The sequence below is a fragment of the Haliotis asinina genome, chromosome 10 (genome assembly GCF_037392515.1).
Source record: "Haliotis asinina isolate JCU_RB_2024 chromosome 10, JCU_Hal_asi_v2, whole genome shotgun sequence".
Lineage (NCBI taxonomy): Eukaryota > Metazoa > Mollusca > Gastropoda > Lepetellida > Haliotidae > Haliotis > Haliotis asinina.
The window spans coordinates 17,163,569-17,307,747 of record NC_090289.1 but is presented as its reverse complement, the minus strand read 5'-3'; the positions used below and the strand labels follow the sequence as shown (position 1 = coordinate 17,307,747).

General features: G+C 38.3%; 3 protein-coding genes across 5 annotated transcripts; 1 reads left to right on the top strand and 2 right to left on the bottom strand.

Moving 5' to 3' along the window:
* Positions 1-27,085: 27,085 nt before the first annotated feature.
* On the bottom strand, positions 27,086-34,968 carry LOC137298047 (uncharacterized). The gene is made up of 4 exons (XM_067830088.1): positions 33,930-34,968; positions 30,215-30,393; positions 29,240-29,324; positions 27,086-27,313 (listed from the first exon to the last, which is right to left on the bottom strand). The coding sequence occupies exons 1-4, from the start codon at positions 34,408-34,410 to the stop codon at positions 27,117-27,119; spliced, it is 942 nt and encodes a 313-aa protein (XP_067686189.1). The 5' UTR covers positions 34,411-34,968; the 3' UTR covers positions 27,086-27,116.
* A 148-nt stretch (positions 34,969-35,116) lies between these two features.
* On the top strand, positions 35,117-47,850 carry LOC137298046 (transmembrane protein 41A-A-like). Its single transcript, XM_067830087.1, has 5 exons — positions 35,117-35,603; positions 41,756-41,912; positions 44,231-44,392; positions 44,674-44,812; positions 46,321-47,850. The coding sequence occupies exons 1-5, from the start codon at positions 35,497-35,499 to the stop codon at positions 46,494-46,496; spliced, it is 741 nt and encodes a 246-aa protein (XP_067686188.1). The 5' UTR covers positions 35,117-35,496; the 3' UTR covers positions 46,497-47,850.
* Positions 47,851-51,969: 4,119 nt separating this feature from the next.
* LOC137298090 (mitogen-activated protein kinase kinase kinase 13-B-like) lies at positions 51,970-135,066 on the bottom strand. 3 transcript variants are annotated; one of them, XM_067830165.1, is made up of 15 exons: positions 134,919-135,066; positions 99,677-99,796; positions 64,849-65,048; positions 60,479-60,723; positions 59,917-60,100; positions 59,447-59,638; positions 58,853-59,011; positions 58,557-58,715; positions 58,318-58,426; positions 57,732-57,841; positions 57,392-57,508; positions 56,985-57,110; positions 55,177-55,960; positions 54,497-54,796; positions 51,970-53,890 (listed from the first exon to the last, which is right to left on the bottom strand). In XM_067830165.1, exons 3-15 carry the CDS (start codon positions 65,022-65,024, stop codon positions 53,792-53,794), a joined length of 2,760 nt encoding a protein of 919 aa, XP_067686266.1. In that variant the 5' UTR covers positions 65,025-65,048; positions 99,677-99,796; positions 134,919-135,066; the 3' UTR covers positions 51,970-53,791. The 3 variants fall into 3 exon arrangements, with proteins under 3 accessions (XP_067686266.1, XP_067686265.1, XP_067686267.1); XM_067830164.1 differs by lacking the exon at positions 134,919-135,066 and adding an exon at positions 114,108-114,225; XM_067830166.1 differs by lacking the exon at positions 99,677-99,796 and having other exon boundaries at positions 134,919-134,959.
* Between the last annotated feature and the right edge of the window lie 9,113 nt (positions 135,067-144,179).

Here is a 144,179-nt window from a genome sequence, read left to right as displayed (position 1 = left end):
TGCATAATGACACGTAGACATCTTTACGATTACAGTGTAAAAACAGCGAGGATTGCTTCTTAAACAGGTGTTTTGTCAATATGTGACCCGGATTAATTTTCAATAGCAGCCGGGTGATGATTCAATGTTGAAGAAAGACTTCAAGCGTTGAAAAGTGAATCCGGGTAATAATTCAATGTTGAAAAGTACCCACCGGGTACCTTTTCACCTCGGGTAAGTTTTTAGTCTTACACCACCCAAACAATTGTATTTCATGTACGTTGCGAATATAAACTTGATAAACAAATTTTACCTGAACTGTGGAGATTTGTTCCTTCTGCTGACGCCATCATGAATGTGATAGTATTTCACACGTGTAAGTTTTGACTGTTAAATGTTTGAAGGTTATGTCGATATAAACATTTTAATTTTTATCGGTTACCATAGTATTTACCTATATTTACAGGTAAGCTTTAGATAACGAAAATGGTCAAATGTAGTTCATGTACCAGTTAAGCACCTAGGATCCGGAATTATCATGAACTTTACCTCCTGTGATTGTACTGTTTATGTATGTTTCATAATACATTTACACCTGTTTCTTGTATTATATATTGAATTATTTGTCTAAATATTTTGCAGAAACAACTGTTACTGGCAAATACAGAAAGACCGTTCTGACAATCAGAATGCGGGTGATCGGAACACTGACTATAACAAAATACGTCACAATGGATCGTGATGTATAGAAATGCTTTAAATGTTCACTTGCTTTTGTGAACGCTCGTGATATAAAAGATAAACCGCCTGTGAAATTTTTTGTTTTTATTGAAACTTTGACCAAGAAATTACCTGGGGAGGTACCCGTGAAGATCAGGGTGAATATTGGTCTTCAGTCACCCATTCCAGTTGTAGGGGGATCGGGTGGACAGGCTGGTATATGTCATCAATAACCTACTTACGCAGGTCGATGTCCGTACTGTTGATCACTGGGTTGTCTGGTTCAGACTCGAATATGTACAGACCGTCACCATGTAGACGGAATAATAAGTGTAACTATCTATCTTTTTTGTTTTTTAGTTCTCAGAGGTGATTGTGTTGATGAGTTCTGTAGACAGCAAACCTGTCTTCTTCGTCCTGTTACATCCTTGCAATATTGAAACAGGCTAAAAAAATGCTAAAAAACAAACATGATATGACTCTCAATGACAGCTGCACATGACCAGCCGCAGCTATTTTCAATTCTCGTTTGTGATGAAGACAAATCTTGACCAGCTGACAGATTCTCACTGACCAAAAATACCACAGTATTCAGATAATCATAGAGAGATATTGGATTCCAGGAACGAAAGGTCAGCAACATTGATCATGAGTGTAGTACCCGTCAGTTCATGCTACTTTCACGCCCAAAATAGGTCTTCATATTTCTACAAGTAGTGCGGGGGCGGTAGTTCGTCACGCCGGAGACCTGGGTTCGAGTCTCCTGGGTACAATGTGTGAAGCCCACTTTTATGTAAATCGACGTGATATGTCAAGAATGTTCCTAAAAGCGGCGTATAACTATACTCACTCACCCACTACAACCTATACCTTTGACTAAACCAACATTAAACATCAAGATAATAAGGTCAGATATTTTCGTCTTTGATGCTTCATACTGGTTTCTTCTGAAAAGGACGTTTTTTTTATTTACGAGCTCGTGTTTTTCTTGCCAACACACATAGTTTGGAGGAGTACAAATAGACCGCAATATCATATACCTTATCGAGAAAAAGTTCACTTAAGTGTGGAACTAAAGTAAGAAAGGACGAACGAAGTCCACACTTGTTTGAAGGGCGTCAATCCCTTGAGATAAAGAAGAAACAACTCCGATGATGTCTGGTATGATACTACACGTCTGACTGATAATTTCGAATAAATATCGTCCTCCAAATGTTGATGCAGTTGTGAATAGCTTCGGAAGAGGAGATCGAAATATCATTTTGTAGTGTTAAGGAGTTTCCTTGTGTTTTTCTGAACCTTATCTTTGAGTGTGATTCACAGTCTCAATAACTAACTGTTATTTTAAATTTACACAAATTTAAGATAGGATATAAATTGTTTGGAGGCCTTTGGCCTTTGGAAAGAACACAGAGAGAGGATACCTAAGATAGAGGGAAAGGATGACAAGAAAAAGAGATAGGACATACAAGATAGAAAGGACAACCAAGATAAAGAGGAAGGACAACCAAGAAAAAGAGAAAAGATAACACCACAGGCAGAATGGACAAGGAAAATAGAATGGACAAATAAGACAGTGAGAAAGGGCAGCCATTACAGAGGTTAATCTTGTAAAGTCTAAGCAGTTTATCCCAGCCGGGAACAGCTCCTCCAGTTGCGTGACATTACACAAGTAGAGGACCGGCGTCGGCATAACAAAGGGAGTGATTAGTCTACGTGTATCAATAACCTATTTTGGTCTGGAAGTTCTAGATAAAAGTGAAGAAAAGTCGGTTCCTAATTTGCGAAGATAACAGCAAGATTAACAATACTAGTACACTCATAAAAGACTGCGTGTCTCCGTAGTTAGTTAGAGGAAAAGTATCACTGGATCTAACAAAATCATTTCAAACACGCTTTACACGCAACGATACATGAAATACAAATCACCACTTATATCTCCAAAATACACGCGTTGTCACAACGGCTCGAAAATAAAAAAAACCGGGTTTATGAAATCGCGTCTAAACAACCATCAAAATCGCAATATTAGGGGAGACGGGAGTTCTGGCTTAACAATTAGAAATCAGGTAATCTACCTCCCCAATGATACACAGTGGTACCATGTACCAGTATCAACGATGGGAGATCAGCACACACTGAGTGAGTTTACTTTTACGTCGCATGGAATACGGGAGGAGGGTTGGGTTTGGGAGCTTTCGATCAAAAGCCAATTTCAGTATGAATGACAGGGCGTATGTAGGGGGAGGTCAGTAAAATTCTGGCGACGGATCACTTATGACTACCGTCACATAGAAGGGTCACAATGGCTTTGCTCAAATGCTGTACTGAATGCAAAGCACATGGATATATTCTCATTAAAGAGTGAATGAGTGAGTTTGGTTTTATGAGTAGTTTAGCAATATTCCAGCAATATAACGGAGGGGACATTGTAGCCAAGTGGGGAATCGAACCCGGGTGTTCGGCGTGACAAGGGAACGCGTTAGCCATTAGGCCACTAACCGCCCCATATCTAGACGAGCTAACAAAACACCTGAGGATAACGGTCTGCTATTTATATATTCTTTTAGAAATTTTCATTTTAACAAGCAGTCATTATCTCAGTATCTAGGGTTACAATTGTAGGGTTACAAGAAACACTACTAAGACACCCAAAGCCGTGACGCTTGTACATAATGTTAAACTGCGTTTTATGTTAAAACGTGCCCACTTTTAAGGCTGTCTTTAAAACATCACGTGGGATCACGATTTTTCACGTCACCCAAAAATGTGTGATTTGTTCCTCTGTGGATATCATATACCATGCTACACTATATAATTGTATAACCGAATGTTGTGATCGGTCGTGGAAATATGGCCCAGTTTTGACGGAGTCATCTCAAATGTTCACGCTACTGTACACCCGTGACGTCTTACTTGGTATTTGCAACTTTACAATACAACACCACAATGTCCTGCTCACTGTCAAGTGGGGTCCATCCTATTCATATCCACTCGGAACCATCACTCAATACTTAATAACCATCACTCAATACCTCATAGTATTTCTGTATACACCTGTTATTTCCGAATATAGTCGTGAATATTGATTGGGAAAACATTTTAAAGCCTTGTGTGTCAACTGTTTGGTTTCATGACCATCATGACATTAGACACCCGTGCTTGTCCGTGATAGTAGTATGTTCAGCACAGTAATTCAGTGCTTCCCTCCAACCATTGTTGATTCAAAGTTAGTATGTTTTGCTATGCTTTAAACAGCGACATTTCTTTGATGTAAATAGTGAAATCACTGAAACCTTTTAATGGACCTTTGTACAAATGGGAATATGTGCCCAAGCCAATCTCAGCACATTCTGAATAGCCGTTACTATGGTGCAACCTCTTGTTGAACAACAAGCGTCATGGTCCTATTTGTCAATATTTTAACACTTTCAACAAGGGTGTACCGACTGAGTTAATCGTAGCATTCATCTAACATTACAAATAGTAAGTACAACTTCAATCTTCAGCCGTACAACTGATATAAAAGTGGCAAAATACATTTTGAATTTATCAATCCGTGCAAAATATCTTTGGCATGTCCATGGTTTCCACTGGAGATGAAAATTAGTATCATGTTGTTCTAACACTGTTAACTGAATCAGATGAGACTTTGGGCATTCATGCATTCCAGTCGTCGAGGATGTTTGATTGAAGTAAGATTAATACTCTATAATCTGATTGTTACCTGTTTTGTTACCGAAACATGAAATGTGGGGTCATGATCCAGGACATTAATACATACATAGGTACACATGAGTTCCAACACCTGTTCAGGTGATAGCAGTTAACGAGTCAATAATCAATTCTTTTCCATTGATTTGCCCTACTTAACAAGAAACTGAAGTCGTCCATTATATCACACAGTCTTGAAGAGTGTTTTATCACCATTATTAAGATGATAAGAAAGGTAATTTAAAGATTATTTTCTGAGAACAATATCAATATTTAAACATTGTATACATGATGACATAATACCACAAATAATCTTGAAGGAAATATAATGAATACGATATCTGTTGGTGCAATAGCTACATGTAAATATAATCAAGGCATTTATATAGCAGAACACACCAAGCCGGAGGGACATGCTCTAAACCCATTCAATATAATGGACATTATTATCCCTGCAAACCCAAACTGTTTGCGAGGCACTAGAAGGTTAATAGTCGTGTGACCTACCCCACAAGGTATCCATTCACTGCTAGATGAGTCAATTTTGAACAAACTCATTTGCCTGAGGTGAGACCACCACCACAAGTAAGCAATGTTTGTAACAATCAGGGTGCCTTTAAACAATAACTAATCCCCAAACACCATTTTCCTTCCTTTTTGAAGTCAGTTTATATTTCTGACGGTAATGTTTCTTTGCATAATTAAACTTTGAAGTATGATCAAGACCAGTCGTATCGTGAAGACTCCAGAGGGCGCCATAAGACCGATGGTAAAAGAAATTGTTAGATCGATGTTATGGCAAGCGTCAGAAGAAGTTCTTCGGTAAAGCGTTCTGATTAGCTAGACACATGTGGGATATCACACGACAAAAGTTGTGAACTAAGCAATTCACTTGTTCTAATTATCAGCTGTAGATTTCATTTACCTGACACAAACTAAGCCGCTAATAATCTTACATAGAAACAGTTTATGGTGCTAAACCATACTTCACATGTCATATCGTAAAGAGGCAGTGAAGAATCCAGGGTCGCAATCACACATGTGACAAGGATCAGAAACTGTGACACCATTCTACATACACATTAAGAATCACAATATGCATGACGTAATGGAGTCAATAGTACTGTATACACATGACGTCATACAATACCAGATACTGCCTGAAGTGATAATTGTGTTTGCCCTCCTTACCATAGCTCTTAACGACAATGTTTGTATCACACGAAGATAACAGCTACTCATTTTACATTGCAATATCAAGTTTCGACAAAGATGTGAGTATAAAAAGTCAAACGCGCAGATTTAAGGTCGTTGATTATTTCTCACGTCCAGCCAGGTCACATCTCCAAGTCAACTGACCGTCATCTACTACAATGTGAAAAAGAAATTACTTTCGCAATGAAGTCACATCAATAAATATGACAGCCAAGCCATATAGCATTAACTGTGGAAGCGGGTGGTGTTTGACAGTGAATTGTTTGATGCCGCTTTGAGCAATATTACAGCATGTTCAGTTTGACCTGAGCTACTTTACATATGCATGACCCGGAATGTCAAATGGCACAAATGACAGACGAGCTAACTTCATTAAACAGGGGAGCATAGAGAGTTATTAAGATATCGTTCGTGCGAAAAATGGATACATGGATCAGAACCTGCCCCGGAGAACAACGTTTCTGAAAAAATCCCAAACATTTCATGCTTCAAAAGAATTGTTTAAAAAGGTCAAATGCTATCTAATTTGGTTACCTAACATTATAACGTACAGACGTCAGTTACTTTCACAATCGGATTCACTCTCGCTGTCACTCAGTTCAGTTATCACTGGAATCAAAAGTTTCTGTTGCAGCTCGCTGCTTAAAAGCACGAATCGGAAATATTAAACCATCTGTAGCTTCTTGTTTGAAGTCAGGACATTGCTGACCTGGCGATTTGACGACACTGAGATGTCAAACGGCTAGCGTGTCTCGGCAGTTCGGACATGTTGACAATCAACTGACAAAGGTGCACCCCTTCCCAATAATAGACCCAGCCAGTTGTGACACGGGCACGCAATACTTTATTATTCAGGTCAAGTGGAACTAGGTGTAGAACAAAAGCACGTCCACAGAAGAGAATCTACATACAGACACCACACTTGGTTTCCAGTGTAGAGAGTCGAACGTTTGGCGACATGAGTGGACTCTTCATCACTAAGGCTTCCATTTCGTCCTGATCGTATCTGACAAAGTAGTTTTTGTGAAACGCGCTTGCACTTCATGTATACCTAGGTTTGGAGAGTTAAAATGTTATTAGCAAGTTTGGTTCCAGCTCCGCACAAGGATCAAAGGTGTCGACAGTACATTATCCCATTATTAATACGTGTACACTGAAAAAAAATTTGGGATACTTGTGTTTCAACAGCAGTTCCTGGTCATTAGGACCTAACTGTGGATAGCTATGTTACTGACCAACACGAGTATCATTGCTTGTCAGGAGGTAGTTATATGTTGCAACAAAGGTATAAGTAAATGTACAGGAAGCTTTATCCAACGGGAGAGTTATTTCCAGAATCAGAAACAATACGAACATATCAAGACGGTGATGAAAGTTAGGCTTCAACGCCGCTGTTTGCCCGTGAACGTCAAGATTTAACTGGGACTAGGTACATGCAACACGCACTACCAGTACGTGTACATCAATACTGGGATTCGTTTAACACCACTATCAGTACGTGTACATCAATACTGGGATTCGTTTAACACCACTATCAGTACGTGTACATCAATACTGGGATTCGTTTAACACCACTATCAGTACGTGTACATCAATACTGGGATTCGTTTAACACCACTATCAGTACGTGTACATCAATACTGGGATTCGTTTAACACCACTATCAGTAATGGTACATCAATACTGGGATTCGTTTAACACCACTATCAGTACGTGTACATCAATACTGGGATTCGTTTAACACCACTATCAGTACGTGTACATCAATACTGGGATTCGTTTAACACCACTATCAGTAATGGTACATCAATACTGGGATTCGTTTAACACCACTATCAGTACGTGTACATCAATACTGGGATTCGTTTAACACCACTATCAGTAATGGTACATCAATACTGGGATTCGTTTAACACCACTATCAGTACGTGTACATCAATACTGGGATTCGTTTAACACCACTATCAGTAATGGTACATCAATACTGGGATTCGTTTAACACCACTATCAGTACGTGTACATCAATACTGGGATTCGTTTAACACCACTATCAGTAATGGTACATCAATACTGGGATTCGTGTAACACCACTATCAGTACGTGTACATCAATACTGGGATTCGTTTAACACCACTATCAGTAATGGTACATCAATACTGGGATTCGTTTAACACCACTATCAGTACGTGTACATCAATACTGGGATTCGTTTAACACCACTATCAGTACGTGTACATCAATACTGGGATTCGTGTAACACCACTATCAGTAATGGTACATCAATACTGGGATTCGTGTAACACCACTATCAGTACGTGTACATCAATACTGGGATTCGTTTAACACCACTATCAGTACGTGTACATCAATACTGGGATTCGTTTAACACCACTATCAGTACGTGTACATCAATACTGGGATTCGTTTAACACCACTATCAGTACGTGTACATCAATACTGGGATTCGTTTAACACCACTATCAGTACGTGTACATCAATACTGGGATTCGTTTAACACCACTATCAGTAATGGTACATCAATACTGGGATTCGTTTAACACCACTATCAGTACGTGTACATCAATACTGGGATTCGTTTAACACCACTATCAGTAATGGTACATCAATACTGGGATTCGTTTAACACCACTATCAGTACGTGTACATCAATACTGGGATTCGTTTAACACCACTATCAGTACGTGTACATCAATACTGGTAGTTAGGTCTCCATCAACAGTACTAGTCCTATCTGGAGGCATACATGTCGTTTACACACATGACAAAACAGGTTCCCTGCTGAACATTGTGTGACCAGAATTGTGTGGGTTTCATCTTCTCTTATTTGAATACAGCTCTTATTTGAATACAGCGTTTCAGATCTTGTTCTGGCTCCATCTTCAGGTAAATAACTAATGTCTTGATTACTTTTTTACCTTATGATGGGACAAGAACAAGAGCTGAAACGTTGTATTCAAAGAATGAAAAAAAACGATGAAACCCAAAAAATGTCGATCTATGTTCATCAAACAGCATCTTCTCAAAAGCCAATCAACCATCTAGGTGCCCTGTTGTCCCACTACCCTGAGGTAACCCAATCATGAGACAACGGGCACCTTATCCAATTACCAACTGTCAAGAAAAGATGAGCCTCGAGGTGATATTCGTGATACAGGCTGAGCATTGACAACGGAAGATGATTTCTTACGTCTAATGCTGTTATATTCATTTACGCCGTACTACATCCAGTTGTAAAGCAACACGCCATGAGACATTCTTGACGTCCGGGTAGTTCTGCTCTTCCATACAAAAGACGAGTGGTGCCAGATCAGATTTTCTGATAGTGAGTGTCAGTTTAGCTTCAGGCCGCATTCAGCAATATCCCTGCAATATCACGACGGGGAACACCAGAAATGGGCTCACACATTTTACCCATGATGGAGATCGAGCCCGGGACTTCGGCGTGAGAAGCGTTCGCTTTAACCTCTAGACTACCCCTCCGCCCCCAATAATCTCATAATTTCTAGGGACTCTTACAAGATCATTTGGTTCAAGATTATTCATGCTTAGTGTGTCCGCTAGTATATAATACAACGCGATTTTAGATGTCGGTCTTGAACAGTACTATTTGGATGATTTGACAGGTTGCTTTCAGAGTAACATTTGGTTTGTGAATGTTCTGTCACCGGCAGCCATCATCTTTCTATATTAATCTTAGGGCTGCACCTCTCCTGTCTAATTATAAGGAGTTGTGAGTGCTGGTTGTATCTGACTTGCAGCCTATGCAAGATGTATTACTTGTGACGTACGAGGGGATATCAAAGAGTTCTAATTATTACCAAGACTCAGAAACTCTGTCTCCTGGCCAGTAAGCATGTTTTCGTATTGATTTTACCCCGAAGGCCTGGGTCGTTGCTCGCGTTGTCACCCCGTGGTCTGTTGTGCCCAAACTGTAGAAGATTGATTGTTTGAGTGAGGTTAGTTTAACGCAATAATACAGGTATATGGTGTCTGTCTGTAAATCATCTGAACCAGACAGTCCAGTGATTAACATCATGAGCATTGACCTGTAGAACTGGAATACAATGAGAAGTTTTACACTAACGAATGGTACACTAAAAGGTGAAACTGCAGGGGTGTTGGAAACTAATGACACATATAAGAATAATCCTACATGGCCACACTCCAAACCACTACCGGGAGGCACCTTGTATGGACATTTGACGTAGTACCTTAACCTGAGTAAAACCTAATTAACACCATTGCCGTCAGGTATGTTACCTGCGTGGGCATATGTGTAGAAACAGTCATTAAGCCTATTATGTACAACGACACAGCCGTGGAATATGACTCCTTAATCTAAGATGCTTTGGGTAAAGGTCAAAGCATCGTGGGTACTTCATTAAGCGACACAGATCACTTTCTCAACTGCTAATGTTAACATAACCATGTGGTATTTGCTTCCTCAATATTTTCTAACAAATTCATTGGCAAAAACTCATATCTGGTAACGGGAGAACAGTGAGAGAGTTGGGTTTTACACCGCTTTTGGCAACAGTCCAGCAATAACATGACAGGGACGCCAGAAATGGACTTCACACATTGTTCCCATGTAACGAATCGAACCCGACGTCTAGATTTTCGAAGCTCCCTTAGCGTTACGACAGATGCGAGTCCAATACAGTTAACTTTAACTTTCGGCTATTCTTAGCGCTAAGAGAGCTTCGAAAACCTAGGCCCTGATCTTTGGCGCGACTAGCGACCGCTTTAACCACTGAGCTACCCCCACTGTCTCTAATTATATTGAAAACACACTCAGTAAATGTAAGATGTGTAATAGATATTTATGAAAGAAACCAAATATATCAATATTAGGCGCCAGTACGTACCTGTACCTCGTGAATAACGTATATAATTAATGCAAGATGATATCAAAGATGCAATAAATGTCTCTATAACAACACTTATTGTAGTTGTGGTAGAAATGGGGTTCACGTACATCAAACAGGGAGATGACAGAGCTGTTAGAGAAAAGTACTTAGTCGTGTCCATGTTTGTCATCTTATCTCAGAGCGGTCAAGGAATACCGCAGTTTGGGGTTTCAACTTATATACCTGATGAAACCTGGTGTAACAGGCGATGTCAAGGCAGGCTCAGTTGCAGGATTTTCTCGCTTCCTGTAACGTGCCTTACATCCATTCAGAGACAAGCTAAAGCTCATGGAAAAGATCCCGCAGCACATAAGGCCAAACCAGTACATCACTGACGAACTAGCTGCAAGACAAGGTTACTGGATACGGTGCTGAGCGCAATCCGGTCGAGCAGGTCTGGAGGAAGAATTTCACTGCTCGCAATGACACCACAATCAGGCAACAATACCACAATCAGGCTTACAGACGTTAAAGAGCTTGTGTATGCTTTCTTTTGGGAGAATTAACCCAAGAGTGTGGCAAAAGGCTGAAGACCATGTTCTCAAATCGAGGACGAATAGCGTCTGCGGGACGGTTGTCATTCTTCTGGAGTCCTCGACCAGCAGTGATGCTGACACTTGATATTTTGAGACGGTGCGTTACATCAAGCTGTCACCCTGTCTGCCTTCCAGGTGGGCCACAGTATAGCATAGAAGTGTTTCAACACAGGAATTTTACGATATTTTACGAGTAATCTTTATTATAGGCGTAAATTGTGAGATATATTTACATAATTGATATGAAGTCTAGATCATTAATATTGGAAGTTAAGGTATAATGAGGGACAGTTATGACGCCACTGATAATTGCTGCAAGGTAGGAATTCAATAGCGGAGTAATAAACATGAATATAGGTCTAGAGAAACCATGATTTTCCTCTGTATGGTATAACAAACCTGATAAAATTAAACGTGATATCATAAAACAAAAATATGAGGAAGGCGGTTTAAGAATGCCCGACAAAAATCAGACTGTCAATGCTAAAACAATTGCAGGGTTTAAAAGAATATTTTTAAAAGACTGTTTTTCCCACAGTGTTTCACAAAACATACTATATATCATCCTGAAAGGAGAACACAAAGTTATAAATACAAAAAACAAACTGTTTTTGGCAAGACGTACTTCTAGCTTGGAGATTCTACAACGCAATGTTAATGGCAAAATGAGCACATTCTCTTGAGTAAAAGTAACGTTCGTGTACCACTACGCTAAAATAGGCATAAGATATGTAAATGAATTGATAGATACTGATGGAACAATCTCTACATATGAAAAGTTTCATGAGCAAAAACCATTTAGAAACGAACTTCTTAGAATATGCACGCCTAGTAAGGGCAGTCAAACAATATTGTAAATCATACAACACACCATATTAGAAAAAACTTGAACTACCATCTATTCTTTATTACATACGACACATCTTTAAAAACTAGGAAAGGCTGTAGGGCCCATATTCAGTTAACATGATGTCTTGGACTCTGGCTGTACAGGGTCGGGGAAGCAGGAGTACAGTTGACCACTATCATTTTTTCACAGGTTACTTTTTATGCATAAACGTATTGATATAACACTCTTTTAATGTTGATTTTGCTCCCTTAATTGAGAAATGGTAACTTTGGCCCTGTTGTAGCTATTCAAAGTTATCTGTCAGATAACTCTTAATCACTTTTGATACATTCAGAAGCTTACAATTTACTCTCCTCCTCGCGTTCTTTCATACCATATGTTTCATGATGTCAGAATTGGAGTCATCTACAAGACAAAGCTGTTCGGGCAACAATCACCTGCCATACAAAAAGACATGTCTCTGTGCACAATAAATCAGCATATCTGCATTGACATAGATCTCTCTGCTGGCATGCTGACCCTTTGCATTTCCTCGGCGTCAGTTCAACCAATCCACGGGGAGCAGGATCTCTCGACATCAGGAAACGTTTTAGACTGTTGGATGTTGGTGGGAGTTTTTGTCAATACTTCATCTACAAGCATCACTAGATTATTTGGTACATGCATAGCATTAGAAACCTGTTCACAAGATGTAAAGACTGCTTCGTGAATATCAAAATTGTGATCCATTTGTTATGTGGAGCTTCTCATCCCTGGGCTTTACAGACCTTGGGGAATCAGTGTAGAAGAGGAGATTTTCAGTTTCAGGTTCAGTCGATGTAATGGTGACCAAAAGTTTGTCTTGGAAGAGTTCAGCTAACTACATATGATATGAATCCTTTTGCTCTGTTCAACATGTAAGAAGCAGTGAATTACAGACATGACACGTCATTCATTTGGAAGACTGAATAGATTTTCCCATCAATCCGGATTAGCACATTTACATTTCAGGTGTTCCTTTTAAAATGGCTCATTCAGATGGAACATCAAGAAAACATCAAATGTGGTTTGTAAGAGGAACTTTAAACGGGAGTGTTTGGTCCTTCATTGCCTAATAGCAGAGGAGAGAATATTGGCTCTTCATATAGTTAATGGAATGGCAAAATTGCAAATGTCCAGAGAGGGAACTGCTTCAAAATGTGGAGGCTTGGCTAATATGCTTTGAGATAAATTCGGAATCGAACTGATTGCATCAGAGTTGATGCTGTTTGGGACAGGTATGCCAGGCAAGAGTCGGTCAAAGTAGGGGAGCGAATCAAAGATGATCGTCAACGGCACAAGAAGTCAAGATTGTTGGTATAAACACACCACTACCAAGACATTGGGACAAATCAGCGGTCCTCTCAACAGGTCTAGTCTTGTCGCACATACGAACTAACGATGAAGTTCTGTTGGTCCGACCATGCCACCTGTTGGTAGGACCGAGACACACCGAGGTATATTTGTAGTTCTTAGGACGTCCTGGCCTATCTTAACAATAACTGTAAAAAAGGATTGAAATGGATAGAACGCGTAAAGATTATATACATTACGATGCTTGATTGATCGTAAACAGTTGTCAGTATGTCTACCTCATCTGCGCCCAATCCCCAGACAGTTGTTATTACGTATAGACTGGGAAGAAATGCGCCTTCACCCCATATGAACGTTTTCAAACCTGTCTTTAGTCAGTTTATGTCCGTTCTGATTTCGACCTACCACGTTCTTAACATGCACTACCCAGCTCTAACTCTTTCCTGACTCAACCAGCTCGTATTCAGACACCTCTTCCCGTTCGCACTACATTCTCACTCTGATTCTAGCGTGACATGTCCTGGTTTGATTTCTGTAAGTACCCAGCCCATTCTTTTTTCCGTTATCAGTTTCAAGGTGGAAACATCGTCATCACCACGCATTCAATTCATTTGAATTTGAGAATATTTGCACGGAATACCAAAATAACTAAGAACATAATGGGACCTGCAAACAAGGTTGACCTGGTGGAAACTGTACAAACGTATTGCAACCGATGTCCAACTATGTTAAGTCTGCACACATCCCCATTAAACTTGAAGTACAGCGATTCCGTTCGTCATATGGCAGTCTTGTTTACGGTGTGTTATCACTCCGTGTAATATCAGAGAATGTCAGAGAATGTTCCAGATTGTATAAGCATACAACGTGGCCATCAAATCCCACGTTCAGAAGAGCTAAGTGAGTGAGTGAGTGAGTGAGTGAGTGAGTGAGTGAGTGAGTGAGTGAGTGAGTGAGTGAGTGAGTGAGTGAGTGAGTGAGTGAGTGAGTGAGTGAGTGAGTGAGTGAGTGAGTGAGTGAGTGAAGCGTTTTGACATTTAGTGTAGGTTCGATCCCCCAAAATGTTAGTGTTAAAGCCATTCCCAAGCATTCTCACGTTTAGTGAAGTCCTATATTATTATGTCCTCATTTTGTGCAGTTGATCCAGTCTACCGAATATGCCCTTACCTGAAACAAGACACAAGAAAGGTCATTTAAACATCTGAATTTCACAATATATATATAAAATTTAAGGGAATAAATCGGAATTTGATACAGTTATGTAAAACATGTATTAATTTACATGTTCTATTGTCTTCAACCAGATCTTAATACACGCATAGGCAATGTACGATTATTCAAAACCAGATTTAATCCATAAATGTTTAACCTACAATGCACGATGACTGGAAGATGCATCCACACCATGACTTGTATCTACGTGACTGCTGAGTCAGCAAAAGTACATGTAGCTGAAAATGTAGCCTAGAGGTATTCTAAACACTGGCTAGTAAATATAGCATCATCTGGAAAACATAGCTGACCAGGAGCAAGAATTAGCTCTGAAACGTCGTATGAAGAATAAAGAGTAAAAAAGAAGTACTGTTATCAATAAAACGTGTTTAAAGTTATATTGTTGGTGCATTTTCAGAATATCACAAAACTGGGAGTATATCACATGGACATTGTAAATCACCTAGGTGTCAATATTGTGGTTTCAAGTGCTTATTCATTTAACGTCAAATTCATCCATATCAGGAGATTTAATTCATTTAAAAGGTATGATCCTACATTGTCTTTCTAGGATGCATGTTGCATCACAACACATCTTTCAAACTAGTTTGCACAAGGAAAGGATGAACAAACCCACCAGTGAACATGACTGGCTAAAACACTTCAGTATCCACCATAGCACCATATCTTGATGATGACATGCACACAGTGACATATGTTGTTTGGCTGTTCCAGTGGTGGCGTGATAGATGTAGTTATGTCGTAATTAGTGGTGGCTGTGGTGCGTCCCATGTTGTGTCATTTGCTGTGGTGTCTATATGTAGTGGTGCATGTGATGGTGGTGCCCCACTTATTGGTGGATGTGGTGGTGTCCCATGTAGTGCTGGTAGTGGTGAGCCATGTATTGGTGAATGTGATGTTGTGTTGGTGAATGTGATGGTGGTGTCTCATGTACATGTGTGGTAGTGTCCGATGTTGAGATGATTTCTCACTTTAAACATAAAGTAAACCAGACATAGTGAAATTAATATTTCGAATCCACGTAATTTTATCTTGCCAATTAAAAATTAGAATTTTATTCAACTTAGGATAAAAGTTGTTTAACAAACGATCATAGATTCAAATTGTTATACCTGGTTTGTATTGCAAGGGGGTAAGCGCAGCAGTTAGAGCAGTGAAACAAGAGCGCGTGCGGTACGTGACGAGCGTTAACTTAGACCAGCCCAACTTCTTCTCGTCGTTTTATTTAATGTGCATACCCCTTGTAATGCAAACACAGAAAGTGATTTGAAATTATGGTCGTTTGTTAAACAACTTTCATCCTAAGTTGAATAAAATTCTGCGAATTAAATATTCAATTGGCAAGGTAAAATTATATGAATTTGCAATCTTAATTGCACTTTATTCGATTTACTTTTTTGTTTAAAGAGACATTCATCGGTACGTTTTCACCGCAAACAGACTGTAATCGCAGAATAACACGAGTGAGTCACGAATGCGATGAGCACTGATAAGCACATCACAATTTACAACATTTCCACCCACGGACGACAGTTTGTTTTAATTCATTTGTATTGAGTGATCCATACACCTATGTCAGTTTGGGTTTAACTTGTAATTTTAAATTTACAATGCGTCATACCTGTATTGTATTAGCCGTTGAATATGTTGTAATTCTATTTTAAATAAATCTGAAATTATTGAAAGAAATTTTTATTTCGTTTTGTTTCAATAAAGAATATTACCAGGTCTTACTTGGCGCACGCTGAATCAGAAAACATGTCTCTGTGCAAACAATTGTGATTGAGGTGTTTTCAACAGCTTTTATCTTTAGTTTCGGGTTCGGTGACTGGGATTAGACTGAGTAAGGTGGCTGGTTTGCCCTTTGTCGTTTCCAGCTGCACACTTTAAGCGAGCTATGGAAGCGAGCTTCTGAAGCCCGCTTGGAGTCTGAGTACCGACTCACAGTTCAATTCAATTCAATTTATTACACAACACCACCAACGGTGACAAGATGGCAGATAAACGGCGAACAAGAGCCAGAAGTTAAGGTATCTTTGTAGACTTAAGTATTAGATTAATGTACACAGCAAGACTTTTAAGACTGCGCGTTTGTTTAGAGGAGAACAGTTTGACAACTTTCCACAGGGATACAGAATTCAGGTACGAAGGTGAATAGTTTTGTCTATACTGTAATAAAGCATCGCACTTGAACAGGTAATGAAATTCATCTCCCACTGCATGATAATTACATAAAGAGCACAGACGATATTCTCTAGGAACATTTGCCCAACGGCCAATTTCTGAAGAAAAGTGATGGTTACTCGTTCTGAATCATAATATCGGGAAATAGACAGATCTTGGCAAAAAGAGATATCTCTCAAATTCTATATTATTTTTTAAAATACGATAAAAAGACGATTTTGAACTCTTTATCATAAAGGTATGCCATTTCTGTAAAAAATTGGTCTTTGAGGATCTTTTCAGTCTTAAAGGAGAGAAATTTAGTTGTACAGAGAAATCAAATATTTCAGATAAACCACAGTCATTAAGTGTCTTTCTTACAAACTCAGTCCAGGGAAATAAACTGATTTCAGAATGAGCTTGTAGCATAATTGAATATATATTATATGATAGTTTAGCATGGCGGGTGTTTGTTACCATTTTGTGCCAAAAACGTAAAAGTCTTTTGCTTAATTTAATATACATCGGGTATCGACCAAATTCTGCGTATATCATATAATCTGGAGTTGAATTTCGAAGACCTGCAGCAAACTTCACTAATTTTATATGTATTCTTTCAATTAAGTTGATGTTTTCGAACCCCCAAACTTCACAGCCATAAAACAAAATTGGTTCAAACATTATATCGAAAGTGGAAAGGGTGCAGTCAAGTGGTAAGTTTATATTAAGTGATTTTTTCAAAAGAGAAAACATGGCCTTCGTACACGCAGATGCAAGTGCCTTAATTGCGTGAATTAATCTTCTATTACGATGAAGGAAAAATACCAAGGTAACAATAGGAGTCTACTACCTCAAGAGGCATCTCACCATAGTAAAGTTTTAACTTAGATGACTTTGCAGGACCACTACCAAAAACAACGACTTTAGTTTTGGTTTAATTGACAGATAGCTTCATTTATTGCAGTAACAATAAAATGCATTGAGAGATTTGTGAAGATCATAAGGATCATCGCTCAACAGGACGGTATCATCAGCGTACAATAGTATCACAAGTTGAAGGCAAATTGTTACACAGCCATCTGAAACGCAATGCCATTTTACACCCTGACACCCACTATTTACTAAATATGATTCAAGATCATTTATAAAAAAGGAGAACAACAAAGGGGAGAGATTCTCTCCTTGTCTCACACCAGAATTACTTGGGAAAACTTATGAGGTCTTGTTGTTGAGAAGTATGGTTGATTTAATATCTTCGTACATAAATATCTTTTAATATCTCATAATATCTTTTTAATAAGTACAAGGAACCTGTCTGAGCATTTTATGTCATAAAACAGCTCTCCAAACAAAATCAAATGCTTTAGAAAAGTCAAGGAACACACAATATAGTTTTTGTTTGGCATTTTTTAGAAGGCTGAATAATAACGACATTACGAAAATATTATCCATGGTTGAAAAATCTTTCCGGAAACCGGCTTCAGTGGGTATTATGATATTTTCAGATTCCACAAATTTTGTTAGCCTAGCATTTAAAATACTCGTGAGCAGCTTGTAGAAGCAACTGAGAATAGTAATGGGCTGGTATGAGTTAGGGTGTAAGTTATCACCTTTTTTTCTTGTACGGAGGTTTAATCATTCCTATTAGCCAATCCTCTGGTATAAATCCAGATGACAGCAATAAGTTAAATAGTCTAGTTAGTATGGGAAGTAACACCTCGAGAGCATATCTAAAGAACTCGTTTTCTATAAAATCAATTCCTGGAACTTTATTTCGTTTTAGATTGTTAATTGATGAGATGATTTCATCACGGGTGATATCTGAATGATGTGAAATACTGGTCGTGAGGACAGAAAGTCTTGAAGTCCTGAAGAGGTAGGGCGACTTCAAGGATTTTTTGTAAGGGCGACAGAGGACCAGACAGGGGTGTTTCCAAATCTGTTCGGAAGAAAATATGCGTCTTCTTGAATATTTGTTTAATATACAGTGCACACTCATACTCTCATAGTATACAGCCATTTAGGTATAAATGGGAAAGGTTGATACTGGTTTCTGCATGTAAACGGAGTTGTAGTGTATGCCTAGTTGTTCAAGTGTTGGTACGCCATATTCAGTGTCAGTGTTCGAGTCCGCACTTAAATACGATGCCTCGCACCCACTTCTGAGGCCCGTCGTTGGAATATTGCCACAAGCGGCATAAAACTACACTTACTCGCTGTTGTTAAACTAATCTACATACGCGAGAAATGTGATTGCTCATGCTTATGCATGACTCATTTCTTTCAGACGCAGGAACCCTGGCACATTCTGGATTTGGTGTTGTGTCCCTCTAAACCCTTCCACCTGGACTTTAGTACACTGGCTTTCCGAGGGACCGATGGGATGAGCTTTTGTCTCGCGGTGGCTTCATAGTACGTCCGCTCTCCACGTAGCCCCCCGCCGACTCTACATGGAGTAGGTTCGGTGTTGGGGCCTGACTGTGCAGTCAGGATGGTTGTTACAGCAACCCAGCTAGTTTAGGGTTGGCACACTCTGTGGCCCCAGTCTTTTCAGCATCCCTTGTAGGCCCAATGCTGACTGCACTTGACTGGTAGATATAGGTGGTAGTGTAGATAGGGACCCTTCGTGCATGCCCTGTACGATGCTATCTATAGATGGCATAACTTAGTGTTAACCCACCATTCCGTCCTTCAGTAGGTAGTTCGAAACAAAGCAAGTCCCGGATGGTCACTTTGTGTACTGTACCGACTGCGAGGCTACCTGCTGGTAAACTATTTCAGTATTTCAGTTCGCTCATGACGCTCCAAGCAACCCTAATTCGATTTCCCATGTGGGAATGATGTGTGGACCCTATATTTCTTGTTTCCCGCCCTGATATTGATGGAATATTGTTAAAAGCGGTGTAAAAACAACGCTCATGCAGTCTTAATATGTGTGGGACGTTTAAATGATGTAGAATACCATTTACCTTTATTAGTAGAACCGTCGCCCACGGATGCAACAGTGTTTTTTCAAACAATCTTTCAAAGAAAACATAAAATACCTCCTTGTTTACAATGACGTCTACTGCCAAGTCACAACTTGAGTTTCATGTTTGAGATTTTTTCTGGTGGAGGCATATATTTTGCATGAATACACACAGTACCAATGGTGCAAAATATGTTTACCTTTATTATCAGGAGCGTGGATGCCATCGTCCTGGGGGCGGAAATGGACCCTGAAGTCCCCCAGAGGCAGGACGACTGCCAAAAAGACATTCCATGGACAGAAGTGGATCAAGGATTCTTCTGGATCAGGATGTGGATGTTTTACCGTTCGTACATTTTGTGACAATGTATGTGCGTGTCTACTACTGTAAACCCTTCAGTAGAATAGGAAGCGTGGCATACTTTGAGGGAACACGGTTCCAGAGGGTGTTTTTTTCTCAAAAAGGTTATTTATCTCTGGTTTTACGTGTCGGGCTTCAATTACCTTTGACCTTGTTCAAATCTCAAATTTGAATAAGATCAATTTAGACACACATTCTGCGGCAACAATGTTGGTGTTTATGTTCGAGAATTTGGTACTGTTCCATCTTGAGAATGATGACATTAAATAACGCAATCCGCACAGCTGGTCCTGTTGTACTTGTTTGTTTTGTTGTTGTGTTTTTGAAAGTTGTGAACTCGAGAAAACTGTTTTTGTCCATGGAAATCGGATGTGTAGGAGTTCTTGCTTTTGGCCATACGCTGCCATACATTACTAAACACTGCCAACACAGAAACACATCAAGAAACAAGTCCAACATTAAAACAAAAATACATCAGTACCCGGGCGTATTATAATATCTAAACCAGAACTTACAATACAAAAGCCTATCAACATTTCCAGATCACATCGCACAGACTTTTAGTTCACTGTGTACCAAATAGTCCAGTGATGTCTGTAGATGAGACAAGACATCAAATGCAAAGCTCCCACCAACATCCAACAGTCTTGGATCTCACATTGAGCAAGTAAACTACAAAGTGCATGTTTGGAAACAGTATCTGCAGCCAATCATATTCCTTCACCAGCTGACCAGCTGACCAGTTGGAGCATTTGTGATGGTCAGCTTATCCCTTTTCTGGTGTTCTGATGTCGAGAGATTCTGCTCCCCGTGGATTGGTTGAACTGACAATAAATACAGTAAAGTCTGTTTGCCAACGGAGAGATGTATGTCAATGCAGATAGACTGATTTATTGTGTACAGAGACATGTCTTTTCGTATGGCAGGTGATTGTTGCCAGAACAGCTTTGCCTTGTAGATGACTATAATTCTGACATGATGTAACATATGATGTGAAAGAAATTGAAGAAGAGAGTTAATTGTAAGCTTCTGAATGTATCAAAAGTGATTAAGAGTTATATGCCAGACCATTTGAATAGATACAACAAGAGCTTTGACGCAGTTATCGACCGTGAAGCAGAGTTTTCTAATGCTTTGGATAATGTTATTTCATCAAATATTTTAGCAATGTGAGGCTTTTATTAAACATTGAAATGAATTGTTTGTTTTATATATCAGTACAAATTTAGTACTCTGCTATGTATAAGTAGTAAAACTACAGTGGTGGCCATCTTGGCAGCCATTTTGAATTCTGGACAATATGAAATAATTCCATATAACATGCTGTCACTCTAGAAGTAAACAGGAACAAAAAACAACTGATTCTAGTTACAGGAATAATGTAATATGTTAATAAATAAATCACCACCACACATTTCCATGAAAAGACGGAGAATCGCAAAAATCCCCTGTCTCAAAGAATAAGCTGTAAAACATATTACCACGACATGACAATACAAAATTACTGTGCCCACACCACCACTCTAGAAGAGACAAGTGTCAAAAAACATCAAATGTATCAACATCGGATTTAAAAGGACACATTCGGTGTTAATTTTTAAGTAAATTTAACTGCCGAGAAGGCAACACACGGTCATTTTGATTATTTTCAAAAGCAAAAATACGTCAAAAAATTATACTTCCTTTAGCAATACGCAAAGGTCAAAATGAAAGTGTTCAGAAAAATAGTAGTAAAACTATCCATGATTAACGTTGAGATGTTGTCGGGCAGCAAATCAAATGAAAATGCTGACAGACCCCCACCACATAAAATGGCCTGTAAAAATACTGATACCACAATCTGAGAGTATTAAAGGCCTTTTCATGAGCCCAAGACATCATACTAACTGAAAATAGGGTCAAACCAAATCAGTACTGGGGAGGTTACGACATCAGATTTTTCAGCTGCCTCCTCCTTAACTAAATTGGGACCCCGATCCCGTTAGTCGCCTGTTACAAGCCGATTCGCCTTTTAGGGCAAGCATGGGTTGCCGTAGGTCTATTCTACCCCGGACCTTCACGGGTAAACGAACAAACTTTCATATGCAGAGTAACACGTCGTGACCGGCATATCTCCACAACCCTTCACAGCAGAACAGGTCATGTAATGGAAGGACGCCCACTAATGGATGAGATCGATCGGAACCGATAGTTCACCCTGTCTGGTGCAAAGATCCTCAAGTCTGCTTTCATTCATCAGGTGTCTCACTTCCCCGTGTCTCCAGGTTCCTGTAATCCAGGTCTCCTTACGCCTGCAGGGAGTTTCGTAAAGAGCAACAGTCAGCAATGGCATATGACCATTTCCTCATTATATGTGTCGAGGACACTGGAAGCTGTTTACCGACGCGACGCACAAACAGATCTGTGTAGCTGCTGATATGCCACCGTTGCCTCACCTTTATCAATTGGTGGTCTTCACGTTCGAAGCCGCAACGATAACACAATGACAAACGCAAACTACGTGGTTACAGAGTAAATTATTGGTGACCTGGCGAATGTGTAGCTTCATATTTTCAGTAGACTGAAATGGGTCTTTCTGAGATCATTGCGTATTTTGGTTTGAATCACATGTGCTTTTTAATCAGTGTAATGATAATGAGCCACTTCACTAAGATATTTAAACCACGCAGGCAGATATCCTGTCAGTACTGATGAAAGTCACATTCCCCAGAGTACGTCTTTGTCCTGTCTTGTTATGAAGTACGCGTCATCACTGACGTACCGACGCCATGGAGTTTACAGAAAGTCAGTTTCTGTGACGCGTCAGGGTTAACTCAAAGCTGAAAGTCTGGGTTTTACCATACACTTGTGTTTGATTGTGTAGCCTTCAAACCGAAATCAGTTGGTGTAAATCGTGTATTAACCGTAATAAAACTCGATTAGTGTAGCACGATGGGAGCAAATGTGGATTCTTGCGTAAGACGTTCGAGATATGTGAGATTTTGACCACTATATCAGCGCCATTTGGGCAGACGGGTAAACAATCGGACCACACCAGAGGCAAAAAAGTACATATATGCCATTGCCAACAACCTATTTACGATCGCAGCATGAGTATAAAGCTGTTTCTGACCTTTAAGGTGAAATGAGATCAATTACTCGCTCCAGATAGGCGTATTAATTGTCGTTGTCAGTTGGCTATGTCTAACCCGAGCTGTCCGTGCTTGTGGATATATCGATAAATGGTATCATTCAGCATATAAACTAGATTTCCATTTCGAGTGGTCTGGGCCTTTCAACAAAGCTTCCCTTGTGATACATCACTACTTCATCCCAGTAGCAAGGAAGTCGATAATGAAACTGGATCAAACACAAATCAAGGGTTTTGTTTGTAATGAAGGGAAGTATCGGACATCACCAAATTCAACCGTCAAGGGTACAACAGTTTGCAGGCTGTATCTAAATCAACATGAGGCGAAAAACTTGAAATTCTATTTGCCTTATATACATTTTATATGTCAAAGCGAGAGCTGTCATTCTTCTTTTATTGGAGCAGTAGTTTGATAATGCCACAAGTGAATGGATGAGATGAAAGCATAGCATTATGCATCCTCGATATCTCCAGGGTACACGTTCTGATAAGTCTCCACTATACCGTGGACGCATCTACGTCTGAGCCCGATATGTTTATTACCTCCTTTGAGTGGCTTTTTATCCAATCAGGTGTTTACGCTGGAAAGTTGAGAGAACCAATCACAACTCACTTTCGCTTTTTAGATTATCTAACCGATTAAAATTGGCAACAAAAATTATGCGAAGTTTCTCTGAGAGAGGTAGAAGGGGTTCTTGCATATATTATTTCAGGTTTCGGACCTATCAGTTTGTCTGTGTGATTTCCCCTAAAGTCTGAGTCGTACTGCGAACAAACCTTCGCAGCTGCGACCGCTATCTTTGTTGAAATTGGCAAGCTCGGTTGTAACAGCGGCTTAGCTGATTGGCTACTAGGAGAATGCGGAGTAAGCAAAGGGAGATTATTGCGCCGACCCGTAGATGCATCCTAGGTATAGTGGAGATTTATCTGAATGTATACTCTGGAGATATCGAGGATGAACATTATATTATGGTCAAGGTAATATTTCGATGCCGTCGTTTAACAATGGCCCTGGAACAGTGAGAGTTTTCACCTGTGACTATCGGACAAGTGGCAAAGGGATGGCGTGTGGTCCGACGGCGGTGTCCAGTAATTCCTAATAACTTTGGTCATTGTACTGGGAGTGAGTGAGTTTAGTTTTACGCCGAACTCAGCAATATTCCAGGTATATGGCGGCGGTCTGTAAATATTCGAGTCTGGAACAGACAATCCAGTGATCAACATGAGCATCGATCTGCACAATTGGGAACCGATGTCAACCAAGTCAGCGAGCCTGACCACCCGATCCCGTTAGTCGCCTCTTAAGACAAGCATAGTCGCCTTTTTCTGCATTGTACTAGGAGGTGTAATGAGATCAAAACTGCGGTCAATTAACACTATCCCATTGGGCCACCAGCAAGGAGTTCAGCTTAATGGGTCATATATTGTCGATACTCCACGCTACCTGGTACACAAGAACCGTCAACAGTCGTCTAAAAGTGAGGAGTACAGAAACTTTCATCGGACCACTAACACCTCATGTCCTCGTGTCTCAGTTTTCTCGGGCCTGCACCACGCCAGAAGTACCTGTCTGTGCCGATGTGTGAGGAAGGGATGTCGACCATCGCGGCCATTGGTCTGCCAGATTTCGACGATCGTATACCTTTCAACGGTGGTTATGTGCTCTATTACAAGTCTAAACACAGCTGTTTGATTACAACTGATATGGAGACGGGGTAAACCTGCGTCATAGCACCAACTTACTATTGTGCGCTTATCGAAAGTTTACGTCTTAACTACATGTAGTTGGTTTACATCGGTTTTGAAAACTGTCGTGGACATACTTGTGATTCCAGTGTACTTGGCGTCTTTGCAACTCAAGAATATATATATTGATCGTGTAAGGCACGTGCATATGTACATTATAGCATAGTGGCATATCATCGCCTGTTGGGACAAACATCAAATATGCCCAAATTACTGATCATGCTTATATCACGGCTTTCCACTTCGGTGAACCCGACACGTCATTTGGTGCTTGGGAGAGGTTTAAGTGTGGAGCGAAGGTGATCTCCATTCCCTAAATGCAGGCCTTGGATTGCTAGATGCATAAATCTATCTCTTTGGTGAAACTGTTTGATGAGCCATTTGCAATCACAGGATTCTGTTGAACTTTGGGACACAAGGTCTTCATGGAACTGATACATGCAAAGATGAATCCAAAAAACAGTATTAAAATAACATATTCTCTCTTGAAACGATTTGCAGTTATTACATATTATAAAATAACACTGAATGAAAACTTATGCATATATACATTGTTTGCAGTGATTGCCAGTTGGAACTCATTCCAGTAGATGGAAGCAGGATTTTAGGAGTGCTTAGTCTAAACTGGTTCCTGCTGTCATCAGCAGTAACTTCCTAATAACTGACTGTGCCAATTTAATCCCATTATACACAGTTCTTATGGTTCAAGAATGACAACACACGTTTCAAAAAACAAAATTAAAGGTTAAGTGAATATGCAAAATAAACCAAACTGCATGCCACTAATAAATAACCTTCACCAACTTTTTCAAATTTTAACCAATTAAACACAGAAATGGAATTGAGGACTGTTCATGTTATATCAAAAACTGTCAGGAACTAGACATCATTCAAACAATTTATCATGAGAATTAACAGTTTGAAATAAATAGTAAGTTGATAAAATCCGGAAATTGGCCAACACATGATGTTTATTGACATTGTAAACCAAAAAGTAAACCAAAGGGTTTTACTGTCTGCACTCGTTTACATAAAGTACGATTACTGCAGTGAAGTCTCACCAGCTGGCCGTTTCAGCTGGTTCCCATTGTATCAACTCTAGCTGCTCAATATTGACTTCTACCTTTACCTCACAATATGCTTTGATTGATGTCACCACTGTTGATAGCACATCAAAACAATTGTTTGAGAGGTTTCTACGTGTCAATACGCAGTGAATAGTCTTGCAGTTTCCGGGAATCAAATACCACTTGACCATGTTTTTCAATCAACCAGATTTCAGAACACTGTGACTTTTGGTTTACAATAAATAGTAAGTTGATGAAATTAAAAAATCAGAAAACATCAGTAGCAGTTGGTATCGTTCAACCTTCTGAGCACTAAACCTAGTCACGAAAACAGGTGTGGATACTTAATGAAAGCATCAGAGTATCATCATAACACTCCAGCATCTCAGATGTTAAACTGGGAATTCTTATGGGATTCCATCTATATCAAGATGCTTGTGCAACATTATGAATGCTCTTAAAGTGCATTAGCTATGTGCTCATTTATATTGTTCTTGGTAATGAAAACTACAAATGAGGCATGGATGAAAATAGATACATGCCAATAGAAAGATGAAGCTCTTTAGACCTCACTGAAGGTCACTGAAGTTGCCATATTCTACTATGACGGATCCATGCCTGAAGGCAAGTTCTAGAATATCAGAAAGACTTTCAAATGAATTCAAACCTGAACTTGGAGTGAAATTTAAACCTGGGTTGAAGAGTGGTTCCTGTATACAATGTCCGAAACAAACCCGAAACCCCCTTTGGATGTGAAAATATCCTAATGAAATATTTGTGTGACACTTGTAATTAAAATAGCTGGCTATCCACAGCTGCAACCCTTGGTGCAAGTATGAAGAGCAATATTTTCATCAGATTACCATTGTTTCTTCACTGTGGTACACTGCCAAGCCTGCATCACTTTGGACTTCCAGCCCAATTTTAGCTGACAAACCTACGATTAACTGAAATGTTGTTCAAAAAGTATTTGAGACAAAATAACTCATACATCCTTCACACACAATTCATTGGATGGTCCCACTGATGCTTGAAACAGAATAATCTTTTAAAGAACATTTTGTCATGATTTTCTTCTGGAATATGGAAGTGTCTGAAGTAACAACACCTGAATAGTTGAAAAAACAACAGAAAAGTGTGTAAGAAACAAATTTAATCACACAAGGACTTTTCATTTCCACTCTTTACTTTCAAGGGACTCCTGTTTTGATGGAGGCTCAAGGCTTTGCCAGAACTCCTCCTCAGGGTCAATTGTGTAAGGGTCGTCTTCTAGGTGAACTTGACCTGGTTCACCCCAGTTGGTCCACAGAGTCTCCAGGTCATAATGTTCCCTGGTCTCCGGCATGAATATGTGGAGAACAATGTTCCCTAAAACAAGAAGCAAATTCATAATATATCTATATGACATTCCCCCAAAAGAATGTCGAAGTAGCTGGACATGATGTCAATAGTGTAAAATAGTGTAAAAGTGAGCTTAGTTTCACGCCACTTTTAGCAATATTCCAGCATTATCACAGTGGGGTACACCAGAAATGGGCTTCACATATTGTACCTATGTGGGGAATCAAACCTGGGTGTTCAGCATGATGAACTAATGCTCTAAGTAACCACAAGCCTACCCCACTGCCCCTGTTGTCAACAGTCTTAAATGTTAAGTTACAGAGATAAAGATTGAAAAGAAATGTTAAACTGATATTCCAAAATGTTTTGTACATATACTGCACACAAATATGCTCATTAATGCTTTAAAATCTTCAAGATGAACATACTATTGTGAGAAATTGTGGCAAAACAAAACTGTAACTTTTCGTTTCACAGTTCTCAGCCTCAAGACCCCTTGCACAGGTACTGGGCCCTCATTCTCAAAACATTCGTAGCCCTAAGAATTCTTAACTTTGATCGTAGCCAATGTGTTAAGAATGGGCTTAAGAAGTTCGTAGAGCTACGAACGTTTCAAGAATAGCTAGCCTGGTTTTCATCATGATAATATCACAAACTGTTTTCCCCATTGTTTCACAAAACATACAGGTAGGCAGTAAAATCAAAAACATTTGTACAAAACTTAATGTCATCAAATGGTGTTGTATTATGACAAAATTCATGTTATTCCATACAAATGTCAAATACACAATGTCCGTTTAAATAGTGTTATATTATACACTTCAGCAAAGGGTAATCCAAAACATGGTTTACACTTGTAAAAGTCAGACTTCCACTGCTGTAGAACACTGAGTGGGTTAAATGGTTGACTTAGCTGGCGACTTAGCTCCTTACTCTGAGAAAGTGGATTCAAACCTCACAAAAGTACTGGAATCTGTACTTTTATGAGAAAGTGCAATCCCAAATAATAGACATGTTACAGATGTGACAGAATAGAAACCTATGGCATTTAATAATATGTTCATAGAATATCAGTTCATTTTGAAAAAGAAACGAGTGCGTGTTAGACTTGGATTTAAAGCTGCCTTGAACAGTGTTTCAATTACAACACATTGGGACAGCCTAATATGATATGAAACTAAAAGCCTAAAATGATGCAGGCAATAGGTGTTTTCCACTTAAGTGAATTCCATGTGCTGAAAGCCACTTTGTGTCAAACTGAGCAGACCATTGGGTTAAATCAACGTTTCCACCTTGTCTGTTTAATGTTATTTTCTGTTTAGTGCACATGATAAAATAAAAAGCATTTCATCTAAACTGGAATTTACCTTTGTCTAACAATAGCCAAAATCACTGAGGAAAAGTTGACAATGATAAACAATAAGTAATCACAAGCAGGGAATTCACTAGAGTAAAGCTTATTCTACTTCGGCAATTGTAATATTTATGTTGTGATGATTTTTCTCATTGGTCAGGTTTTCTTATAGCAGCCAATATTTGGAGCCTTTAGGTTACAAAAATATCTGTTCAAAATGGACACCAAGACTTAAACTTTGCAGTTAGTTTTTGGGAAATTGAAAATGTTTCTAATCAGGAATGACAATGTTGAAACTTCAACTTATTGTTTTGAAATATGGTCAGGTCAGAAAATGTACTCATCCTCTAGGACGAGCAAATTCTGTTTTTCCCTTGCCCAAAACAAATTTTGCTTATCAAAATCACGAGTGGATGAGTGGAATTTTCGAGCCCTGCTAGGGGATTCCCATGGGATTTTCCTTGCAAAGAGGAGTCAGTCTGTGTCATCAATTTTATGGACATAACTTCATGAAAAACAAACAAACATCAAAATGTGTCATTCATACACTTGTGAAAATCTGTTGTACAGTTTTTGTTCTAATGACCATGTACACTGACCTAGGTCCATAGCATGCCAGTCAGATGATGTCTCATACCCTTCAACTTTCAAGGGCACATCCTTGTCCCCAAGCCTCTGTTTGTGCTGGAGAAAACATAGAAGACATGTTACACTGTTTTAACTGGATACATAATGAACTAACAACAAGTGAAACATGATTCACTGTATTTATTGCTTACGCAGTGCATCGAAAGAAGTGTTGTCTCAGATGCAGTTGTGATTGTCAGCCGTATGAAACTAATTAGCCATTTCCAAAATTATGATTAAGCAGTCGTGAGTTTTGCAAATTTTTCTTTAAAGGAAAAATGACCAAGCTAAGAGACAGGAGTACTGCTTCGAGTCCACAGACCAGCATTCATGTACATGTTGCAAGCTCTCTAAAACTGAGAGGAATAGTGAAGAGTTTATCCTGCCGAAACACTGTGTCGATCAAGAGCCTGTGGCAACCTGTGCAGATGATTAGAGTCAAGTGGATCCACACATCGTCTCATATACATCACATAGGAAGAGTGAGAAGGTTCAAAAACGGCAAAACTTGACAATTCAACAATACCAACTCCAAGCCAGCCAGAAGGGCCAGGGATTAGGGAAGGCTGGGACCATGGACATTTTGCACTTTAGAATGAAAAATGGCCCATTAACATTTTGAAGTTTACTATTGAGACAAGGGCAATGGCCCATTCTAAATTCAGAAAATGGCTAACAATCCTGTAAATGGCCCATTGTCAAAATTCTCTTTCCCAACCCCTGAGGGCTTGATCAAAAGCACTAGAATCTTTTTTTCATCCATCTCAAAAGTCAGTTACAAAAATTACACCTTTCAAACAAGGGAGGTAATGTGGTAAAAACTATCAAGTTAACACCAATGATGACATATTTTGAAAAACATAAGGGTGAAACTGAATACATCGGTTAAAAAGTTTGATTAAAATGTAATTAATATATTATCCACCCCACATGTATACTTTACTTACCACCCACTTGATGCGATTTGACATGCTTCGAAGGTGCCGATATGATGCCGCACTGACAATAACCATGTGGTCTCCAAACCGTGCCTCAGGTGGAATATTGATAACAACAATGTCCCGAGCATTCTCTTTTTCCAGAAGTGTCACAAGGTCATCAAGATCAAACACACCACTAACACCTCCTGCAACATGGATGACAATGTGGAATCAAACAATGATAAAGTCACAAACATCATACGCAAGCACAACATACAGATATTTTACTCCTTTGAGTTCATCATGTCCAAGACTACCCTACCTTCCAGAAACACTGCTTTCATATAGATACAAGCGTTATTTGTATGTGGTTAAAATACTTAAAATACTTAAATAGCATTAACAGGTCCCCCCAAAGTAATTGAAGGAAATACAGCAAATATGAAGCAATTGCATCTCCAATATAAACAAATGCAGCCCACTCGTGGAACAATTGCAGCGATTTCGGTAGTTTAGCAGTAATGACTTAACTCATTAAGCCCGAGAGCCACTTCACTGCTCAACACCTAGAACCCTGTGCCCATTGCCTGGCTGGCTGTGGCGAAACTAATTTGGGCTATTCACGCCTGAAATCCCTGGCAGGTTTTGGAGATTACAGGAAACTGTCTCATCATACGAGCAAGTCCCAATTGTTTAAATGTTTAATTGCGTTGTAAAGATATATGTTGAAAGAAAGCAGGTGTGAATACATGTCATATATGTAACGTTTTATGTAATTTTATTATACTTTCTCTTTGTAAACTTTTGGAGGTGTATACATACGTAGTTTCTTAAGACATGTTTGTATTCTTTGTATGTAAGACATACTTAAACAAACTGCCCCTCTCATATCATTGTGTGAGCTTAAATTGTTAAAAAAATCTATGTCAATGGCAGTAAAGAAGAATTTACGCACATGATTAATAATCTTCTATGAAAGAGACGTTTTTCACTGATACATTGCTAGTGTATACTGAATATTTTAAGGAAAGTACTAATGTGCTAGTCTGTGACTTACAAGAAGCAGACTCACAGTTTGTCACTTTGGTTCATCTAGATTTAACTCAGAAAATATATGTTATCATACGAACATACATGTATACATATTGTATAATACTATTCCTTGCACATATGTAAGATAAAGGTTCATGGGATGGGGCGTCATCAAAGTTCCCAAATAGGACGTTTTGTATCTCAACTGTTCAATACAGTGGCTGATTTGTTATCTATGACCAATCATATCATGTCACATAGGAAATGACAGGTGATGGGGTGTGGGCTAAATTTCTGAAGAGCATGTTTGGTCACTAGACAGCTTGGATACAGAATGATTATTGGCTATATCGCTGACCAATTGATGTGCTGGATTTCCACTTTATCAACTCTAGCTATCATGAAAACGTTTGCGTATCATGAACATACTTAATCGTAAGGATGCATGAAATGTACACACTAGACTAACAAGCACGTTGGTGAGTTTATTTTTTGCCATAAAGCTCTCAAAGCACTACAATCCAATTAATATTACCTTGGATAACCCAATTGAGCCACTGAGCAGAGATAACATTTATTTGCACACACATTTTGTTCAATATAGAGACTGATTTGTTATCTATGACCAATCGTATCATGAGATACCTGTCACAAAGGAAATGACAGGTGATGGGGCATGGGCCAAATTTCTGAAGAGCATGTTTGGTCACTGGACAGCTTGGATACAGATTGATTATTGGCTTGATCGTTGACCAATCGATATGCTGGATTTCCGCCTTATCAACTCTAGTTATCATGAAAAAGTTTGTGTATCATGAACATACATAATCGTAAGCTTGCCTGAAATGGACACACAGGACTAACAAGCACTTTGGCGAGTTTATATTTTTTCCTTGAAGTGCTCAAAGCACAACAGTCCGATTATTTTTACCCCGGATAACCCAATCCAACCATTGAGTAGAGATAGCATTTATTTGCATATACATTTTGTGCACACTACTTGTACATCAAACATAATGACTTGCTGAACATTTCAATATTATCTGCACATTGTTACGAATGAATATCATAATTCAAGTACATGTATTTTAGAATTCAAAAAGATACTGATTTATTACAATGTATACACTTGCAGTTGAATCCCCCCCAAAATTTACGAAGAAGGCATATTTGTTCTGAATGCGAATGACGTTCAGAAGATTGATAATGGGTGTGACTCCATAAAACAGGTTGTCCAATGAGCATTAGCATGTTTTACACTTATCACGGGACAAAACTTTACCTGGACATGCATTCTGCCAGAGGTTGTTATTTCGAGGTTGAAAGAGGTGTTCAAAGATCTCATTAATGTTGTCTGATTGAATGATTATAAGCATGTGTATCAATTCCGTAACTGATATATTATCCTTCTTTCATTGACAATGGATCTGATACACGTGATAATTACACTGGATAAGATAATTACAGAGATCAAATACACAAGTTTCTTTCACAATGCTTATGTACATTGCATTGAAAAATCACATTCCAAATCAACATGAAACTTTCAACAGCTTGAACAAAATGCTTTAGTTCACTTTGTATGGCATATGTGTAATATATATATATATATTATGAGTCGATGCAAGAGTTATCACTTCAGAATTATGAAAAATCAATAGTCACAACTGAGTTAGGAATAAATTAGTAACTATTTTATTTCAAATCTATACGAACATGGGTGTAATACAGTATTACTATTTATGTCTACTATTCATTATATAAACTATGATGCTGAATGAATGACTGATTTAATTTAGAAGAAGGGTTTGTAACCTTGTCACAGTTAATTCAATCAATGAGCAAAAATAGTATTTTAGTATTCACTCCCAATGACGGGTAACAAACACTTACCTCCTGTAACAACATCTCATAATCCCCTTTCGCGCAGACATGTGTTCATTTCCCTGTCTTAACCTATGACATTGATAGCAATTGTTATCAAAACACTTTAATACTTCTTCTGATTAACACAGAAAGTAATCTCTCTCGTAAGAAGAGCGATTCTTTGATCAGTATTATACTGACTGAAATAATAGGTACAGAACGAATTCAAAATGTAAAACACCCATGTGAGTCTCTCGCTGAATGAGAGGTGCTTTCTGCTGACGACCATGTGTGGCTCTCACTGAATAAGAGTGAGCACCCATACGTGGCCCTTGCTGTGAGAAGCTAATTAATTTGCCGCACATACGCGTCTCTCGGCCTTAATGAGTTAAACACAATGCCCATATCGGAAGCAGTGTCAGTAATACTTGAAATGCACTCAGCCATCTTCGGATGTTGAATGAGTATAGGTACGAGGAGTTATAGATCTGTTTTAGGGAAAAGATCATCACTGCAGAAGAGTGTCATAAGTCATGCCCCTGGAGGTTGTTTACATCTCAACGTATTTATTACCGCTAAACTACCGATATCGCTGCAATTTTCCACAAGTGGGCTGTGTTTGTGTACATTTGAAATGCAATTCCTTCAAAATTGCTGTAATTACTTCAATTACTTAGGAGGGCCTGATTAAGTTCTTTTCTTTAATGCAAAACTACCAAAAAGGCTAACAAATTCCTTGTGAGCCATTATAGTAAAGAGTGAATTCAGGACAGTAACTAACAGTGTCTGACACAATAAAAATCTGTAAGACTTGATGAAACGGGAAAATATATCAGGAACTGACGTTTTAGCCCAATTGGTGACATCCATGCTGGTTCGATTTCTTGTCGCTCGAATTGCTCCACATCTTCTATTTCTGGATGCATCGCTACACCTTGCAAGTCATCAGTTATTGAAGGTGTGTCGTTCTTATGAACTTCATTTTGTGAAATAGTTTCCGTGTTGTTGTCTTGTTTGACAGTGTCAGATCTTGATTTCTCGCTTTTAAAGTCATGTCTAATTTCATCCAACAGTGATTTCATTTCTGGATCGTTATTAAAATCTAAGTCTTTGGTACAGTATGACCTTGTCTGACAACTGACTGGCCGAGACAGGACAGACTGATAGCAACTGTGGACGCCTTGGTAACAGTGACTCCGCGATACTGAGGACAGTGACGAACAGGACACACCAACGTGAACGTGACATTGAGAACACTTCACTGCTCTCATTGTACTACTACTTGTCCTAATCACACCCGAGAGCACCGCGCAGGTTCTCTGCATCGTTTTATGGTGCTGACAATACAAGGTACACAGGAAACAAAACAAAAATCCAAGTAATCACAAACTAGCTCATTGAATATGCTAGTTATGCTAGTCTCATCAGGTTCCACTACACTATATCAATATCACATGCTGCCCGAGCGAGGACCGTATGGAAACAACTCAAACGGACAGAGGCCTGTGACAGCTGTGATTGGATGAAATAGTGTAAGATGTGTATGTGTTTTAAAAGCACATCCACCCTGTTATTAAAACTGACCACAATTTTAAGTATTTAGTGCTGTCATTTTTATCACCATGGGTTATGCTTATGTGTGTACCTATATTTTGAAGTAGGTGACATTCGGTGCGGAGCTGGGGGTTGATGTGTTCCGCTTCCTGTGCTTGGCAAATGTGCCGGACAAGTTTAGAGGCCAGACTGTGCCCATGTGTACATGGAATGGCTGTTGATAGCCTGGATATTTTTTAAAAAAATATAAGGTTACTATAGAAGTCTATGGGAAAACATTTGGTGTTGTGTAACCATCACCACCACCACCACAACATGTTTGCCGGAAATGAAAAGGTTAGAGTTGTCGTAAAACTGTAGGTTGTTTCCCATCTAGTATAACAGGTATATGATGATATTTTTAGAGTGTTTAGAAAACCCACCATCCAACTGTAATACCAATGATTGTTCACGTTGATCACGAATTTCCGACATGCCACAAGCGGGTCCCCAATGAACCATATGTACCTCCTTGAACACAAGAATCTGAGAAATTGCGATCACGTTTCAGTGCAATGCAAACGGCAATCCAAAAGTCATTTGTGGGTTTATGCTGAATTGTTGAAGACCATGTCTTTTGTTCAGAAGGAGTACTAACAGCAGTCGCTGCGTTAAAAAATACGAACAGTGATGACGTTGATTTACAGTGATGACACAAGTGCTATTTCAGTCTCGTGATCAACACGGCCACGTTGGTCTCGTCCATGACAACAGTTAATCAACGCATCACGTCTAAAAACGTAACAATAGATTATCAGAAACATGTCACTTCGTTGATCCAGTAATTCATCAATTCAAATCGAGGAAGAAAAGAGACTATGGGTGCATCAGTGTTATTCATACCTGTGCTTTTCTCACTGGCCAGTTTAGGCGTGTATACCTTGTCAGTGAATTTTCCAGAACACACGGGCCGACACTCAAACAGGTACGTCTTGATCTGATTTGATTTCAGAAGCATTCTAGTGTTTTACACGCATCTTTCAGTTCCTTTATGCTTGTTTATATTGTTGTGGGGTGCATGCTTGAACATGGGAATGTTAGGCTGGAGACATTGACCAAAAAATGTTTTGTAATGATGTCATTTTGAGTAGTATACAGAATGACAGTCCGAGACCACTTCCAAGAAAGCCTGCTGGAAAGTGTTGTTCAACAAATAAAGCCTTTGCCAAGCCCATGGATCTTGTCGCCACTGTATAGATCACTTCGAATGCGCAATCAACTTCCCCCCGTCACTTGGGTGGTACCATTGTGCTGTATGGCATGATCAACAACTCCTGTCTGACGAAACCTCTCCCTGCCCTGTCTTTCAAGTAGTACAAGTTCAGCTTGTCAGCTGTGATGTCCACTTTATCTATGTTGCAAGTTTTAATTGACCATATTGGATCGGTGGCTCATTTCCATGTGTCCCCCTCATGTTCACCCGGTTTGTAGATGTATCTCAATAGGACCCTGTCTGGTATCTGTTTCTCCTTACCACGCGATGGGGCAGCTGACTCAGCCACCAATGATTTCAGTTTGATAGCATCAGCTTTTTTCTTGCCAGTGAGACGGGTGATTTCAAGGTTGATAGCTGACACCACACTAGGTAGCCATGTTACCAATCTCAGTTTATCTTCAACACCCCATGTGCCAACCCTTCTTAATCAGCTGATTGTCAACAGACATCAGTATTGTACACAATGTTTGAAGTGCAAGTCAAAATTGACCAGCCTGTTTGATTACGATCAGTAGGTGCCATTGTGCCAAACAACTGTAGCAGGGCATGGAGTCATCCCACAGATGACATCCTTACCTTGTCAGCTTGCTGATGGGGTTAACCTGTTTGGTCATGTGAACAAGATGTCCGACTTTGGATCAGAAGTCCTGTCATTCGAATCCCAGCACATAATGAAATCCCAGCTCAGAAATTTTATGGCCGCTACAAAACCTCACCATGCTCACTGCTATGACTGTTGCAAGTCTTTCTCGGCATATGTCAGATCTAACCTTAGTGTCTAGATCATTTTGTGCAATAGCATCTAGTATGAGCATGATGTTTTAAGGAAAACTGGTCAAGACACCCAATCACTGCATAAGATGATATGGCTTAAAGGATATGACCTTGCTTTTTCACAGTTACTATCGCAGGCAAGGAATAGCCCAGAAACGTTGTGAAAACAATAAAGAAGAAGTTGACATCCATAACATTTTGTCTTATATTACTATCACAGGCAGTGTACACCATGCACATAGTTGTGGAGTCAAGACTATGGCAGCATTATCAGGCTGGTATGGTGTGTGTGAAACAAGATGGTATCTACAAGGGAAATCAGTGAAATTGTATCAGTCCCTGTGTTTTTCTTCTGATTATTTGCAGCTACAACCCCCATGATGTTACAACATCAACATCACTGTAATGATTATGAGGAATGTGACCACATGACAGATTACAAACGCTGACACACTGCTATATGCAAATTGTTGGAAGTTACAATCTGACACAAATAGTGTGAGACAGTTACAAACAATAACGCAAGAGATCATGGGTTGGAATTAGTAGTATACACAATGGGGAGAAAAACCGGTAGCGGGTACACTTTGCTCAGAAGCTTCTGAGTATAGCTAATTCTGCTACCAGCATATATATTCAACAAGACCCTTCGATAAGACCACTTTTCGGCTGCTCCCAATTATAGTGTATTCCCAATTAGAGCTATGCGGGTACATAGACATAGAAATATGCCAGGAACCAAGCTCTCGCGAGAAGCATATACCGAGATCCGATCGGGTCGTTTGTCCATTCGGGAAGCGAAGAGGAAGTATCACATATCGCAAGCTCGATACACACGAATCCGAGGTGGTATAGACAAGCCCACAACTCCCGATATATCCGAAGACTTGGAGGCCCTGCTGCAGAAGTGTCGCCCCATGTTGCTTTCCGACCGAGAGAAACAAATCCTGGAGCAATCGGGACACACCTTCTACGAACACTACCAGATCCCCAAACAGTTTCTCGAACTCTACTTGCTGTGCTTTCGTCCACTAATAGAAGCCGGCAAAATAGTTGATTTCGTCTACATCTACCCACCCAACCAATTTCGACCCTCGGCGGGCAAACTCCGAATCATTCTCGCTGATAACTGCTATCCGGGCCCCAAGGACAGACACAACCGATGCACCGACTGCCTAGCCACTCTATCGGAACTGCCTGCTCTCTTCGGACCCGACAACTCTACGTGCAAGTGTGGTGCCACCGACCACTGCGTCGACAGCAAGAAATGCATTCTCTGGGAACAGAAAGCGATAGACTACACACCCCAGGAGCGACTTCCACTCGAGGTTCCAGAAGAGATCGAGGTTGGCAGCTGTTGTGTGAATATAGAGAACCTATACGACAACGCCTGCCTTTTCTGGAGCATACAATACGCACTCCTCATCAACAAATTGATGGACTGTTGTACGTGTAAGGAGAAAGAGTCTTGTATCTGCTGGTGGTTATCGGAGAAAGCAGAGGTACCACAGGGGCGGGGTAATATTTGGCATACCCCATTACCCGACTATGGTGGACCCAAGCATATGGAAGTAGCACCCCCTCCATGCAGCGAACACAAAAAAGCTGCGAACGTCCCAGAAGGAGTCTACTTATGCAAAAAGTTTGCTGTAGCGGGACACGAAGGGAAGAACCGGCTGTTATTGCTACTCGATCCCCCGACTGGGGAAACGATTCCAGTCTATGGCTACAAGATACGAGAAACGATTCGGGCTGCCGGGGGAATAGAACGCCTACGGTTAGTGCGGGAACCGTTTCTATGCAAGCTCGGTAAAATCTGCTACTCACCTATATCAGAAAAGAAAGACGATAGAGAAATCGAATTACTGCTTCCAGACATTGGACGAGAATAGGTCCGGCAGCTCGCCTAGTATTTTGGTAGATGCAGTCGTGGGCTTACAAAGGACGAATACTTATCTAGGCTAGTTTTTTGTATTCCAACTGCTTTTCGTGGTACCCTACTACTTTTTTCCCCTCAAAAACAACACTCTACTGCATAATGAAGGGATCCCCACGTTTCGTCTTGGGTGTTTCTACCTTCTCGGTCGGTGTGTGCACTGGTTTGCTGTGCTTCCAGGTCTTGTAGACGACCTTCCAGAGAAAAACAGCGGCTAGCGAAAGGTAGGTCCACCTTTGGGCTGTTTCTAGTATCTGCCGCACAGATATTTAAGCATTTGCTAAGCATTTGCTAAGCATTACTAAGCATTGCTAAGCATTGCTAAGCATTATTAGAAGTTTCCTGGGAGAGGATTGGTTCCTATATAGACAAGTAGGAAGTATGGTATATATATATATATTCCCAGGAAAAACACCCCATGCCACCAAGAAGAGATTTGTCTTCGGAAAAGGTCCAAGAAATACGCTCCCTTCGAGGGGTGCTCCCAGCAAGCGAGGTCAAAAAGCGCTTCGGTATTGGATCCACAAGACTCTACGACATATGGCGAGAGCCTGCTGTAGAACCTCCGACCAGCACAGACGCATTGCCTGCTCCCGCTAGTGAGACGTCTGCCGGCAGCGTATTGCCTGCGGCCATCTTACCCCCTAGCGAGAGCGTATTGCCTGCTGCAGAGCCGACTGTGCCCACCATCCAGGACTTCTACAACCGCTTGGGGAGGCTAGAGGCTAGTGTGAAGCAAACTGCAGCGATGTCGGCTCGTTTGGAACAAACCACGAATACGTTGCCGGCTCATATGGAGCAAACCACGAATTTGTTGGTCGACATCTTGTCGATGCTGGATAAGGACAATGAGGAAGAGGAAATAGAAAACGTTGAGGAGGAACAAGAAGAGACCCATCTGGATATCCAGAAGGTGCGGCAGATACTAGAAACAGCCCAAAGGTGGACCTACCTTTCGCTAGCCGCTGTTTTTCTCTGGAAGGTCGTCTACAAGACCTGGAAGCACAGCAAACCAGTGCACACACCGACCGAGAAGGTAGAAACACCCAAGACGAAACGTGGGGATCCCTTCATTATGCAGTAGAGTGTTGTTTTTGAGGGGAAAAAAGTAGTAGGGTACCACGAAAAGCAGTTGGAATACGAAAAACTAGCCTAGATAAGTATTCGTCCTTTGTAAGCCCACGACTGCATCTACCAAAATACTAGGCGAGCTGCCGGACCTATTCTCGTCCAATGTCTGGAAGCAGTAATTCGATTTCTCTATCGTCTTTCTTTTCTGATATAGGTGAGTAGCAGATTTTACCGAGCTTGCATAGAAACGGTTCCCGCACTAACCGTAGGCGTTCTATTCCCCCGGCAGCCCGAATCGTTTCTCGTATCTTGTAGCCATAGACTGGAATCGTTTCCCCAGTCGGGGGATCGAGTAGCAATAACAGCCGGTTCTTCCCTTCGTGTCCCGCTACAGCAAACTTTTTGCATAAGTAGACTCCTTCTGGGACGTTCGCAGCTTTTTTGTGTTCGCTGCATGGAGGGGGTGCTACTTCCATATGCTTGGGTCCACCATAGTCGGGTAATGGGGTATGCCAAATATTACCCCGCCCCTGTGGTACCTCTGCTTTCTCCGATAACCACCAGCAGATACAAGACTCTTTCTCCTTACACGTACAACAGTCCATCAATTTGTTGATGAGGAGTGCGTATTGTATGCTCCAGAAAAGGCAGGCGTTGTCGTATAGGTTCTCTATATTCACACAACAGCTGCCAACCTCGATCTCTTCTGGAACCTCGAGTGGAAGTCGCTCCTGGGGTGTGTAGTCTATCGCTTTCTGTTCCCAGAGAATGCATTTCTTGCTGTCGACGCAGTGGTCGGTGGCACCACACTTGCACGTAGAGTTGTCGGGTCCGAAGAGAGCAGGCAGTTCCGATAGAGTGGCTAGGCAGTCGGTGCATCGGTTGTGTCTGTCCTTGGGGCCCGGATAGCAGTTATCAGCGAGAATGATTCGGAGTTTGCCCGCCGAGGGTCGAAATTGGTTGGGTGGGTAGATGTAGACGAAATCAACTATTTTGCCGGCTTCTATTAGTGGACGAAAGCACAGCAAGTAGAGTTCGAGAAACTGTTTGGGGATCTGGTAGTGTTCGTAGAAGGTGTGTCCCGATTGCTCCAGGATTTGTTTCTCTCGGTCGGAAAGCAACATGGGGCGACACTTCTGCAGCAGGGCCTCCAAGTCTTCGGATATATCGGGAGTTGTGGGCTTGTCTATACCACCTCGGATTCGTGTGTATCGAGCTTGCGATATGTGATACTTCCTCTTCGCTTCCCGAATGGACAAACGACCCGATCGGATCTCGGTATATGCTTCTCGCGAGAGCTTGGTTCCTGGCATATTTCTATGTCTATGTACCCGCATAGCTCTAATTGGGAATACACTATAATTGGGAGCAGCCGAAAAGTGGTCTTATCGAAGGGTCTTGTTGAATATATATGCTGGTAGCAGAATTAGCTATACTCAGAAGCTTCTGAGCAAAGTGTACCCGCTACCGGTTTTTCTCCCCATTGTGTATACTACTACTGAATTCATCATCATGCATGCACTAATACATCATGGAAAGTATAATGGTTTCTCTTTATATCAACCACTGGTTTGTATGGCACTGATATAATTATTAAAGACTCTTGTACCTGAAGGTCAGGGTTCAGCAGCCTATGCTTTTGTAAGAGGACTGGGTGATCATGCTTGCTTGTTGACATGATTTTATCCCAAGTGGGTAAAGTGATGCTCATGCTGTTGATCACTGGATTGTGTAGTACAGACTTGATTATTTACAAGCTACTACCATGTAGCTGGAATATTTCTGTGTGTGGCATTAATATACAAACACAAAGCAACTAAAACAAACAAGCTATCTTTAACATGCTGACTGTGACTTGACAATTAGTATCCGTGCTCACTTACATCCATCAGATGTCTATTTAGATTTGATGCTTTCTTCCTGAAATTCAAGACTGGCATTTGCTCTGGTATTATGTGAGATTATGTGTACTGTATGACAGGTAGGCATCTGACAGTTTGTTTCACCTGAACCAGTACCTTCACCCTGACGTGGTGACTAGCCAGCCATGCTGAAACAAATATAATTTTTGTTTTAACAGCTCAGACCTCAAGTTTCCAACTAACCTGGATGAGTTACAAAGTGTTGCTAACTTCCTGCTTGACTACAAGAATGATCACTCCAGCTATGTCCTTGTACTCCTCTCTTGTGCATACTTGTACAAGCAAACCTTCGCAATTCCAGGATCAGTGTTCATGGTAAGCCAACGTTATATACTGGTATACGTGATTTATACACATCTATGCTTGCTGGAGTTGCCGCAGTTATTAATTAGGTGTATGATACAGACGGGATTCCAGCTGATTCCAGTTACGTCGTAAGTCATTTTTTGCAAAATATGTTTAAGCAAAATTTATTGAGCAGGGTTTATTGCTGTGGTCTTGTCTTGGAAGAACTTGCATGCAGGTGTTATATATGTAAGAAACACGATTTCGGTTCATCCAGTGCAGAACCTACCAGCTGCTGCAACATATAGAATATGGCTGGGGTTAAAGGGGCACTGATGCGGAGCAATTTCCGTGGACTGGTGTAAACTTTTGTTATTGTTTTTCTCCCGTGAGTACCCGGATGATATCCCAGAATTCGTGACTGGTTCGTGACCTCTGCTGCGCAGTCCGTAAGCGCAATTGATAGTTTAATTATAGACAGATCAACTGAGGTGAAGTCATTTTTACTTCATTCCAAATGTATTATGAAAACAAATGAAACACTTTGAAGGTTAATCATCTGCCTGTGGCAGAAATGGTAAAAAACTATTAGGACGGAAAACGTCTTTATATTTTGTCTCATAACCCTAATTAGTTTATTGTCATACTTGTATGATTCTGAAAATTAATAAAAGAACACACGATCTGCTTATACTCATAGTAAATTTCTAACATAACAACAACATTTATACATTGTATAGAATGCCAATGTGGATCCTATTTCACACACATACGCGATCTAGTGTGTTTTTTCTGTCATACAGATTCTGCTGAATGCTACAACAAATAAATTAAAACAAAATGCAAAAAAATGAATGTAAAACAGACTAATTCTATAGCAACGATGTCAGGCTACTACCTTGTTCAGGAATGTATCCATCAATATCCACGTAAAAGAAATCGTATTCCATTCATCTGCAGCTGGTAAGTAATCCTGCTCTGTGTCGCATGTCTTACAACTGTCTCATTTGCGAAAAAGTAACACATCGTTTCACGTCTTTCGTTGGTGAAAACCAGATAAACCTCTGATTGGTCTCCCAAGATAGCACACCTGGCAACTAATTGTATGATGTCCAATATTCTAAGTAATTTAGTTAACCAATAATGAGCAATCAATCAATCAACGCAAGGGTGGTTAATTCTTTGAAGGGAGGATGTTGTTTTTGCATTTACACTTTACGACAGGGTGTAGTCATCTACACACACTGCCTTTTGACAAATCCGCTAGAAGATAAAAGTAATTAATCAATCAGTGAGTTATCGGTTAATCCTTTGATCGATGTTTGTTTTTGTAACTTAGTTGATAAACCCTCTTGCATCACTTACATGCGCATATTACATAACATACAATACATTTGCCATTACAGACCTTAATTTATAATGTTGAGTATTTACTCCAGACAGGAGAAATGCCAAATGGGAACCTTTGTTGAGTAACCGAAGTTGTGTTACTACTAATTATACCTGTTATAAATTCATGAATTGACCATCAAGAGAATGATGAAAATAACACGTGTAGGTTTACACCATCAAACGCGAGTTACAGCAAGGAAGATGTAATCTCTGTGTCGCATGCAGCCTGAAAACACTATTGGGCCGAAACTGTTTTGAGGATACCTACGGAATTTCGTTACATAAGGAATACACACGGGCATTTGCTGTGTACTTGGGTAAATAGGTGAAATAAGGGTTTTTTACGTAAGAAAATTTTCAGATTTCTCTACCAAAGGCAAAGTCATCGTTTTTTGTTTACAAATTCAAATAAATCAACTGTGTGTTTTTATTATCATAAATAATAAACCATTGTAGCTACCATAGCTACCAAAATTTTCGTAAGATATTTGCTATCACAGCTGAACCAACACTCAGAATTACCTAAATATAAAGCTTTGCAATCTTCCGCACTGAAACGAATGGCTACGTTCCTGTAGACATCATATTTTCATGTAACATGATTAAATATCAGGTTAAAAACACAGAAATAGGATCAAATTGGATCAGTAACTATATCATCCAAGCATCTGAAAAGAACTACACTGCTGGGATATTTGGTTACGATCAGACAAGGAATACCATGGATATTTTTAAAGAAATGGCATATGATGGGCATCCGGCCTCCCGACTGTTTAGGTGAAGAAATTCTGCTAATATGGACAGGAGCCCAGTTCCTTTGTCCGTCACGGTCGAAGGAGCGGGTGCTGACCAATTTGCGGTTTGATTTCGTAATCAGACCGTTGGCGAGAAACATTATTCGCTCCGCATCAGTGCCCCTTTAAATATGAGTTTAATCTGTGTGCTGTTGTTTGCAGAACCTACTAGCTGGTGCGCTGTATGGACCATGGTTTGGTTTCATCTTATGCTGTGTCCTGTCATCCTTTGGAACCTCATTTTGCTACCTCCTGTCCGATACTTGTGGCAAAGAATATATCATACGATATTTTCCACAAAAAGTGAAATATTTCCAGACTTTGGTAGGTGGAAGATTTTCCATTTTCATCTATGGTAATGTCAGTATACTCTGGTTTTCTGTTTCCTTTCTTTTTTGATGTCTCTGAGAGATCATTCCTGGCTGTGTCAACACTGTGCATGAAAAAATGTTCAGCCCTAACTTTCTTTGTATCGTACAACTTATTACAATTATATATTAGGGATGAAATAATAATTTTATTATTAAATCATTTTAGAAAAGTTTTTAATTTGGTTAATAAAATGACAGTGCAAAAACCGAAAATACTATATTTTCTTGTTTCAGATCGAGGAAAATCTTGATAGTTTATTTTTCTTCATGTTGTTTCTCCGTGTATTCCCAATGTCACCAAACTGGTTTATAAACATGGCATCACCGATAGTGAACATTCCGCTCCATGTGTTTTTTTTCTCTGTCTTTATTGGTAAGTATCACTGTTGTCACATCTTCTTTCAATGATAACGATTGTCTATATTTCTCTTTGTGAGAAGAACGATCTGATGTACCACAAGTGGCCCTTAAAATGTTGACTAAAATATATTTCACTGGAGTAATTATCATATATGGTTAGAAATCTGACAGCACAACCAGTGAGGAAAGAAATGGGTGTGTACCTTTGATGGTGGTAATATTTTATTTTGACATGAAAAATATTTTTCAAAATGAAGTGAAAGAAGTACATTGACAAGCATTGCTCACTTCACTTGCATATTGGAAGACAGGCCATTTTCTCACTGTTACACAATCCGATTTGTGCTTCAGTTTGCTCTTTAGTATAACATCATCCCTAGATTTTCAGTCATTCACTGGTCATGCAGACCTGCCTACCTGTCATATTTTGGGGTATTTTGTACAATTTTCTATCATTAACTACAATTATACACCCACATCGCAGATTGCACACCAGTTGAGTTATATTCGTCAAACAATAGTTTCATTCCACACTGTAGTCCAACTCTTAGTATTAACCAAACCATCATTGAGAACATCCACATAGGTTCTTCTAATATTGTTTATCAGTGCCATCAACACGCATGCCCGAGGCATATGGATACATTCCGATTGCTTACGAATGGCAACAGCGTGGCTGATCAGGCCTTTGACAACACCCCAGAATTAATTTTAAAAATCCAAAGAGTATCCTTCGATCAAAAGTTTATTGGGAAATGCACTTTCATCCTCGGAAGAAGCAGGTCAACTAAAGGAGTCAAGTATATCTATAGTACGTATTGCCATGCAGACATTAATTTTGTCTATTTGGGGTCAACTAATGGAGCCAAGTATATCTCTAGTACGTATTGCCATGCAGACATTAATTTTGCCTATTTGAGGTCAACTAAAGGAGCCAAGTATATCTCTAGTACGTATTGCCATGCAGACATTAATTTTGCCTATTTGAGGTCAACTAAAGGAGCCAAGTATATCTCTAGTACGTATTGCCATGCAGACATTAATTTTGCCTATTTGAGGTCAGCTAAAGGAGCCAAGTATATCTCTAGTACGTATTGCCATGCAGACATTAATTTTGCCTATTTGAGGTCAACTAAAGGAGCCAAGTATATCTCTAGTACGTATTGCCATGCAGACATTAATTTTGCCTATTTGAGGTCAACTAAAGGAGCCAAGTATATCTCTAGTACGTATTGCCATGCAGACAATAATTTTGCCTGTTTGAGGTCAACTAAAGGAGCCAAGTATATCTCTAGTACGTATTGCCATGCAGACATTAATTTTGCCTGTTTGAGAGACATGCATGGAGGAGCCGCGTTCCCAGGTATATTCCGTACGAGACTGTACTGTACACTTTTACACCTCAAAATACACTTTTTGGCCACCATGAATACACTTTGAAGGTAAGTAGGGTAGGCAGGTCTGGTCAAGACTGAGACAATTGTAGTTCATGCCTAATTTGACTCTTTGCTGATGTTTCAGGTCAGATGCCATACATATTCATCTGTGTCCAGACTGGCTGTATTCTGTCAGAAATCAAATCTCTAGATGATATCTTCACATTATGGACAATGGCCAAGCTGTGTGGAATAGCTGTCATGTCCCTTTTGCCAGGATTTCTTATAAAGAAGCATCGTGCCAAGCAGAAAAGGGAGTAGCACATCTTGTGATAATTATGATATTATGGGCTGGCAGGAGTATCACGAAACTAACACATTTCTACAGTGCAGTCATCTCTTTGTAGTATTATATACTGAGGGAAACAAATAAGTGATCACATGAAAGCACAAATGTTCCCTTATTTTAGTTCATCTTGTGAAGAAACCTCGAAAAAAATAAATGAACACTAGTCCATAGATGTGATCCCATGTTTTTTTCTCTCAGGATATCTCTCACCATTTGACAGGGAATTTCTAAATGTCCAGGAGATGGGTGAGTTTGAATGGATGTTTCGAGATGTTGGTATATGAATAGGATTTCTTTTGGGCTTTGTAACATAATATTAAACAAATATAACTCTTCATCCTGCATGATACTCAGTCTTAAGTTTGTTGACAGTCACACTGCCTCAGTATTTCAAGATGTGTAACAATATGATTGACACAGATTACATCTAAAATCAATTGTATTGAAACATTTGCAAAGATTAAAAAGAAATCAGTCTGATCTGTATGTGATAAACATTAAGTCATTGTTAAGAATTTCATGGAGAAGGGTGTGTGTATTTCCATTCATTTATTTATTACCATCAGTCTGTCCCCTGCAAAGTTGTTAGAACCTTTGTTCCTGTGAAAATGCGCATCACTTCACACATGTATAAACACATCTTTATGTCAGGTATCATTTGATGTTTGAAGAACTAATTCAGTGTGCATGTACCTTTTCACCAATACAAGGTATTGTTCCCTCCAAACTTTCAATGACTCTTTGGAAACATCCCTTGACATCTGCAAATGGTATCACTGATCTGAAGACATTCACAAACATATCAAAGGGAGATAATGTGATGAAATTGTCTACCTTTGATCATTGCTGACTGCTCAGGGTGCTTTTATGATGTAAGAGTTAGGTCACCCCAGCACTAGCATTACTTTGTACAATGGCATTTGGATTGGTCCTGATTATGCAAAAGATTTCAGTGCATACATTTCTATAACCTGTGTTTTGTTGTATTTACTCTGTAAGAAATATCTTGTCCCTGGTAATAACATGATATCATGGTGGTTCCTGATTTAAAACCACAAAGTGTGTATGATTGAATGCATAATGTGCGTGTATATGTATGTGTGTGAATGTTTATGCGCGTGCGGACACTTTCGTTCGTTGGTGACTGTAAATAACTGACGTATAAATGTCTGCTCACTTTGTGATAGGAGTATCAACTACATGATTGACTGGGAGACATATTGTTACATGATAGGATGGAATTTCAGTGTGTATGTGAAATGTTGTTACTTTTGACTGATAGAAATGATGTACAAATTTGTACAAATAAACCCTTTTTACATAGCATATTTTATGTTATTTACCTCTCTAGGACTTTCACGCTACAATGTCACTAGTTTATGTTCATTGGCCAATTTGTTTATCAACCATTTCCATGATGGTTGAACAGCTAGCTCAGGGTATCAGAGATACCAGAATGAAGCTAATCCTCAGGACCGGTATCCTTTGGGTGAAAAGTTTTGAGTCCTGGAATTTTATCCATCCTTAAGAGGATAAAGTACATGGAAACAGAACTGAGTACGTTGAGGGAGCAAAGCTGTGGAGGAAGGAAGAGAGGAATGAAGACAGTTTGAAGAGGGTGTCAAGTCAAGTGACGAACACAAGGATGGGGTCCAGATGGGGAAAGGAGGACTCGTCATGTGTCACATTTACAACAGAAACAACAAAACATCCAGTTTGACCTCTTGTTATTTATTTACTTCACAACAGATTGCATATTAATATCATATTTACATATGCACAAATAATCTCTACATGACTCTGGAATGTACAATAGTCTATGCAACAGAGAGCAGAAAAATCTTCAAAATTAACAAGACAAGCACAATTGTGAACCAATTTGAATAGGGTAATACAGATCTAGATTACTATTTTATTACTCAAAAGGTAATACAAAATATCACCCAGGAAAACAACCCTGTGAATAAAATTATTTCAGGAATGGACCATTTGAGGTAATATTTGGTAAAATTAACAAATTCAGTAACATTTCTGTCGTTAATTTCACTGTACAACAAATTCTTAGTACAAGCATTTGTTTGGATTTAATAATATTTTAATCTTGAGTCAAAAATGGTAAGAGTACAATGACTTGTATAGCATTTTGCAGATCAAAAGGCGTCACATCAACCCAAAAAATACTTTGGCATTTTACATGTTTATTTCATTCATTTTTAACTTGTCATTTCATTCACAAATAAATAATTGATGATGGTGGTGAAAAATTGTGATACTAAAATAACAGCATCATTACAAAATGCACTGATGAAACAAAACATTTTCATTAAGTTCTGTCAAAAAAGGCATGCAATGATTTTTTAAGGAAACATAAATTGAGCCAGCCAATGTGTTTTCAAGGCTTATAGATATGTCTAAATATTAGTTTTCTTGTGTGTGTTTGTTCATGTTACATAAGGACAGATATTTTAGCTTATTTCTGTGCCTAAAAATAGAATCTGTCCAGCTGTGTTACTTCCTATCAAAATATGCTGTTAAAAATGGGCTTTGAAAACCAAAACACAGGAAATTACTCCAACAAATAATAACTGAATAATTCTAAATTTTAAGATGTGGACAAAATGAAACAATTTTACATTGTTTTTCTGAACAATGAAACTTCTGTTATGCAGCCATCATGTTCAGGCCCCATAATCCTTCATTTGTTCAGTTTGTAATGAATATTTCAATCCTGACTGCAGTTGGTATTTACTGTGGTTTAGTGATATCATTTGCAATTATTAAATGTGGATTCCAAGGGGCCTCAAGTCACAGCGGCTTTCACCTTATACCATTCTATAGGAGATAATTGAGGAGGTTCATATAAATACTCTAAACAATCCTACAGTTGTGCTATGCTAATAAAACTATAAAATACCATGGGACCAGCCCTGCTCATGTATACTAAACAAGTACAAAATGATCACTTTGATTATAACCTATTGATAATCCTGTATGTGACAATGGCATATAGTTAATCCTGAATGTGACAATGGAGTGTGTGGTTAATCCTTTGAAACTGGATTATGAATTGACTCTTGTTACGTGAAATGTATGTGAAGATAATAATTTGAAAATAAATAGGATATGTTAAAAAACAGGAACAAAAACAACTTTAAAAAGGATATGGTCTGAATAATAAACTTGTACAAAAATATCTGAAACTGGAGACAAATCAAGTGTAACAGTGGCCTGGATACAGTTGATTTAAATGACTGATATGGATCCCTGTAAATTCAATCTGAGAATTAATTACCAGTACTAATTTTGATGAAACAATGCTTTACATGCACCAAGAACATTCAACACTTGTCAGTGATTTAATTGCCTCAAAAACCCTGCTTCTAAAAATGGCCATGCGATATACATTCCTGCATTTCTTTCAACAATTTTCATAAGATGTCAACAATGAGATCACGGGAAAAGTAAAATCATATTAAATGATACCATCAAGGTAAAAGAAAACATAATGAAGATATTTAATACTTCAAACCAAAATATATCTTTGGTGTTAGTAAAACTATATTCAGAAGAACTTGACCAGTGATGTTGACTCACATTACTGCAATATGTTCCTGAAATTATTCCTAAAAAAAAATACTTTCTTTTAGTAATGTCCTAATATCCTAATGTGAGTATTTTCCAGTAAACTTCCTTCTAATCTACTGGTGTAGTTTCTGTGTACAACTTAATGCCATCGGTTCAAGACAGCTTCCAAATGCCCATCTTGCATCTGGATTGAAAGGGAGAAAACAATTGAGAAATGAACACTCAGTGTATGACGAAATACTGATATGTGACTGAATTAGAAACACATATTGTGATACATACTTGAAAAGTAAAAATATATCTGATGCACTCTGAAAACAGAGTAGTGAATTGCATCAAAAGCACTTTTCCATAAGAAAAATAAAGGTATGATTTTCGATGGATGATGAACCAAACAAAACTTAAACAAATTCTAAAAACCAAAACACTCTGTACATCCCTTACAAATCCTGCTTCACTTTGAAAGGTCCACTATGAAATGTATTGGTATGTTTCACTATGTGGGAACACTAATTAATTACTTTAATTGACAATTGAGGCAAGGTAAAGGGATGTATCAAGATATTATTGCACAAGGTGTGTTATTGAAATCACAGACAGAAACTATTGCATTGTACACAACAGCCAATTTACCATGCTTACCTTGACAGTTATGTCCCCTACTAATGTCCCTAAAAGAGTTATTTCCCTTGTACTTTGAAAGCTTTTTTAATCAGAAACTAGATTTTCATGAACTATGTTATGTCTAGATAACCTGGACCTCTCAAAGCAAACATATCAGGTCCTTCTCAAACCATCTCCAAAGAAATATTCCTGTACCCTGTTTAGCTAAAAACAACATCAAAGATGCAAGGATGGGTGACTATCCTAATCCATTCATTATCGGTACTCTTCTTTTTCTATAAGAACGAAACAATGCTGTTCTTTCAAACACGGCCAAAAGAGCTTGACTTTTGGATGGTGTATGGGAGGGGAGGGGGAGGAGAATGGGTGTTTGTGTGTCCATACGGAAGAAAGTCTATATGCTAATTTACATGTTTATACACTAATCTCAATAAATCAAATCTTAACTGCTCAGTACTCTCCACACAAATCTGAGGACATCCAATTACAGGTAAGGTCCAAATAACTTTTCGCAGACTAGTCCTATAAAATGACAAGCAGGAAGTTGACAATTAGTGTTTTCCCTTGCTTTAAAATGTACACTTGTTCAAAATGGGAACTTTCATTCCACACTTTATGTTGAAAATTAAAGTTTTCCATTTAGAATTTAAAAACTCTACTATAAGGAACAGATCTACAAAACTGTATGGCAGTGATTTCCACAGGCCATGGAAGATGTCCTGATTCAAATTATTATCAACTGAAGTGAGACAGAGGATTTTGATTGAATTCAGGCATACAGCCCAATTATTAATGTTCAAGGTTGTATGGTCCAGCTGTCACTCTTATAAGTGTGATGAAACTGTTCTGATATTTCCATGTATTGGGACGGCAGCAAGCTGTACAGCCTGATTTATTTATTAGAGACTGATTGAGACTTACTAATCCAAATTCAGATGTTGACAAGATGGACAGGTTTTTGTACAGTGAGGAGCTAAAGGACATTTGGAGTTGGTTTGAGAAGAGTCTGTGCTACTACTATCGCAGCTATCCATCAATAAACAACAAACACACTCTGGAAGCGGAGTACAGTCAACATGGTCTGCTGCCTTCACCTGTGGCACATGAGGGAGTCTGTGTACACTATATGGCAGGCGCCATGACCACCAACATCCGGACCCACTCTAGGAACCTTTCCAGTCAGGGAAAGAATGACTTCACACCACTTACAAAACACTGATTTTTTTCTTCACATACTTTTTTGTTTTATGTTACAACTTCTTGTCAACTAACATATGTCTAGCTGTAATTAATCAAGGCTGGATTTGTCCAGTCTGAGTTCTGCTTTTCATAACTTTTATAGAACTTACTTGTCTTCTCCCTGTTTTAGAATATATCTTTGTCATAAGCTAAGTTTTCAGACTAAAGTAGCTTTTCTAGATTCTTGCTTCTGACTAGCCTGAAAGTCTCAAGCAACAAATGCTGTTTCTGTTGGAAAAGACATTCTTTGACAGACATGGGGTTAGTGTCTACTTCTATAAAACACTCTAGCATTTAAAACCTGCCTCTAGTGTACACAGACCCACAAAACTGATGTTGAGTAAAACGGGAGGATATTGATAAAGCTTTGACACACAAAAAACATCAACAAAACAAGAAAATGCACCAAATGCATGGACTCTCATCCAATCAGAAATGCTGACACAGCAAAAAAAATGAGACATGCTATCTGATTGGATGAGAGTTTGGTGGCAATAACAATGTCAATCATCACTGAAAATGACATGGTAACTTGCTTTGATATGAACATGATATGCAGAACGTTATCCAAAACAACTGCAGCTTTAGCCTGGCAGGAAAACACAAAGGGGATCATACATTCATATGGTCACTGGTTGCTTTTGGTCATTTTTTGTGGTTTTTTAAACAGTTTGCACACATATTTCTTGCAATATTGACCCCTTTGAACTTTGCTGCAAAATCTACAAATGATGGTGTATTGTAGCAATCATATCTGCAACCTATTCACAGTAACACCGACAGCCATTTGTTACCTATATCATTGGATCAACAACAAGGTGGATTTTTGTGTGAAGAATTCTTCGTCTTTCTACTCCCATTGTCTTTGTGTTAACCTCACACTGCACTTGCTTGATCAGGTCATGATAATTCAGTCAAGATCTTGTATAATTGCTGTGGCATTTACCTTTTGAAAGTTTCACAGCTACTCTCAGTAAATTTCACAGTTAACTTCAGAAAATTTGAAGCTTAACACGGATGAACAATTGAAAATTGACGATCGCAAAACATCTGCAATGGCAAACCCTGGGAATCCCTGTGTGAACAATCATAACACCTCACTCAACCACATCTTTCACGGCTGTCTGCAAAATATATCATCAATTAATCCTTCAGTAATCCACAATTATCACCTATTTGTGTCAATGTGTTAAAATCCCTGTCAAAGCATGATCACTCCAAATGATATATGTTCCATAATCAATAAAACAATCCAACAATGGATCCAGCAACGTCCTCGGAGCCAGAAACTTCAGAAGATCCCTCATCACACTTGTCTGTGCATCCTGAAATGACGCCCACAAGCCAGCGAATTGACAAGCAGGACCAACTATGCACTTGTATAGCGTCAGTACGTTGGCACTGTTTCAACAAGCTCACAGGCAAATGTTAAGCAGTAAAATGAAAATATCACTGAGTTCAAATGATCCTGAGGCAGAAAACACTGGTCCCATACCTTGAAACTCCTCCACAAAGAGTGTTCCTTTGTCACTCTCTTACAAACATTATGACAAGGACAAAACAAGATGGGACTGGAACATCCACAATTTGATTCCACTGACAAAAAACTTGAATATGCCAGACAGCACAACTAGATTCAAGTCTACAAGATAAGAAATTGCTTCCTTTCTTTCTTGTTATTCAACAAGATGATGCAAGCAGATATCAAAACGTGTGACACAACTTGAAGGTCCTATTCTTCTAACTGGCGAAAGTCTTGTGACTATCGTCAATGCTGCCTCTCTCAAAACAAAGTCTTTTCCCAAGTGAAGACCCTTGGCTACCATTGTTTCTTCTCAAAGGATCGTTTTCTCTGAACTGTTGATACAGTTGAATTGGAGCACTCATCAGAGTCAGAACTGGAGTCTGAGCGAGGGTTCTAGAAAGAAACAACAGAAATATCTCATTTTCATAGACTTAACCATTGTACCAAATGTACTTTCAAGGAAACTGCTTATGTATCATATTTATTTTCAAGGAATTAGTCAATATATCTCAAGTAATTAACCTGTGTACGACATTTCTTTTCTTGATAACAAATCCTGTCTTAGGCATGACTGACTCACTTTGTGGCTTTTTAAAGCATGCAAAATGGATCCCTGAACCTAAATGTCTAAGCTCTATTAGTGCTAAGACAGTCATAAGATAATGTTAATGCATGGCACTTACAACTATCTAGCGCTAAGACTGCTTCCAAAATCTAGGCCCTATTAAAGAAAAATGAAAAGAAGATCACCCAAGAATTGGGTCATCACTAACAAATATAAATTGGGTCCCTGCTTTTATAAAATGATAAAACCATGCATTTACTTAACTTCTGCAACCTCCATACTTTGATTGTGGATTCAGCTACCAGGTGGAGCCCATGACTGGTACACATCTACTATGTAACTAGAAGCTCAGTTTTGTAAGAGCTGTAAAATAGAGCACTGAGGCAAGAACCGTGCCCTCACACATTTTCTTTAATTTGTTGTGTATAATTTACCTCATATATCCTCTCTGGAGGAGACGAAACTTGGCTCTTCATCTTCCTGACAGTCATCTCACGGTCCGACAGTCCATCAGAGGCATATGTACACTTGGCTAGTTCCATCTGGAGGTTTTCGGCGCTGTTGGTGGACATAAGCCCCATGTTATGTGACACCTCACTTGTGTTCTCCTCCTCTTCAGAGAACACACCTCCTTCGGAGCTGAGCGTGGATATAGACTGACGACACAGGTTCCGTCGCCGGGCTTCATCCTCGCTTACCTCCCCTTCCTCTTCTGATGTGGTGTCTGCTGAATGCTGTACACAAAAGGAAACAATTTATGCATGGCAATTTGGAATGTTATCTTGAAACAACAACAAAACAGTTTCAATATTAATGTTTGTTGGTAATAAACACAGACCAAGAGTTTTAGAGTGTGCAGGGATGGATACAGCCTTTTGAGAAAGGTGGGTGCACGCTTCATGTTCATCTGTTTTAATGAGAGTTCCAATGGTCATTTAATAAACAGTCCTTAATAAACTTCTCAGTTTGATTCGGATGTGTATAAAACACTTCTACATCAATATACATACATGTAAGTCATCTAGAGTAACCCTCTCATAAGCACAGCAAGATTACCCAGACATTACACATATATTTATCTACAGATGAGAGTCTTATAATGCTTGAAACAAACCTTGACGTTTCTGAATTTAACTGCAACTTTCTTATCAGACTTGTCTCGGAGCCTCGGTAGATTTGGTGACAAACATTTTGGCAAAATTTCCGGATCACTTCTTGTCCTCTTCATTGATACAGACACAGTTTGGGCATTTTCTAACACTGAGTTGTCTGCCCTGAGTCCTACTGTATTATCTGCTGTGATGATAATTGTATCCTCACTTGTAATTTCCTTAATGTCTTTGATATCTATATCTGCTGTGTCGATGGGACAATTCAGATTTTCATTCGAGTCTTTTTCTAGAATTGTTGTTTTTGATTGAAAGTCAGGCTGATTTGTGTTTTCAACCTCAACAATATTATACACTTGGTGAACTTGATGCCGAGGGCTATTACATGGCGAGTCACACGTATTGCTTTCAACATCCGCGCTGACCTGACTTGACCTTTTGCTGCTGCATGTGATATCACTACATCCTCCATCACACCCGAAACAGACATCGTTCAAATTACGCTCATCTAAATTCTGATTTTTATTCTTGTCTGGACAGTCAGATTCATTTTTCTTTTCTCTTCGCACAGCCAACCCTGGGCCTGGATGCAAGGTCACCCGTTTAGTTTTTGATTCATCTTGACTGGAGTCCTTCGATGGGCTTCGTATAGGCGAGGTAATATCCTTCAGTGATCCACGGCTGTTGCTGCGGCGATGACGGTTCTTGCGATAGCGCATTTTGGTGGGTGATGGAAGAACTTGTTCTGAACTGGTGGTCATGCTACCTTCTGTCTTCTGGGAGTCCGGACTGAAGAAGATAGGATGAAAACTACGTGAAAATCCATTCAACTAAAGGTTCACATCATCACACAGCACAACCTCAAAAGGTAGTGTCACTGCATACAGTGAGATGACATATGTGGTCTTGCACTTGGTATGCGGCCTGTCATAACAATTACCAGTAATACATTTGATTCCTACCCACATGGTCAACGTATGGGTTGTTGCATAGTAATCTTTTAAGTCAAGTGAGTGTTGTATTGTGCTGGCTTGAGCAATGATGACTTGACCCGAGATTCATACGGTGACCTAACTAATTTGACTGGATGAAACCAGTTCTGCAACCTCTTTGTGAAACTGGTTTTGGTTTGACAGCATAAAAGAACAAAGATGCACTTTATGCAGGTAAGATGCACGTAATAATTAGTATACTGCACTTCGTCTCATTGCATACAAATTATATGAAATTTGTGACCATCCCATGGTTTCTGACCTCACTTTCACTTGGTAAGATACCAGAGGAAAAGGATGCTCATTTTATATAATTCATATGTCATGAAACCTCTATTATCTATATACTGAATTACTACCTCAATACTAATCACCACACTCTTCAATGGAAGCATCAGTCATGATGCAGCGATTTGATGCATCCAAACACTTCATGGTCTAGTACCCCAAATATAGTTTACGGCATGGCCATACTGAACTAGTGAGTGAGTGAGTTTTACGCCACACTCAGCAATATTACAGCTATATGGTGTCAGTCTGTATACAATCGAGTCTGAACCAGACAATCAAGTGATCAACAGCATAAGCATCAAATCTATGCAAGTGGAATACACTGACATTTGTCAACCAAGTCAGTGAGTCTGATCACCAGATCCCGTTAGTCACTTCTTACAACAAGCATGGGTTAGTGAAGATCAATTCTGAACTGGGTCTTCAAGGGTCACCGAACCAAATTCAGACATTTGTTTCCATATCCCATAAACACAGTGTGACATAACATTACACTGATCCTATATGACACTACACACTGATGGATGTACCTAGCAGGATCAGACGATCTGTAGCATCTTTTCTTCCCTATTCTATCAAGCTTCTCCTGGGCCTTGATGATTGGACGAACAATGCTTTTCCGTCGCTTTGAGTACAATGCCAGCATCTGTTCTCTCCTTCAAGAAATAATGATGCACATTTTATAAGCAAATCAGAGACACTATAGTATCATGTGCTGACATAAATACCTACTGATAAAAATGTACTTTACATTTTCAAAAGCAATGCCGAGAAATACAGGACGCGACAATTTATCATTGCAGGATATTGTGATGAGATTACATTTTAATGAAAATCATTAAACAATTTGTTCATGTTGCTGATAATACAAAATTCACCCTCCAACTTGTTCTAGCTTAAGCACGAGATGAGTGAAGCCATAAGATGAAGTACTTACTTGATGAGCTCTCGTTCCCTCTTCTCAAGCTGCAACATGCACGCTGTCAGCTCCATGTAGAGGTTGTTGGCTCGCTCTAACTTCCGCTCATAGTGCTCCCTCACATCCTGGGCATGCCTGTAACAGCCCACTCATTCCTTCACATACTGACTGAAGATAAGTTTACATCAAAAAGCTCCATCCTCAATGAGATTCTGGATGAGCCCACATTACATTTTTTCGATGGGTACATGACAGGGTCTAACATCCTACTGATACATGCTTGGACACAAGTTGTTAAGAGGCCCTGAAGTTACAGTTTATTGACAACAGTGTTGGTTAAAGAATTTCATCCTGTTACCTGAGTTCTTCCTTCCTGCGGCGGATCAGCTCCTCCTCCAGCTGCGGAAAGTGAGACCCCTCGGACCGCATCTTCATGAACAACTCACGGATCTCCTCCTGCCACTTCACCTGGGAACAGCAAGTCACATAATTATGTTGTAGACAGACAGATACACACTCTACTGACAGACACACTTCACGGACAGACATATACTTCAGAAATACACACTTCTCAGTGAGTCAGTTTAGTTTTACACAATACGCCGCAATATTCCAGCAATTCGGTTGAGGTCTGTAAATAATCGAGTCTGGACCTGACAATCCAGCGATCAATGGAGTGAGGATCAATCTCGCCAATGGGAATCAATGACATGTATACAGTACACAGACTTAACAGTCAGTCAATCTGTCTTTCTGCTGCTGGTTTGTTGTGTGTTTCATTTCCTTCAGAAGTCCAAGAGTAAAGTAATCACAAGAAACTGAACATCAACAAAACTTCACTGTAACCTCCGTCCCAACTGAGTACCACAGATATAGCCTAAATCTGAGCCTTTGTACATCATATAAGACACTAAAGGTGAGACACATGGTCAGACAAGAGTTACCTGCTCTTCCATGAAGTCCTCTCTGCTGTAGTTGAGCAGCTCTGGGGAGGCTATCTCCAGATGCATCAACACCTGTCGGAATGATGGCCGATTGCGGGGCTTAGCACTCCTGGAAATACGAAATATACTGATTGATATCAAGGCGTCCCTCTGAAGTAGTCAATGTTCAGGACTCTGCTTCAGATTGTTTAGACCAGTCAAATGAAGGAATGTGAAGAGAGATGTTAGATCATTCTTACCAACAGAGTCTCATGAGCAGCTGAAAACCGTCTGGGCAGGTTGACGGCACCGGGAGGTGAAGGCTGTTGCTGCCCACGCCCCAGATAATGGCAGATGAGTCAACATCCCGATATGGAATCTCGCCAGTGAGCAGCTCCCACACCACCACACCAAACGACCTGGAAACAGACATACAAGTTGCTAGACTATAGAAATTTCTTGTAACATTCATTTCTTTCATTCAAATCAATACATTTAACTGCAATCAGCATAGCTCACAGGAGCATCAGAAAATACCATCTCTATTTTGACCTACCAGATGTCCACTTTCTCGGAGCAGGGTTCATTTCTGATCACCTCGGGTGCCATCCAGGCCACTGTCCCAGCAAATGACATTTTGGTGCTCTTCTCATTCCACTCTCGACTTGTGCCAAAGTCGGAGATCTTCACCACGTTATTACTGGCCACTAACACACTGAAAATACAATACCACACTCTAAACCACCGCAATACTGGTTTGATGTAAATGTCCTAGATGGTACATAATCCAAACTGACAAAGCACATCAGCTGATGCTTTAACCATATTGTTGCATTGAATTGAGAGAAGTACCTGATAGACCTCAATGTCAAACAATTGTCAGTTACTGAAGTTTGAGCACCTTTGATGAAGAATATTTTCAGAACTGTAAAGTAAGGGAGTTAGTAAACATTTATGTACACATCATCAATATTTCAGCCATTCGTGATCACATTAACAATGATAATCTAAAGGATAAACAAATGTACAAAATTCTTATGCACTGTTTAGAAATACATTCAGAAATACTTTCATACAACACTAGAAAATAGCTTACACTGTAGAGCTGTTCAATCACCAATATTCTAAGTATGATAGTGTCACAACTCACTTTGGTGACTTAAGATCGCGATGTATGATCTTGTGTGAATGGAGGTAGTTCATTCCACTGGCTATCTGTTTGGTCCAGTCCAGTATGAGTGTGGGTGGTATTTCCTTGCCATCTCGAAGCAGCTCATAAAGCTGACCGTAAGGACAGTATTCCATGATGATACAGTAGCAAGGTGCCTGTGTACATACTCCCCTGTAACAGACATACAGGCATGCATTAGCTTGGGGGCACAGGACTAACACTGAACACCACAATTTGTCTCTCAAGATGGATTTCAAATGCCGAAGAGAATCTTTCCTAATTCTATTTAACATAATTGATTTCACTTTGGACAGTTGGAATATTACAGAGAATAGTAACCTGTTGTAATGTTATACAAAGTAGAATGTGATGGAATGTTATGGTATTATTTAGATTCATTATCCAAGGACATGCCAGGATTGTGTTTTCCTTCATGTTGAGATACTTACTTGAAAGCAATGATGTTAGGGTGGTTGAGTTTGCGGAGATTGCGAATATCTGTCTCCTTGACATCACGGACCTTCTTGACTGCTACCTCTTCTCCTGTCAACTTTCCAAGAAACACTGCACCTTGTGCCCCACTTCCCAACCACTGCAAGTCGGTGATGTTCTCAAAAGGGATCTCCCAGTCATCTACAGAGAAGCATCTCAACATGAATATCTTGTATTACAGGAAGAGCTGAATACAGCCATAGTGAATGAGAATTGTGTTACACCAGCAGAATTCAAGTTATATATGGCAGGAGATGAAAAAAAAGCAATGGGCCATACATAATTTACCCATGTAGAATATAGAGAAAATCCTTCAGCTAGAACATGTGAATGATGTAACTGTATAAAGTCACTCGTTCATGACACAAAACTCTGTTACACAGTATGGAACCAATAGTAAACAGTTTTCTGATTACATGAAGTATGCAGTAGCACACTACAATACCCCAGTGGAGACATTATGTCTGCTGATCAGCACATGCTACCTTGCTGCCCTGCATCTGCAGGTCAGTGACCTACCTTGTTGTTTCAGCTCTGCAGCTGCTGCCTTGCCGATGATGGTCCAGACCGGACGGAGGCAGCCCAGCAGCCCCTCGAAGAACCCTCTCTGAGTTCCATCCCGGTAGCCCACGTCCACACTGCCAGATGGGTTGTGTATGGGAGTTACCGGTGCTGACCGGGCAAATGTGGGGGATGGTGTGGAGTCAGATGATGATTTCTCTGTGAGGCTCAGCTGGTCGACTTCATGCTCCAGGCGGAGCATACTGCAGAGAAAGTGAGAGCAAGGTCACACCAAAAGCAAGCAATCGAAACAGGCAGTAATATTGCTCTATGACAGAGCACTGTTCAAGACAACAAGGCTGGACAGAATGGGTAAAGTCCCTCTATACCACCTGCAAAACACTCACAACAGACAGTAATACTGCTCTAGGAGAACAGCAACAGCAACAAATCCTTTTGGTTGGATGACCTGTTTATATGTGTTTACCTGTGCACATTTAGAGATATATATTGTCAACATAGGACCATGTTATTCTAGTACTAGTGTGATGGTAAAATTGCCATTTCAAGGTTTGTTCACATAAGCCTGACGATTTCACTAGAATTCGAAGTTATCATCTGCCGTATAATCCACTTTTAATGTCAAACTTCTACTGTCCCAAACCTTCACTATATGAATAAGGCATACCCAAGCCCTTTAACTACAACACCTTGCTCACTTCATCATCTGACAGAACCATGCCCTTTACCTACAGCATATTGCTCACTTCATCATCTGGCAGAACCATGCCCTTTAACGTAACAGCATATTGCTCGCTTCATCATCTGGCAGAACCATGCCCTTTAACTACAACACCTTGCTCACTTCATCATCTGACAGAACCATGCCCTTTAACTACAACACCTTGCTCACTTCATCATCTGACAGAACCATGCCCTTTACCTACAACACCTTGCTCACTTCATCATCTGGCAGAACCTTTACCTACAGCACATTGCACACTTCATCATCTGGTAGAACCTTGCCCTTTACCTACAGCACTTTGCTCACTTCATCATCTGGCAAATTTGTTTGTCGGTTTGAAATAAAGGATATGTACATGTGATTGGCATTTAGATAACGACTTGATATTAATACATTACAGATAACTTGCAACAATTACTCCACGTAAATCATCAATTCTGGATCAATCAGCCTATGAAATGTGACAACTGTGCGTATTAAACTAATCGTTGATCAGCTCAATTTGCATTCTGCTTCCGATCAAAGTGTGAAAGGAGAAAGCTTTGACTTGAATTTTGTGTTGATTATAATGAACAGTGTGATGGGAACAATCCTCTTTGTCTGGTAACCTTTTAACAGGATTGGCAATTTATTAGAAATGCCAATTCATCAGTCTGGTTGATATATATGTGAATTTGTATTCAAAAGTGGACAGTAAAAAGCTTGAACTTAAAAACCAGCTATTCCAATACAAAATAACACACATAACATTCTTCTATACTTTACAAAATGCTTGTTCTACTAATCCTGGCATTACCCTTATTTCTCACAGAGAAATGTCAAGTTCTACAGTTAGTTCAGACTGTTTGACATTTACAAGGATAAATAAAAATACAAGGAAACCATGCAAGATTCAAGACATTTCAAAGTTTTGAAAGCTACAAGTACAACATATGACAAAAAGACAACTTACGTCAAATTATTTCTGCTATGTGCAAAACATTTTCAAACTCAATTTCCCACGTATTATCATTATGAAAAATGTAATTCTAGAATCCCCATAGAGCAGAATGCCTCTCACTGCCCAACTCATCTCAGCAATCAGGAACACAAGTCCCATCATAAATCTTGCGTGGGGCAAATAGTTATCACCATAAAGATGGCCACAAGATGAGGACCTGACTGCAGCCAAGCTTGTACAGCTTCATAAACAGCAGACAGCAAGTGAAACAGCTCGTCTCTTGGCAGATCAATTTGGATACATGAATGGCAGAATACCCATTCTAAAAAGCAAAGACGTCATAGGGTCAAAAACTAACGTCACTATTCTCACTTATTGACAGGCAAAGCCAACTGCAAGTCGAGCATGAATAAATCTGATGGACTGACAACAACCCCTGAACATGTATTCATGGCTCAGGATAGAAGTGGGTGGAGGTTTGATCAAGTGGCCATCAGTAAGGCTTCTTCATATATGTATGTTATATTTAAACATGTTCTTCATTGCTAAAATGATCAGCAACTATTTTCGGTGATAGCTCTGTTTCACTAAACTGGTCACTATATAAGTCACAATAACTTGGTGCTATATTGACTGGATGACTGGCTGGCTGCTGAAATCCTGCTAATGTTGTTTCACTGCATTGTTGTACATCAGATAGTTCAAGTGACTAAAACAATATAAAACTACAATATAAAACTTTGATAAACTAGAAAATGAAACTCAATTTCCAGTCCAAAAGTACTGTGCTATGCCCACAACACAAATGAAGCCACATGTGTTTGATGTTTGATGGGCTCTTAGTTCTGAGCCCTAGACAAGACTAGCCAATGGTTGATAGTGTGAACACTTTTAAGGCCATCTGATCCCCTTTTGCCTCATTGAAATGTATAAAGTACAAAGGATCTGCTTCTCCATCTCATTCTTACATCACACACAAGGTTATTCAGTTCTGTTTAAGATATGCTTCACTACAGTGAAGACCGTCACTGTGACAATACACCACTGAGGATCCTCAATATAACTTTATCCAGACTACAAAAAAAGGTTTAAAAAATACATCACATAAGCTTCCTACAGATATGAGTTTTCTGCTTGTCAACAGAAATACTGATACATCTACTTTCTCTTGTCTTTTTTTCAGTTTCCCTAGTTACCAAATTAGAAACCTGACAATAAAAGGTCATTCTGTCCCACAAAATGACATACCATGTCCTGACTGGGATGTCAGGCCAGAAGGTAGTGATGTCATGACTAACATCTCTGTGTTGAAACAAGTCTATGATCAATAGTGGAACACATGGATTCCTCCCCAGGAGCAGCACTGGAGATTAACTTATTCCAAGACAATTTACCCAGCATGAACATCTTGGCAGATTGATGTTCAGAAAATGATGGCTAAATCTTACTAGGCTGTTGGGACAACATATACCTAATGAAACTGGTGGTGATTTTGATAGCATGTAGCATTTGTACACTAAATCACCAGCTCCCAACAACAGGCCGCTGTGAATAGAATGTATTGACATTCCAGCAGAAGGGTGTTGATATTGAAGAAATTAATGAAACGATCATGGAATCAAGGGGAGCTCCAAAATGTGATTCTTACAATTGACAGAAGGTTCAGGATCAAGGGTCCACTTAAACGGGTCAGTTTGATGATTTAGTTTCCTGAAAGATTGGATTTCAAGTTGTGGTTTCATTCAACGTAAGTTGAATAATGATTGTGCTTTGATGTGGAAAGTTGGCCATTCCTTTCACAAGGAAGTTGACATCCACCGAGTTCATTCATCTTCTCATTCAAAATGAGACTGTCATTTCAAAGGCGTGAAATGAATGAGATTAAGATCGAAAACTTGATTTAATTTGAAATTCATTTTCTCATGCCTCTTTCACAGACTAAAGGAGATTAAATTTCATTTAAAAGGTGTGATATAGTTTCAACGAATCTTAATCTAAATCTCTTTAATCATATGATCTTTGATTAACAGCTGTATCATTCTCGCAGCCACAAGTTGTCGTCCTCTTAGTCAGACTGAGCCTCAACACAGACACACATCACAGGCATAATGTTTTTACACATGAGACAGTTCATTTATTGATAGGTTCTTCAATAAATCCAACTTCCAAAAATGGAAATCAAACTCAATAAGTTGTTTGAGGTTTTGATTAATGTCAGCACAGCGTGACACCTCTACTGAAATGTTTACAGATACATAACCTTTGCTTGAAGACTGTTAAGTTGAAAATAGTGGACATGTTAGATTTTCTTACCAACAACAATAGTCATCACAGGGTAAATCTCAAGTGATATGAGATGTCCAATTATGGACCAACAAAGAAATCTGGACTTCAGATAGAATTCTGTGAGATAGTTGTGCATATATCTGATCTGAGGATATGTGTACACACAAACCAGACACAGATATACCATTTCCATTCCACTCAGGTATGCCATGTTGAATGAAGGAATACCATGCCCATGTAACAAAGGTTACCATGTCTACCCAACACATCAATACCACGTGTATCAGAAGTACCACCTACATACAACACCTAGAAATCCCCATACACACGACCTTATGACCAAAGCTTGCCCCAAATCTAATTACAAAGCCCATAGCATCAGAAGCACCTTCTAGATGAACACATTATGAAGCTTACCTATTTGAGAACTCGAAGTCCGAGCTGGCTGTGAGGACATTGAGCATGTTGGGGCTGTTTCTACTGAACATCGGCTCATCTTTCTTGGGTATGTCGATGGCTTTGGAGGTACAGGTTGTCGCGGTCGACATGCTCTGCTGTGTGTACTCGGGTTGGGCATTACGCTCGAGTGTCATCCTGCTCACTTAAATTAGCACCTTCTGAAACAAGAGACAAGATGATCAATGTTCAGTCAACTTTCATTTCATAAACCAAGTTGGAAGCACATAGTTGATTCAGTGATCATCTAATATCCTGACAGGACAGCAGACAGAAGGGCTCATGTCGCCATCACTGTACTACATCAAGCAACTGTCCAAGTAAGGCTGCATGCAAGTCTGCTATTAATCAAACATGCTGCAACAACTGACAATGACAAACTGCATGAAGGAGTACATTTGTGCCACAAAAATCATTTCTCCTTGAAACTGCCATAGGATTAGCTGTATCAAAGAATTTCTTTTCTTAGAAACATGATTTGGAAATACAGTGCTGACTATTTTCGGTCCAAGTCAAATCCCTTCCATAGCCACAAGAAGGGAAGTTTATTGTACAACACTACATGATGATCATGTGCTTCTGAATCAGTATCACACAGTGATGACACCAGGTGTTTGTAGAGGGTAAGCATACTATGACCCGCCTTGAAACCCATCATACACATACACACACAAAACCATCACTCCCACCCCGCCATTAACACACACAGATGAAAGATAACTGTTTGAGTGGAAACTACCTCTAGCATCCTTTCTGTCAGCAATGCATCAGTTTCAGAAATAGTCTCCACACATGCATCATGGAAAATTTTCCAAACCTAAAATTTAGGCAGTTATGTGACATAATTTGAATGTTTCTTAGGAAGAGCATGCTAAATTGTATCTCAAAAGATGTCAAACAAGACACCAACCCCAGCAGCTGCTCAAATGTTGCTTGAAATCAAGGAAAAGGTGATGACAGGAAAGATCTCTCATTACTTTTGTCATACAGTCTTTGGATAGAGTGTCATCATTCTAAATCTTTATACATAGAACTAAATGAAAAAGTTAAGTGTGTCTCACTGATCAGCGTTACTGGCAGTTCAGGTAGGTAAACCAGTGGAAGGGAATTGGCTTTTCGATGGTTACTGAACGATAAATACACCTGAAGCTTCTTGCCAAATGGCATTGCCCTGACTGAGAACTTTTCCTTCATACATATGGGGACAGAGACCAGCAAGATGAGGATCTCAGTTGGAGCCTGGAGGGAGGCCTATCACATCCCTAAAGTCCAGCACTTCACATATTGCTTTCTCAACAAGGCTGCACTATGGACTAGTGTACAGTCATGTACAAATGCATCTACTCTCAGTTACCACATCCATTACAGGAATGTTGTCAAGTGGATCAGCTGAATCACCTGGTCCAATCGACAATATCCATCCTGCAATTTCCCTTAAAGATCATTTTGGGCACTGGATAACACTAAATGAATGTTCTACTCATTTGCTGGAGTAAAATCTCCCAACCCAAAATTTCTGTTGCTGCTGGAGCAGATGACGTTATCCATTCCAGGGTGATTTAACTACAATTCATGTTGTCAGTCTACATGCGACTCCAAGGGTTATGATGCATTTCTAAAATACTTATCAGGTATAATACTTATCACGCATAATACTTAATACGCATAATGACAACCATATGCATGTATATGTATACAGCAGAATAACAGAATATTTGTAAGTAATGTTAATGCCATCAAATTTCATTGAGATTTATTATAAATAATACATTTATAATACAATGTAATCAAAATCAAACATAATGAAACAAAATCAAATAAAATATTTCAGCCACAGTCTAGCTTACAACAGCATGACTCCAGAGAGCTTAGTACAATGCTTGTTTAGCTGAAGACTGACACTTGCCCCTCGTGTTGAATTATGTGGTAATCGCTAACTTAATCATTCGGACTTTTAAGCAGTTTACTTTCAGGGACCATTAAGCAGTATTGTTTACATATCCGAGTTTAGTGAACCGGATTCTAATAGTAATAATTAATGACATCAGAAATTTGCCGGGACCAAAAAATAGAGTTCACTTATCCAGTCTGTTTAGTTGAGTGGTTTTGACTCAGGAAGTTTCCACTGTCCATAGATGCACAGTTATTGAATGAGCAAAGAGACTTCATTAGTTGTCTTTTACAAGATGTTGGAAGCTTTCTCTCACTAAACATGGGAACTAATGTTCTCCAGTATTCTCAATGACTGTCAGCCAGTATACATTCCTTCATTTTAATAATTCAGTCAAGTTTGCAAATGTTCAAACTTTCATTGTTAATCTTCATCAGACATATTTGATGTGAGGTGAACAATGTAAAACGAAAGGATACATTATATTTGCATCCCCAGATGTCTCAGACTGTCCGAGTCCCAGCATTGTATGATACTACGTACCTCACTGCCAATTACATTTATATACAGAAAACACCTTTTTCTCCTAACATCAAGTTTTCAATTCAAACTTTGTTTCATAATTCATAAATGTGAAAATTTTAACAGTGAATCAGCACGTCCTTTGAACAAAACCAGCCTTATTAAGGACATTGGATGTTATTTCATGGAAATTTCACAGCCATTAATCAGTATTGTGAAACCCAGTGGCGAGGCAGTGACAGGTACAGGATTTCAACTGAGGAGAGTTTGAGCCCATCATCTACAGGACAACAACACTGAGACAACCTGGACAGATGTCCTCCTATTAGCCTGACCTAACTAGAGCTGATGTTATTCCATGTACGCTCTTATCTCTTGATGCATCATGATTAAGAGTGGGCGTTCTTAAGAAGTTGACATTAATACATCATGATCTTGAAGGACAAACATGAAACCAAATTTCCATTAGCTGCAAGCGAAAAATTCAGGGCTCATGTTTCTACATTAAAACATCACTTCTTTAATATGCAAATCCTTGATAAGGTAGATATGTGCAGCCAAATTCATCCAAGGACATCTATTTTCAGACAACTTCATGTGAGATGATTGCTGTAACAGTGAATTTCTGGATGGGATCAAGACCCCCAAACTGACAGCTATGAAGCACAGTACTGGTACAATGCACATGTTCCTCTAACAACGGCTATTTCTCTGATGTGTGTCTCGCCTTCATTCCTGCTACAACCACTGGTGTCGGGATGGACATAATATAAGAAATCTTCAAGTTTCTCCAAACTGAAACAAACCAGGGATATGAATTGCAAAGTCTGTTCTCATTAAAAAGAAAAAAAAAACATTAAACAGTCAATTGCAAGGTGTCCATTTCAATGGCAAAACTAACTTGCAACGAACAGAAATTTCCCTAACTCCCTTCATTAGCTCTACGTTCAACTTAGTCCAGAAACATTGTAAAACCTATTTCACTGAATGAGTCTGGGAAAATACCATATATGGAGAAGGTGTGATAGCATATATTTAGCAGTAACAAATGTTTCAACTTAGCTCTGAGAATGGTTTTGAGTCACCTTCAGAAATAACTCTCAGCAGCAAGTCAGTGCTGGAAATCAAACCAGTTTGGGGTCTATATATAATACTGTAACTACTTGGCTGGTCAACCTCTCTAGAGCTGAGGACACACAAACACAATTCTTACAAGGATAAACATTACAAACTCCTTCAGCCAATGATTCTTGGAAAGAATTGGTCTGTCATTCATGATAAACTGTAGTACTGCCATGTTTGTGTTTGTACAGACCATAAGACTTTGTAGAAGACCCAGAGGGAACAGTCCATGGTAGAATGTCTTTTTCTATACATCAAGATTAATGACTGACTGTCGACATCGGCACAGTCTACATTTAGTAAGGGGATCTAAGTCCTCATTAACCTGATTCTGACTGGCCCATAATGACTCACATCCCACCAGGACCAGCTACCACTCGCATCTACAGGTAGCTGAGCCTGTGTCATTACCAAGGCAGATTACTTGTTACTTAAATCCATGTGACAAATGACCTGACAACATCAACACCACATGAAAAGAATTGAAAATGCAGTCTTGTTGCAGATAGAACCAGAGGCTGAGTTAATGGGAAAATATGCTTGTAATTAGTCAAAATAATGACATTCTATCAGTTCTACACATATCAGAATGCCAGCACTCCACTTCTCAGTGCCAGACCTCAGCTACAAATTAGAAATCTTATATTGTCTTGAAGTGAAACACACCAATCAGACCTAGACAAACCCTTCTCAAGTATTCACTGCAGGGCAATATTGACAGCCTTAGTTCTTTCTAATAATTCAAACATTGCTCAAATGAAAAAATATGTGCATAATTATGACACACATGGCCTAACTACCACTAAAACTATATATATATTTGTACTAAGCTAATAACCTCCAAACTGCTAGTTTATCAGCAAAAACTTTAAAGCAACATTATTTACATACAATACAACATGATTTTGTTTTGCAAATGAATCCTGGCATAAAATTTTCAGCAAAACATAGAATATTTTCGATACTGATAATTATTCCCCAACCCAAATTTACTATACAAACAACCCACTTTCAACATCTTTTTTCACCACATATCGGTTATTTTAGCACTCAGAAGTTTAAGATGTTCTTAAACTATGTATGTGCTATAAAAAGTGCAAGTGCCTTCAATATGCAGGCAATGTTTATTGATTACCTCAGGGAAATCTAATGATGATGTTTATGAAGTTTCATGAAAGAAGACACGCTGCCCTTTTGTGCGTGGTGCAATCAATACAGACCTACTTTAATGTCGATGTTACTTTATACTTTTAGTTGGTGACATTTAGAGTTGCATATACCTTACACCAATTCTTCGAAGTAAGAAAAGTAATGACACAAGACAGCAAGTCCAACCTGTTTTAATATCACTGTGTTAGAAGGTCAATGCAGTATATATTTCATACTCAGGCTTGATGCAAAGAAACTGTCTTGAGTTGCAAATAAACGAGACAACACAGAAATTCTGCTAAACTTGTTGTCATGTCAGCAGTATAATTGCTGATGACAGCATATTCTGCCTTCGTTCTCTCTTTCCCTCACCCACGTAGTGCTTCTAACCATGAAACTTATCCGTCAGTATTTTCTTCTCAAACATTGTTCATGGGGATTTACATTACAGCAATACCACATAGCAATGTGCTCAAATCTAGCAAATGATAGCACATATGTCAGTCACTGATATCTAACAATCCTTTCTTAACTGTGGACCTGTGAAGGTTTGATCTTTGGCAACACACACTTGTCACAAAAGGCGGCTGATAGAATCGGGTGGTCAGGCTCACTGACTAAATGGTAGACGCATGTCACGAAATCCCAATTTGGAATATGCTCATGCTGTTGATCACTGTATTTTCTGATTTATGGACGGCCTCGATATAGTTGGAATATTACTATGTATGGCTGTAAACAACAAACCATCGAACCAAAATCTGAACTATGTTTCATCAGTCACCCGGACACACTGAATTGTCATCAACATCTCAACAACAGCAAGAACATTGCCTTAACACAGACAAAATGGCCTTCTTTGAATGGCATTTTGAAGTTGGACAATACACTAATGACAAACGTTATTTTTTTTCTTCTCTTTTATAAGTACAGATTCAATAGTACAAAAATCTGTATCCAAACTTGGCACTTGTGAAATATAAGTAGTTATCCATAAAAGTTGCCATCATTGATATTATGGCCTCATAACTACCGTGACATGACCTCGTTACCAAAGTGACATGACCCTATAACTACAGTGACATGACCTCATTACCAAAGTGACATGACCTCATAACTACAGTGGCATAATCTCATGACCAAAGTGAGACAACCTCATAAATACAGTGACATGACCTCATTACCACCGTGCATGACCTCATAACCAAAGTGACATGACCCTGTAACTACAGGGGTTAGTGAGGAAGGATAGTGTCAAAGCATTTGCTTGTCATGCCTAAGACCCAGGTTCAATTCCCCACATGGATACAATGTGTGAAGCCCATTTCTGGTGTTCGCTGCCATGATATTGCTGGAATATTGCTAAAAGTGGTGTAAAACAATACTTACTCATAATCACAGTGACATGACAACAATGTCAAACTCCCTCCAAAGTCAATTTATGACTGCAGCAATGTCAGCACCAAGCAACAGGTCTACTCCTCACCACAGCCCTACCAAATCATGCATCCAGAAATTCCCACAGATCCCCATATTTTTGTCCTTGCTATAACTTCATTATCACAAACCACACATCTATCTTAATCTATCTTACACAACACAATGTCACCCTGCCCTCCAACAACCTTCAGTATTGCTATGAAATTAAGTTAATCAATCCAAGCAATGCAATGAAGGGGATATATTGACATTTCCATGTGCTAGATCGCAAGGATCAAGCTGATATGCCATGCAAAATGGGCAACTCTGTTCAAAACGGTGTTACATTAAACACAAACATATTTGTCTACAGAAGTATGGCTTATTCAATATTCAAACTGAAAAAAAAATTCTGCCCAGTTATTGAGTGTGACATTTTCACTTGTACATGAATACATAACTTGATCAGCTAAAGGGTGTATACTCCAATCACCAAGCCTAACCAAGGCCAACCTTAACTTTCAAGGGTAGCATTACAAGCTAAATTTTAATACCATTGTCAGATCACACACATGATAAACATTGGTATTGCCAGATAGCATACACTGGTACTGCCCAGTAATATCTAGTTCTTGTTTGTTGTTTACTGTGACACATTATTTCTGCTAAACGACAGTGGGATACATAGGCAATGTCAAATATGGTATAGTCAGATGATATATATTGGTAACATCTTAGTCATCACATGATCTATGTAACATTAAATCAGACTGAAATACCAGCGGCAGTGAGTGAGTTTAGTTTTACATCGCACTAAGCTATGTTCAAGCTATATGGCGGTGGTCTTTAAACACTCTTAATAAGTGAGTGAGTGACTTTAGTTATGCCCCGCTTTTAGCAATATTCTAGCAATATTGTGGCATGGGACACCAGAAATGAGCTTCACATATTGTGCCCATGTGGGGATTCGAACCACATCTTTGGCATGATGAGCGAACATTTAACCATAAGGCTACCCCACCACCCCTCTGTAAATAATATAGTCAAGACCAGATAATGCAGTGATCAACCGCATCAGCATCAATTTACACAATTGGGATACAATGACGTGTACACCAAGTCAGCTAGCCTGACCACCTGATTCCATGTCATCTGTAATGACAAGCATGGGTTACTGAAGATCAGTTCAAAAGTGCTGTCAGAAACAGAGAAAAAACTGCTTTTGGCTGTTACTCTGTATCCCTAAAATATCCACATCTGCAAATAAGATATGTCAAAATAACTCACTTTGGCCTCACTGGGCATTCAGTGGGATGCGTAAGAGGTTATCCAGAAAAACATGTTTACTTGTAAAATCAGGCAAAACCATATGACAACAGAGCGTCGATTCACCTGGCATGAAGTGCATGTCCTGCCTACTGGCACAAGGAGTCATCTCAAAGATACTCTTTGCTTTTTCATGTGTGTTGAATATGTCTCATCTGTTGATTAACATCTTGTCTTTCTTGCATAAAGTTTATGTTACGATATGTAAAAGAATATGATACTCTTGAAAAGCATCGTATTAAATGTCTCAAATATAGGTAGCATGACCACCCAAAGATCGACAGGACTGGCTATTATTTGCAAATTGTTATGACATGCCATGTACTTCCACAGTTTAATTTACCTAGGGGATTATATATTTTAGCTGATATCTCTGTCCATGAGCATATGTGCCTTCATGTCTAAGCATGTTATATCCACAGGATGTTGTTTTGTGACACAGCCTGTGAACACTTGACTCTCGGGGCCCTCCTGTAACCTTCTGTATGGGATGAAACACCCTGTCTATATAATCCAGACAAATACATGAGCTTCCCTTGAATCAGGGACACAACATACACAATGATCAGTCTGCTTCCTAATTCTATCACATTTAACATAATATTTTTGTAAGCTCAGAAATATAACAACTAATTTATTATGCTGCTTTCTGAACCATGAAACTCACTGTTGAATTATTCAAATGAAAACACATGGCCATTCAACAGAGGGCAGACATGCCACACTTTAACCTCTGTGATATCCAAAAACTTAATTCAAATAAAGACACTGAGATGTTCTTGAAGAACAAAACTTACATTTAGACAAGAAAGTCAGTCATGATCTGCCCTGACATCTCGTCAATACCAGGTGAATATTCACTAAACATCCCACGATATAAAATCGTGAATAATCAATACTCCGCACCTAGTATGCATGGGAGATAGTCAGATGTTGTAAGTGACATGCTGCTATCTTTAGCACTGTAGGCTGGGTCAGCAGCCCTATATCTTCTCCAACAACAGGACAAAAGTTTTCTTGTCAGCTCTCGACTAGATCATTAGCAAAAATGTAAGCAAAGGTTTAGCAATTCTGGACAGATCGTGCCAAAATATTTGATACCAGATATGATCTTAACATGGAAGCATATATCTTCATCACATTCCATTCCTTGTTTAAAAGACATATGATCATTTACAAGAGATATGATCAAATTTCCAGATTTGCCTCTGAGGATGAGTTGGATCACTTCACCTTGGTCCCTGTTGATCGAGGTAGCCCACTGTGTCTATTGTATGTCTATGTGGTAGCCGTGAGAGAAGTCCAGCTGTGTCTACCATATCAAGATGGGGCAGGGACAGGTCTTAATGATGCTTATAATATTTGATGCCACTTGCAAGTCCTCCTAAACTCAGGAATATTTCAAGTGATCTGACATGGAAATAGCTTCCATAATCAAACCGTCGGTCATATTATCTGACACACACAGATTGTGCTTGAGAAAAACATAAATAACTTATGGGTTTATTATCTTCTTTACTGTTTACCAACAACTTATAAATAGATGCTCTGCTAAAGATGCTATCGGAAAATCATGAATCTTCATGAAAAATACTGCAATTCTAACGGCTTTTGGAAAAACATTTCAACATCATCTTTGACACATCTTCTGTGTTTGCTTCACCAACATTTCAACAGTTTAAGTTTCCCACAATACTCACATGCTTTTTACAGTTCGCACAAAGAGACAAAATACACTGAAACACTTAAAAATACTTAACAGTAAAAAAAACTTCTTGCATCACAATTTAATAGTTATTGAGAAGCATTCTGTATTCTGCATCCTGAACTTGTCAGAGCACAAGAGTGGGGACATCCGTTTAATCAGAGTTTTTCAGAAACAACAATCAACAGTGTCATTACATACCATTGTTAACACATCAATATGAATGTGCAAACTGTGTACAATGTCTACAACATCATCAAAATTTATTCTCCTATTCACCTGATCACCAAACCACACAACAATAAATAATGTCTTTCAATCATGTGGTACACCCTATGCCTATCTTCACAACAAAAGACATTAACAAAGTCAAACATCAGAAACCTGCTTGTGAAGTAGATACTTAAGCTGCAAGGCTACTCTACCTTCAGCCCAAATATCACAATGAAGCAAACATTTCATGTGACAGTACAGTCACCATGTTGTGATAAAGTCTCTTGAAATGTTCACAAACTGTCCACATACTTGGGTTTCTACAAGTCAGGATAAAGCAGGCCAGTCCTGTGTATATAATGTGCATACCAACTAGCTAGATGACAATAGCATATAACTGATATGCTTGATACTGACACAAAAGCCTTTTCCTGCAATCGATTGAACACCGAGTACTCAGTGACCTTAAGTGGACTTTTAATATACTTCGTGTTATCATATATTCACCTTCATAGTCAAAAACAATTTACAGTGAAACATATATATTTCTACATATTATCACTTTTGTGATGTGGATTTCATTGAAATGAACAATTTACAGTGAAACAGACACATTTATACACATAATCTCTTGTAGATCTCAGTGAAATCAACAATTTACAGTAAAACAGACATACATATAAGTAAAATAACTCCTAGATTTCAGTGAAATGAACAATTTATAGCGGAACAGACACATTCATACACATAATCTCTTGTAGATCTCAGTGAAATTAACAATTTACAGTAAAACAGACATACATATACATAAAATAACTTGTAGATTTCAGTGAAATTAAAAATTTACAGTGGAACAGACACATTTATACATACTGTTTTGTCATCACATACCAAAGAATCTTTTACCACAAAGATATGTTAAGTTTATCATATCTGTCACCATAAATATCCCCTTTACTTGATAGCTCCTACATTGCTCCACAGCTTCAATTCCGACTATTCAATATATTATTATAAAACCTATGAAGCAATTATTGATGGAACACTCTGCACAACACACAAAGCACTACAACTGCCATCAAGACAGTGTTAACACTACACACGTCAGTCAATACCACAGCACTATCAGTTCCACACGTGATACATCGAACAACACATTAGTTGACCTTCAGCCTTTTCCGTGGTCAGGAGACAGTCATTATGTACAACCCCCAAGGTATTCTTGGTGATTACCACCCTAATGATTCTCAGACTGTGGGCAAACAACAGTTTAGTCGACAGTCACCTATGAAAGGGCATGGTACTCGTATCAAGAGAAGTATTACCGTATTAGCAACCCAGTATTTCTGCACTAAGGAAGTAATCCGACAAGCGAGAAGACATGTGAAACTTTTATCTGTATAAGCTTTTTCATCAAAACAAAAAAAATTGTTTTAAAGGAAAATGTTAAGATTATCAATCCTCTCCATCAGTGAAAATCTATCTGGGACAACACAAACCTTTTGTTGCACCATTAAACAGTTAGTTAGCTCTGCAAAGGTGAATCCATAGATACCCAGCAAATATCAATGCCCAAACCCTAATTTCCAAATCCAAGAAATATTTTCAAAAAGTAGAGGTGACTGTACATACTCGAATGTTGTTAGGTATAAACTGAGTGTAGTGAAAGAGAAGTGTTGTGAAATGGAGGCCACATGTAGCAGCCAGAACTACAATTTTACCAATGAGATGAAACAGTATTATTGATAAAGAAAACAAGATGTATAAATACTACATCCTACATGTTCCAGATGAAAAGAGAAATAGCACGAAACATTAAACCTGATGAAGTATAATCACAATCATTGCTTTAATACAAGCACCCACAATCATTCAATAACATTAAATTGAAATATTTGTCATAAAATGCAAATTTCATTGTTAACATGTTAAAAGAATCTTTTCAAGCCAATCATAAAGATCTACCAGAGCCAACTCAAGCCTTAGGGCTATTTTCTACAAGACTTGGTATTTATCTCATGGCATTAAGAATATTCAACAACCATTACTAATAACAATTATTTCGCTTTCAAGAAATAATCACTAAAAATTAATGCCTCCAGTCAGATAGTCTTTAATTCATTTTTTGGTGATCTGCATTTTTCCTTCTGGATGGGCCAAAAGTTGCCCTGGAATCTTGTTCTTTGTATCAACATGGCTGACATGTTGAAACCGCCTGCCTGCTTAGCTATTGATTTTCTACAGCCCTTTGGGGTTTGTGCTTGCAAATAACATCGGCCTATAAACTGCCCGATCTATAACCAAAGGATGATGTCGCGGTGAAATTAGCAATATCCTGAGTCCGCAGCCAGTTTTGGATGGCATCGCAGGGCTCATACATCAGACAAATGTGGACATTTTTACTGTGCAATACAATATTTAAATTTCTTGTGTCCAAGACTAGGTTACTGGGCAAAGTTTGGATATCTCTGATGTGTTCTTTGTGACAAAGACAAGTTTCTTTTGATGATAAATATGATAACGCTGAAGTAACTTTAGCTATGAGTCTTTATGAATAGCATCAAGGTTTAGACATGGCCTCGCATGATTAAGTGACATGACAACTAAACCAACAGGGTGTAACTATGACTGTGGTGTTGAGGTCATGAGATAATGAAGCAAATAATCTGGATAAGCTACCACATTTCTGTACTGCTGTCATTAATCACAGTTTAAATGTGAATCATGTACTCCCATGTTGATCTTTAGGTAATGTTGTTCATGAATATCAAGGCAGAAGATAATAATAAATCCATTTTCTTTGTAACATTGGTCATTTTCAGTTACAATAAGCTGCCATGCTAAAATTACAATATCATTGTCAAAAATATCACTGAACACAATAAATGATGTTTGATTGTAGAATATAAATATTATTTCTAGTTTTGAACATTCAAAACATCTTCAAAAACATGGAAACATCCCATCCAAATTTTCAGCACATGAAAATGTACACAATAATATTTACAAGAGGCAGCATCCCAGCTGATCCCAGTCTTCAATGGCTGCCAGGTACACTGCTGCACAATACAACAGTAAACTGCCACACATCAATATCACCTGACCTAGCAATGCCAAGGTTGTATATACCTAAGAAATATACAATCTACACCATGACATCTGCACATACACAAGCTGAAAACAAAGATACAAGCAAACTCCAAATCCTAACGGTATACATCAAATCAATCTGAATTGCCACATCATCAAATTACAAAACATTATCAAATGACATATTTAATGAACTTACAGTTACACTCAGCTGATCTAGGCCAATGTCCATTGAGTAAACCATGTAGTGTGTCCGGAGAGATTGATGTAAGGCAGCATCCATATTGTCTCTGGCCCCACTACCTATTACTACGTCTGAACCAGCCTGCGTCCTATGTTCTTTGTGGAGAACAGCCATTGTGCTATTGATCAACATAGCCTATTGTGATTCTCACTCAACACGCAGCACAGGTATATTGATTCACCCAATTTCCTATCAATGGATGAAAAAAAACGTCATAAGCATAGCTGTGACCCACTGGTAATATATTCTGATTGAATGGAGGACACAGCAACTGATGTTATCTTGCGCGTAAATTAAAATTGATTAATGCTAACGAAAGTTATTGAATTTATTGTTGAGGTTCATGTATGATGGCAATTACAGAATCATAAAAGTACAATGGAAGTAGGATGAATAACAGATTTGAGCCTTATTACTTTCAGGAGCTACTGAACATAATTAGTTTTACACAATGGCAATAAAAAAGCTGGTGCGAATCTTGTAAATACTTATCAGAACTGCTCTTAACCATTCATTCGATGTCATCCATTACAGCATTAAAATGAAAATAACTGGGAATATTTGTGAACTTAAGAATTCTGGCGGCATATATTTAACACCAAACCATTAAATATGACATACAGCTAATGCAACTAAGTCATGAATAGTTGTCTCATTAGACATTGTGCTCAGTCTTGTTTACGGAGCATGCACCATGATAAATCTTATAAAAGAGTCAGCAAAACACAATGGACTCATACATAGTAAGTTCTAAGCATCATTGAATGTAGTCTCAATTATTCTAACTTAACTTGCAGGACAGGAATATTTTAGGATCAAATAAAATATTAAAAACAGTGAAACCAAATATTCCAAGCTTGATGAAATGATTCCTATTAAACACTATTATGGACAGGCATGGGTGAATGGCCTATTGCAACACAGACATTGATGTAAATGAAACATGAAATGTGATTTATCACATTACAATAGTAAAAGAGCTCAGTTCACATAATAATGTAGTTTACATTGAGCAAAAGAAGTGTGTTGTATGAGGTTACAGACAAAGGACAGATATCCAAGGACTGGACTAGTTACTGTGGAAATACTGCTTTGTCTTTGTTCATTTGGACCCATCCTGATCAAGTGCTCACACTGTTGAAGAATCGGTATCATCATAACAGTATCATAAAATCACATTTTCTTTGTTGCACTTCATTTTTATTACTACAGAATTTCTGCTGCCTAATATAAATATTTCACTACCCAAAGAACCATGATCTCATTTGACATTCAACCAACTCCTTTAGTGAAAGCAGCTGACCAAATTACAATACAGTTCACAAAATCATGGACAAATCCCCATATTAACATGCTAGCCCAAGCCCCTGAAATAATGGCTAAATCTAATCCAAGCTTTTAGCTTGATTAGAAAATGGCTTGTTGCAGCATGCCACATATCTGATTTCATGATGAACACAGCCTGTCTGATCATCACTGTAACTTGGAATTGAACACCCCTCACTGTCTTAATCCCACATACTAGAAGCAGCATTTGTCTATGATTACGAACTTATACCTGTTCCCTGATCAGAGCCATATTACCTTTTCATCCAGAGCAATAGAAATGTAACTCAGCCTCAGGCTTACACGAGCAGGTTCTGAACATTTCACAAAAAAACACATGAAAGAACCCCATAATTGATATGATGATCCAACGACCAGGGCTGTGCAATCAGGAAATAAGAGAATTGGACTTTTTCACAGCGCATAAGCTTTTTCAGTTTTCCTATCGAAAATCATTTCACTGTCACCAAATTACTTTTTTTTCAAGAATGTTTGATTTTTTGAAGAATAGTAAAATTATCTGACGTAAGTCTCATAAACTGTGAGGTCTAAATCAAATGGAATGTTCAAATTATATTTTCAAGATAGTTTCAACGGAGCTGTAGTTGTGTGAATCTGTATCTAACCAGGAAGCGAGATGGGTTCTACAATGGACAGAAACTGCCAAACTGTGTCATTTTATAAAACAGCATACAAACCGAAACATTTCAAGGATGTTTACTGTCTGGAGGAACCCAACTGCACATATTTCATATAAAAACATTTTCCACTAAGATTTGCAGCATTCAGAGTTTATTGAGAACTGATACCAAAACCATCAGAAACAACTCCACACCTTAATTTATCAAAAAATCATTTTTCACAACCTTCTCATTTAAATTCAAATTATTTCAAACATTTGACTTTTCTTCAAGTAACCACTGAGACAGTACAAAAGGACAGAACCACCCCGAGTCTGTGCCACTTGTGGAATGGCCATGAATGATTAAAGCCTGTTTACCTCAGCTGCGGATGATTCACCCCCTTGGTTGCATCACTGAGCTAGCTAGCTCCCCAGTCAATCTAGGTTAATGGAACAGTGGGCTCTCCTCCCCATCTCCCAAAACCAACATGCTGGCTGGCTGCCTGCTGATTCATGGATTGAAATAACAAGAGAAGTCACATCAGTTTTCATGCATTTATCTCCCTAGACATGGAACCTGGTTACTGGATTATATAGAGGATGGTATAGCGCCTGCTGTGAATATCAATACAGGATATCACATGTTGGTGTTTCAGTAACTCAAGTGACCGAGGGGAAACTAAGACAAAAAGTAGTGGCCACACTCAGGTAGATCTTACAGGAACTGACATGTGTGAATTATCAAAAAACATCATTAGTAGATATAACCCAAAACATTTAGAAAAAGGGTGGGTGAGTGATTGAGATCATATTTGTGTTGCACTCAGCAATATTCCAGCTATACAGCATCAGTCTGTAAATAAAGACCAGACAATCCAGTGATCAACTGCATGAGCATCAATATATGCAACTGGGATATGAAGACATGTGCCAACAAAGTTAGCAGGTCTGACCACCCTATCCCGTTTGTTGCATGTTACAACAAGCATGGGTTACTGAAGATCAATACTATCCCAGATCTTCAAGTGTCCAACAAAATGGAAGGGTAAGATCTGATATATTTGGAATGTAACGGTACAGTAAAGAATCTAGTACTTGTAGTGGGTTATACAGCTGCCTCTGTATGCTGTGCTAGTGAAGGACGCCAAGGGTATACGTTGGAATCATGGCACTTTTTCACAGAGAAAGTGAAATACAAAACATACAAAATATTACATCTGACCACTTTCTAAACAGTTTTATCTACTCAAAATGGGACTGCATGTAATTTGACTGCATTTAGTTTTAGTTACATACTGATCAATTCAGATGCAGAACACTGCAAAACCTAGACGTAAGAAAATTATTACATTATCCATCAGTTTTTCTACTTTACCATTGTACTTAATGTTGTATGCACACAACATCAGAAATAATTCTGTTAATTCTGTAGTTAAATGTAAATATTGAACTTAAATTGTACATGATATTTCTTTTCTTGATTCTGTATCTGTAACATGGAAATGGGAAAGAAAGACCTAAATGCAAAAGAAAATTTACATAATTAATCATACACGCTGAAAAGTATTACCAAGCGATAATATAGTAAACATCACTAACCCAGAAGGTTTGGACATCAAGCCCTATGTATGGGAATATCAACACCAACGCATCAAAATTTAACAGCTTGTAAAAAAACATGCTTTTTCAAAACACCACTTACCAGAACAATAACAATCTCTTCATTAAAAATCAACTAATAAGTACACCTAAAAAGTCCTACCTTAATAAAACACCATTGCTTGCAAGAAAATGTACACACTAACTAGATCATGAAATGACCCTTCTCTTCCTCCCTCAGATCACCTGTAAATGTCAGGGACATATGTCATCCTCTTCTGTTTACAAACACAAATGAATCATCAATGTTTATGTCCAGCTTGTATTGATTCTGTCCCAGATCAAACACCCGCAATGATCAAATGACGAATTCATCGGATACACTTCCTAAAGATAGTCTTCATCAATACAAAATCATCCATTGTTAATACCCAATCACCGATCACCAGGAACTATATGCAGAGGAATGTACATGGAATAAACAAGATGATGAAATATACGTGAATCACCTGATCAGTCATATTAAACTGCTACGTTCGTCAGCAATATTTGTCAACTTCTCCGACCTCGAACCAACGGTACGAGTCTATTGATTTTTGTCCTTCACTATCAGAGGCCCAACTAGTGGAATCTACACTGCTGCTGAAGCTTCAATGATTGCGAAATAGTTACCACTCTCAACTCATGAGTAATCCGCACTATGCTGTATCACCATTGAATGATTTAATTTGAAAAAGAAACAATCATGAGACATATGACAACAAAACAGACATACCGACACACAACCAGAGCCTACATGTCAGAGTTTCTGGTCAGAAATCCACTGCTGAATATATGGAGGTATAGTCAACAGCTTGTGGACTGATGGCCGACATCTCAAGCCCGATGGGATATGAGGATGAAAGCTATCTTTAACTTCCTCTATTACAAATAATCCGTAGCATCAGAGGGTTTGTTTACTGAAGCCTCTCCACTTGGCTGGACAATGACATGATTTGGTGATGTGAAAACATCCCTTTACCAACCCCATACTGTTCAGAAAGGTAGCTGAGGTGTTCTGACCAGATCAACTGATATCCCATAAGAAACAACTCATAAAGGCAAGTTCATTCATTTCATTCGTTATGTTGAAACACTGAAATGCTTGAAAAGTTAACAAACACCAAGGCTGCAGAGTCAGAATTAGCTGACATACACATGTGAGCCTCACGCACCTTCACATGAGGACATAACAAACATTGTAAAGGTGTCAACACATTGTTATTACAACTATCTCCTACACTCTGTTCTATAGTTACTGTGACATCAGTTGGTCCATTATAATCAGTGACACATCCTTTCAGTATCATTTACCTACATCTTCAAGCAGTAGCTGTCCATTGTTCAGACTCATCACACATAATGGTTGGCTGCTAAAGTTACCTGTAATCCAGGTGGGTGTTAACTTACCAGACTAGTGGTCCAAATCAGTGTTATGCCACAAGCCTTGATATCTACAGTGTTTTACCCTCCAAACATCACCTACAGTGTTTCACCTCCCCTTTCCCAACCATCACCTACATAACCTACAGAGATAAAGCACTACATATCACATCAACAAATATCTCATCAACAGTGTTATACCACTATCACCTGATGAAGGAGTAAGCATTAACTCCGAAACGTTGTGTTCTCTCATAAAGAAGTTGATATCCATAAAAAATCTTCATTCTTATACCAACAAATGTTGTACTCCTATGTATCTCACAATTGTATTGTACCACTACATGTCACACCAACACTATTAAACACCTACGCATTACCTACAGTGGTATAGTACTGCATATTATCAACCCATGATTTCTACTACATATCACACCAACCAATGTTGTACCACTTAGTAACATTTCACACCATCCAATGCTGTAACACTACAAGTATCACACCAACCAATGCTGTACCACTACATATAACACCAACCAATGCTGTACCACTACATATCACATCAACCAATGCTGTACCACTACATATCACATCAACAATTCTGTACCACTACACAGCACACCAGCCCATGTTGTACCACTACATAACACACAAACCAATGTTGTACCACTACATATAACAACAACCAATGTTGTACCACTACATATCAAACCAACCAATGTTGTACCACTACATATCACACCAACCAATGTTGTACCACTACATATCACATCAACCAATACTGTACCACCACATATCACACAAACCAATGTTGTACCACTACATATCACACCAACCAATGTTGTACCACTACATATAACACCAACCAGTATTGTACCACTACATATCACACCAACCAGTGTTGTACCACCACATATAACACCAACCAATGCTGTACCACTACAATTATTACATCAACCAATGATGTACCACTCCATACCACACCAACCAATGTTGTACCACTACATAACACACAAACCAATATTGTACCACTACATATAACAACAACCAATGTTGTACCACTACATATCAAACCAACCAATGTTGTACCACTACATATCACACCAACCAATGTTATACCACTACATATCACATCAACCAATACTGTACCACCACATATCACACCAACCAGTGTTGTACCACCACATATAACACCAACCAATGCTGTACCACTACAATTATTACATCAACCAATGATGTACCACTCCATACCACACCAACCAATGTTGTACCACTACATAACACACAAACCAATATTGTACCACTACATATAACAACAACCAATGTTGTACCACTACATATCAAACCAACCAATGTTGTACCACTACATATCACACCAACCAATGTTATACCACTACATATCACATCAACCAATACTGTACCACCACATATCACACCAACCAATGCTGTACCACTACATATCACATCAACCAATGCTGTACCACTACATATCACATCAACAATTCTGTACCACTACACAGCACACCAGCCCATGTTGTACCACTACATAACACACAAACCAATGTTGTACCACTACATATAACAACAACCAATGTTGTACCACTACATATCAAACCAACCAATGTTGTACCACTACATATCACACCAACCAATGTTGTACCACTACATATCACATCAACCAATACTGTACCACCACATATCACACAAACCAATGTTGTACCACTACATATCACACCAACCAATGTTGTACCACTACATATAACACCAACCAGTATTGTACCACTACATATCACACCAACCAGTGTTGTACCACCACATATAACACCAACCAATGCTGTACCACTACAATTATTACATCAACCAATGATGTACCACTCCATACCACACCAACCAATGTTGTACCACTACATATCACACCAACCAATGTTGTACCACTACATACAAACCAACCAATGTTGTATCACTACAATTATTACATCAACCAATGTTGTACCACTACATATCACACCAACCAATGTTGTACCACTACATACACACCAACCAATGTTGTATCACTACAATTATTACACCAACCAATGTTGTACCACTACAATTAACACCAACCAATATTGTATCACTACTTATTACACCAACCAATACTGTACCAATACGCATCTCACCGAGAATGTTATACCACTACACTGCACCTGCAGTTTTATACCATTAGATGTTTTCCACCAATGATATCCATGATCCACCATCAATATACATGATTCAAGAACATCATACATGACTACCAACAACAATCACAGTCCATAGACAATATACCAGATGATTGCCCAGCAATGCTATGATCCAACAATGACATGCCTAGTATCAATGGCACAGTGTTTACCAACAATGGTGAGTCAGGCCTGTTACAGTATTCATGCTCAGTTGCATCCTTCCAATCAATCAGCATCCTGAACATCAGGTGCCTGGCTCCAGTAATGCTCTTATACACAAATATGCCTCATAAACATGACATTATCTGTAAAAGCCATGTTTCTCCTCTTCAGGATGATAATAATCTGATTACTGTGCCTATATAGCAGTGGCCTACACCCTGAGAACAACGAAGGAGGACACAACCCATGCTGATTCTGAAGTAACATCAATTCTCCATGGATAATGGACAAAAACAAATTTCAGTCTTGAATAAACTGACAAACATCAATGAAAATCAAGGAATAATAAGAACTGATTGCATTTTAACCAATTCATGGATTGTGCATAGAGTACGAAAAACATGTAATTATTTCACCCTAAAATACCCCAGTCTACACTTTGAAAATAAATAAAAATAATAACTAGAACTGAAAACTGCTCACAAAATCCTGAAACACACTCAGAACAATTCCGCATGCACACAACACTGGTGTTTAACATGTGAAGACAAATTGCCATGCAGCACACAGATTCCTTCAATATGACAGCGAGTGTAAAAACCAGCCCACCTCAGGAAATGACGAGGAGAAATCCAGGAGAAATTCAGTTGCCATTCTTCTCTGTGTCCCCCCTTCCACCTTGAGTCAATCAAATCACGTCAGAATGTTAATGGGTGTGTAAAATCAATGGTAGTCAGTTACTCTCGCAATCAATGGAGGACGTGTCTCAGTCATTGTGACAAGGAGCCTTCTGCTATCTCTCAGGCTGAATGTGGGCCAAACAGAAAGACTGCATCTCACTATCACTACGTATACTTGGTTTCTGTAGAAAGTATAGTTGCAATCCGTAAGTACAACCTGTTCCAGAATTGCATTGGAATAATATTTCATAATTTCTTTTATCACATTTTGCATCTTTGTACTGTGACTTAATCCAGGTCATGTGCTCAACATTTATAATTGTCTGAATACCTCAGTTCCTATCCTTATCCAACTGGACATTTCATCACAGTCATGAAAATGTTTCATAGTTTAAGGACACTTTCCTTTAAGTGTTTAGTGTAAAAAAGATAAGATATTTATGACCTTGACTGATACACAATTTTTCTTGCATCAGCTCTGAAACAGTTAGTTTTCCTTATCCTCCAACTTCAAACCTCATTGTATTTTGGTTGGACATTTTGACTTCTTGGGTAAACATATTAGAATCAAAATGTAGAAGGAATTAAAAACTAGATTTGTCTCCAGTATCTTCAAATAATATTCTTAAAAAAGCATGATTTTCTGGCATAATTAATTCTTTATTCTTCACCTTCAAACTAATCCATCCACACTTTCTAAAAGTCTGTAAGTAGTATACAGAATGGTGGTACGTGAAAGCGAATTACAGTGTTTCAGAGTGAAGGTCTTTTGTCAACCTCTTTCGTCAATCATCTCAACTAAAATAGTATCCCTGAACTACAAATGCATGATGCTGAGAATTAGAAACCCGTTTCACTAAAGTTGGATCTGGACATAAATACTTCAGCCTCCCACAACCAACGTCAGTTGTAGTTTCGTACCTGGCTACTGTAACATTTCCACACTGCAAACTAACCCTAAGAAGGAAAATTCTAGAAATGTTAATACACTTCCGGAAATGTCAGGAGAAAATAATTGTCATATTCACATCCTCATCATCATCGTCATCATTTATTTTGCTCCATCCATGACAGCCATCAACGTATTGAATATCAATCATCCTCACAACAGAGGTCGTCACATTAAGGGCAATGACGGGTCCGTCTGCGTCACTATCAAGTCTTGTACCGCCTACTCTTCAGGTAAATCAACAACTGGTAGGAGCACTGTAAATGTCAATCCTTAAAAATCAAAGACTGTCAAACTGTGCGTGTAATGGGAGTCATGTTATTCCTAATCCGAGAACCTTGTCTGAGGCCATTACTTTTGGGAATGAGTGAGTTTAGTTTTATGCTGCTTTTTGCAATAATCCAGCAATACCACAGTGGGGAACACCAGAAACTGGCTTTACACTACTGTTTGGAAGGTTACAATGTGTAATGGATCTCAATAATATAAGGTTGTGATAATATGCTATATATCTAAACACTATGACGAATTAATATGTATCTTAACAGTAAAGTTACGTAACATTTATCTACACCACAAGGTCATAATATATGTAATAATCTAGCTTACAAGGTCACCATAGGATACATGCCTTACATCACCTTATGATGTATATCAGTAAGATCCTGAAATCATATGTACCAAGATACCAAGGTCATAATACGTTATGTAAGGTTATACTCAGTCTGGTAAAGGTGATATAAAGAACATTTGTTTTGTCAATTTCACTTCCATCATTCATTTTCTGGAGGGATGGGATCTGTACACAAATGAAGAGTCACAAAAGAGAGCCATATTTATTTATGAAAGAGAGCTGCCAGTGACTTAACAAAACACCAGAGAGCAAATGAATTAAGAGCTAATATATTTTTCTGACCTAAAAATTTCCTTCCAATATATCTGTTGTTTTTGTATTGACCTATGGCCTCCGCATCACTCATATGGCACAAACCATGAGCCAATATCTATGGTCTTAGTGTCAACATACATATTATTACACATCACATAATTATCAGACTTTCAGACTTCCAATATACTGTCAACTGTCACATTGGGCAAATCATAGATTTACAGCTACATTTTCACCCTTTATGTCTTTGTTTACTATGAATACACGTTCTCAAACAGAAAACTGTAACTTAACCCATAACCCAATGGTTATGTAACACAATTTGGTTGGTAGTAGCAAACACTGACAACTGAAATGTACAGCTGTTTCTGTATGTCCAGCCTCACACTGACACTGTCACACCATATTGATGACCTCTAGGAGACAAATGGAACACACTCTGTAAATATCTAACCACAACACCTGGCTTGATTTAAGAAATGTTAACTTACTTACACCAGGTGCAACATAAGATAAAAACCTAGTTGCACCAACCAAATTCCAGTTGCACTGCATTTACTGCAATGAAAGAAATATGCTATTGAATTATTTTGATGTTTCATTCAGAAGTTAACCCACTTAAACATAGTGTAATAATTACGCTGCATGTTGTAATATTGGGTTGAAACAGTACAAGTAACAAAGCACGAGCCCTGCAATATGAAGCTGCTGGATGGATCTCAGACTGAACACAGCCTGATACAAAAAACTGAACAGAAGCTCAGTACAACATCCCAATTACCCACTACTTAGTGAACATGCTTAAATACATGTTTGGACATTCTACTGAAGTCAACATTAATCAGTTGGCCCTGTGTGTTTCATCCATTAAACACAGAATTCAATTTGATGGCAACATCTACAGAAATGACAGAAAATCGAATGCCTGACAATATTTAGTCCAGTGTATGTAACTGCATTCAACAAGTTTGCGAGTATGTTACACAGCTGGATTAATGCTGTAAATAACCGCCTCTGGTAAATGGTCAGTTACACAGCATTATATCTCAGAGTAGTGTCCTGATGGAGGCAACAGATCACCACATGCAATTATTTTGTGCCGAGAAAAAATGAAACATCCTAATAATGTGTAGGCTAAAAGATGGCACAGTTTCCAAGCAGCAACATGAAAGATTGTATCAGCAAATTGGAAACTTATCATATTCAGTTTTTGAAGAACTCTGACTATCAGAAAAAGATCGGACAAGCATACTGAAAATGAGAACCATTCCTAGGTTGGTTAAGATGAGTGGGTGTCGTGGAAGAAATCAAATGGCAGATTCAATTTTCCAACTTTCCATGTTTCATCTAGAACACCAGGTACATGGCCCAACAGTAGGTGAGTGAGTTTAGTTTTAGGCAGCTTTTAGCAATATTCAAGCAATATCATGGTGGAGGACACCAGATATGGGCTTCACACAGTGTACCCATTTCGGAGATTGAACCCAGGTCTTTGGCATCATGAGTGAATGCTTTAACCACTGTGCTACCCCACCATCCCTGTGACAACAGACCGATGTTGTAACAAAAGACCGACAAAAAATCAATCTTATCTGCAATCAGGCTTACTATGCACCTTGATGCTGTGCATGAATGTTAATACTATTGACCACTGGTTTGCCTGATGGTCCAATCACAGAGGTGAGTAACATAAAGTGGCTACACTACTTGCTCACTCACTCACTCTAGCATACCATCTCAGTGTCCCACCCACAGATACAGTGATGCATCAGTGATGGAGGACTAAATACCCCATACTCAGTTCATGTCTCTGTATCTGATGACATTCACAGTAATTCTGGCCATATGCCACAACTCCCTTAACCAGTTCCATTATTATTAGCGACAAGCAAGAAAGTAACACAAACAGGCTTATAATCTGTTGCTACTAACATGTTGCAAGACTTGTAAACACATTTCCTAAACATACCACTTCACATCACATATTCATCACATAAAAGTATGCAATACATTCAGACACTGACCAATAATTTTAAATCACAAACCAGGACAGTGATGGGAGTTATTTCGTCGATCAATACAAAATTACCAAAGCTGTCAAAATCTTAAAGAATGGTTACATCTTGATGACATTTAAAATCTGCTGAATAGCCAAAAATCATTCTTGGCTGGGACCTGTTTCCAAAAAGAAGATTGTTGTTTTACAGAATGTGGTGGTGTGACTACTTGGAAGTACAATGCCCAACACTTACCAATACAATCAGCTAAAAAGAGGTACTGATAGTAGAGCAGCTCCATGCTGAAACTTATCAACTCCAATCAATGGTGGATATCAGAAATATATTCTAAAATCGGCACCACAATCCAGATTGTATGAAACAGCACTGTGGATATTCAGCAATTGTAGAATCCAAAAATTCAGAAAATTTCAAGGCTGGAACCAGTGTCCTCAGGTCCCCAACTGTACAGATGAGCCAGCGTTTGTATCAGTAGAGGAATTCTGCACCAAACACGATGGCCGACAGCACCATGCAATTTTCATCTATTTGCATGCCATCCACGCTAAGCCATCAATGAAGAACTACAGGATGCTTTACGTCTATATAAGGCAAAACTGCGCAGACTTCACCATGGTAGCAAGATAGAAAATCAATACAGTTACTTTCCCTCAGAGTTCAGCCAATCCACATTGTTGGCGGCCATCTTGGATTATTGATTTTGGCCACAGTGGAACACTGGTAGCAAACGAGTGGGACTGTACTAGGGCATACAGGAATAGTAAGCTGGCTACATTGGCAGGATGGGAAGAAAGGCCATTCACTACCTGCCATGACCCCTTCAGAGGAGTGTATTATGCAGCATGTCTGTGCAAAGGGATGGTGCCCTGTCAAAGAAGATCTACTATACACCAAATTGCCTTCATCGATTCACCACAAAGTCACTGAATATAATTAGGACAAGAATAACAACTGTTTTGTTCTACCTTTATCAATTAATGACAATTATGAGTATGAATAATCTCAATAATCCACCATAAAATGGCACCTTTTCACTGTTATATTTCATCGTGACATTGGACATATCTGACATATCATTTCATTAAAAATGTTCCTGACCTGTCATGGTGGACACAAAGGAGTATATTTTTTTCCACACTCAAACAAATTTCACTCAATTTTCATTACAACTTCAATCACTTTACTGCCCTACAGCTGAAATATTGCTGAGCATGGCACAAAACAAAACCAAATCAATCACTTTGCACAAAGGAGGGGAGAGCGAGAGGGTTAAACACTACAGTATACCATTACATGACAACACAGTACCACTAACCTTTATTATTTATATGCATTTTTTATATGAAAGTACCTTAATTAATATATGGCCATTTGAAAACCAGCCAACAAGCCAGCAACACTTTATAGAATGGGCATGAGTTGTATTATGCCAATGCAAAACTAGTTAAACAAAACAAACAAAGGGTGTGGGAAGATGGACCTGTTGCAGTTCATATCTGTGCATATACATCATAAATATTAATGTACTACTACCAAGTATACTATAAGGTTACAAACATAATTTGAGGCAGCTATGTTTCTACGCTATAATAAAACTTGTTGAAAGTTTCTGTGCCATTATTCCCCTGCAGCATGTTGCTAGCTGTGGATTATGAAGCTTAAAATAACTTCCTGGTAGTCTATCATGTTAATTCTCATGTAAAACCACCACTGTGACAAATGGCATTAGGTCACAGGGACAGATTGGAAAATATTGCGTTTACACTCATATTTCTCAACTACATCAGCATAGTCAGTCTTTTGTTACATCATTGCTTATGTTTGATCAGTCTTTTGTTTTATCATTGCTTATGTTTGCTCAGTCTTTTGTTACATCATTGCTTATTTTTGATCAGTCTTTTGTGTCATCATTGCTTATGTTTGCTCTCTCTTTTGTTACATCATTGCTTATGTTTGATCAGTCTTTTGTTACATCATTGCTTATGTTTGCTCAGTCTTTTGTTACATCATTGCGTATGTTTGCTCAGTCTTTTGTTTCATCATTGCTTATGTTTGCTCTCTCTTTTGTTACATCATTGCTTATGTTTGATCAGTCTTTTGTTACATCATTGCTTATGTTTGCTCAGTCTTTTGTTTCATCATTGCTTATGTTTCCTCAGTCTTTTGTTTCATCATTGCTTATGTTTCCTCAGTCTTTTGTTTCATCATTGCTTATGTTTGCTCAGTCTTTTGTTTCATCATTGCTTATGTTTCCTCAGTCTTTTGTTTCATCATTGCTTATGTTTGCTCAGTCTTGTTTCATCATTGTTTATATTTGCTCAGTCTTTCGTTTAATCATTGCTTATGTTTTCCCAGTCTCATGTTTCTCCATTGATTATGGTTGTTCAGCCTTTTGTTTCTCCAGTGATTATGGTTGTTCAGTTTCTCCAGTGATTATGTTTGATCAGTCTTTTGTTTCATCACTGCTGATGTTTGCTCAGTCTTATATGTTTCTCCAGTGATTATGTTTGATCAGTCTTTTGTTTCATCACTGCTGATGTTTGCTCAGTCTTATATGTTTCTCCACTGATTATGTTTGTTCAGCCTTTTGTTTCTCCACTGATTATGGTTGTTCAGTTTCTCCAGTGATTATGTTTGATCAGTCTTTTGTTTCTCCATTGATTATGGTTGTTCAGCCTTTTGTTTCTCCATTGATTATGGTTGTTCAGTTTCTCCATTGATTATGGTTGTTCAGTTTCTCCACTGATTATGGTTGTTCAGTTTCTCCACTGATTATGGTTGTTCAGTTTCTCCATTGATTATGGTTGTTCAGTTTCTCCACTGATTATGGTTGTTCAGTTTCTCCACTGATTATGGTTGTTCAGTTTCTCCACTGATTATGGTTGTTCAGTTTCTCCACTGATTATGGTTGTTCAGTTTCTCCACTGATTATGGTTGTTCAGTTTCTCCACTGATTATGGTTGTTCAGTTTCTCCACTGATTATGGTTGTTCAGTTTCTCCACTGATTATGGTTGTTCAGTTTCTCCACTGATTATGTTTGATCAGTCTTTTGTTTCTCCATTGATTATGGTTGTTCAGTTTCTCCAGTGATTATGTTTGATCAGTCTTTTGTTTCATCACTGCTGATGTTTGCTCAGTCTTATATGTTTCTCCACTGATTATGTTTGTTCAGCCTTTTGTTTCTCCACTGATTATGGTTGTTCAGTCTTTTGTTTCTCCTTTGATTATGCTTATTCAGTCTAGATTACTCAGTAGTCTTGGACACTTCATTGAGCTGTGCAGAGTTGTGTGCCTTTGACATACCAGAAACCTGTGATCCTGCTTCTGATATAATGTTTGTCAGCACCATTCCCACTCAGTGTAGCAGTCAGCATCACACTTTGCCAGCTGTGAAAATACCATCACACTCACTTATAACTACTCCTATATCATATACAGCAAAAAAAAAAGGATCAGGTTCACTCAATTCCTTACGTTACTAAAGGTAATATTTCATGCCATAAAAGAAAGGCCTTAGTACTCTGTACCAGTAGTTTCACCAGAGCAGCAAACATCTATGTCCAACACGACCTTAGTCTTTCCTCCTATGTTCTGTTGGCACTGTGACATGCCGCAACGACCTAACCCACTCACTCCTAACATCAAAGTCAGACAGGTTCCTTCATACTTCATACATCATACCAACTAGGTGTACCTTATTTTGTTGCCAAGGAAACATGGAAATGGATGGTATCTGTACACAATACACAACAGAAATCTAACAAAAGCATGTCCAAAGACAACATCCTCTGACCAAAAAGTGTTCTTTCATTTAATTCTTCAAAGCTTCTACTGTGTTAAACTAAAATCAAAACTTGTTAAAAACATTTCTTCCAGTCCTTTAGAAACTCCTAACCTTCAGCAAGTCTTAATGGCGAGCCTCTGAATGGCACTGTATCACATAATCATCTTTTACAATAATCTGAAAGGTGATCTTGACATTTGATAGTCATGTTGCCAACATATCCTTTGGTAGGATACAAAGATTTGTGAAGTTTCATTCATATCAGATGACAATGTCTCAGAAAGTGACAATGAGATGATGTCATACAAAAACCTGGACAATAATCTTAAGCTTTGACTACCCAAAAGTTTTCAAATAAAGGCCATCCTCAGAGGGCATGTACCGTGGCAAGCGGACAAATATTTCGTAGAAAGTGCAAGTACAAAAAGATTTTTCTTTCTTGTGCTAATGACATCTGCCTCTTCATAACAAGTACGAGAAGACTTCACCTGCCCATTAAACTATAAACAATGACATCACTAGCCACTGTGAAGCAGACTTCAAAAGTACCAGTGGTATTTCATCATGTTTCTAGTCAGAAAAATTCAACATTCTAACAACTCTGCATGTCATCACCATCTAAAGAATTGTCAAACCTCAATGGACTAGATCAAAAGACATTCAGAAATCTACACATCTGTACCTTCAAAATAAAAGCTTATTAATATAAATGGTAACTTTCAAATTGACCAATTTCTTCCTGCTGCTACATTAAGTAAATATCTTCTTTCCCTTTGCCAAAGGTTGATGCAGAGTAGGCATCTAGAAGATCACAGCCCAAAATCCATCAGTAATAGGTCAGGATGATGTTAGTTGCCTTCATCTTCCTGCAGTGATGGTGATCCAGTAACGTGACCAGGTGCCCGCAGTGGGAGGCAAGCTGTGGGCAACAACATCCTCACCTATACATCCAACAAGCATCCAAACTGAAACTATGGCAAACATATATGATGGTAGCACCTGGAGCAGGCCGGAAATAGCATCCAGTCCGTAGTTCTGAAGGCAATCTTAATTCCTGCCCTGCAGATGCAGACCAATATAAGAATCTATTATATCAGTCATCAATTACACAAACTCGTTTCAGGACGAGATATACATGCGACCCTCGCCTGAAGCTTATCGACAAGGCACTATGTTGTTTCAAGAAAAGAGGTGAAGACTACACAAATATAGAAAACCTTGCCACAGGACCACAATGGCAGAACGGTAGAACCACTGCTCATTATCAAACTATCAGGATCGCCATTAAGCTCCATGACACATAGACGTAATTTGAGCACATATTTAGGCCAGTTTTTGTTAAGTCAAACTTTATTCAGTTTACAGATTGGACACAGACAAGAAACATTAAATTTGATTTGCCTGATATCTCCATTTGATGTGATTACAAAATAATGCAACTACAAAAATCACACAAAATCATGTTATTATCACCTTTGTAAATAACCAAAAACATTGTTAGTAATATGATACCAACAGGAACATCTTTTCTGAAAAATGTCTCTGTAAAATTTGACATTATTGAATGCAATTGACAACAGGATCAAATCAGCATTGGAAGCTATGACAATGATTCTGTTCCAAGGTGAGTTAGTCGGGCAGCTAGAACTGGAGATTGATTGAAGAGTTCAGCATTCCAAAAGATCAATCTTATTGGGTGGTAAATTCGCCACTTTCTGGAGGCTTGAACTATAGTATTTCTTTTGGTGTTTATCGTGTCATATCGGTTTATGTCAAATCAGCAAGGAATGATACAAGCAGGCAATGATGTGCAAAGGAATCATGACCAAATTATTTCCTGGAGATGACACTTTTTCAAGACTAGAAGAGTGCATGTGCTAAATGAATGACAGCCACTAATTTACCTCTAATAATCAGTAAGTACATACCACCACAGCTGTTTTAACGTCAAATATTATTAGCTGAGAAAATACAATTAACACATAATATTCATTAGAATAGAAACCACATATCACTTCAGCACTTGGGCTAATTGTTTGCAATAAAGATAACCTGATGAAAAGTCTTTAGACAATGCTTAACATTAATCCATACCTGGTACATTTTACATGGTAAAATTCTCTTTAACACAAGAAACCAATATATTTATCAGTGACAGGACAGCATCACATACTAGGTTGTTAAATCAACAGATGTACAATGCTTTCCTCCCTGCTGACAAACCCTAGTACAGACTCATACTGCTATGGACTAATGTGTGTAAAGTCATGGGGGGAAAATGAACTGTATGCTGCTGCCAAGGTAAATACTTGTGGTAATCTACAATAGAAAGAAACAGTGTTGCACCAAAAGTCAACGCTCCAAGACTTTACTTATCAATATGAGATTTATAAGGTCACATGCAACATAAAACATGACTTTGCAGATTCGGATACCTTTCTGTATGCACTTAATGAAACAAATCATCAAAAATGCCAGTTTAAAGTATCAAGTTGAAAAAAAACTGCGATGAAAACAAAAAGCCCGCCAAATCAGAGTTCAAACAATTCACTAATTTTCTCCCAGCCTTAGAGTAAAAGTGGTCTCAACAGTTATGCTGCACTGCGCCTGTAATGCATGCACAGTGAGTAGGTTCACGGGGCTTGAAACAGTATGTTCACCAATATGTCTGCCTGCCTGTCTGCTAATGACATTACTGCAATGCACAACTTCAATCACTGACTACATGCAATTTGAAATTAACACCTATCGGGCTTATAAGCCATAAACAATGAGCTGGCTAAGTGTATCGGCAAATGAACCAGTGGCAAATGAAAAAACTTTGTTACACTTGAGTGCACACCCACTAGCTCTGACTGGGTTCGGTATCACTGCTGCTTCGTTTCAAGGGAGATAAACCCAAGTACAAAATATTGCACTTTCGATTTGCGATTATATGCTCATAAGTTTGTTTATTTGTTTTTTAACTATCACCAATGCCTTTTATATATCATGAACAAGTCATAACTGTGTTTTAATTAGGTTTGATTTTTTGGTTGCATGTGATCTTTTAACTTCTTTCAACAAATATTAACTCATCAAACATTGTCCTCTTCAACATTAAAAAGGTTTAAAGTATTTAAATATCTGTTAAATGGAGCACATCTCTTCAAAGACCATATGAAACATATGGATATGAACTGCCTGTATAAATGTTACATGAGCTGGCAATGGTGCACATGGCAAGTTTTATCTTCATCAGTCCATCAGAGGGATGGGATGTATCTTACTGACAGCATTCACACAGACAATCACATAATCTGAGTTAAGAAACTATGCTCAAGTACTTAAAAATGCAAGGCTTTGTCCTAGATACTCAATATTAACAGCTTCTGCAAGAATGTTGTTTTTGATATTTTCAAACAAAACCTATTTTGAAAAACATTCATGCATAATACACAAAACATAAATTCTATTAGGCACAAGAACTGGTCTCTGTTGGCAAATCATGAAATGGCTATAAACCATTGTCGCAATTCCATCCCAAAGAGGGATTTCTCAGTCTGGCTTTGCTAAGTCGATTGTAACGTTGCTGCCATCCCTCACTGACACATGTTGATTACTGCAAGGTTCAACCAATAAGTTTCAAGCAATCCTAATGACAAAGGCAAAATAGAGTGGACCTACAACTATTTCCCTGCCACCACCAATTGTATTATTAGATTATCTTGTTGGAATGGATCAGCAAATGCTAACAATAGCAACCAGTGATGTTCCCAATGTTATTGACCAGGGGTAAGTCCATGTATGGCCTGATGTGATCATGGGGCTGACAGGCAGCACTGGACGTCAGCTTCACAAGTGTTGTGCTGCATCTCCAAGATCTTACTTTGGGTGAAGAAAGAACTATGAATGATCAGTGGGATAGGTCCACGCATCTGGCCACCAGCTTCATTCAACAATTCCTAATAATCAACTTCAACACCATGGTAACGTGTGAGAGATCCAGAAGTACTTGTCTCGTCATGTAAATGTTACACTTACTGAATAACAGATCTTGTCATTAATATGAAACTTATTGGGGAACTTGTGTGTTATTTTTCATTTGATTATGATTTGAACATTTCTGACAAATATGTACCTAACTGCTTTTGAGAGAGTATAAAACAAATTATACATCTTAGCTTCCCTGGTGTCTTTGTCTAGACAAAGACATGTCATCTTTCAGTTTCAACATATAATATATATGTCAATGAAATTCTGTCATAATTATAAATTTACACTACCACAATTTAGCAACAATGAAAAGATAATATCAATTTAGATAAAAATATCAATAAAATTCAATATTAGATAACACGTTTACTCAGAAACCTGGTACAACACCAAGCAGCTCATCTATAATTTCAACACCAAATCTAGCCACATTATCCATGGACAGGGCACTGCCTATAACATATGTACTTAATGACCACCCAAGGTCATGTAATGAAGAGATACTCACGAAAAAATCAAATGTTACAAAAGAAATCAATTTTTTAGACAGAACTCCTAAAGACTACAAATAGATAGTCAAGAAACTGTCAGAATTATGAAGCAGGGCACCAGTGGTTCCATATATTGATGATGGGTTCAACAGTCTGTAGCCCACTTCCTACTGGTCTAGACAATGTCTATCAGGGGGACTCAGCAACTCTGACTCTGATCTTGTCATCAAATATCTGTAATCAGACTTAGAATGTAGACATTTTTTAATTTAACTTACATTGGATGCCTGTTTATTCAGGCTCAGTGTAGATCAAAGTCAAGTCAACTTCTGGATGTACAAGCAACAAGTACTCGTAGTTCGTAAGTTAACGGGCAAGTGTGTGAGAGGCTGTATATATTAACTCACTACCTACCTACAGCCTATACTCACACCACTTCTCATTCCACAACAGTCACTGACACAATATGGCCTTCAGACAAGTGTGTAGGAGGCAGACTCACAATTAACCTACCTGTAATATGTTCAATAGACAGATGAATTCTGTTAAGAGATGCTGGTTCAAAAACACACATGCAAACCATATTTCACATATTTTGTAAACTAAGAGTCACATGTCCATATGCAGCAAAGGCACAAACAAACTGAGGTACAAGTTTTTTAAAGTAGTTTAAAAGACAAAGGTTCTAAAGTTTAACCTTCTTGACATGGATGACCAAGAACTTCTGACAATGCATACGTGTAAGTTTTTGTTTTTGTCCTCTTGCAAACAACCACATGAGGATGTATGTGGCCACTAGTGCCAAAGATATGGGCCAGCGTTGGACAGTGAGACTCTCTGCCAGTATCAACATCTGAGGCTTGGGGCTGCCAGTCTGATCTGATGTCCCATCTTCACGGACAGACATCAGCAGGCTTAGCTGGCTCTCCACAAGTACCATCATCAGGAGGCTTGGGGCTGCCGGTCTGGAGTCACAACATCTGATCTGATGTCCCTTCCTCACAGACAGACACAAGCAGGAACAGCTGACTCTCTGCCAGTACTATCATCAGGACGCTTGGCTGCCGGTCTGGAGTCACAACATCTGATCCGATGTCCCTTCCTCACAGACAGTCACAAGCAGGAACAGCTGGTGTGATCAGGCTGTGGTCAGGGGCCCGTTTCACAAAAGTCTCATCAGCCTAAGATCTCATAAGTTCTCTCGTAGCCATTGTACCTCCTATACTGTAACACAGGAGCAAAGGATGCTACGAGAAAAGTTACGGGATATTAATCTTACAAGAGTTTTGTGAAACGGGCCCCTGGATGCCACCAAGTTGGAGCTAGAGGTCCTCCTGTTCAAAATCTTCAGGAATAGATGCAGGTAATGTGTGAGAAATGGCAGAAGATTCCAAAGTTGAGAATTCAGAGCTTGACTGCCTGTATGAGAAGACTTTGAGATGTCATCCACACAAGGGTGGCTATGGCAGGTACTTAAGTGGCTACCAGAAGTGGTTCATGCAATCACAACACTCATCATATGATAACTGATTAACAATTGGTCATGTAGTCATGGTGACCATTCTTTCCAGCATGGGTTATGTCTATCTTGTGCATTCCACCCAGATTCCAAATAAATTATAACTAAATGTCAGTTTTGTGGATTTTCCTTTAATCAGAGAAAACTGTGCTACAGTTACCATGTAAAAACACAAAATATTGTTGTCATAGCATATACAACAACATATAGCATTTCATGCCTTTCAGGGCTTCCTCTCTCAGTGTACTAATGTGATCATAAGTCACTAAGGTAACCTTTGTGCAAAGTTAAAGAATGGGAGTTAAGGTTAACCTTAGTAGAGGCTGCTTCGTGAAAGAAGCCTCAAATCAATATAGGCAGGTGGTGCAGGATTAATCGCCAGATATATACTTCTGACTCTATTAGCAACAAGCAATGGCACAAGCCGTCCTTCAGACAAGTGTGTAGGAGGGTCACTCTCTACCTACCTGCAATATGCTCGATAGACATATGATCTCTGTTTGGAGATGTTCTGCAACTTGATATTTCTCCACTCTGCCAGACATTCAAATAGGTTTCCATTCCATGATATCAGATCCATGTGCTTCCTGACATGCAAGTGAAGAAACACTTTAAACAGCAACATAGGTGTAGGTTTACTCTGCCCACATAGAATTTAGCATCAAGATTAGAACATATTTGAACAATAAAGTTTTGTTATGTCAAACTTTGTTAAAAAAAAGTAGCAATTTTCATGAAAAAAACCCCAAAGTATCATGATGGAGCTGCACTCAACTGACACTACCTGAAGGAAGCAATACAGGCACTGAAACAACACTAGAACATCTGGATTATACAGATATATCGTGTAAGGTTATACAACTGGATTATACTGATATATAGGACTATACAACTGGAGTATACTGACATGTCAAATAGGATTATACAACTGGAGTAAATTAATAAATCATGTAGGATTATACAACCAGATTATACATCATGTAGGACTATACAACTGGATGTACTGAATTATCATGTAGGATTATACAACCAGATTATACATCATAAAGGACTATACAACTGGATGTACTGAATTATCATGTAGGATTATACAACTAGATTATAATGACATATCATATAGGATGATACAACTGGGTTATACTAACATATCAAATAGATTATACAACTGGATTAAATTAATAAATCATGTATTATTATACAACCAGACTATACATCATGTAGGACTATACAACTGGATTGTACTGATATATTATGTAGGATTATACAACTGGATTCTACTGAAACATCATGTAGGACTATACAACTTGAATATATATCATGCAGGATTATACAACTGAATTATACTGATATACCATGTAGGATTATACAACTAGATTATACTGATATATAATGTAGGATTATATGACTAGATTATACTGATATATCATATAGGATGATACAACTGGATTATACTGACATATCATGTAGGATGATACAACTAGATTATACTGATATGTCGTGTAGGATTATACAACTAGATTATATTGATATATCATATAGGATGATACAACTGGATTAAACTGATAAATTTTGTAGGACTATGCAACTAGATTATACTGATATATCATGTAGGATTATGCAACTCGACTATATTTTCATGCAGTGTTATACAACAGGATTAACCTGATATATCATGAAGGATTATACTATTAGATTATACTGATATATCATGTATGTTTATACAAGTGGATTATACTGACATTTCATGCAGGATTATACTACTAGACTATACTCATGGTGGCAAGTGGTCCTGTGCGTAGAGTTCAGGTTACCATCAGTTGAAGTTAAGCATCGTCGAGCTCGGACAGTCTTTGGATGGGTGACCGTGTTTGGCAGTTTTACTCCTGAGAGTAAAAAAAGTCCTGAGACTTCAGTCCTGCCCCACAATGAAGCACATGGGAAACATGTGGTCTCACTTTAGGCAAGTGAGTTTGTTCAAATTTGCCTCTTTTCACCCAGCAGAAAATGGGTACCCAGTGAGATAACTGGATACTTGGCGCTATAAAGTGAATTATTATCATTATCATTACTGATATATCATGATGCCTTTGGAATATATTGATTCATTTTGAAGGAACGACAACTTTAGAGGGCACATCTCAATGACTTTTCTTTCACAATATACTGCAATATGTATTGCAGTACAGAACAGTGTATCGTAATACAGAATTTGGGGCAACACAGCCTAAATGATGACACATATTGATTTTCCTTGCATGTCCTGTGATTAAATATAACTTGATGGTCAAGAGTGGATCGAACTGGCAATAAGGTCTGACGTCTGTACACTGCTTGTCCCACCTCAAATACACTCGTAGGCAGGACAAACACAGTCAACCTGTATCACATACAGCCAAACTCAGTCAAACAAAGAGCACAATGAAATCAATACATGTACTTTCAAAATGACCTGATCAGACAATTATGTCACAAACATCCATACCCAAGAAATCTGCTTATAAATCCTTGAAGGGCATCTGTCTGCTTTTGTTTTGAAAATCTATAAAACACATATTTCCAATGTCTGCCTTTAATGCTTCTTTCTCACTGTGAAGCAGGTTGTACAAATTGGACAGGAACATATTTTTAATTAGTGAATATGATTTAACTGGATTAAAATCTGCCATGATAGAATACATAAACTGTCTTGACATTGGAAAAGTTAGTGGAATGCTACAATCCAGCATGTTTACACAACTGGATTAAACATGCCTAAATGAGGAAAAGGTTTTGGTATAATGTTCCCTTACACACAAAAACACAAATATCTCAACCCTAAGTTTTAGACATTTTCAAATTTACATCCAAGATAACTGAAAAGCAGTTATATATGAGTGCATGACATAAAAGACTTGTTATTACAAATACAAACACAAATACAATTGCTTTCTTGGAGGAGTTTAGCTGATCTCTTCTGATGCCCTGTCACTCTTGCCATCAAGAAACACTTAGGTTTAGTATTTTGCCACTTTTAGCAATATCCCAGCTTCACATTGTTCTACCAATGTGGGCAATCAAGCCTAGGTCTTTGGTTTGACAAGCAAATGCTTTCACCCCCAGGCCACTCCACCACCCCATATCAATAAGTGGCATTGTGTCTACACTCGCAACTGAAACATTGCCAAGTTCAAAACAAAGTTAAATATGAGAAGCAGGTATTGTTGTTTACAGTATACATTGAACACTGTTAAATTATTCACTTTCAGACCAATCTTATCAGCCTTTCTCCCTTTTTCCACAATCCCTGGATCAATACCACTTTTGAAAGCTCAGAGAAAGAACTTTGCAGATGCAAAACCAAGCTAAATGTTTTTCTTTTCAGGACACCAATGTTTTTGCAGCCATTTTTCCTTGTAAGTAGTTATTTTAGATAGTTACATGAACACTCATGTATACATGTCAACCTGTATATCATGAAGTAAGATGTTACATGTAAACTCCAACTGCTTGGTAGCAACAGCTTTAGGCAAGTAGGACAGTAGTGAAACCTGTATATCAAGAAGTAAGATGTTACATGTAAACTCCAACTGCTTGGTAGCAACAGCTTTAGGCAAGTAGGACAGTAGTGAAACCTGTATATCAAGAAGTAAGATGTTACATGTAAACTCCAACTGCTTGGTAGCACCAGCTTTAGGCAAGTAGGACAGTAGTGAAACCTGTATATCAAGAAGTAAGATGTTACATGTAAACTCCTATTGCTTGGTAGCACCAGCTTTAGGCAAGTAGGGCAGTAGTGAAACCTGCACAGCAAAAATAAGCTGGTTTCCGGAACACTGAAACCGAGAGGAAACGTCATGGAAACCAACATTTCCAGTAGGTTTCCAGGGAGTTTCCTATAGTTTCATTGTGGTTTCCATGCAACTGAAACTGCACCATTTCAGGATGGTTTCCAGTTCGTTTCATTACCCACTCCTCCAAGCGGGATCCAGTTGGTTTCCATGTATGAGTTTATTGTAGGTTTCAACCTGGTTTCCAGGTATGAGTTTATTGCAGGTTTCAACCTGGTTTCCATGTATGAGTTTATTGTAGGTTTCAACCTGGTTTCCATGTATGAGTTTTTTGCAGGTTTCAACCTGGTTTCCATGTATGAGTTTATTGTAGGTTTCAACCTGGTTTCCATGTATGAGTTTATTGTAGGTTTCAACCTGGTTTCCGTGTTGCAGTTTCCAACCTAGTTTAATACCTAGTTTCCATGAACTGAAACTTGCTCGTGTCGGCCCTTTACCCGGTCCTCCGGAAAAGATGTTGTTTCATGTCTCACATGTAGCAAATCAGGTATTTTATACAATTGCATAATGGTAAAAGGCTTCAGGATGACAAACAACAGAATAAAACATAAATTCATTAAAAGTTTATTTATATTCAACAATATGTTTGTAAACAAATAATATGGGGACTATTCAAGTTAGTAAATGAAATAAAAGCAAGGGAATAATTAGCAGTGAGTACAGAATATTTTTCTTAAACACACTGTAGACCAGCCCATATCACTTGGCTTCCTAGTTTGAAAAATGTTAGCTCTTTCCCCAAGAGAGGAATAATTGTGTGCTTCTTCTCCTCCGGCCAGTCAATCGTTTCACAGCCTTCCTCCTTTCCAGCTTCTGAAATTTAGAAAACAAACAAGCATTCGTCTACGATATCCATGGCTAGAGAAAAGAAAACGGTCAAACATTGCTTGAGGTGAAATACACTGAACCCCATGTCCGATAAGCGAAGAGATCAAAAAGTATAAACTGAGCATTTGACATCAAAAGTTTCAATCGCAGAACAGCTTATTGATATATGATAGAGTGCAGAGACATGAAGATATTCGCCTTTGAAAGCCATAATTTATTTTCTGAATGTTACTTACAATGCACATTATGAGTATAGAACTACGATTTATCCGTTATTGTGAAAAGACATGTTTTCTTAACCAATAACGTGGAGTCATTCATCCAGACAAGCTATGAATATGGGGTCACAAGCAAACGCTGAAGCATAATGTGCTGCAAAATATTTAAAAATTTTTAAGCTGTATTTTTCAAAGGATAAATTGCACTTTTTAAACAGTGTTCATTTTGAAATTCCTTTAATGTACATAGAAAGAATCCAAATTAACTTGATATTGTAAAGGTTTCCTTAAAATGTTTAATCTCTGCAAGATGTAAAATGACTAGAATACGTTTACTTACTCTGAACATTTTGCCTTTCTTTGCGTACAAGCCGTGGGCCTCCGCTTTCCCCACACCTTCTTAAGTGATCCATCTTGTTCATCCAAACCCATCAAAAAGCTTCTGAAAGGAGACATGTGCATGATGCATAACTATAAGTGAAACATGTTTCCAGTTGGAGGTTACAAGAATAGTGACATGCGCCATGCATTCTTACTGATTCCTAAGATTTACATTATTTGGTTATGTTGTATGTACATTATGTACTGGACGGTTCAGGTTATACATACCTTTTGTGTGTCAAAATGAGTTGGTCCTGACTGCCTTCTTCAGTTTTTCCAACACTGCCCTCCATTATGCTGGAAACGTAGAAATGCATCGATTAAAAAAAGTCAGGAACTTGTCATATTGCACTCTTGATAACAATATAGTGTCGAATAAAAAGAATAAATATGAATTTGCAAGTGTAGAATATGCTAGATGAAAAGAATCCAGGTCAGCAAATTCATATACTATTTTGGGTTGGCAATCCATCATTGTATACCCATATATTCTTTTTATCAAAAACTCTTCGTAACCTTTTCTGTGGGACTAACACAATCCACATTTCTTCATTCAGAGTTCGTTAAATCTTGATATGATAAGCATAACACTACTTACAACAGATGGCAAATCTAAATTATCTCATAAATCAATAATATAAAAATATTCAATATTAGTTTCAAAACATTGTGAAATTTCAATTTTGAAATTTCACTCAAACAATGCACCAAATCTGGTCAGAGAATCCCTAACCTACAAATGCAAAATGACACACTATCCCCGACTACATTGTTTTCAAACGTGCAAATATCAAAAGCAATATGAAAAGGATTTCTTAAATAAATATTCGCATTTATAAATACGTTTGAAGTTATTTTGAGTCGTAACAAGCACATAAGCAATAATATACTAGAGATATTTGTGATTTATTTTTTTCTTGCAAAGATGATTTTTCATTCCATTAACACATTGAACCATTTTAATCGTGTGTGAGCTGATCCAAATCACAGTAATATTGAGTTTTTGTTGTATTGAGTTTTTGAATTAACCGAGTGCTGAGTGAAGGAAGCCATACAAGTCTAAAATTTCATATGTATTGTAGTAGTTACTTATTTACGTTAAACATTACGAATAACATGTGCTATTGCTTATTTCAAGAAAATAACACTGTACCTGACCAGATCGTGGAATGTTCCTTTTCTCCCGCTGCGATCGACGACTGCTGCTGTTCTCAATTTTTCACGTATCCGAATCTCCAAAGCTTCTATTGTAAATCTCATTGCCAGGCTCTTGAATCAGATAACACGGGCAAACGTAGGAATACTGCACTGTGTTGACTTCCTGGTAGTCGTTACTGGACATACCGGGTGAGAACTGCTTTCAAAATAGTCGTTTCAAAACAACTTGGGATCAAGTGACAAAATGGCGGCAAACGTGCGTAGGGGCATTGTGGGTAAAAAGAAATACCTGATCCTTTTTCGATTGGCAGGCACGAAATCCTTCTCTGACCCAATTTGGATGTGATTTTAAGACAAAGACTGAAAACCACCACTTCAGTACATAAAACTGTTGCTTTTATAAAATGTCACGAGGATTACCGGTTCATTACTTCCGGTTTTGTCTGTCAACACCTGACTCAGGTAAGTTCTATTGTTTTTACAGCTTAGCTTATTTTGATAATAGGAGCCTGTTAAGTGGGGACTGCCCCAATGAAGCCGACACACGAACCCCGACACACTAATGAACTGACACTGATTAGTTGTCAAGTATTTGAACTCAGTGTCAAAGTATGCCAACTATAAATGCTTTTAACGCAAAACTTTACGCACTGCCTCAGTTTATTGTATAATTCACGTATATTCTGCATAAATAGCATCATGTAAGTACCGAACTGACAATTGTTTTAATGACTTATACTAATCTTCCTAAATGCTTATACTCTTTCACATTCCAAGGAGTTGGCAGTCTATAGTCTGTTCTTTTATATATTGCATTATTTACATTTTAATTATTAATATATACAATTTTATACAATATATTTACCGAAAGGAATACAAGCCCGTACACAACTCAATGATCCAATAAGTTATAAGTAATATATAATAAAAGTTTGAGCAATGTTTCTATGCAGAGTCAACTCACCTTTTATTCTTGTATATAGATATCACTGTTTTATTATTTCTTTTCAGATAAAGAAAGCGTATGATTCTCAATTTGACAAAGCAGACAACAGAAACCTGGACTTGCCCCATTCATCCCAATCTAGAGAAACAGAACTAAGTGTGCCTCGAGCACATAGCTGGGCAAAGGCCATTTATAGCCATTCGTCCTTTCACCTCCTTTCACCATTTGCATGTTTAGTACGGTTATTGTGAAGTTTGTGTTGTGTGCATGGTAGTTGGAATATGATGCTTCATTACATTACGAATAAACAAGAATGTGAAGGAAAAAAGTGTATAGTTTGTTCTTGTATCATCAATTTGAAGCCACATTTAATATTGTGATATCCAAAGAATGATGCGTCAACAATTTACTTTTGTTGTCTTGTTCATCTAAGCAATGATACGAATCTACTATTCCTTCCCCAGGCACATTCAGATTGAATTATAACACCTCGTGAAAGCTAAGTCAGGAATGGAAACCAACACATGACCATAGCTTCGTGTCAGTTTCCATCACTGGAGCTTAGAGTATCCATCATGGATTCTATTTGGAAACTAGGTCACCCAGTTTTACTGAATGGATACCAAGTGGATGTCAGGATGGTAAACAATTACACATTTTATGTTACTTAGTTCACAACAGCAATGGAAACCAACATGAAACTACATTTTCTACTTTTATGTTGGTTTCCATTTAGTGAGATCTGAGAGTTGCAAATTCCAGGTATGGAAACCAACAAGAAACCCCCGAACTTAGTTTCATTTTGGTTTCCATTTACAGGAATACCAAAATCACATTTCCAAAATGGAATCTAGTTGGAAACTCAGTTAGTGAGTTTCAGGGAATGGAAACCAACTGGATTCCGCAATTACCCACATTACGGATCGTTTCCAGGTTTCTGGAAACCAAGTCATTTTTGTAGTGCTGTATATCAAGAAGTAAGATGTTACATGTAAACTCCAACTGCTTGGTAGCAACAGCTTTAGGCAAGTAGGACAGTAGTGAAACCTGTATATCAAGAAGTAAGATGTTACATGTAAACTCCTATTGCTTGGTAGCACCAGCTTTAGGCAAGTAGGGCAGTAGTGAAACCTGTATATCAAGAAGTAAGATGCTACATGTAAAATCCACTTGGCTTGTGGCACCAGCTTTTAGCAAGTAGGACCTTTTTGTGGCTTGTATATCATGAAGCAACTGGACTGAACCACTGACAACAAATACCAGGCGATGTTTGCTGGTGTGCTTCTGTAACATTGTAACAACTGTGCAGTACACACTGATCGGGAAATCTAACAACACAATATGATGCATGGTGTATTTGTTGGTTTGTTATTTCTTTACTGTGATATACAGCAATTTCTGCAACCTGACTACAATTACATGCTTAATCCAAATCAGCAAGGCTGACAGCAGTCTTCCAGAACATTCATGGTTGCTTAAGACCACTTACATCCCAGATCCTCTCAAGTTCATATGTCATCAAAACATTCTTAAAAAAAGACACATGTGACATGACTTCCACCCTAAATAATATCAATCCAATGTATATTTGAACCAAACTGGAGCACTAGAACTGTTTCCAAAAAGCAGTGAATGTCACTTTACAAATCCTTTCATGAACAATTAGATCCACAAGCTACAACATGCTCTTTCACACACAACATCATAAACATGATTGTTCCTGATACTGACCAAAGAGTCAGATAACTCATCACATATTTACGGTTAATAACTGTCACAAAGATAAGAGGCAAGCATCTCACATCAGATCAAATTCATCCTAAAAATACCAAGAAACATTTTTCAATCAATCTCATTTCAACTGGTATGGAACTTTTTCAAAAAGAGGTTATATACTCTTAATGACAAACAAAACAAGAATCTTTCATGTTCAGCAATTTAAGCCTTGCAGCCGACATGTTGTCGCCAAGTTTATTGACTGTTGATTACAATGTGATGATAACTAATTTAGACATGATCAATAGCCTCTCTGAGGAGAGGATGCAGTCAAAATGGTCAGGTCAACAATGATATTATCTTAGCAAGATTGCCGCAATGTTTCAAAATGCAAAGCATATGGGAAAACCATTTCCATGTTGATATAAAAGACTGAAGAAAATCTGAATAATTTGATGGCCTGAATATTGCCAAGAGGAGACAGTCTACGTCAACGATGACCTTAAGGTCGTGGGTTCAGATTCATCAATGTTTAGTGCAAATTAGGAAGTTTTGCTTTTCCTTTTAACTTGTGAGAGTGTCATGTTTTATATTTTCAGTAGAAATGGACACTGAGATTGATGACAATCTTTCTGAAATCCAAGACTGAAATTTAAAAATAAATGTTCATTTTCATCAACATCTGTGCCACCATCAAGACCAATTCTTTCCAGACTCTAAGTCTATTCCTGCATGAATATGATTTCTGCAGAACCATGAAGAACCACTCATAATTTATGACTAGAGGGGGTGATGATGACTTTAAGAGGTGGGGGGAGCGTGTCACCCATTTGGTTCTGGTGGCTCAGTTTTGTGATCACATGTACTCGTTGGTAAGCAATTCTGTACATTAACATAAGAAAAAATCATGCTTAAAAAATCATCATCCATCCCAGCCCCCCAGCCACAAAATATTAAGAATCCCTTCTATTGGTATAAACGCAGCCATGCAAAAAGCAGGACCTTATACCACAGAGCCAACCATTCTTGAACTACATGACTCAGATGAGTCAACTGATGAATATATTGAATTTATGAGCAGAAATGTTTCAATACTGGAAAATTAGTCATAAAAGTATTCGCAATATTAAGTTTCATCAAAGACCTTTATAATATTATATGAACATTAACTTAGGGCCTGTAATGGTACACTGACTACAAACCTGAACTTTTGACAAAGAATCCTACAAGCAGAAGACTTGAACAAGTCTTCAAAAGAAGTTCTATTGTAGATTGTGAGAGGTAATATTCGATGGAATGCTGTAGTACTAGGGATGGAAATATTTCTCTTATGGATATATCCTAAAATGTAGGCATATCATGGAAGCTGCAATGAATTTGTCTGTTGTATCTTCTGTGCCATGAGTCATCACGATGGGTATGAAGTCAAACTGGACCAGTTCAGTCAATCTACATGGGTCTCTCAGTATCAGTGTGTATCAACATAGAAAGTGCCTTTCAATCAGACCTAGAGATCACTTCTTTGTGTTTTGTGTCACCCTTACCTCAAACTTGAGTACTGCCATTGGGCATAGCTAAATCTCTTTCGCATACTTGACTCTTGAGTCTTGGCTGTTCAATAAGGCTGTGATTTCATATATCTGATGAGCCTTATGTTCTCCAAAGGTAATGTGCAGTATTGTTCACCTGTTTGGGTTCTGGTACCTATATAGAAGTCAATCTCAGTCAAAGCCAATCCTTTGAAATGTGCTAGGCACCTTTTCTGCCAGATTTTTAAGAGGCTTTGCTGACACATTAATCACCTTTTCAATGTTATCAGTATAGATTTTCTGACTAATTTCTTTCTCAAATTACAAAACAAACATTTGGCAGCCAATTTGTTTCTAGGTCATCTCCAGCAGTTGCATATTTGTTTACTTCTAATCTACACTTTGGTGAACCTAAGTTTTTCCCAAGAGATGCAAACCCCATAACCCAGTAAGAAGCAATTAATACTAGAGATAGGCAAATATGTCATTCAAAGCCACTGGTTACAGTTCTTCCAGTTTTAACCACTGATAACATGGAACACAGACTTTTGTCAAAGCTTTGTCGAATAATAATACATGTGTTTTACACATTCATTTGGATAAACCCAGAACACAGATATACTCAAAATGCAGATGAAGACCCTTGAAACTTATCTATCCAGAACACTGGGTACCCAAAACACTGAGTACCAAGAACATGGATATAACCAGAACACACAACACAGAACACATTTGTCCAAAACACAGCTTTACCTGAAGTCATTTTCAACCATTTGTGCAATTACACATGACAGAAGTCAAACATTTACAAATGTGGGAATGCAGCAGAGCTCTTCTGAGGCACTTTAACACGTCCATCATCTACATAACAAACTTCTCCATATGTTTACTCTTCCACAGATCAAAAAAATGCCAATGTCTAATCTTGTCCTTCAGGTATAGTTTTTGTTCATATCAAGCAGAAATGACAATTAAGATTTCACATCCATTTTCAAATTGTCAGTGATTGTCTAGACATCTGATTACTTGTCTAGTCCTGTCATTAATCAATAATTTTAATGAGAAAAAAACCCGTTGAAACAAATCTCACAGCTGAATAATGAATGAAAAAACAATTGAGCACTTCTAACATTATATAAAACTATCCAGTTTTCACGGAAACTAACACACTGTGGAAGTGAACAATGGTAAACGTCTTTAATTGGACAAGGACATCAGTATGTGTATCAGGCACACCTCAATAAAATGGTTAGAGCACAATACATAGTGATAAGATCAACACAGGGCGCCACTTCAATTCATCAGTCCTCTCAGCCTCACATTAGGCTCAAAGGCTGGTCAGTCAAACATAGCACATCTGGCTGATGGGGGTGGGGGGGGAGTGGGGAAGTATTCTGCATGGGGGAATTATTGATTAGCCTGGTCCCCTTGCTGAGTTCCGACTCTCTCCACTTGCAAATGATACATCCCATGCCTTCTCGATAACAATAAAACTATGTTTCCAGAATTAGATATAAGGTTGTCATCTTCTAATTAATACAAATCTCATGCGTAGTTTACATCAATAATCTAAGAGCACATTTAACAATCAGACAATACATGTCCAGTGTTCTTGTGTCCTGAGAGTGTCAAATGAACAATTATAAATTACTCTTTAATATGTTAATGAAATTAAAATGAAGTAAGTGTTTTCCCAACATCATTATCCCTTGTTGACAAACAAAGAAACTAAGACATTATCCACTCACAGCTGAAGACATGAAGCAAGTAAAGAAGAAACTATTTTGTACTTCCTTTGATTTAAATATTTCAGATATGAAAATATGGGTGTTGTTTTGAAATGTTGAAAACAATATCATATTACTTTAAAAGATCCTAAAGACAATGAACAGATTTCATTTAATCATTGTTTCAATACCGTCTTTGCACCAAAATTCTGGAGATTACAAACTTTTTGACAATGCCCACATATGGTAAATATCTGAACAGAGACAAACAACAGATTTTTACGCATGACAAAAAGGGGCTTTAAAAAAACCATATCTTAAAACCAATTTGGACACAATAAATACAAAACAGTCTGATTCCTTAGTGAATAACATTACAACAGTTTGAAACGGGATCGGGTGGTCAGACTCGCTGACTTGGTTGGCACGTCATCAGTTCCCAATTGCGCAAATCAATGCTCATGTTGTTGATCACTGGATTGTCTGGTCCAGACTTGATTATTTACAGACCGCCGCCATATAGCTGGAATACTGCTGAGTGCAGCGTAAAACTAAACTCACTCACTCACTCACTACAACAGTTTGAGGCCTGTCAACCATTTCCAGAACTCTTACTATTTAAAGGACGTAAGAAAAGTACTGGATGTTTCAAACACTTAGCTTTTCCCTTCCGTTTCCAGGAAATTGTTCCTTTCCGTTAATTATCCTGGCATTGGTATCTGGGGTGTGAAACTGATAACTGGGGTGTGAAACATGTCCTAAGTTTTATTGCAATCCCAAAAACAAATCTTGGACCACTTTAGGCTATGTACTGCAGTGGTTCATTCAGGACCCATTGTAGAAGAAGTTGCTGCATTGATATACAGTTTGTTCATTTCATACCTTTCCATTCATCATCCTGACAAAAGCTTTTAGCTAAATGTTTGAGAATGTTCATTTTGTAGGCCCTCAAGCCAGCTCCCTTGTCCTTGTAGGCAAGGAAGAAACACAGTATTGATAAACTACTTCGTAAAAATTGATTATTTCCTGCTGTGCGCTTCCTCACCTGCCTAGACAAATTCACCTGTGATGGCATTATCGTGTTCCAAAACCTCTCACTGGCGTCATAATCAGACACTACCATCAATGTCGTCACAGCAATGGGATCAATTGTGTGCCCTGACAAGCACAGGCACACCATATGAACAACACGAGATTTATGAACCAATCAAAGATTCTGTTACAAATGGACAGGTGAAAATGAATCGTTGCCACCAAGGTACTAGAGCAAGTGAACGGAGTCGTTAAAGATTAAGTATCTTCTTTTATTGGAACTGATAAATAATAGATAGTCATGTGACCTGATGTCATAAATTTCACCCAAGCAGAACCGCTAGGCATGATTACAGGGAAAATTTGAGATACCATTATTAGACACAAAGTAATTATTTGATCCAATGATGAAATATTCAGAACCTATCTGGCTTCAGATAACAGTACTTGAGTGCATTTTTTCACCCATAAAAGTAAACAGTGGTAGAAAAAACATGCTCTTCCAATCGTTCTAGAGACATGTGGAAGAGTTTCCTTGTAACTGTACAGTTAGTATTTGAATATTTCATCACAATTATTTTTAATTTATGCAAAATATGCAGAGAACTTTCATTGCTTCCTAAATTTTACAAATCAAATGTCCTTTTATTACATATGTAACTTTGGTGTGATGAATATGTTTCTTTACCACCATGATGAACATTTGAACAAAATACAGTCTGACAATTTGGTTGATATTAGGTTTTCAGTTAGTTGATGAAACAGTTTGTGAATTGATGATTATTCTCCCTTAGTTTCTATCTTTTCCATGGTGTAAAATTGACCATATGACTGTTGCCCACTTCTGCAAAAGGAACTGTTTCCTTATTTCAAATCTTTCATTTACTTTACAAATGTATGACATCAGCATTCTTTGTTATAAAAATATTTCAAATTAATTGAAGTTTTATGATGTTGGATCATCATCATCATCATCATCATCATCATCATCATCATCATCATCATCATCATCATCTCACAATACAAGCTTTGTGACAGAAAAACAAGAATATCACAGAGTATCATAAATCACGGGAACTAGATTTAAATGAACACTCCATAATTTTGAAAAATAAATAGTTATTCTGCTGAATCTGTTGATGAAATGTATGAAAATTAAACCAAATATTATTTTATCTGACAGTCTAAGTCCCCCTACCCCCTGTATACCAGACCGATTAGTTGTCACAAAGTAAACAGGGCTTCGGTCAATGTGGCATTAGATTAGCCCCAGCAGGAAGGGCTTCAGATACATTGTTCTGCAATATATCCGTCAAATAGAACCTGAAATAGTTGGTAGGTCTGACAAAGTCAACAATAAACATACAGACCAACAGACACACATCATGCAGAACAAGACAAAAATGTTGCCAAAGTATAACATAAACAATAGGCAGATAGTAGGCCATTTATACCAGTAATACTTCATGGAGATTTACATATGATAATTTTGAGAATGGCCACATCTGCTTACAACAAATGAAGATTACTACCTACCTATATCTATATCTAACAGATAAGGGGCACTTAGCTAACAAACCAGGTCACACTGAGCTGGCAACGTCCCACCGTCAAACTGAACTTGAATACTTCAAACAACTCCAACAGGTGAATCGTAGCACTCAGCCAATCAGGTGGCATTGTTTGGCCATCGGGGAAACCTTGAATTTGTCATAGCTATTTATAGCACATCAGCAACATGTGTATCTACTAAATCTGTGTTTGGAATGAATGCTGACTTCGTGACATGCTTTTTAATGTGGATTGTATGTAGTGGAGATATTACACTGCTATATACTGGTATCAGTTACTGTTGTTTAACTCTTATCTGGTTATTGAAAGGTTATTACTCATTCACGTATAAGGTAAAAAGTACAAAACTAATTATTGACATTTTAAGTACTCACAGGAAAACGTTTTAGTTTTTGTTCATAAAACAAATTGATCAATGTTTATAATATTATTACTAATAATATTAGTTAGTTACGACAGAACGTTATGTACTTAAAACCTAAACAAAAATATCATTTATCTTTTTAATTTTGTGACAGTATGCTGACATCAGCAGTATTTCAACCTTTCCCTCCCAATGGTTGTTATCTTCAAAACAGTTAACTTCAAAGGACTGTATGTTTGACTGTTAAATATTCAATAGAATTACAATTTTTTTTTCAAATACCCACATAAAACTAATGTCTAAATCTCAGGAAATATTGCAGATCTTGAACAAATCAAGTTTCATTGAAACTTCATACTTACGGATGGGTGTGGAGTTATGGCAATTGCTAAATTTAACTTGCAAGACTGGATCATGTAACATATTTGCCTAGTACCATCCTGAAATTATGCAGGTGAAAGGTGGTTTCCTCTCTAATGCTCTCTTTCACCTGAGACTCGTTACAGGTAGCCATGACTCACAAGTGACGAAACCTACAGGTATTCCCTCCTACCTCCCCACTTCCTGTAGGTCCCCCCATCGTTTCATTGTGGGTCCACAGGCCAACGAGAAGCTGTCACTTCACTGCTTATCTTGGGACCACTTCAACAGAATGTGGGCTCACTACACAGTTAAATCAATCATGATGTCATGGTAAAGTTATGCTCCGGTTGTGGCATATCCTCAGGTTTATGTACTGTATGCATTGTATGACCATTAGCCTCATTCCGTGCACGGAACAACTTGCAAATTCCATGGATATTATGTGACAATATGCAGCTAATGGGCTGCAACTGTTTTCCTTCACACTATTAATAATGCTATTAATACAATTTAAAATTGTCTCCATTACACAAACCTGAAACATTTGTCTCAAATAGTCAAAGACTCAAAATCAACTGTTCCTGCCCCATCACCTCCCACCCCCAGACAACTGCCCACTAGGACAAGTGACAGTTTTATTGAACTCAATCTTAAATTATATCCATCAACACAATCATGTGTTGAGTTGTAACTAAGATAACAACTTAATTAAGATGATAATTTAATTACATGATATTAACTGGCTATCTAAAAAACTGGCTTCCATCTTGATAGGACTGTTAAACTGATTTAAATGTGTTGAGTTGTGAGTTGCCTCCGCCAAACGAAAAGCCTTCCATGACAGTGCCCAAAAACTTGCACATGCTGTTAAAAACTATAACTCTATGGTAACATGTCATATTTGTCATTATACTTTCTTTGCAAAGTACAAATTCTAGTACTTTTTGGTTGAGTCCCATCCAAGATTCGAACCCACACCCTCAGAGTAAGGCACCTAATTGCTAGCACACAAAGTCAGCTGCCTATCCCGCTCAGCCACAGGGGGCAGTTTATAATCACAATAGCAAAAGAAAGATGATTTGATTTTCCAGCTCAAAAGATCTGCACATTTTACTTTACATTTAGAAAATCTGAATGTAACTTTTTTAAACCTTTTCCAAAATAGGCATGATAGCTACAGTAATCTCTACTGACATTAATTATTTCCTAAAATTTCCTAAATATTCAGTTTTATAGATAAATGTTCTCGTCAATTAGAGAAAAGACATGATGTTAGTTGGAATAATGCTAAAAGCAGTGTGAAACCATCATCAAGCAGTGTACAACCATACACACTCACTCATTCACTTAGACTGCCCAGCTGAAACGGCACCATGGTTGACCATGGTCAACCACAGCTTACCACAGTAAACCATGGTATTACCATGGTTTACCGTGCTAAACCGTGGTCACCAACATTTCTAGACCATGGTAGACCATGGTCTAACATGGTCATCATGGCAGACCATGGTCATTATAGACCATGGTCACCAGTAACCATGGTAGACCATGGTCTTTTCCATTTTACCATGGTAGACCATGGTCATCACAACTCATGATCACCAGAAACCATGGTAGACCATGGTCATCGTCCTTTTGCCATGGCAGACCATGGTCATCCTAGACAAAACCATGGTAAAACATGGTGTTCTGGTTCAAAGCAGTGGTTGACCATGGTCATCTCATGAAAGTCAATGGTAGACCATGGTCATCACAGAAAAATTTTACATTTTAAACTGTGATAAATAAAAAATTTAAAAGGGGAAACCTGATGGTTTCATGACTCTGTGTTTCATTTATGAATAACAAATCTTGTAGGTCCTTGTTCTTACATTTGTGTGCATTAAACAACTAAATCTTAACACCTCAGTGAGTGTTAAAATGTAGTGTGATTTAATAAAAAAAAAATAGAACACGATGTCATAAAAATACTCATAAGCGGAACTATTCACTGATTTTACTTACTAATAATTGCTGCAGAGATACACAAACAAAACAACTGACGTCTTATACTCTGGAAAAGCAAAACAAAAATAACCCTGTGTTCATCTGAAAATAAAATAGGCATGGTTTATTTCTCCCGATCCCTTTGTTAAAGTTGTCCCTTAAACTGTGTAAATCTCGTCTCTCTCTAATACTAGTTTTTGTGTGTGCGTGCCTTTTTCTTCTTGTTTTAAAATAAACACAACAAACATTGTACGACAGAAAAGCTAAACAATGCTCTGTCTAACACGAGTTGTCTCAGCAATATAGACAGTTCAAAGAAAAACTCACCTTTTGTTAATAGCTACGCAACTAGTTGATACTGTAGAGGTTTTCTAATTGCCCTGAATATTGATATTTAATCCATAAAGTACAGACCCTGACGCAAATATATCCAAGAATACCCATGTAAGTCTAGAAAATATGGATTGTAGATTCCCTTAACTTCAGGCTGCAAATGAAGAAAGTCTCAGCGCTCTATTTCATTATATTATTATAGTATTATACTATAGTATTTTCAAAACGAACTTTTTTCAGTAAAATATGTTCATTTCAGAGACTAGTTGTTAGTCTATCCATAAAGTAAAACTTTGAAGTACGCTGTCAAATTCGTCTCATTTCATTGAATTTCTCCCGTGATTTTCTCGATCGCAAGTGAGCAGATACTTATAAGTACGTCTTTCGCAGTGTTTATGGTGAAGCAAAAACATAAAACAGTAAAAACAACAAACAATTCACTTGGTACTATAAACAGAAAGAAATGTTGAAAAGTATTTTGATATCGATGTGTTTTTTTACAGCTTTCCAAACCCGTACGTCGATCTACCCGTTGAAAAAAAAAATCAGTGCTCTCCACTTTTGAACACATTTCACTGTCACATTCTGTTCACCACGTGGAAATACGACCATGAAGAAATTAGGTCAATTTTGACTAATGAAATTAAATTTATAGGCGGGGATATGTACATAAACTGTCCTTCCACAGATCGATCAAATCGATCAAGGGACGTGTGCACACAGAACATCAAGTTTTCGCAATTCCCACCGTCGAAAATAATACGACATATATATTTATTCAAATTTCGATGTTTATGCCGAAATACTGTAATTCTAGCCATTATTACATCGTAAGATTAGAAATTATCCACTGTTGTGAAGTAACACGATCGCGCGGTACATGGCTCCGATTTTCGCGCCAAACACGGCCACGCCCTTCGTTCTTCCGTAATCTATTGCGACTTCATGAGCGCTAACCGTACAGCTTATTTATTACACATGCAGTTACGATTATATTCCTGGTCGTAGTAGATCTGTGTGTATATATCTATGAAAACGTGTTGGCTTTAATTTTTTTCTTAAAAAATACGTTTCCACTTCTAACTCGCACCATTCCGGGACAAGCCGAATGGGGACGATCTCTTCGCGGCACGATGCCATTGCTGCTAGTGCTATGTGTCACGTAGACCTGTGTGAGCGCGCAAAGCGAGCGAGAGGCGCCAAACACAACTTTTGCCAACAGACAACGATCTAAGCGAAGAATATCCTAACGTATTAGCGATTCACGGATTTCGAGGATAATCCAATGCTGGATATGTGAAGAAGGAATAGACTAGATTTATGCCGATGGATACGTCTAAGGTTGATTTCCAATGGAGATAAGCACGAGCGGTAAGTAAACAAAAGCAATATTGAAATCGTTTTGAGTGCCCCGATATTTAACTTGTTTTGAGTACCTTAAGGTTCGCATACGAATATAGGTAAAGGGGTAAGCAACACTCTTTGATTAGAATGACGTAAGACAATGTAACAATAACATACAGCAATGTATGAAGTGTTTATGTCGTACATTCTCAGTGAATATCTCTCAAACGGAAGGAGTAATGTGTGATGAACGTTAATTTGAGCTTTTATGTAATATGTTCCCATTCATTTATGTTAAGACACGATCAGTATCTAACGGTACTTTAAAAACCGTTATGGCTTAAAAAAATGTGTAGCACAAGGTGTCAAAGTTCACGGTGCCTGTAAGGTCAGCCTGAAAGATTCCGTTTGTTCTCAGATTACACACACAATAAAATACACTCAAATGATCATAAAAGGGAGGTAATTGCTATAGGCACGTTTATGGACATTCCATTTTCTTTCTATCTTATACATTTGTATTCAGCTTTGTAATAACTGCTGTTTGTAAACCAATACTGAATGTGTCAGTACATTTTGCCATTCATTTAACATGGAAATAGCTTCAAATACGTTTTTATACGTTTTTGAGATACGTTTTTATCAATATTATGATATTTTATGCATCATTTCAGAATATTTTATTTGGTTTTGAATGTAGACAAGTGATTTGGAAGCCAGTTTTGTGTTTTAACTTCTATTGCATGTTTTGCTACAGGTATACACTCTTCACATTAAAAGAAAGTGATTCAAAGTCATTAATGTATAGAAATGTTTTTAAATAACATGATTTAGTATAATACTCAGGTGAAAAAATATCCGAAGTATGGGAAAATACTTAACATTTTTTCAGCAGTTATAAATATACAATTAAACAACACAAGAACCTTTGAAATGGGGAAACACTGTTATTAAATGTTGTTTGTGTGTTTTTCAGATTTCCACTGGACAGTTCTGAAGAAATGGTACTAATGTTGAAACACTGAAGATTAAGTTATGTTCCAGAGCCATTTGCTCTTCAAACTGAAGACTTAGATTCGATTCCTCTCCTGGGTACAGTGGGTATAGCCCCTTTCTGGTGTCTGTCGCCATGCTATTGCTGGAGCATTGCTAAAAGTGGAGCAAAACTAAACTCAGTCACTCACTCACTCACGCACTATCCCTGAAGCAATGTGGGTATCTTCTGTGATGTCCCCAGAGCTCTTCCTGAAGGTTCTTCCAACGTGTGTATAATCCTGTCTCCTCTGAGAGAAATTGTGATGCCCCCTGTACAACTGCCAGGTAGATGATTTGGGGCACTCGTGTAAATTCTGTGTTGGTCGTGACTCTCATTGTGTCTACTTTTAAATCATATAGTCTAATGGGATTTCTGAAATTGTATATTACTGCATGAAATGTTGTCCCGAAAGAGTTCATTTTACTGGATACAGACTGAAGGACATCCCATTTCTATTTTAAAATAATAAATAATAATGTCTTCTGAAAAAAGATGAACATGTCCACATACCATTTGTCCTCAGCAGTGTAACTGGATTTATAATTCTAGCTGCACAGGATATCCCACAATCCCTGTGAGCTTTGCAACAGCTATCGTCAAATTGTCTTTCATTTAAATCTGAGGCAATGTTCGTAATAAACTTTGTCTTCGTAATGTAAACAGTTTGTTTTCAGTGCATGGGTCTTTTTTATGTTAATTCTTTAATATTTGATATTCTAATTGATTTCTATGCCATGGTGTTTGTGCTATATCAATTTTCTATGTAGGTTGTGTGATATGGTTGGTTTTCAACACGGCCAAAGGTTATTCTGATGGTAAACTGTTGTGCAATCTAATGAACATGCTGTACTTACTATGGTCTCATTTTTTTCAGTAGTAATCCATGGTACACCATGGTCTCCTTTTACCATGGCAAACCATGGTACACCATGGTCTCTTTCTGCAATGGTAGACCATGGTTTTACTTAACCATGGTAAACTGTGGTGCCATTTACTACCACCATGGTGTTTTGTTACCATGGTAGACCATGGTGAACCATGGTCTATTTTTGCCATGGATGACCATGGTCCACCATGGACATATTTTATTCTGGTTTACCATGGTAGACCATGGTATGCCATGGTTTTTCTTTTACCATGGTTTACCATGGTACATCATAGTCACTTTTTACCATGGTAGACCATGGTCTTATTTTACCATGGTAAACTGTGGTGCCATTTACCGCCACCATGGTCTTGCTACCATGGTAGACCATGGCTTACCATGGTCTAATTCTGCCATGGTTGACCATGGTAGACCATGGTCTTATTTTACCATGGTAAACTGTGGTGCCATTTACCGGATGTGGGAAACCATGGTCTGTGAACCATGGTCTACCATGGTATACCATGGTATACCATGGTTTTTTCATGCTTATTTCAGCTGGGTACCTCTATGTTTTCTGCACTAGGTGTGGTATTAGCCATGATAAATGGCTGTAACAGACGCAAGACACAGTAATAAGTTGTGTTGTTTTTTTTCTATTAAAATCAACATTGTCTTAGAGTGAACTAACACAACTAAATAGTTGAAATACACGAGTATTCCTTATCCTACATGACACCACCATAAAACTGTCACCCATTTCATTTCACTATATATGACTCAGGCAGAGATTTTGGTACAGCAACCTAACATGGTGGCAGGCAAGATTGCTTGGCGATATTTTCATCGAATTAGCAGTCTTACACGTGTATACAATCAGAATGTTGATGATGATTGATCAGATAATGTTGGTAACTCAAAGTCTGGATGTTGGTTGAGTTACCAACATCCTTGATGCTCTATAAGAAAGTTAACCTTTAGATAATAGTGAGTGAATGAGTTTAGTTTTATGGCACACACAATATTTCAGTTATATGGCAGTGGTCTGTAAATAACTGAGTCTGACCCAGACAATCCAGTAATCAACAGCATGAGCATCGATCTGCACACATGGCATACAATGACAGTGAGTCTGACCGCCTGATCGTGTTAGTTGACTCTTATGACAAGTATGAGTTATTGAAGATTAATTCTAACCCAGTTCTTCACAAGTTTTCAGATAATAATGCTTTCTAAGAAGGTTTACCTTTAAGTAACAATGCCCTATAAAAATGACATACGACAATCTACTCACTGCTGTAAACATGACAATGAGACATTGATCATAGGAACACTTTTCTTACAAGAAGTACTATTGTCTGGTAAATATATCCAGATACTTTATACCGATCAGTATCTAGGCGAATTTGCCGAAACTGAGTCTCACAAGGATGGGAATCACTTCATCTAAATCCAATCTTTTTTTTCAGATAAAAACTGTTACTTTTCAAAGACTATCATACGCTTGACATAAGGCCTTGTAAGTGAGTCCCTTTTCGGCACCAAAATTTCTAATTGTCACAATGCCCTTTGAGCTCAGAAATCATACCCTACAAACATTGAACATCTTGAAGTAAACAAGCACTGACTTGGCAAGATTTGACCTCTCACTGACCATGTGATTGCCTGACAAAAGCCCCACTAGACAGAAGTCCACAGACAAAAACCCCTTTGGACAAAAGATCTATAGCATAGAAAAACAAAAACATATGAAACAGAAGCCCCACATTATGGTTTCAAGGGGGTCTGAGTACGAAGTGGGGCTTGAGGAGGAGGTTGTGAAATTTAAGTGTTGATTTTTGGTCTTCTGGAGGAAGGATTAATTAATGCCAAGACTACAGTCTACAACTCAACAGTACCTATGAAACAGTAAAGTTGATGATATTGACCAGAATTCTGAGAAATAAAGGTGATGTCAAACTTAGCTTTCACTGCCCCATTTAACAAAACTCTTGTAAGCCTAAGATCTCGTAACATTTCTCGTATTCATACCTCCTTTCTTACAGTACAGGAGGGCTTTATGTACACTAAGAAGAACATAAATAAGTTGGCCATTGGATGAAAGTGTCCGTGACCAACATGCAAAAAGACTGCAAAATCTGTGTATGGACTTAAAAGACAATGCAAAAACTGTTCCCGAATTTCCCAAGGACAGACAGTAAGATCAGGTTAAAATGTAAACAACATTAGTATCAATATCAGGTTTCATGTGACAAGTTTCAGTGGTGCTGCTATTTTTGTTTTCAAAAGCAATGTTTATCTTTGATGTCAATAAATCTTGTTAAATCTGAACTGTTTTCTTATATATTATCTAAGGCTTTTGTCTGAGATATCTGGGACTATTGTCCAAGGGGGATTTGTCTGTTGGGCTTGTCTCCTGGGGCTTTAGTCCACCCCCCAACCATGCAGGTCTTCTACCTTGACTGTGGTTACATGAAGCATGTCTGTTTTATATGAAACAGTCCTTTGCAATAATTTTACATAGTTGTCCACATCACACTCTGTAAAACAGAAGGAAATTTTCTCCAAGGGTTTTCCTGACAATGAATTTGTTGGGCATGTTCTGAAAAGGTGAAAGATTAAGAACAGTTTTCTTGAAGCCAAAGAAACAAGACTGAGAGGAAGGAAAACTGATTTCCAATATCAGTGACAAAAATTCTCCCCTAGTGAAACCAATCTCCCAAAGACATATGTGAGAATAGCTATAAGGATGTTTTCTGACTTGGGAAAAAAGCAACTGCAAAATCACCATAAAATTGATACAAAAATTCTCTTTGACTCTACAAAACAAGTCAAATTTTGTTAAAAGCCAAAATGAAAATAACCCAGACTTGTAGAAGCTTGAGAATTCTAACCGCAAGCATTATAGAGGCGATCCTCCTCATTTATTGAACAGTTGGCAGTTTGCCCGACTGCCAATTCAGTCAGCCAATCTCTAAAGAACGGTGCTCGGCCCACGCACCTTCTTCCCAGTCGGGCTAACAGAATCAATGAGAGGACAAGCAATATCCTATGCTCCAATCTACCTTATTTACTGAAATACTGGTCAAGTCTCTCACTTCAGCATAAGCAAGTGCGGAAATGGCAATAGCTTTCTCACAAGCATTCCTGTGAAATAATGGGATGGCTACAGAAGGGTTAGGAGGAAAGGATGGAAAGAGAGCAGAAAAAATGAATCTGTGGCAGGAATATGTGGGTACCAGGTGGTTTCATCAAAAAGAATAAACCAGAAACAACAGCAATAAAAACCACATGGCCTGTCTGTGTGGAAGACCGCATTTAACCCCCACAAATGTGCACAAATATTACAAACAATGCCCTCTATAACAAGTCTTCATTGGATGCAGCTCATTATTGATCTGTATAGACCATCATACATCGCTGTCAACAGACATTGTCAACCATTCCAAGTTATGATCTTCTGGGTGGCCGAACCACAGCTGTATTGTAGCCAGATGGACAGACACAACATCACTGCACCTATCAGTAATCATGTGGTCTCTGTCAGAGTGGTCAGTAGACTAATAATTAGAAGTAAATAAGTAGAAGTAAGAAGTAAACGATCATTAGATTATATACACATTAAGTCATGCTTACTACTGATCTATAAATACTCTTACTGTCTAGATGTGGTTATCTTTCTGGGAGGACTGTCCACATCTGTCAGTCCATTATCTGTGCTGGTTCAACCCACTGGATACCGATAGCTCCATGATCGGCACAGACCTATACTCAAGTCTACAAATCTACGTGCCAGAGTTTATCAGTACTTACTCACCTCTAGAACACTTGACTTAAATATCAATCAATAAAGTGACACACTGTGGCCAACCAGAGTATCAGTAATTTGGAAAGGGAAGTAACTATGCTTGCCTGATGAACTGCAAGATGGGTCCACATTTGAAACCAAACATTGTAGGGAATATATACATAAAATGAACTTTAATTTACATGAGTTATTCCCTTAACGAACATGTTCCTTGTCATTGGCTTGTCCAATGTCTGAATTACTTTCAAGTATACACATAATATTTCTGTCCAGTAATATGACCAGTGTCTTCCGACATAACCTCTGTTCTAATACAACTGTACGTCTATGTTCTCCCAAAATCCCTTAGTGGCAAAAATCACAACACAAATTATCTCCCTTCTTTCTATCCAATCCGATCACATCGCCTTAGGTCCAATATGGTGGCCGCCATGGAGTCAATTGATCAAAATGCGAGGGATAAATTCGGTACTTCATTTTCAACTGGAAAGCTGAAACTGACACAACAGAGAGTGCAGGAATGAATCGACAAGATGTTTTTGTTGATGTGACATACAACATGTCCATTGTCAGTGAGGTTGATGGAGATGTCCTCCATTACATGACTAGGTTCTTTCTTGAAGAAATGTTTGTGCATCGTGCTGGGGAAGATGTTGTAGTTATCCCAAAGTGTACAGAAATTACTGCAACTTTGCAAATGATCACTTTTGAAACAACACTGCTGATTGCACAACTAAATCTGATTGCAGCCAATCATCAATCCAGAAGACTTGCACCATGAAAGGGTTATATTACAACAAAAGTCACATACCGGTAGGAAGACATGACAGGAATAAACTCGGGTGGGAAGAGAATGACATGGCCCATGACCTATGAGATTTATAAGCTGAAGCACATCATGCAAAAACCTGGGTTCGATACCCCACAAGGATTCAGTGTGTGAAGCCTGAAATTCAGGGATCATACAGAATTTCAAGACCCCAATTGTAAGGCTTTTTCGGGCAATAAGACAAGCGAGTGAATGAATGAATGAATGAATGAATGAATGAATGAATGAATGAATGAATGAATGATAACAAACATGACTTTTGAGACGTGTTATAGCCTGACTTTGAACTAGAAAGTGTCCCAATGATTTGCTAAATATATCAGTATAGAAAGGCAGTTAATAAGTACTACAAGGCAAGATGTTCATGAATAACCTATACCCAAACATGTTCTCTCTCGGCTAACGTATAAGGTTCCATAAATTGCATGTCTTTTTGATGTGACTTCTGTCTGGCCGGTTTACTATCCTGCAACATCTGGGTACTGGTGATGTCAAGGTTGGAAAACCGGTCTACGGTTTAGAATGGGTTAGCAGACACAATCTTCACTTCAAGCTTGAACTTGAAATTCAAAGCTTTTCAAAGTCTTTTAAGTCGTTTTCGAGGCTAAAATAGATTTTCCAGTGGTTTAAAGGCTAAGTGCCTTTTCAAGATTGTACGAACCCTGATTGGACCATTTCTGGTGTGTCCTAATGCAATATTGCTGGAATACTACAAAAACGGCGTAAAGCCATACTCACTCCCATTCCTGTATTTGTTGATTCCATGTTGCCAGAAGAAACCATCAGCATTCACAAGTAGCTGTGTATTACCTTTTTGTATCTGATGTATCTGACATTTTAACTCTGTTTGTCGACAGAACATGAGGAATGACTGACCACATAATGGAAGCCTTCCAACACAATATATGTCTGTTAATGAGTTACTGTGTAAAGTTCCGCCTTTTCTACAAAAGTGTACTCTTTTTGTATGCATTGCACATGGGCTGATTGTCTACAAACCGAAAAAAAAGAATTGAACTGAATAATTAATGTCACCAGGCTACTCCATAACCTCTCTTTACTTACTTATGATCATAATGATGTAGATGTACACAGTAGGAATTATCTTTTTGGAAAAAAACAAACTATTTTTTCACTTTTGTCTTAATAGCATTGGTGGTATTTCTGTTACTGGTCCTGGTGATAACTGAAAACTATGACATGTCATAAGTGAATGTTTCAGTAAGTGTAAGTAGTGTTCATGGAGGCCTGTAGTGTGTAAAGGAGTGTAGTGTTTCATGGAGGCCTGTAGAGTGTAAAGGAATGTAGTGCTTCATGGAGGCCTGTAGTGTTTCATGAAGGCCTGTAGCGTGTAAAGGAGTGTAGTGTTTCATGGAGGCCTGTAGTGTGTAAAGGTGTGTAGTGTTTCATGGAGGCCTGTAGTGCTTCATGGAGGCATGTAGTGTGTAAAGGAGTGTAGTGTTTCATGGAGGTCTGTAGTGTGTCATGGAGGCCTGCAGTGTGTTGCAGAAGTCTGTAGTGTGTCACAGAGGCCTGTAGTGTGTCGCAGAAGTCTGTAGTGTGTCACGGAGGCCTGTTGTGTGTCACAGAGGCCTGTTGTGTGTCACAGAGATCTGCATTTAGTCCATCTTGACCCCACCACAGCAGGAAGAAACACATGGAGATCGAGATTAGCGCAGCAGTTTAGCAGGCAAGTGTTCTCAAGCAGACAAAGCACGCCTACTCTAAACATACATGCAATATCCACTTGTATCTTATATTACAGTCGACTTGTAGATGTCACTGGCAACATCATCGACACAAAGCAATACATTTGTCTGGTTCTCCTTGACCTCCAGCTTAACAGTCGAGGATGAAAGATTGTAACAATCATTGGTCTGATGGTTTGACTGTCCAGCGTAAATGTGTGTCTGATGCAGTGAGCATATTTCATACAATAACTGCTGCAACGACAAGTACATTCACATACCCATCCATCAAATATAGCACCATTGTTCAGTACCACTATCAGTCGTTAGGGATCATATTAACTGCTTTTTCAATCCTGAAGGCATTTACTTCTCTGTTTTATAAGAAATTTTTTTTAGAAAATATTAATACAGTTCAGAATTTTCAGCTTAAGGCAGTGACGATCATTTCACAGAATTGTTTACAATATTACTCATCACAGTTGCATAAACCCATATCACTCGGCCATTAATTTTGCCATCTAGCTATAGGTATCACACACTGAGCCATTAGGACTTGATGTGACCACCCATTTTACTTGGCTCTTACAACAAGCATGTATCACAATCCACTCTGTCCATATATCACACATTGAGCCAGGTCACACGATGTGACCACCCACATTATGCAGCTCTTATAAGAAGCTTATGTCATAATCCACTTCATTTAGGCATCAAACATTGCACCAGGTCACATAATGTGACCATCTGTATCACTCGACTCTCAAAACAAGAGACAACAACATACAAATCAGTAGCATTTTTCAATAGCCAAACATTTCCCAGGCCCCTGTTTTCAAGGGTAAGTTGGTGCATGGACAAACCTGATAGTGCATGTTTCCCTCCTACACATGCTGACCTTCATCTTACATATGAATTATTTATTTCACTTATAATTTCAAATTCAAATTTGGCAGTTTTGCAGAAAACAAAACTAATAACTGCTGTTCAATCTGAATGAGGGGATTCCTGAAAGAGGTGACAGAACAAACAAATGACTCCATCACAGTTGTTTTCCAAACCTCAACTATGGCATTCTGATAAATGAGTTTGTCAACGAGGCCCACGCAAATTATCTCCCTTTAACAAAGACTTCAAATCAATACTTTCTGCATTCTGTCAAGATGCAAAGGTCAGCGAACATCCAGTCACTCGGACCATAGCCAGCACATTCATTATTTTGTTACACAGAGGCCTGTGGCAGATTTCCTACTAGATGTTGTGTTAGGATGATATATGTTTCCACTGATACCGTGAGACACTTCTTAATCTGCATATGATTCTCCATCAACAGTGTAAAATGCCATTCTACATACTTTGCTACTTGACCATTTCTTAACACCACTGGGATTCCTTGGAAGAACTGATCACCAGCAGCCGATGTTTGTCAACAGTTAAGTCATAGGTGGCCAGCCTGTATGGCATGCATTTTATCCCATGTTCCCAGGTACAGTCTGCGATGTCCCAAATGTAGAATGAATTTAACAATACTTAATTCACAATGGATTGGTCACAAAAAGACCGACTCACTTGCCTACCAACCTTTCTAACTGCCAACATCAGAACACACTTTCATGTTTTAGCTAACATACTAACACATACTAACACATACTAACACTGCATAAAACATGGAACGTCAGCAAATCACAAGACTGACACTGCTTAAAGCTTTTGAAGATCAACAAGTTCTGGCCACATTGTATATACAAGTTCAGTCATCACTGGCCATACATTGGACAATGTCCTGAAAGATCAGCCATCACTGGTGAAACAACAAAATGCTGTGGCCACTTGCCAGACAGTACATAAATGCTGTGGAAGAACAGCCATCACGGACCAGACACAGTATAATGCTATGGAAGATCAGCCATCACAGGCCAGACACAGTATAATGCTATGGAAGATCAGCCACCACTGGCCAGACACAGTATAATGCTATGGAAGAGCCATCACGGGCCAGACACACTGTATAATGCTATGGAAGAGCCATCACGGGCCAGACACACTGTATAATGCTATGGAAGAGCCATCACTGGCCAGATACAGTATAATGCTATGGAAGATCAGCCATCACGGGCCAGACAGTACACAATGCTGTGGGAGATCAACCATCAAGGGCCAGATACTGTACCACTGGCTGGATCTCTATTTCCCAGCCACACATGATGCTTACACAGATGAATCAATGAAATGAAATTTGCATACTTTTCACTTGAATTAAAACAACACCATCTTGTGACAAAAAGAGAGCATTGTCTCCTAAAGTATTCAATTCTCATCTTCAAACCACAAAGTAAGTAGCTTCTACTTCAGCTTTTCACAGATGAGAAACCCCAAGCAAGTTCAACAGACAGAAGAGTGGGAACTTCTCCTTCTCCAACATTATGCTATTTATTATTTATTGTTCCCGACACAAACATCCAAGAATCAATATACAATCTGTTTTATGTTTTCAGACTTTTGCTGACCATGTCTATGCACTTGATAATAAGATATATGACACCTCAGTCTCTGACAAAGAACCAGGACACACAATGTCATAGTGGTATTCCACATGTTAAAGTGACTAGCTAGAGCAGTTGCTTTGCTTGTGTCTACAGTTAGTGTCTGATCTATTGCTACGGACAAGTAGTGTCTACAGGACTAATTCATCTTTATTTTGCACACAATCCATTTTACTAAGACTGTAACTGTCACATCACGTTGGATTGACTGAATAAATCTTAACTAAAGTACCAGAAATGAGGCAAAAACCACTACTGAAAGGCTACAAAAGGGAGATAACTATGGGTGGTACCGAGTTCCAACAATACTTCAGCTACATGAAAGTGTTCTGCAATTAAACAAAACCAAAGCTTGATATCATGACACTTAAATCACTTGTTGTCCCACAACTGAATAATTATTTCAATAAGTCAATATCCATCCACACTACATATTGCTGTATGAAAATGAAAGCTGTCATGAAAATCTTATCCTAACCAATAAGAAGCAGCGTGTAAAGAGACCTGTGAAAGTTCAGAGTAGAATAGGTCTTCAGCACACATGCTTGCCTTAAAGGGTGACTATGCTTGTTGTAAGAAACATTATCAGGTGGTCAGGCTTGCCGACTTGGTTGACACGTCACTGGTTCCCAGTGGGGCAGATTGATGCTCATGCTGTTCATCACTGGATTGTCTGGTTCAGACTCGATTATTTACAGACTACCACCATATATCGGGAATACAGCTGAGTGTAGCATAAAACTTAACACACTCACTCACTCACTCCTGAAAAGACTAACCTTGTATACATTTTTTTCTTATCTATTGATTAATCCTGTTATAGGTGGTGGTGTGTTTTCAAATACAAATATATATGCTACAAATTTCAGTCACTAAATGATCTAATTTTGTTCATGGCCAAACACCATCAGAACATAACAAAACCATCACATTTTCTGAGGTAATTGCTTCTATCAATAAAAGCAGTATACTACCAAAAAATAGTAAAGGAACTGAAATTCGTCTCCCATAGAATGTATGGAGTTCTCTATTGACGGCAGGTGCTGATTTCAACCTATTGCTTTGGGACATTTATCTAAGAGATGATCCTGCCGTGGTGTCATTGTTTTTGGTCTACCACACCCAGGTCTCACTGAAACCCAACCTGTTTGACAGTACTTGTCCCAGAGGCATGAAATTACACTTTTTGATTTACCCAATATTTGGGCAAGCTGACACGATGATGTCCACACCCTACCCCTCCACCCCTCCTTTATCATCTCCACAATTCTCCATTTTGTTTGGTCATTGAGATACTACCTCAGAGGCATTTTTCAGCATGTGTTGCACTAGTGACTGTGAGTTCTCCAATACGTTTACTTAGGGTAACTTCTGTGTGTACATGCATCAAGTGTTGGTAATCCATCATGTGGGATTTCATTGTCATTGGATGTTGTGTTTGGGTACTATGCCACCCTTTCACCAGAACATTTGTTCATTCAGTTTCTTAGTTCCCTTATTTTTTGTCAATATTATAAAATACAAAGCCTCAATTGTCCTTACAGCATTCTGATTCCACAAAATTAACAGTATTTTCATTGAATGTGCACAGCATTTGTCATCTTGGACATAGTCCATTACGAGGTAAAGTTATATGTCAACATATGCAGTTATGGTCTGGGCGTATAATTACAGTCAAGGGCAGCTAGGCTGGATGTGGAAATAATCACATTTCTTGGTCAATTACAAGAGAACATCATTGATCACAACACTGGATGCACGACAATAGATCATCTGTACTACAATTAGACCAGATTCTCTACTCCATTGCCTAGTAGTTGTGTGAGATTACTTGAAGGACACGTGGTGGATACAAATCAAGATAGGTGTATTCAGTCACTGTTAATACACTAATGGTATTTTGAATGCTGCTATTCCTCTTGAAGACCACATCTGTATATGCATGTTTCTTGAGGAGTCTCTGGACTCCATTTCATAGAAGAGATCAGACTGATGACAGAAAGTGCAGTTTGTTAACAGGTGGATTTCAGGGTTTTGTAGTTGATGCTCTGTATTGTTCTGTGTGAAGACTTAATTCTTTCAGATGACTAGGCTCACAGTACAGGGCACTGTTTGGTGGAGTGGATGTTGCTGGCAAGAGCAGATGCTGTAGGCTCATCATACAGAGTTGGAGATGATTCCATAAAATACTATCTATCGATATCATTTCCCTTATCAAGGAAGTTGTTTTGATCAGGCCATAACAAGTGGTTCTTGCAATTTGTCAGCTTCAACAAGTGTGCCCAAATTAAATTATACTCCAATCCACTTAGTAGTAATGTATTTAATGTACATCATTGATAAATGCATGTGCAGTTAGCAACAGATATTGCCTCAGTCCTTTAATTACACTACACATTACACCTGTATGTTTATCAGGAGTTATCTGTAACCAAATACTGGCAGCACATGCACAGATATTAATACTTGTTTTAGCTTTTTCTGTATAACATGGCCCTGCAACAAGCTCTATGTGAGGGCTGATGTAAACTATATATACATATGTACGTTCGAAGGAACACGTTTTGCTTATCATCATGTATGATGAACAAGATCACACTTCCTAGATAATGCAAAACAGAAAACTTAGCACTGCTGTGCTTAATCTGAAATATATACTGATGGAAATTAATAAGGAAACTCGTGAAAGTACAAGTGTTCTTTTATTTTTCTCCAGGTTTCTTCACAAGGAATGCATTACACGGAGAGTGAAATTCTGTATATAAAATAAGGAAAACTTGTACTTTTATACATTACCTTATTCATTTCTATGTGCATATATATTGAGGACTGTTTATGTGTTTACACATGAATAAATTATGAAACCACTGATGAGGTGTAGCATAACTAGCATGACTGGCAGCTGCATATACACAGACACCTGTATGTTCACTACTGGTACAGATTCCACAAGTGTGATGATGCATGATTTTATTTTTGGTATTCTAAAATGCTTTCATGTTCAGTTTAAGGACATTTCCATGGTGACTTCCCTCTGTGGCACAGACATCAGTTAGGATTACAACGATTCACACAGACTCTGATTCAGTTTTCTACAATGGACCCTTGGTTCGATCAATTTTGATTTGATACTTCAAACAAGTAAAAACATTAGATTTCATTTAACCCTCAGAGTCCACTTCTTAGCATAAAATCCACTGTCAACTTGGCAATGTCCAGTAACAACATTTCTCACTGAATAAATAATTACCCCAGCAGCAACCAATCAGATTTCTCAGTATTTCACTGCTACAAACTGCTCGAGCTGGAGTCAAAATTAGGTACTGGCTGTGTGGAAATAATTTAAATAGGTAGTCAAATATAGAATCGAAATAATGATTGTGATTTTTTATAAAAACTAAGGTGTCAGATTTGATTTGATGTGAATTAAACCACTAATTACCAGTGCCATACACGTATATTGTGTCAAATGTGCCACTGAGGGCATGACCACATATGGAGAACCTCAAAAAAAAAACATACTCTCCGCTGAATTGTAACAGCCAATAATATTGACAGATGGGAAAAAAGTGCAAATAACCATTCTTTTGACGTTTTCGGTACTGCTGACAATGACGCTACATTCTAGCCAAACAGCAGTGTTGTATACACCAAGAGGACAATCACTTAGAAGGTGCATGTGACCTTAGTAAAGATTGTTTTGTGAAAGAGGAAGTCAACTTTAACAAAACTCCTGGATTATAATCTTCAACTCCCATCACCCTTGTGCTTGGGATGTTTTGTGAAGCAGTGAGCAAGAAAGATGAAAATGTCAGTTACTTTCCTTTCCAAAATAATTACAGAAAACATTATTCAGTTCCTGAACAATTAACAGCAAAAGGACACATATTTATCATCATCTCTACTTACAGTCAGGAACATCTTAAAAAAATTAGAGAAAATCATTTGGCCATTGGACAGGAAATTTAAACATTTGTAATGAAAAGACTGTCTGTAATGACCAGAAATTGCTCGTCTCACACACAAGGATGTACATCTGAACACTATCATTCATTGAAAAGACAATTTTAATTCTCTGAAACTTGAGGTTTCAAACAAAACAAGAATACTATTCCTATATATGCCTGCATCTTGTCACTCGTACTTGTTTTTTAACTATATGTTTCCATGGATACCCACCTATGCAAGATGTTTTTCTCAGAAAATAACCAAAACATGATAAATTTTTTTTTGACGAATTAACATGTTTATGCAACTGATGCCATTGCTCGATGTATGGTTTAATAACATTATGGTGGAACAATAAATGGCATTTGTAGCATACATCTGGAAAGAGTAACCATGGTAACAGACTATGGTTAATACAATGACGACAAATTAGGAAGCAGTCTGTCTCTAATTAAACTACATTATTTTCCCCACTGCCTATCACTCCCTGCAATGCCAAAGCACTAAATAAAGCAAGTAAACCAGGGTAGCCTGGCAAGGTGAGTATGGAAGGTAGAACAAAACACATAGAAATTTCAAATTTGCTTGAAATATTGCTGAATGCAATGCTAAACAACAAAGTCTTAAACAAAGGACATGTCAACTAGAATACAGAAGTAGAGATCCAAGTTATGCAGGTCTCATATAACTATACTACTTTGGTGAAACCAGTGAGTGTATCTTCAAAATCCCGCAATAATCTCTCTGTGATTCCTATCGATCCCAATCTCCCACATCAACTTCAAATCAGAACAACACAAGTCGAGCAATTCCCCATGTTTTGAGGTCAGATTGTTATTTTAGGGTATACACAGGGTATCATACCTTGATGACAAGATCAAGCATCAGTACACCAAAGTATTATTCCGATAAATATGACACTTTGGAGCCATGTCAACACGTTACAAGACATACAAGTGACAATCACAACAAAGCAAGCCATTGCTGATGTCAGCTGTCATGACCTACACAGTCACACATCATTTGTTGCCAGATACAAATACAAAGGTAAGTTTAATGAATGTTGTTAATTAAAGTTCCCAATCCTCATGATGATGGTATATAGCATCCAGGGTGCCATAAAGCTATTCTCACTTCTGGCACATACTGATGCATGTTTTAAACATACTACACTGTTTGGTGTGATTATACCTCATCTTTCTTCATGATATCAGCAGGAAGTAAACCTGATTTCAGCCATAATCAGTTATCTACAAATATATATATGATCTTTAATGTTAACCAAGTAGGGAAATTACAAGTATTTTACAATAACAACTACGTTTTTCTATTACGGCATATATGGATACTGATACGAATTTGGTTCAACGTGCATATACATAATCACGCATTTTTCCTTATCCGTTGACACGATTATGAGCAGGGATAAACCGATTTTAGACTTAAATATATGGATTAAAATATTTGTGTATCTTAAAAACAGATGACTCAAATGCTGTGATGAAAACACTGCCACTTGTTGAGTTCCCGGTGTGAATCATCTGACAGTGCTATATCGGTGTTTATCCCAAGCTGAATTACCGCTGTCTGACGGGCAATGTGACCATTGTTGAACACTGTTTCTAGCGACATTGGACAACGTGACCATGGACGACTGTCATTACTTACCCTAAATATGATTCACTGAAGCCATCGGAGATCTGGTTGACTCATGACAGTTTCTGCGGTCGATGAATCCGGTGCCACAAATCTCCACCGGTGTGTTGATGTCAGGAATTTGGAAGTGACGTGGTTTTCTAAATGTAGATACAAACACCTCGGGCAGAGTATTTGGGGCTACTTGCAACACAACTAGTTTTATCAGTATTGCCAGGAAGCCTTCTCCTGTACTTATATCAGGGTCTTGGATTTCCTACTGAGGATTATTTACAGGGAGCCGCCACATAGCTGGAATATTGCTGAGTGCGACGTAAAACTAAAGTCACTCAGTTCTACTGAGACTCAGTGCGCGTGCTTGCTTCTCAGGAAAAGCATTAGATTTCAATCTTTGGTGGGCGAGAAATATAAACATTTGGGGTCAAAGAGATAAACAATCATAATTTTGTCATCGGTTTAACCAGGAGACACCCTGCCAGAAGACGCGGCCATTCTGACATCGAACATCATCTCGACCAAACAGGCTTGTCCTGCCTAGCTGACACCGACATGCGTGGACTGGCATCACGACCCAGCCACACGTGACCCCGCGCTCGTGCGTGCATGCATACGCGCGGTCGCGTGTGTTTGGTGTGTGTGCAGACAAAGAGTGCAGTCAAATTTACGTAATCTTTGTCCAATTCCATTATAACCATTAAATATGAATTTCTGGTTAATTACCGGTTCCTTTTATTTTTCATTCAATGTGTGTGCGCGTGTGCGCGCTCGCGTGTCATGGATGTCACAATGGGGCAGTATATGCTTACCTTCTACAAACACCTGGTGTCGTCACTGTGTTACACTGATTCTGATGTTGTATTGCATAATTGCCAGCTGAACTTCATGAGTGTGTGTATATCTTTGAAACTTTCACCTTTCATCTTTACATGAAGAAAACAAGCCTTTTATTTAGGGCATCTAAATATGAGCAAAATCTTATAATTTGTAAAATATTGTTGCTTTTATGTAGTTCTCAGATCCGGCTCAGTACTTAAAGGGGCACTGATGCGGAGCGAATAATGTTTCTCGCCAACGGTCTAATTACGGAACCAAACTGCAAATTGGTCAGCGCCCGCTCCTTCGACCGTGACGGACAAAGGAACTGGGCTCCTGTCCATATTAGCAGAATTTCTTCACCCAACAGAGTCAGGAGGCTGGATGCCCACCATATGCCATTATTTAAAAACATCCATGGTATTCCTTGTCTGATCGTAACAAAATATCCCAGCAGTGTAGTTTTTTTCGGATGCTTGGATGGTATAGTTACTCAATTTGATCCTATTTCTGTGTTTTTAACCTCGATATTTAATCATGTTACATGAAAATATGATGCTTGGATGGTATAGTTACTCAATTTGATCCCATTTCTCTGTTTTTAACCTCGATATTCAATCATGTTACATGAAAATATGATGTCTACAGGCAGGTAGCAAGCCATTTGTTTCACTCCGGAAGATTGCAAAACTTCATATTTAGGTAATTTTGAGTGTTGGTTCAGCTGTGATAGCAAATATCATACGTAACTTTTGGTAGCTATGGTAGCTACAATGGTTTATTATTTATAAAATAATTAAATAATAAAAACACACAGTTGATTTATTTGAATTCGTAAACAATAAACGACGACTTTGCCTTTGGTAGAGAAATCTGAAAATTTTCTTACGTAAACCCTCCCCCCCCTTATTTCACCTATTTACCCAAGTACACAGCAAATGCCTGAATGTATTACTTATGTAACGAAATTCCGTTGGTATCCTCAAAACAGTTTCGGCCCATAAGTGTTTTCAGGCTGCATGCGACACAAAGATTACATCTTCCTTGCTGTAACTCGCGTTTGATGGTGTAAACCTACTCGTGTTATTTGTCATCATTCTCTGGATGGTCAATTAATGAATTTATAACAGGTATAATTAGTAGTAACACCACTCAGGTTACTCAACAAAGGTTCCCATTTGGCATTTCTCCTGTCTGGAGTAAATACTCAACATTATAAATTAAGGTCTGTAATGGCAAATGTATTGTATGTTATGTAATATGTGCATGTAAGTGATGCAAGAGGGTTTATCAGCTGAGTTACAAAAACAAACATCGATCAAAGGATTAGCCGATAACACACTGATTGATTAATTACTTTTGTCAAAAGGTAGTGTGTGTAGATGACTACACCCTGTCGTAAAGTGCGATTGTAAAAACAACATCCTCCCTTCAAAGAATTAACCACCCTTGCGTTGATTGATTGATTGCTCATTATTCGTTAACTAAATTACTTAGAATAGCGGACATAATACAATTAGTTGCCAGGTGTGCTATCTTGGGTGACCAATGAGAGGTTTATCAGGTTTTCACCAACGAAAGACGTGAAACGATGTGTTACTTTTTCGCAAATTAGACAGTTGTGTAAGACACGCGACACAGAGCAGGATTATTTACCAGCTGCAAATGAATGGAATACGATTTCTTGTACGTGGATATTGATGGATACATTCCTGAACAAGGTAGTAGCCTGACATTGTTGCTATGAAATTAGTCTGTTGTACATTCATTATTTGCATTTTGTTTTAATTTATTTGTTGTAGCATTCAGCAGAATCGATATGACAGAAAACACACACTAGACTGCGTATGTGTGTGAAATAGGATCCACATTGGCTATCTATACAATGTATAAATGTTGCTGTTATGTAAGAAATTTACTATGAGTATAAGCAGACCGTGTGTTTTTTTTATTAATTTTCAAAATCATACAAATATGACAATAAACTAATTAGGGTTGTGAGACAAAATATAGAGACGTGCATTGGCTTCGGTATTTTCCCGTCCTAATAGTTTTTTACCATTTCTACCACTGGCAGATGATTAATCTTCAAAGTGTTTCATTTGTTTTCATAATGCATTTGTAATGAAGTAAAAATGACTTCCCCTCAGTTGATCTGTCTATAATTAAACTATCAGTTGCACATACGGACTGCGCAGCAGAGGTCACGAACCAGTCACGAATTCTGGGATATCATCCGGGTACTCACTGGAGAAAAACAATAACAAAAGTTTACACCAGTCCACGGAAATTGCTCCGCATCAGTGCCCCTTTAACCGCTATACTTGTGCGAATAATGAAGTGAAAGTGATTTTTTTCTCCGCATTTCATCCATGTCAGGGGATTTACAACTATTCATTACAGGGGATCGAGGATATATGACAGGCGTAAAAGCATTAGCAATAGCAACAACAGCAATAGTTCGTTATATTCCCTTTCCAAAAACCTTAGTTGTTAGGTAAATACTATATTCGTTTTGCATTGGTTGCGAAACGAGTGTGAGTTCAAACATGTGTCATATGAACGTTTATCATTATATATGAAAGAATTACTGGTCTGTAATATGTAGAAGAGAAACTACATTATAATCAATACTCGACGAACACAGGACAATCTGGAAACATGTTAACAAGACAACAGGGAAGAAATATTCGCCCAGATGTAGGGGTGGTAGGACCTCAGGTGTTGTTTAGGATATTCCATTAGTTGGACTTCCTCCCCACTATTGTCACGCACTGAATTACCGTATTATCACGCCCCTCACACGATTCTGTAAGTATAAACGTAGAGGGTAAAGGGATAATGCATTTAGGTAATAGGTTTAATCAAATCTTTGTAAATGCTTCCCAAATATTAATTTTCTCAAACAACATCAATTTTGCCGAAACGTGCACAAGTAAGGTGGAACAACAGTCGTATGATGGGGCGTGACCACACAGGTGTTCACAGCTGTTTAATTAATCAATATCAAAGCAACTCTGTGGTCACGATGTTGGTATTTTCAGTAACAGTGTGTTTTTCATATTCACATCGTTTCATGCTTTTCTAAAGCCACAGTTGTTATTATGTTTATAATTGCACTCACGTGTCATATTAGATCTGACAGAATGCTTGTATACAACGACGTTTAATTCTGGATGAAAAGAAACGCTATTAGATACAGCGTTGAAGGTATCGATACCTTGATACGACACATATATGCAGGCTGATGTGAAGGTTTTCGTTACGAACACAATTAACATTTTATTCCGTCACGTAAAGAGATATCTTAATCCGTGGATTTCTAGAGAGTTACATGAATTATGTCTTCGAGGGGAGATGAATGTTTGACTGGGGCCTCGATGTGTATTGTCAACTTAATAGGGCTGCCAGATCGCTTAGGGTTTGCAAGAGGTAGTACCCTACATATATATTACACTACCTACCCTGCATATATATTACACTACCTACCGTACATATATATTACACTACCTACCCTGCATATATATTACACTACCTACCCTGCATATATATTACACTACCTACCCTGCATATATATTACACTACCTACCCTACATATATATTACACTACCTACCCTGCATATATATTACACTACCTACCCTACATATATATTACACTACCTACCCTGCATATATATTACACTACCTACCCTACATATATATTACACTACCTACCCTGCATATATATTACACTACCTACCCTGCATATATATTACACTACCTACCCTACATATATATTACACTACCTACCCTACATATATATTACACTACCTACCCTGCATATATATTACACTACCTACCCTGCATATATATTACACTACCTACCCTGCATATATATTACACTACCTACCCTGCATATATATTACAGTCAGACTGTAATCATGATCATTCATTTCGTGAAATTTCGCTGTTACTGGTTTGCATTACAAAGTGGATACGTACATTGAATGAAACACCGAGAACAAGTAGGATTGGTCTATGTAAGCGGACGTTCTTTACGTACCGCTCGTGCATTTGTTTCACTGTTCCAACTGCTGCGCTTACCCCCTTGTAATACAAACAATACCATTTAGAGCGATTTGAAACTGTGATGTTAAATTCACTTTAGTTGATTTACCTTTTTGTTTTAAGTTAAATTCATCGGTACGTTTCCAAGACAAAAAGATTATAATAATAATGATAAATGTGTTATCTTTAAAATATGAAATAATAAATGCTGCACTAATAATTATTCATTTGTACAACACCCATGCATTTTCCAATTTTGATCTGCTCAATGGTGCTGAACAGGGGAATCGACTAACTATTTCCTAAGTGTTTGACTATTTTGTATATCTGATTTTATCGTGCAACTATCTGCAATGTGACTTACTGTTTGTATTCAGGTTGTGTAAAGTGTAACAGCGAACAGTGTGTCGGGATCTGTGAATGTGTTATTTTTTACCTGGACAAAAGGGCAAAATTATATATATTTTTTAAGCCGTAGGTTTGTTGCGAATTATTAGTATTTTCGTGAAATGGTAGCATACCAGCTGAGATCACGACTTCAAAGGTGACGCTTCTTTGTGTTTTCAATGTTCAAATTTGAATGAAAAGAAGTTTGAATGTCTGTTTGTAAATCAGGTTATTTCTGTAGGTCTGTATTCTCGTCTTGGGTTGAACCTGAGCGATCCGCTCCGTGTGTGAGGTGCCGATCCTCTTAACGATGGTTCAGGCCACCCTACCGTCCCTATACGGCAAGAGGAATGATAGGTACCCATGTGGTTAAAGCGTCCGCTCGTCTTGGCGAAAACCTGGGCGCTATGACCCAAATGGATGAATGTTTTAGTGTCCTCCTCCGTGATATTGCTGGATTATTGCTAAATGTGGCCTACGACCATACCCACTCAATCACTCAGTATGTGTTTCAACCGACCCATTGAGCGCAAGTGTTCCACTAGTGGAGCAAAACAAAATATTTTACGACCGCTTCCTACGTTGTGCGTGAAGCGTGTTTAGCGTGTTTTTATTAGGGCTGTGTATCGGCAAGTAAATGGTATTGCAATATATTGCGATCCAGGTGTCCGTAATGCGGTACGTATTAACTTAGGTGTTTGACAGAGACTGACAAAAATTGTGCATGTCAATCCTATTTAATACATTATAAATCCCTAACATATGACAGGATTCTGATTACAGGAATCCCAAAATGAGATTGCATAGTGAAGGATTCAGTTTCGTTTTTACACATGTTAAGGTGTAGCATTTTGTTGTTTTGTCTCTGAATAATGAGGGAAACATTTGTTGTGAATGGCATTCTGTGTCGATTTTGATTTAAACCATAAAGATACTCACAAAAACTTCATGTGGTCTTTACCCAGTATACCGGTTCTCAGAAAGGATATTGCCATACGTACCGTTTGAACAGCGTGTTGCGATATACCGGTATATCGGTAATACCGTGCAGCTCTAGTCTTTATCGTCCTGCAATTCCAGTAGCTGATTGGCATCGAACCTGGTTACAGTGAGAGTGGGGTCTTTGTGGTTTTTATGTATGTATGTAACAGAGTCTTTGTGATTTTAGTAACTGCAAGGCGAGGGGAAGGTACAATAAATGTCCAATACACATTTAATATTTACTGTATAAGGGTATCATTTTCATATTTTTCCCCAATGCTATGTTCCTTTAGCAAGGATAATCATGCAAAGCAATAAAGTGTTAAGATTTCACACTTTTTGGTGATTAATTGATATATTCTAAAAACTGATTGAATAAATAATTGTAGCATGAAAAGTCAGCACCTGACTGTTTTATCAGCGCAAAGAAGACCCATATCTAAAACACTGAATCTGTCTAATGTGACAGAAAATTTGTGATTATGAAATTGATGTGACGGAAAATTCATTCACGGTGATAGGTAATTCACAATCACAAATACAGAACTGACGGGAGACAATTTGTAAAATCTTGTTAATGAATGGGAAGTGTACTTTTCTATTAATGTATCTGTGGTGTCTGAAGATCACGTGAACGTTTAGAGGTGTAGTTCGTCGTAGTTTTAACTAAATTAAATTTTCATTTTTGGTCTCTCATGTCAGGACGATATCGACTAGAACATCATAACTGGTCAAGTATAATGTGATGCTATTTGTCCCATGCTCCATGCTTTCAATTCTGTCATGAATATGAATTATGCGTGAATTGTGCAGAATCAGTCAACTTCGGTCTGCTGGCATAAAGTCCTCCTGCAAATACCTTCCTTTTCCCCATAGTTTTCTCTAGCTTAGCTTTATTTCAATCTTCCGGAAACATATAATTCAGTAAAAATCACATATGGGATTAAAATAGCCACGAATCACCAGTTGAACATGGCCCACTTGTACTAAGCAATCTTAGCACTACAACTATCTTAAGCCTATGTTGAAGAATGGGAGTTACAATCATTGTGGCGCTAAGATCGCTTTGTGCAAGTGAGCCCAGGGATGTGTCACTACAGTATTTTTCTCAAGCCTGTAGTGTTAAGTCACATATTGTTCACATTGTCACATCTTGAAAGCTATGTCTGATTGACAGATAGTCAACATTACCTACAACAACGTGTACATTACAATCATCTTCAAAATCATCATGAACTTGACCCGTGAAGGTCTTGAGGTAGAACAGACCTTCAGCAACCCATGCTTGCCATAAAAGACGACAATGCTAGTCGTAAGAGGCGACTAACGGGATCGTATGGTCAGACTCGCTGACTTGGTTGACACATGTCATCGGTTCCCAATTGCGCAGATCGATACTCATGTTGTTGATCACTGGATTGTCTGGTCCAGACTCGATTATGTACAGACCGCCGCCATATAGCTGGATTATTGCTGAGTGCGGCGTAAAACTAAACTCACCCACTCACTCATCATGAACTTTGACTAAACTGTCTTCTGAAAATAATTGTTTTTGTACAGACTAAAATTATGTGAGTTAAGGACTGTGTATAGGGCTTTGTGCTACCTGGCTGTATGTGTTCCATTTCGAGAGGTAATGATATTGTGATTGGCAATCACTTGGAGGTACTCATTAAGAATGTTGTATAGACATGATTTAAGAATGTACAAACTGGAGAACTGTACGTGAAGCACACCACGGGTAATATAGAAATCTCTTCTTCTGTTCATTTGGGCGACATGAAATAGCATGATACAAACCATTCATTGGCCAAGGAAATGTTTATATTTATATACAACTGAAGAACTGATTGCTTTCAAATGAAAGAACACAAAATAATACGGATGTTCCTTTAGCATCATCTGTCATTCGAGAGTGTCTGTTACGAGTGGTGCTACACTATGACATTTCTACAGTATTATTTTTGTGAAATTGATGTTAATATATATGTGTGTGCGTGCGTGCGTGCGTGCGTGCGTGTGTATGTGTGTGTGTACGTGCGAGCGTGTGTGTGTGTATATATATATATCAAGTAGATTTCGAACGATTTCGAAATAATAACACAACACATCATATATATATATATATATACATACACACACACACACACACACACACACACACACACACACATATATATATATATATATATATATATATATATATATATATATATATATATATATATATCATATATATGTATCACAATTTTTTGTTGATAACGTGATATAAGTCGGTGTGAATATTTTGTTGTTAATCTGTTAATCTCGATCTTCTACTCATATCAAAATAACTTTCATTGCAAATTTTAATAAAAATATGTCTGTGCTATTGCTAAATTTCATAAAGTAAATTATAAGGTTGCAAGATGGCATGTGTTTAATACCACACACTGCTTATAATAATAATGCTTATTATAACACGCATTATTGCAGAGAGTCTGTGAGTTTAGAGAGCGGGTTTAGGCTTACGCCGCACTCAGCAATACTCTAGCTGTATGGCGGGCAAAGAGTCTGTGACAAATCACAAATTCTCTGTCAGAAATCACAATGACTCTATCGCAAAAGCCACGACGGCCCCACTCACACTGCAAACAATTCCCTACCCGTGTGACTTGGAATTCCTTGGTTTACTCGCAGGAACCAGTTTCCCGAGAAGATGTGAGTCCCCCACATTTGCCACCATGGCAAGAAACTAAAAACATAATGGGGAAAAAACGAATCCGAGTCCATGATTTTGTATTAAAAAACCCGAGTCAAAATGATAACCATGAATCACAATTTAACTCAAAATCCGTTCATGATCGAAAATTCATTTAAATTCAGAATGTAATGAACACATCGGACCAACCGCGGAAAAGAAAATTTCATGTGTGTCTCCAAACTAAAAAAAATGTAAGTTTACCAACCAACTGTGGGATCGCAATGGTAAGGCGGTAAATGTAAGGTTTCATCTCCACGAGCTTTGACACACTGATCTACCCTTATTGATTGGTGTGGGGTTTT

Bases quoted from the DNA above. Each gene is read 5' to 3' on its own strand.
- LOC137298047 (XM_067830088.1), bottom strand. From the start codon at position 34,410: ATGCAGAGAACCTGCGCGGTGCTCTCGGGTGTGATTAGGACAAGTAGT. The intron at 29,325-30,214 runs GTAAGTAAAGTA...TGTTTTCTCCAG, and splicing joins CAAATCGCATCAAGTGGGTG to CACAAACAGAGGCTTGGGGA. The intron at 27,314-29,239 runs GTCAGTGTACAT...TTCTTGTTTTAG, and splicing joins CTGGCATGCTATGGACCTAG to GGAACATTGTTCTCCACATA.
- LOC137298046 (XM_067830087.1), top strand. From the start codon at position 35,497: ATGGGTGCATCAGTGTTATTCATACCTGTGCTTTTCTCACTGGCCAGT. The intron at 35,604-41,755 runs GTACGTCTTGAT...TTGTTTTAACAG, and splicing joins ACGGGCCGACACTCAAACAG to CTCAGACCTCAAGTTTCCAA. The intron at 44,393-44,673 runs GTAGGTGGAAGA...TTCTTGTTTCAG, and splicing joins TGAAATATTTCCAGACTTTG to ATCGAGGAAAATCTTGATAG.
- LOC137298090 (XM_067830165.1), bottom strand. From the start codon at position 65,024: ATGACACTCGAGCGTAATGCCCAACCCGAGTACACACAGCAGAGCATG. The intron at 54,797-55,176 runs GTTTGTTTCAAG...TTTTGTGTACAG, and splicing joins TTAAATTCAGAAACGTCAAG to CATTCAGCAGACACCACATC. The intron at 53,891-54,496 runs GTAAATTATACA...GTTTCTTTCTAG, and splicing joins CTCCAGAGAGGATATATGAG to AACCCTCGCTCAGACTCCAG.